Source organism: Heptranchias perlo, chromosome 4, assembly GCF_035084215.1.
Source record: "Heptranchias perlo isolate sHepPer1 chromosome 4, sHepPer1.hap1, whole genome shotgun sequence".
NCBI classification, from domain to species: Eukaryota; Metazoa; Chordata; class Chondrichthyes; order Hexanchiformes; family Hexanchidae; genus Heptranchias; species Heptranchias perlo.
The window spans coordinates 13,610,527-13,754,705 of record NC_090328.1 but is presented as its reverse complement, the minus strand read 5'-3'; the positions used below and the strand labels follow the sequence as shown (position 1 = coordinate 13,754,705).

Below are 144,179 nucleotides of genomic sequence, written 5' to 3'. Positions count from 1 at the left end.
GAGAGGGAAATTGGCCAGGAATCTCACTCCTGATTGCAATCCATGTGTTTATTTATTTATTTAGGGTTTGCAGATTGCTATCCATTGAAGGGATTGCACTCACATGTGATGCCTGCTGTGACCCATTAGCCTGTCAACTCTCATGCATGGAAATGGCCTCCTCTGCCAGGAACTGGAAGGTGACTGATGCCGATGAAGCTGTATCCCAGCAGGGAGTCAGTGCCTTCAGGAGAAAAGGGGAGGGAAGAAAATTGGCAGAGAATAATTGGGAAGGAAAACAAACCAATTATTTACACACAGCACAATGGTGACAATTGCACCACCGACAGCATCTGCTGCACCAGTTATTAAATTTGTATCTTATTCAATAAAGCTGCAAGGTTTGTGAAACTTGGCTCATTGGCAAACAGGGTGGCATCACAGGGAAGGTTTTGAAACAGACTGTTCATGATTGCCCACCAAGACCGACTACTTCCACGTCCATAATATCGCCCGTTTCTGCCCCTGCCTCAGCCCATCTGCTGCTGAAACCCTCATCCATGCTTTTGTCACCACCAGACTTGACTGTTCCAATGCTCCCCTAGCCGACCTCCCATCTTCCACCCTCCACCTAAACTTGAGCTCATCCAAAACTCTGCTGCCCGTATCTTAGCTCACACCAAGTCCCGTTCACCCATCACCCCTGTACTCACTGACCTACATTGGCTCCCGGTCTACCGTGCCTCAAATTTAAAATTCTCATCCTTGTATTCAAATTGCTCCATTGCCTCGCCCCTCCCAATGTCTGTAAACTCCTTCAGCCCTACCATCCTCCGAGAACACTGCTTTCCTCCAATTCTGACCTCTTTTGCATCCCCCACTTCCTTCACCCCACCATTGGCGGCCGTGCCTTCAGCTGTCTAGACCCTAAGCTCCGGAATTCCTTCCATAAACCTTTCCGCTTCCCTACCTCTCCCTCTTCCTTTAAGGCGCTCCTTAAAACCTACCTCTTTGTCCAAGCTTTTGGTCAACTGTCTTACTGTCCTTCTTTGGCTCGGTGTCAATTTTTGTCTGATTACACTCCTGTGAAGCATCTTGGGATGTTTTACTACATTAAAGATGCTGTACAAATACAAGTTGTTGTTGTTGATGTTGTTGTTGTTCACGAAATGAGTGTGACTATGGTGACACCGCTGTTTTAAGCTGTTTAGGACAGTTGCCAGTGTAGTTTATTTGCAAAGAAAATGACAGCCAGTAATCTGATGCTAAAGACTACATTGAGGGTATATATTGGAAAATCATGCAATTCAATTATCTTCATTGGAATACAGTTATAAGAGAATCTGTGAGAGGTATGTGACCTTGTTTAGATTATTTTCTTCTGAATTTCAGGTTTTCTCCTATGCCCTCGTAAAAAAGAGTAGGGAGGCCGTCTGCTTCTAGGCTAACAGAATGCTAACTGGGATGTAATGTTAGGAGAGCTGGGTGCGAGGAGGGCTGGGTGCAAGGAGGGCTGGGTGCTAGAAGCATAGGTGCTAAAGAGAACTTTCAAACTAATTTTACCTCCATCTCTGTCTCAGCGCAGAACAGGAGCAAGTGGCCCAGGGTAGCCCTAATGCAAGGCCTAGGCAACTGCATGCCTGGGTGAACGGAACCTTCTGACTGCTGATGAAGATTGGGGGCGGGGTGCAAAAAGTAGTGACCGACCTGCAGATCTTTGGCTTGCCTCTGTATCCCGAGGACCCTCTGGTCATAGGAGTCGGCCATTTGGCCCCTCGAGCCTGTTCCGCCATTGAATTAGATGATGGCTGATCTGTACCTCAACACCATTTACCCACCTTGGTTCCATAACCCTTAATACCCTTGCCTAACATAAATCTATCAATCTGTTTTTCAACTGACCCCCAGCCTTAACAGCTTTTTGGGGGCGAGAGTTCCAGATTTCCACTACCCTTTGTGTGAACATTTGCTTCCTGACTTGATCCCTGAATCGCCTGAATACCAATCAGAAACTGGAACCTTGGCCAATCTTCCCTCCTTAACCAAGTGATACTGAGGCCAATTAATGCATCCTTACCATCCCGTTCCTCTAATATCAACTAACTTAGCACAGACTAGGGATTAAACGTGTGACCTTCCGGGATCAGCTGCTCGCTGTGTTAACCAACTGAGCCATTAGCAGAAACCAGGGAGACAGTGCAGGGAAGATAGTTTGGAAAAAAATTAAGCGAAGAATTGGATAGATATTTGAGGGAGTGGGTGATTGAGAGGTCTTGATGGACTGCAGTTTCTTTCTGGTACTTCTCAATGTTCATATACTATTCCAGCGAAAGTCCTCCAATTGACTTGTCTTTTTGTTTGTTTGTACTGTATCAGTTGTGTGAAAATAAGTTGCTTTCACTTACTTAACTGTTTTAAGAAAACTGAAGACAGGATGGTGCCAATGAGCAATAAAAAGGGCTTGTTGTTGCTGATGAGAAGGCGTTAGAGAGGTTGTGGCCTGAGGACGTACAGTCCTTTGCCTGCAGGCTTAGAGTGGATTAGTGTGATTGTGTAAACAGTAAAGGCTACATTTATGACACGATAAATCATCTGACTGCATGTGTCTTTGTCACCATTCTGGATGATGAGCAGACCCAGGACACCTTATTGTTTCCACTCAACAAAAAAAAACCTACGTCAGATAAAATGTGATAATAGAGTAACAAGCAGAAACATTAATAAGGGGGTAGTGACTATATATAAAATATCCCAATTGCCTTTAAATGAATTAACGACTTAAATTTGCCTTTTGGCGTTTATCATGTACCATACATACTAGAGTAAATTTAGATTTGCAATGGTTGAGTCTCCAATGGCTCAGTTCTATTGTCCAATGAATAGCTGAGTCATACAGACCAGAAAAGTTTGAATTGTAATGGCTGGTCTGTACTTAGTTAGCTGATTCCAACAATAAGGCTGCTACAAATGGTCGCAGGGCCCACTAGATTTGGGAGGGGAAAAATCAGCCATGGTTTCCCACTCCTGATTGTTATTTGGCCGCTTTTGCTGGAAGGGCCCATGCCTGGGTGCCGTGTGGACAGGATCGGGCCGCTCTCCCAAATGTTCTGCTGATACTCAATGTCAAGGTTCGCACTTGAGTGAAGTGCGAAAGAGCGACTGTCGCCCATGGAGCTGTTTCCGAGCAACATCTTCACAGGAGAAGGAAAGAGAAGAAAATCGGCAGAGAGGAAATAAATTTATGAAAATAGAAATTGTTTTCTTACGTTCAAAAGGAATTTTGTTTCCGTAACACTGTCACGGTAACCTGAAATTGATACAGAAGAGGATTGTTAACTGTCTGACGCAGCCTCTTGAGGCTTGCAGGGTCACACGTTAAGACATGCGTGAACGGCAGGTGATATTAATGGTACTTCATATTGTTAACTGAACAATAGATGACCCCCTGATGGGAGCAGGCACATTATTGCAATTACACTTCTATTGTATCGTTTTTATAATTCTTTGACGGAATATTCTAGAGGGTCTGGAAATAAAAGCAATTAGTTATTACAACAACAATTAGAGTGTTTCTTAGGACATAACACAATGAAACCTAAACCAAACACTAATGAGAATTTTACAAATGTAAGGAATCTTACAACACCAGGTTATAGCCCAACAGTTTTATTTGAAAATCACAAGCTTTCAGAGGCTTTCTCCTTCGTCAGGTGAGTGTGGGATTCCTTGCATATATAGTCAGAGAACAATGCCTGGTGATTACAAATAATCTTTCCAACTGCCCGTTGTCAAGGCAATCAAAGGAGTTGAATAGTGTTCAGACAGAGAGACATTACATACAGGACTACTGAATATACAAACGGTCAGAACCCAAAGACAGACAGAGAGAGAGAGAGAGAGAGAAACATCCGAAAGGAAGAGAAAGAGAGAGAATGATCAGTTGTATTAAAAACAGATAACTCTTTTTTCGCTGGTGGGGTTATGTGTAGCGTACATGAACCCAAGATCCCGGTTGAGGCCGTCCTCATTCCGCACCCATGAGGACGGCCTCAACCGGGATCTTGGGTTCATGTCACGCTACACGTAACCCACCAGCGAAAAAAGAGTTATCTGTTTTTAATACAACTGATCATTCTCTCTCTTTCTCTTCCTTTCGGATGTTTCTCTCTCTCTCTCTCTCTCTCTCTGTCTTTGGGTTCTGACTGTTTGTATATTCAGTAGTCCTGTATGTAATGTCTCTCTGTCTGAACACTATTCGACTCCTTTGATTGCCTTGTCAACGGGCAGTTGGAAAGATTATCTGTAATCACCAGGCATTGTTCTCTGACTATATATGCGGTACCTTCCATGGAATCCCACATTCACCTGACGAAGGAGAAGGCCTCCGAAAGCTTGTGATTTTCAAATAAAACTGTTGGACTATAACCTGGTGTTGTAAGATTCTTTACATTTGTCCACCCCAGTCCATCACCGGCATCTCCACATCACGAGAATTTTACAGCAAAAGCATTCTTCACATGGGAACATAGGAAGGAACACAGGAACAGGAGTAGGCCATTCAGATCCTCAAGCCTGTTCCATCATTCAGTTAGATCATTGGGCTGATCTGTATCTCAACTCCATTTACCCTCATTGGTTCCCTTATCCCTTAATATTCTTATCTAACAAAAATCCATCTATCTCAGTTTTGAAATGTTCAACTGATCCCCCAGCCTCAACAGCATTTTGGGGGAGAGAATTCCAAATTTCCACTACCCTTTGTGTGAAGAAGTGCTTCCTGACATCACTCCTGAACGGCCTAGTTATAATTTCAAGGTTATGCCTGCTTGTCCTGGACTCCCCCCGCCAGAGGAAATAGATTCTCTCTATCTACCCCATCAACTCCTTTAATCATCTTGAACACCTCAATGAGATCACCTCTTGACAAAGGCGTTCACAATTTTATTACAAATAGGGCACAGAGGGAATTTTCCCCTTCCACTACCCCATCCCCATCCCATTGTCGTTTCAGAGATTTGAAGATAGACTGGGAATTTTATAAGATCAACGATGACTCCTAGAAGATAAATTATGCAAGATTAGTAAGGGTGGAGTCACAATAAGTCAGATTTGATTACCGTGTAAATTTTGTCCAGGTGATTGACTTGTTCAGGGCCGCATTAATTGGTTATCAGGACACCTGTAACCACTGTGGCTGGGCTGTCACCAGCCATTTCCTTTTTTTTAACGTGTGGACGGCCTAGTTATAATTTCAAGGTTATGCCTGCTTGTCCTGGACTCCCCCCGCCAGAGGACATAGAACGTACAGCACAGAAACAGGCCGTTCGGTCCAACTGGTCTATGCCAGTGTTTGTGCTCCACACGAGCCTCCTCCCACCCTACTTTGGCTCACTATATCGGCATATCCTTCTATTCCTTTCTCCCTCATTCACTTACCTAGCTTCCCCTTAAATGCATCTTTGCTATTCGCCTCAACTATTCCATGTGGTAGCAGTTCCGCATTCTAACCACTCTCCGGGTAAAGAGGTTTCTCCTGAATTCCTAATTGGATTTATTAGTGTCTATTTTATATTTATGACCCCTAGTTCTGAATTCCTCCACAAGCGGAAACATTTTCTCTACATCTACCCCATCAAACCAAATGATCAGCGAATGTAACAAGAGCTGTTTATGTACAGCCGCCATTTTATTCGGGGTTCCAGAAGGTTGGCGTCCACGATCCAGCTCCCGGTAATGACCCGACTAAATCCGTCTCTCTTATCCAGACCGCAGAGTCGTGGGCGGCAGTTTTCCGTGGGTCTCTCTTAAGTCAGCCATTGGGAAAAGGGAGCTGGATTTAACAAAGAAAAAAGAAAGAAGTTGAATTTATATAGCGCCTTTCACGACTTTAAGGCATCCCAAAGTGCTTTACAGCCAATTAACTACTTTTTGAAGTGTAGTCACTGTTGTAATGTAGGAAACGCGGCAGCCAATTTATGCACAGCAAGATCCCACAAACAGCAATGAGACAAACAACCGGATAATCTGTTTTTTTCAGTGATGTTGGTTGAGGGATAAAAATTGGCCAGAGAACTCCGCTGCTCTGCTTCAAAATAGTGGCCTTCAGATCTTTTACATCCACCTGAGAGGGCAGTCGGGGCCTCGGTTTAATGTCCCATCCGAAATACGGCACCTCCGACAGTGCAGCACTCCCTCAGTACTGCACTGAAGCGTCGGCCTGGATTGTGTGCTCAGGCCTCTGGAATGGGATTTGAAACCATGACTTTCTAGCAGTTTAAACGCCACGAACGGCACACCAGACAGCTGGTCTCCGAGAACCTGATCTAAAGCAGTGGGAACATAAGGACGGCTACAAGGTCTCTAAACATAAAAGGGCTGCTAAATTCCTCCGGTGAAATGAATGGAAATACAACCTTCTGAATTACAGAGTGCTGCTGCTATTATGTCACCCACAGGCCGTGGGCACATTTTTGGAGAACATTACACGCGATGTGGGAATAAAGGCATCTGTTATTACAGTGTTATTCCACACAAGATCGTACCTAACGTAATCCTGTAGAGTTTGCCGTTCCTCCCAGCCAAGTGATTACTCAGGTTTTAAAACAACATTACGAGGAGGAAACAGATAAAATGCTCTATTGCTGCCCAAAGGGAGAGCTATCCAAAGAGTTCAGAGCGAAGATTGCTTCAAGGCAGTTATGGGACATTTTGCCCTGTATGCCACACTCAGACCATATCAAACAGAACGCTCGGCTGAGAGGGGAAATTGATCCCACCTGCAGGCTGCTTTGTTTAACAATGCTCTTACAATCGGGCCACCTCAAAACTCCAACTCACCCCTCCCATTCGAGTGACACTCCCCTTTAACTCGCATTCTTTAACAGCGATGATTTTGTTATTTTGTTTGAAGGTGTATATTTTGTATCAATCAGAATAAATGGAGGGTTTCGGACAACCCACAAGCTTCTGAGGGCCTCAAGCAGCACCCCCTCCTTCCCCCGAATCCCTAAGCCAAAATGGCTACACCTCACTGCTTCAGCACTGTGCTCAATCTGGAAAAATCTTCCACAGTTTTCGTTAAATCGAGGCCCTGTAAAAGCTCCCATGGCACTATTTCGAAGGAGAGCAGGGGAGTTCTCCCTGGTGTCCTGATCAATATTTATCCCTCAACCAACATCACTAAAAAGCACAGATTATCTGGTCATTAACACATTGCTGTTTGTGGGACCTTGCTGTGCGCAAATTGGCTGCCACATTTCCTACATTATAACAGTGACTACATGACTTAATTGGCTGTAAAGCACTTTGGGACGTCCTGAGGTCGCGAAAGACGCTATATAAATGCAAGACTTTTTTCCTTTATTTCCTATGACCACTCCTAGAAGGAATGTGGAGAGAACTTCCTGCTGCCTCTCAAGTGAAGGGAACTAAGGAGTTTCAGGACTACCCAGGAATTCCTTTTTTAGTTTTCACCTCACACGCTATGATGCTGAAAGAAACATTAAGGTCACAGTAATAAAGATGCATAAACATCAGACGTACACTTGCTATTGTAATATTGATGTTGTCTTTCTTTCTTTTAGCTTGGAAAGCTTGAGCATCCTATACACCTGTGATCTTTATGCTGATGGAGCCACAATCCCAGCGCCACGTGTGGGAGGGGGGAGTTGGAAGGCAGGCAGCGGGCAACTGCCACCCGAGTGTCACGTGCCTTTGGCAGTTTGTTTCAAAGCCATCCGCTGTCTTTAAAGCATTTCAAGACCAGTCTTCGGCAAGCTGACCAGCTGAATTTACTGTTTGTTTGAGTTTCAATAAATCTTTAAAACACCTCTTGTAACACTTTTGCAATAATATACACAATTACTTGCCTTCGCCTGGACAAAAAAAAGTAAATCTATCATAAGCTATGTAAATACAGCACTTAGTGCTGTAGACTGTGCAATCACCATCAAGGAACTGTGGGGTACTGGGTCTGCCAAGTTCATTCTTTATGCTATTTATGCCCCCGGGAAATCAATCTGTCCAAACAAAGTTATTGAGAGAAGAAAGAAAAGTAGAGATATGGGGCAGCACACACTGTCACTTCAACTTTACTTACTATCCATTAACTGCCAAAAGGAATGGTGTGAGGCTACACCACATCGCTGATTATTGCTGTACAAATTGTATTCACTCTTTATAGTGGAATTTGCTCCTGCTTTCGTACTATTAGGTTACCTTTTTTGACAACAAGAACATGAGAACTTCATTTCAAGACCTGACCTAAAAATAATTAGCGGAAATGTTCACGCCCTCTTCAAAAACTGATTTCTTCTCGGTTTGCTGTAGCACAGTGAATACGAGAGAGAGTTTGTTAAAATAACTTACCTTGAATCCGATGAAGAGACACAGATTAGAGAAACTGGTGCACTTGAAAGGAGATGACCTGAACGAAGTCTGTAAAATATTAAACCATGTGAAGAAGGCTGGCCTGAAGCACCACTTTAAGCTCAGCCGTGAAATTAGGACAAGGAACATAGTAACAAACTGCTTACTATTCGACTGACTGGTATCTGCCCTAGACTGCTAGCACTAACTTTAAACTAGTAATAGGAAAAATTAGGACTGGTCTTAGGAAAAATGTTTTTGCACAAAGAATAATCAGCCCCCTTGACGTGGAGTTGGGGGGGACGGGGACGCGGGAAGGGAGGGGTGGTAGATCTATCCATGGCCCCCGCCCAAGCAAAATTTAAAGGTTCAGATCTTACACGCATAGCCATGAGGATGTGGAATCCACTTCCAGGGTTAGTGGTTGAGGCAACATTCAAGATTAGATTGGATATGTGGTTGAAGGGAAAAAGGGGATAAAGGGATATGGAAATAGGCTGAGTAAATATGATCAGGACTATTTGCTCGCTTGACGACACAGACTGGTTGGACCAAACTGCCTGCTTCCGTGTTATAACTTCCATGTGTTCCTGTGTGAGCAGGGTGGAATCCCAATGCAGCTGGGAACTGGCCCATATTCCCGACCTCCCTGGGCGTAAATGTAACTAATGGCTCCTCCGGCCCCTAGGAATTCCAGGGCCGGGGTAGAAATAACTGTTGGCACTGTTATTGTACAACCAAGTTCTTCTCCGCCCTCCACCGCCCCCCCCCCTCCCCACCCACCCTCCAACCCCCCGCTAATATTTTAACGGAAGTATGAACCCATTTATTTTAAGGCACAATACCATTGCTGACAGCAATTTCTATCCTAATGTGTGCAACCTTCTTAAGGGTCAGTTATCAACAACGAAACTAGGTGGAGACTGCAAGTTGTGGAGGTTCGGTCAGGATGCCAACTCTGCTTGGACATAGTCCAGGAGGTTTCATCACATGACCTCTAACTGCCCCACCTCCACACTTCCTCCATTGGCCGCCCGACACGTCCATTATTTGGGGTGCACCTCCTTCCCAAGCCATTTCGAAAGCGAACAGACTCTCCTTTACCCGATTGGACGAATCTTGACTGTTGGTCAAACAGTCTCTTTCTTTCCCCCATTTCCAATATTTTTAAAACGAATAAACGAAAGTGTTCAAAGAAAATGAAAAAACACACAATTATTCAACACTCCCAGCACTTTTTATCCCGGGGTGTTTACTTGCAGCGGTGTCCTGGAGGTTAATCTTTAATTCCTGGAGATTCCAGCTTAATCCTGGAGGGTTGGCAATTTGGCTTTGGTGTTAGCTATATGCCATGCATATTCAAGTCAATGGAACTGAATATTCGGGACGTATAACAGTGTCTGATGTAATACTGTCCGTTCTGCACTGCCACCCGAGATGAATTCAGATCCTTAGATCTTCCACTGACTTCTGTTCTGCACTCGCTGTACAATTGTTTTTTTTAACTTATTCTTTCTGGTTATGTAGTTATCTATGTTGATTGCCTGTGTGACGACTAGACAGGATGCAACATTCACCGGGCATTCTTAAATCAACAGTACAGTAATAATATACCGGACATTATAATAGCTACTTCCCCTCAGGCCATCAGTTAAGAGAGAGGTCTACAGGCTCGGTCATAGCTTTTTAATGCCAGTGATGCTTTGTTGCTTATTCAGCCCACTATTACTGGAGCGCCTCCAACAGCCGAGGGTTAGAGAGTACAAAGAAGTATGAATTAAGGAGCATTCATTGCTTGGTACTGAACCATGCAGACCAAGATCAATCTCACGTTTGATCCTTTATCTGTTAATTGGAAAAGGTGCAAAGAAAGGATTCACAAGGATGATACCAGAACTGAGAGGATTTTTTAAATTCGATCATGGGATGTGGGCATCGCTGGCAAGGCCAGCATTTATTGCCCATTCCTAACTGCCCTTGAGAAGGTGGTAGTGAGCCGCCTTCTTGAACCGCTGCAGTCCGTGTGGTGAAGGTTCTCCCACAGTGCTGTTAGGAAGGGCGTTCCAGGATATTGACCCAACAACGATGAAGGAAAGGCGATATATTTCCAAGTCGGGATGGTGTGTGACTTGGAGGGGAACGTGCAGGTGGTGTTGTTCCCATGTACCTGCTGCTCTTGTCCTTCTAGGTGGTAGAGGTCGCGGGTTTGGGAGGTGCTGTCGAAGAAGTCTTGGCGAGTTGCTGCAGTGCATCCTGTGAATGGTACACACTGCAGCCACGGTGCGCCGGTGGTGAAGGGAGTGAATGTTTAAGGTGCTGGATGGGGTGCCAATCAAGCGGGCTGCTTTGTCCTGGATGGTGTCAAGCTTCTTGAGTGTTGTTGGAGCTGCACTCATCCAGGCAAGTGGAGAGTACTTCATCAAACTCCTGACTTGTGCCTTGTAGATGGTGGAAAGGCTTTGGGGAGTCAGGAGGTGAGTCACTCGCTGCAGAATACCCAGCCTCTGACTTGCTCTCGTAGCCAGAGTATTTATGTGGCTGGTCCAGTTAAGTTTCTGTTCAATGGTGACCCCCAGGATGTTGATTGTCGGGGATTCGGCGATGGTAATGCCGTTGAATGTCAAGGGGAGGTGGTTAGACTCTGTCTTGTTGGAGATGGTCATTGCCTGGCACTTGTCTGACGCGAATGTGACTTGCCACTTATCAGCCCAAGCCTGGATGTTGTCCAGCTCTTGCTGCATGCGGGCACGGACTGCTTCATTATCTGAGGGGTTGCGAATGGAACTGAACACTGTGCAATCATCAGCAAACATCCCCATTTCTGACCTTATGATGGAGGGAAAGTCATTGATGAAGCAGCTGAAGATGGTGGGGACTAGGACACTGCCTTGAAGAACTCCTGCAGCAATGCCCTGGGGCTGAGATGATTGGCCTCCAACAACCACTACCATCTTCCTTTGTGTTAGGTATGACTCCAGCCACTGTCGAGTTTTCCCCCTGATTCCCAGGATACTTCTCAGGAAAGACTTAACAGCCTGGGGCTCTTTTCTCTAGTAAAGAGAAGGCTGAGGGGTGACCTGATAGAGGTCTTTAAGATAATGATAGAGTTTGATAGGGTAGACGTAGTGAAAATGTTTCCACTTGTGGGGAGAGCAAAACTAGAGGTCATCAATATAAGATAGTCACTAATAAATTTAATAGGGGTTTCAGGAGAAACATCTTTACCCAAAGAATGGTAAGAATGTGAAACACGCCACCACAAGGAATAGTTGAGGCAACTAGTATAGATGCATTTAAGGGGAAGCTAGACAAGCACACAAAGGGGAAAGGAATAGAAGAGTATGCTGATCGGAGTAGATGAAATATGGAGGGAGGAGGCTCGTGTGGAGCATAAATGCCAGCAAAGACCAGTTGTGTCGAATGGCCTGTTTCTCTGCTATAGACTCGATGTAACTCAATGTGACAATGGCCGCAGCACCTGAATTTTCGATGCTTGCTGTCAGCGGGTATAAAATTACCCCTTTACTGTATTGTCTGCAGTTTTGCTATATTATGAGCTTTTATTAGAATTATGTTTACAATGTCCTGCGATGAATCCCCATTTGTAACATTGAAACATTAACGGTGGTTACTTAGGATAGAAATGACAGCACAGAAGGAGGCCATTTTGCCCCATCGTAGTTGTGTCTAAACTAGCCCCACACCAGAGCTATCTTCTCTAGTCCCACTTCTTCTTCTTTTCCGTGCCTAATGGCACATGAGGCAACACATATCTTCCACTGCTTTACATCCAGCAGATGGGTTGTTTCTATAACAAAGTTCCTATTTACATGGCGGGTTGTCAGCCTGACTCACAACTCCCTACCAGGGGCACCAGCTGGATGCGATGGAGGGGTCGTCACTCCACTCCCAAACGAGGCGCATTTCCTGTTGGATGTTAAACCTCCCCCCCACCCAGTATTCAGAGGCTCCTGATCGCCAGTGCTACGATGGGGGGGGGGGGGGGGGTGGGGGGGAGGTCACACCACTCCCATCGGATACAAGTATCCCACTGGATGCTAACCCAGTATTCAGAGTTCAGAACTCTAGTCTCATGCTCCTGAGAGTTACAATTAGGGGAGGGAGTCAGTCTACTTCCATCGGACGCCAGTATGTCACTGGATGACCGCCCAGTATTCAGAGACCGGAACTCTTGTCTCTGTTCACTGGGACCGTCTGGAGCGGGGCTCGAATCCATAACCTTCTCACTGAGAGACGTGAATGCCAGCACTTGAGCCAAGGCTCACTCCGAGTGATATGTAACTTCCTCTTAATTTTTCACTATATGCAGTCTCAGGATCTTTCATCAGAATCTCCACATCATTTCAAATGAAAGTAAAGAGAAAACACATGCCCGGGAACGAGAATAGGTCACCGTGTCCATTGAGCCTACTCCTTCCAACAGACTGTGCACTCTCCGCATTGTCATGATGTGTCTCTCCCCCCACCTCCACACCCCAACCCCCGCCCCCCAATTTTGTTCACTGAGGTGAAAAACCACAAGCAAAAGTTCCAAGATAAAACACTGCAATGTTTCTTGCTGAGCCCTGAAGGTAATGAAGTGTAACTCCAGAATATCAATTTAACATTACAGTCCACATTATTCAACCCTGGCTGGTAGCATTCCATACATGACATTTTCATGGCCCCAGCAGAATTGAAGCCATAGTTTTCTTAACCAGATCTATCTCCCCAGCTTTTTCTTTAAGGAGTTAATTAATGCAGCATTAACTATTTTTGTTGGGGGCGTATTCCACATATTGCCTGGGCCTGTGCGAGGGACGATAAATTCTTCCACCGTCAATTTGAGGCTTGTTCATTTTGCACTATTTTTTTTGCAATTGTAGTTTAAATTAAATGACCCGTTTATATCTGTATGGCACAGGAGAGGGCTGCTTCCCCCAGGAGGGATTCTTCAGGATTCTCACTGGTAGAGAGTGAGTAGGGCGGGTGGTGGGGGGAGGGCGGGTTGGCGGAGAGGCGCCAATAGTACAACGCTATGGAACCATCTCCCAATTTCCCATATGGCCACACCGCCCATGTCTGTGCCTTTCACCATTTTAAAGGTAGCAGCTGATGTCTGTCTTTGCTGTCAAATCTTTGATATCTTACATGGCTTGACGACAGAAGACAGAGGGTGGTTGTAGAGGGTTGTTTTTCAAACTGGAGGCCTGTGACCAGCGGTGTGCCTCAGGGATCGGTGCTGGGTCCGCTGTTATTTGTTATTTATATTAATGATTTGGATGAGAATTTAGGAGGCATGGTTAGTAAGTTTGCAGATGACACCAAGATTGGTGGCATTGTGGACAGTGAAGAAGGTTATCTAGGATTGCAACGGGATCTTGATAAATTGGGCCAGTGGGCCGATGAATGGCAGATGGAGTTTAATTTAGATAAATGCCTGGCGTTTGCAACATCACACACTGGGGGGATTTTCCACTTAAAGGGCCTGCTTGAAGGAAGCCTTTGGGTAAGATATCACAGCTGGAGTCATACCTAGCACAAAGGAAGATGGTAGTGGTTGTTGGAGGCCAATCATCTCAGCCCCAGGGCATTGCTGCAGGAGTTCTTCAGGGCAGTGTCCTAGGCCCAACCATCTTCAGCTGCTTCATTAACGACTTTCCCTCCATCATAAGGTCAGAAATGGGGATGTTTGCTGATGATTGCACAGTGTTCAGTTCAACAACTGTCTACCCCACTCACCAGTGCATTGGATTCCAAATCCCTCCGTGGCCGTAGTCCCACCCCCACCCTGAATCCCTGCCTGAGTCCAATTACTGCTACTTCTCCTCATCCACAGCCGAAGTGGCAAACAGGAGAAGGAGTAAAAAGAGTTGGAAAGGGAACGAGAAAAAAGGAGGAAAGAGAAAAGAGGAGGAAACTGAAAAGATGTAAGAGAAAAGAAGTAAAAGAGCAGAGAGAAAGGGATGGACCGAATTGAGAGGAGAAATGGACAGAAGTGAAAGAGAGAGAGAAAAAGTGACAGAAGTGAGGGAGGAGCGAGATGGATAGAAGTGAAAGTGAGGAAAAAGAAATAGATATGAAGAAGCAGAGAGCAATGGACAGAAGTGAAGGAGAGATACGAGAGAAAAGAGAAAGGATAGTGAGAGTTAAGTGAGGGAAGAGAGATGAGTGAAGGAGAGAGACAGAAAACAGAGAACTGAAGGAGGAGAGAGATAGACAAAAGTGAATGAGAGGAAAGAGAGAGAAGAGAGAATCGAAAGAGGAGAGAGCGATAGGCAGGTGAAGGAGAGAGAAAAAGAGACGGGGGAAGGGGGTCAGAGGTGAAAGAGGTATAAATGGCCCAGTCCAAGGATTCGAAGAAATGCAAAATAGCTTAGAAGTTGGCTACAATATTTAGTCATAGATTTTCCTAACTTAGAGCAATTTAATTAAACGAGGCCCAATCACTAGTTGTATCACAAGGATCCATCACACTGCTGCAAAAGGTTGGACATCCCTGAGCTATGGCACATGGGGAGTAGGAAGAGGCTGAGGATTATGGCAAGGAGCTCGCAGCTGAACATCCTCTACAGGAAGCAGCATGGGTTTATGAGAGCTCTGAGCAGTTCTTTGCTTCAGGCCTGCCTATATTGTCTGATTGCATGTTCTTTTTTTTATATAAACAATCCTCAGCAGTACTATTTAAACAGAAAGTATTAATGTCGAAAGTAAAATAAGACCTTAAAGTTTACGGTGAGGTATTGAAAACAATGGGCCAGGTTTTGCTGTCAAAATAACGGTGAGGCTAATGGCACTCACCATTATTAATGGGTAAAAGGTACAGCAACTTCAGGCGAGGAGCAGATGCGCAGTTAAATGTGAGTTGTTGTCTGAGTTGCACTGCTCCGCCATTAGCTTCGCGGAAACGCCATCTTGCCCTTAGCCTCCCTGTTTTTTTAGTAACTTACTGGATTTGACCATTAGTTGCCCGTTAAACTCGCCGCAGAAAGTTAAGTCCTGTCATTACAAGTGTGAGTACCCTTTTAACTACGTGATAAGTGTTAATGACTTCCAATTAACCTCTCTGGTACCGAAAATTAACTAATATAAGTGTGGAGTCTCATTCCTTCATGTTTTGAATTTTTCAGGGAGATTTTAAATATGTCAAATTTTAAATTAAAACTTTTTTTAACTTTTCCTTTCTGTCTCTTTTTTCTCTCTCTCTTAATCCAATCTGTCTGTCCCTCTCTTTATTTTTCTTTCTGTACCTGATTTGACATTGAATTCACCCCCTTTAATTCACCCTCCTTCTTAGTCCTTCCATTGATTATTTCCCAATCCTTAAATCTCATTGATTAGGGAGATACCCAGTTGCGTGCCCTGTTCACTCAGGTCCCAGATGCCCTCTTTCCCTCGCTGTGCCGTTATCAGCTCGCACTTTCAGCAACTTTGTGGGCAAAAATGTTTTGAGCTGAAGGATGCAGGGGCAAGTCTAACTAACACCGTTTGATGCCCTGCTACAGCAAATTCTGGCCCATTAAATAATAGTGAGCTTGTAACATGCCCTGTGCTCCTGCATCGAGTACTATTGGAAGGCCCAGGTATGGAGGCTTCCTGCGATATCTGCTGAGGACCTCATTCTCATGCAGATGGCCGCTTACCTCCACATGTGGCAACCTCGGACACTCCTGCCTGTGATGCAGGAATAGCCTGCCTTCTTCCAGTAGCAGAGTCTCGCTTGCTTTTGGGGGCTTCTCCTCCTCTCACTTTCCCAGAGACAGCTTCAGACAAAGAACAGGCAGCGACTGTCATTGTGCTGCTGGCCGCTCTTGCTGGAAGCCGAGTCCTCGGGTTAAACGCCTCGCTGTCCAAGCTCAGGATGTTGTGTCGCCACAAAGTCTCTGAATCACTTACTGATGGCATTCTGGAGTCTCTCTCCAAGCTCATCGAAGCCGCTCATTAACACATCGTGGAGTGAGGACCTGAATTCCTCAATATTATCAGTGGCAGCGCTCCTGAGAGGTGCTCCAAGTGTGCTCACCTCCTGTGTGAGGCTTAAATTATGAGGACATATGGCATAGACTAGCTTGTATTCCCTTCAATATAGAAGATTAAGGGGTGATCTAATTGAGGTGTTTAAGATGATTAAAGGAGTCGATAGGGTGGATAGAGAGAATCTATTTCCTCTGGCGGGGGGAGTCCAGAACAAGGGGGCATAACCTTAAAATTAGAGCTAAGCCGTTCAGGAGTGATGTCAGGAAGCACTTCTTCACACAAAGGGTAGTGGAAATCTGGAACTTTCTCCCCCAAAGGGCTGTTGAGGTTGGAGGTCAATTAAAAATTTCAAAACTGAGATTGATAGATTTTTGTTGGGTAAGGGTATTAAGGGTTACAGAACCAAGGCGGGTAGATGGAGTCAGGATCAACCATGAGCTAATTGAATGGCGCAACAGGCTCGAGGGGCTGAATGGCCTACTCCTGTTCCTACGTGTGCCTGATGTGTCCCCTGCTGAAACCAGTGATGCTGCAAACTGGTCTATGACATTCTCTGCTAGAACCGTGGCCTCACAACAGTGCTCAATTGGGTGTTCGAACCCACTAGTGTGGCAAACCCAGTTCCAGCATGGTCTTGAAGATAGACAAGTGACTGTTCATGAATTAGCTGCTGTTTCATAGCTGGCCCATTGCGATTGGCATCACAAAGTAAATCAACCGAGGGTGTGTCACTGCTGGGTTTCCACTCAGCAGGAGCCAGCCCGTCTTCAGCCTCCACCCACGACGCTGGTGGGAGGGGAATTCCCCTATAATTCTCCATTAAATCTGTAAAACCCATCAATGTGCCTAGTTGCTTGCTTCAAGTGATAATGATGCGATGATGAGACTAGTCGGTGAGAGGGCCCCAGCTTTCTGCTCTGGGGTTGTGGTCTATATGTATCATATAGCCATTGGTAAAGGCACATGCTTGTTTGTGGAGGACAAGCAGCATTGTGTTAAATCAACGTGTGCATAGTTAGCCATGTTATTGTTGTGCAGATGATACATGGCACATTTTCCATGCAACAGTCGCATCTGTTAAAACACATTTGCACAGAGAAGGAATGTGGCTATAATTACTGTATACAAACCTGGACTACATTCCTTTCCCTCCAGCTTGTGTGTCACCTACGCCTGTACAGTTTCCTGGCCATTGGCCTCCATGATAGTGTCTTCTAATGATTGAGAGGTTTGGCTTGCTGAGTCTGAATATTTTCTGCTATGTGCTTTAGGCAGTGTTCTGGCCCAGACCAGTGGCGGAGAGCAAGCACAGATCACCCAGAATTTGGGGGTGGAGTCTCAGCAGAATCAGGATTCTGCCTCAATAATTATCCCTCAACAAACACCTCAAAACAGATTATCTGGTCATTATCACATTGCTGTTTGTAGGACCTTGCTGTGTGCAAATTCGCTGCCGTGTTTCCTACATTAGAACAGTGACTACACTTCAAAAGTACTTCATTGGCTGTAAAGCACTTTGGGACGTCCTGAGGATGTGAAAGGCGTTATATAAACGCAAGACTTTCTTTCTTTCTTTGTTTCTTATGACCACTCCCAGAGGGAATGTGGACAGAACTTCTGGCTGTGACTCACATCAAGGGGACGGGGCCAAAGGAGTTTCAGGGCTACCCAGGAATTCCATCATTTACACCTTTATAGGGCCTCAGCATGAATCTCATTGAGGCCTTTTAAGTGTCCCAAAACTTACCCGGGCTGAGGTAATCGGTTCCCAAGGGGATCGATGACCTCACATCTGGAGACCGAATGGCTCCCTTCGCAACCAAAAACCACTCTACATAGTGTCTCCTTCTGCCTGAGAAGGTCCATGGGCACCTCAGGCACAATGGGCGTGAGCTGTGGCCCCTTACAAGGACAGATCGGGGGGGCCGGGCACCCCTTGAGGCTCACCCTGCTGGGTGCTGGCAGCCCGACTCCGTCCCTGGAAATGACCCCGTCTCGGCAATTCAGGACAATATCCGCGGCCTACTGCACGGACGGGCGGGGAGTCCTCTTCACCGCTCTTACACGGGCGGAGCGAGGCACCCCCAGAATTTCGGGCCCATTGTGTTTTGCCAGCACTTTCTGTTTCGATTTCAGACTTGCTGCATTTGCAGCCGTTGTTCTCCATTTTCTCCCATTTTCCCAACTTTTTGGTTTTTGTGTGGGCCTCTCCCGCATCTTTTAAACCTCGAAACTAATTGCACATGCTTTTGTCCTTTTTATGCTCCTCCATTATCTCAGTGATGATCTTTTACAGTATGTAAGTCATTTAATCCATTAACTCCCTCTCTGTGATTGGTGTATGTTGCCTCTCTTCCCTATACCTCGCCCCTTTTCTGCTTATCTTTTAGTGTTTAGTTCTGATGACGGGTACACACCCGAAATTTCATAGCCTGCCTTTGCTCTTTGTCAAAAGCAAAATACTGCTGGAAATCTGAAATAAAAACAGAAAATGCTGGATCAGCGGGTAAAGCATCATCTGTGAAGAGAAAAACAGAGTTAACGTTTCAGGTCGATGACCTTTCATCAGAACCTTTCCGCTTTGTAGATGCTGAATGTCCTGCTGTACATTTTCTGTTTTTATTTTTGACCACTTGTATAAGGGCCTTCCACAGCTTGAACCGAGGCCGCGCCTGCCCTCTCAGGTGGACACAAAAGATCCCATAGCATTATTTTGAAGAAGTGTAGGGGAGTTCTCCCCGATGTCCTGACTAATATTGATCCCTCAACTAACATCACTAAAAAACAGATTATCTGGTCATTATCTCATTGCTGTTTGTGGGACCTTGCTGTGCGCAAATTAACTGCTGCGTTTCCTACATTGCAATAGTGACTACACTTCAAAAAAGTATTTAATTGGTTGTAAAATGCTTTGGGACGTCCTGAGGTCGTGAAAGGCGCTATATAAATCCAGTTTATTTTCTTTTTAACTTTCCCTTAGAGGAACTGTCACACTTTTAGTGCGTTACTTTTAGTGTAATCTCACACAACCTAAGCTTCCAGGAGGGGCACAAGTTTGCAAATACAATACAAAATGAATAAAAGGCTAAATCTTCAACACGCTAACTGTGCTCTAAGAATAATTTCATGCCTCATGTGTTTCATTTGACCCCTAGCATCTCTGCCCCTCCAAGGATTTGTTACAGATTGTGAGTCAAAATCAGAGTGGATATTTTGACAGCTCTCATTACAAGACAGTTCTGATGGACTGACCGCCATTAAAAGCACATAAATGGAGCTATCACATTTGTTTTTCACTCTGCACCGTTTTTTGGATCATTTCATTAACAGCTGAAATGAACCCTTTGCTCAAGGCAACAACTCTCAAATAAGAGCAAATTCTTAGAAGAATCTCAACCTGCTCATGAGCAGCCATTAACTATACTTTGAACCTATAAGGACTGCCTGACTTCCACAGCTGTCTTCTTATCACATGGTTCGTATTAATGCAGAATAACAAATAGGCATGAATCAGTCAGAGGGGTTATTTTTGTACACGGAGATTACTCATATGGACAATTTCCCCCCCCCAACTCCCCTCCCCAGTGTTGAATGGTTCCGTGGCCCGCCCCTTCACGGGCATGCAGGGTCCTACAACAGACAACACCTGATGACATCTTCTTTCATCTGATGACACGCCGCTTATTACATTAGCCGATCTGGCACAGAACGACTCCAATCGCAGCCTGACATCAGTACGCCCGAACATGATTGATTCTGTAATAGTCAGCAATTTATTGGTATCATTTCAACTCCCTGCAGAGGCAGAGTCTGGGCCCTAGGGAGTATCTGAGACATCTTTCTTTGAACTTCAATATCACACTTGATTAAGCTGAGGTTTTGTTTTTTTTTAAATCAAAGGCATACTTCATATTAAATCCTCCTTTGACCATCACAGAAAATTCTTCCCATATTAATATACCAATATTAATATCCAAAAATTCCTTCCAACTTATTTTTTTTTGGTTGTAGAAAATTCATGGACAAAACAGCATGTTTAAAGTTATGCGTGTGATCAGACGCTGTGCCCTCCAGGTGTACACAGTATATGTCAGACTTGCTTCACTTTTATAGGACTTCAAGCTGCAGTGCCCCATATTTATGAATGAAACCATAGTCATGAAAATACTAAGTCATATATTAATGTATGAGTATTTAACATGCTTGTAATTTTATTTCCAAGGTGGAAATGTTTGCTGACAAGGCCACATTTATTGCCCAGGTTTACTGGACAACTATCACCAGGCATTCAGAGTCAACCACATAATGTGGGGCTGGAGTCACATGTAATCAAAAAGGCTAAAGGAATGTTGGCCTTTATCTCAAAGGAGATGGAATACAAAGGGGAGGAAGTTATGCTTCAGTTGTACAGAGCCTCAGTCAGACCCCATCTGGAGTACTGTGTTCAGTTTTGGGCACCGCATTTCAGGAAGGATATATTGGCCTTGGAGGGGGTGCAGCGCAGATTGACCTAAATTATACCAGGACTAAAAGGGTTAAATTATGAGGACAGGTTACATAAAGTTGGCTCGCATCCCAATGAGTGTAGGAGATTGAGGGGTGATCCGATCGAGGTTTTAAAATGTTAAGCGGATTTGATGGAGGTAGATAGGGAGAAACTAATTCCTTTGGTGGGAATCAAGAACAAAGGGACATAATGTTAAAGTTAGAGTTAGGCCATTCAGGAGTGAAATCAGGAAGCACTTTTTCATACAAATGGAAGTAGAAATCTGGATGAGAGTGTGAGAAATGGAAATTTACCATAAATGCAGTACATGGTTCTCTGCTACGTTTGATTCATTAGGTTGACCTTGTGTAGACCAGTGCTAACATTTAAGGACAACGACAACAACAACTTGCATTTATATAGCGCCTTTAACATAGTAAAATGTCCCAAGGCGCTTCACAGGAGCGATTATCAAACAAAATTTGAGACTGAGCCACTAGGATAGGTGACCAAAAGCTTGGTCAAAGAGGTAGGTTTTTTAAGGAGGATCTTAAAGGGGGAGAGAGAGGTAGAATGGCAGAGAGGTTTAGGGAGGGAATTCTAGGGCTCAGGGCCTAGGCAGCTGAAGGCACGGCCGCCAATGGTGGAGCGATTACAACCGGGGATGCGCAAGAGGCAAGAATTGGAGGAGCACAGAGATCTCAGAGGGTTGTAGGGCTGCAGGAGGTTACAAACATAGGGAGGGGTGAGGCCATGGAGGGATTTGAAAACAAGGATGAGAATTTTAAAATCAAGGCATTCCCGGACTGGGAGCCAATATAGATCAACAAGCATAGGGGTGATGGGAGAACGGGACTTGGTGCGAGGTAGGATACGGGCAGCAGAGTTTTGGATGAGCTCAAGTTTATGGAGGTTGGAAAGCCAGCCGGGAGAGCATTGGAATAGTCGAGTCTAGAGGTAACAAAGGCATGGATAAGAGTTTCTGCAGCAGATGAGCTGAGGCAGGGGCGGAGACAGGTTATGTTACGGAGGTGGAATTAGGTAGTCTTGATGATGGAGTGTATTTGTGGTCAGAAGCTCATTTCAGGGTCAGATAGGACGCTAAGGTTGTGAACGGTCTGGTTCAGCCTCAGACTGTAGCCAGGGAGAGAGATGGAGTCAGTGACTAGAGAACGGAGTTTGCGGCGGTGACCAAAGACAATGGCTTCGGTCTTCCCAATATTTAGTTGGAGGAAATTTTTGCTCATCCAGTACTGGATGTCGGACAAGCAATGTGACAAATGAGAGACTGTAGTGGGGTTGAGGAAGGTGATTGTGAGGTAGAGCTGGGTGTCGTCAGTGTACATGTGGAATCTGACTTGTTTTCGGATGATGTCGCCGAGGGGCAGCAGGTAGACGAGAAATAGGAGGGGGCCAAGGATAAATCCTTGGGGAACTCCAATGGTATCAATGCAGGAGCGGTAAGAGAAGTCATTGCAGTTGATTCTCTGGCTACGACTGGATTGATAAGAATGAAACTAGGCGAGCGCAGTCCCACCTAGCTGGACGACAGAGGAGAGACATTGGAGGAGGATGGTGTGGTTAACCGTGTCAAAGGCTGCAGACCAGTTGAGAAGGATGAGGAGGGATAGTTTACCATTGTCACAGTCACATAGGATGTCATTTGTGACTTTTGATAAGGGCCGTTTCAGTACTGTGGGGCAGAAACCTGATTGGAGGGATTCAAACTTGGAAAGGTGGGCACGGATTTGGGAGCTGACAACACGTTCAAGGACTCTTGAGAGGAAAGGGAGGTTGGAGATGAGGCGGTAGTTTGTAAGGACAGAGGGGACAAGGGTGGGCTTTATGAGGAGGGGGGTGATGACGGCAGATTTGAAGGGGAGGGGGACAGTATCTGAGGCGAGGGAACCATTAACAATATCAGCTAAAATGGGAGCCAGGAACGGAAGTTGGATGGTCAACATTTGGTGGGAATCAGGTCGAGGGAGCAGGAGGTGGGTCTCATGGTCAAGATAAGCTCGGAGAGGGCACGAGGGGCGATAGGAGAGAAACTAGAAAAAGAGGTGAGTTCAAGGCTACAGCAAGGGGGAACCATAGGGGAAGTTTGGCTTGGTGGGCTAGGGGAAGGGAGGGAAGCAGTAGAAGCAGCTGAACGGATGGTCTCAATCTTAGTGACAAAGAAGTCCATGAGCTCCTCGCACTTTTCGTTGGAGGTGAGGGTGGAGGGGGCAGAGGAGAGGGGTTTAAGAAGACGGTTTATAGTAGAGAAGAGAAGCCAGGGGTTATCTTTGCACTCCAGAATGATCCTGTCATAATGAACAGTTTTGGCAGAGGAGAGCAGGACCTGATAGTGCTTAATATGGTCCAGCCAGATCTGGCAATGAATGGCTAAACCAGTTGTCCTCCATAAACATTCAAGTCTGCATCCCTTGGACTTAAGGGAGCGGAGATGAGGGCCATACCAGGGAGAACGACCAGGGTGACAGAGAGCAATGGTTTTAATGGGGACAAGGGAATCAAAGGTGGAGGCGAGATTGTGATTGAGCAGATGGATAGCTGCAGAAATGTTGTGGTGAATGGAGGGCCAAAGGCTAGACAGTTGCGAATTTGAAACTGCCGTTGTAAGTGACTTGGGGGAGAATTTTTTTCAGGGGCGGACACAGAAGGAAGTGGGGTTGGGAGGGGGAAGGGGATGTGGGTGGAGGGGGATGCAAGGAAATGTTCAGAATTGGCCTTAACCATGATTGGCACGATGGGAGTAGAGAGGCCACGTGAAATAGCAAGGTCGAGAGGGTGGCCGTGAATATGGGTGGGGAGTTTATGTGGAGGGAGAGATTAAGAGAGGCTAGGAGGGCAGTGAACTCAAAGGAGAGAGAGCGTGATGAGTTGAGATGGAGATTGAAATCACCAAGGATGAGAAGTCGCTCGGTGCAGAGGCTGAGGGAGGAACGTAGTGCAGATATCTCGGTGAGAAACTTGGCATGGTACTTGGGTGGGCTGTAGAGAACGAGCATTTTAAAGGAGAGGTGAGAGGAATGGAACAAGGTGAAATACTCAAAGGAAAAGAAGGTGCCAGAGGAGTAGAGGGACAGACCAAAGTGTGATTTGGTGATAAGGGCCACACTGCCACACGGTGGTCTGGATGGGGCAAGGTATAGCCAAGCGAGGAGGCTTCATTAAGGGGGAAGGTGTCATCACCCATCAGCCAGGTTTCTATCAAGACAACGATGTCAATGCAATCATCCACAATAAGCTCATGGATGGCAAGGGTCTTGTTCACAAGTGAACAGACATTCTGGAGGGAGATGCGGAGAGGGGCAGTGATAGCTGATTCACAGGCTGAGTCCACAGGGTTAACACTGGGAGGGGTGAGAGAGACGAGAAGGAGATTGGCAAGGTCAGCCCCCAGCGGGCGTGCTAGGCGGGTAAGTCGGTGAGAGGGAAAGTGAGCTGTGAGGAGGACACCAAAAGTCTGCAAAGGGATATAGACAGGTTACGTGAGTGGGCATGAAGGTGGCAGATGGAGTATAATGTGGGGAAATGTGAGGTTATTCACTTTGGTAGGAAGAATAGAAAAACAGAATATTTTTTAAATGGTGAGAAACTATTAAATGTTGGTGTCCAGAGAGACTTGGGTGTCCTGGTACAAGAAACACAAAAAGTTAGTATGCAGGTACAGCAAATAATTAGAAAGGCAAATGGCACATTGGCCTTTATTGCAAGGGGGTTGGAGTACAAGAGTAAGGAAGTCTTACTACAATTGTACAGGGCCTTGGTCAGATCACACCTGAAGTACTGCGTACAGTTTTGGTCTCCTTATCTATGGAAGAATATATTAGCCTTAGAGGCGATGCAACGAAGGTTCAGTAAATTAATTCCTGGGATGAAAGGTTTGTCCTACGAGGAGAGGTTGAGTAGAATGGGCCTATATTCTCTGGAGTTTAGAAGAATGAGAGGTGATCTCATTGAAACATATAAGATTATGAGGGGGCTTGACAGGGTAGAAGCCGAGAGGTTGTTTCCCCGGCTGGAGAGTATAGAACTAGAGGGCATAGTCGCAGGATAAGGGGTCAGCCATTTCAGACTGAGATGAGGAGGCATTTCTTCACTCACAGGGTTGTGAATCTTTGGAATTCTCTACCCCAGAGGGCTATGGATGCTGAGTTGTTGAGTATATTCAAGGCTGAGTTAGAAAAATGTTTGGGCTCTAGGGGAATCAAGGGATATGGGGATCAGACGGGAAAGTGGAGTTGAGTTCGAAGATCAGCCATGATCTGATTGAATGGTGGAGCAGGCTCGAGGGGCTGTGTGGTCTACTCCCACTCCTATTTCTTATGTTCTTATGTTCCAGAGAGTATGATGGGTCAGTTGGGGTTGCTGCTTGTAAGGAGGCAGCGACGCATGCCTTGAAGGGCTCTTTGAAGGATGCCACGGGAGGCAGAGAGGAAAGTTGTAGGCTTATCTAAGAGGGATACTTCCCTGGATCTACATCCGAGGGGGTCAGAGCGCATGTCTGTAAAAGAACCGGCTTGATTTTCCTCCATTTGAATAAACGGAGGAAAATCGGTGGCTTCCTCTACTGGCATTCGCTCTGACCCATCCAATTTTCCAATATCCACCGTGCCCCAGCAATCCAGTGCGCTCGGACCCAGGAAAATCTCCCTCTTTTTATTCAGTATAGTCTGAGGTGCTCCTTTCTCCTCCATCCTACTGCTAGTGTCAGGGAGCCAGTAATTATTTTAGGCCAGTTGTTGGAAAGGGCAGGTTAACCAATTAGCCACATTTAATTTTTGAGAAAAGCACGGCAGTTCATAGAACTTGCCTCTGAATGTGCCAGTTCCTACTTGCTTGCTCCAAAGGCCATTCTGTTTATTCAGTAACAATGTTTGTGTAATATACAAATTACAGTAGACAAATACTTGGGGTCATTAGGCGCCTTGCAGCTGCGAGAGTTCAAGAGGTCACAGTATTTATTAGTTAAACACAGTATTGGATTGAAGAAAGAACTTGCATTCACGTTGCACATCTTATCACATCTTAGTAACATCCTAAGTCAATTTGCATGTAACAAATTACGTTTTAGTCACTTTTGCTATGCAGGCAGCTAATTTGTACATACGTGTGTCCCCACAAACAGCAGTCAGATGACCAGTTAATCGAATTGTTGGCTGAAGGAAGAATATTAGAAAGACTTGAAAGACTTGCATTCACTTTATATATATATATATATATATAGCACCATTCCTGATCTAAGGACATCTTGAAGTGCTTTATAGCCAATGAAGTACTTTTTTGAAGTGTAGTCACTGTTGTAATATAGGAAATGCAGCAGCCAATTTGTGCACAGCAAGCTTCCACCGTCAGTCATGAGACAAATGACACGTTTTAATGATATTGGTTGAGGGATAAATATTGGCCAGGACACCTGCCCTTCTTCGAATAGTGCTGTGGGATCTTTTATGTCCACCTGAGAGGGCAGACATCTAGCAGACGTCTCATCTGAAGGACAGCACCTCCGACAGTGCAGCACTCCCTCTGGTAGAAAAGAAGTTGCTGACTATTTTGGCCCTGCAATTCCACAGGTAACTCTGGTGGGAAACCAGGGAAATTCCCTCCCCCCACCCCCAGGAAAAAGACACGGCCATTTACGCCATTTTCCTGGCGGTTCTGCAGGTCTCCTCTTGGACTTACTGGAGAACCCTCCAGAATTGCAGGGCCACTGTGTCAAAAGTGCTACAGACTGCTGAATGAAGCTCAATTAAAATTATAAACACATTGAAATGGCAAAGATTATGACTGCCTGAACAGGAAGAAGTTTAAGCAAAGTTGGGTGAATTATGAGCTAGCTACAAGCACCATAGATAAATAAGGCCTAAGTGTCACAACAACAACTTGCATTTATATCGCACCTTTAATGTAGTAAAACAACCCAAGGCGCTTCACAGGAATGTAATCAGACATAAATTGACACTGAGCCAAAGAAGGAGACATTGGGACAGGTGACCAAAAGCTTGTTCAAAGAGGTAGATTTTAAGGAGGGTCTTAAAGGAGGAAAGGTGGAGAGGTTTATGGAGGGAATTCCGGAGCTTAGGGCCTAGACAGTTGAAGGCACGGCCTCCAAAGGTGGGACGAAGGAATTTTAAAATGGAGGTGTTCGGGGACCGGGAGCCATGTTATTACCATGAATAAGTATAAAACTGTTGATGCGTTTAGTACATTTACGTAAAAATATAATGGGTAGTGAAAAAGTATAGAAAGTTTTAGAGAAGTTAAGAATTTCCGACAGGCAAGGAAGAATATTGTATCTGAGAGTTATACGTGTTGAAATCATGAGAGTGGGGAAGTGAAACATCATTATGTTCAGGTGTTGAAGAACCTTGTAGACACTTGTGATTTTGGTGAACTGAAGGAGTCACTGACTTGTGATAGAAATGAGTTTAGAGTCAGAAAGAGTCGTGTGAGAGACAGTGCAGCTGAGAGAGAGAGACAGGCCTCAGGCATAAGAAAGCTGTTGAAAGGGTAGGAGGGGCTGAAGTTACACAGTCTCAAATGAAGGAGCTCAATGATATGAAACTGTCCAAAAGCAAAAAGTGAGAAGGCTGAGAGTAAACAATGCAGATGATACAAAACTTGGAAGTGTAGTGAACAGTGAGGAGGATAGTAATAGACTTCAAGAAGACATAGACAGGCTGGTGGAATGGGCGGACACATGGCAGATGGAATTTAAAGCAGAGAAGTGCGGAATGATACATTTTGGTAGGAAGAACAAGGACAGGCAATATAAACTAAAGGGTACAATTCTAAAGGGGGTGCAGGAACAGAGAGATCTGGGGGTATATGTGCATATATCGTTGAAGGTGGCAGGTCAGGTTGAGAAAGCGGTTGAAAAAGCATACGGAATTTATAAATAGAGGCATAGAGTAAAAAAGCAAGGAAGTTATGATGAATCTTTATAAAACACTGGTTTGCCCACAACTGGAGTATTTAGGAAGGATGTGAATACTTAGAGAGGGTGCAGAAAAGATTTACTAGAATGGTTGAAGTGATGAGGGACTTTCGTTACGTGGATAGACTGGAGAAGTTGGGGTTGTTCTCCTTAGAGCAGAGAAGGTTGAGAGGAGATTTGATAGAGGCTTTCAAAATCATGAGGGAGCTAGACAGAGTAGATAGAGAGAGACTGTTCCCATTGGCAGAAGGGTCAAGAACCAGAGGACATAGATTTAAGGTGATTGGCAAAAGAACCAAAGGCGACTTGAGGAAAAACTTTTTTACGCAGTGAGTGGTTATGAACTGGAATGCACTGCCCGAGGGGGTGGTGAAGGCAGATTCAATCGTGGCTTTCAAAAGGGAACTGGATAAGTACTTGAAGGATAAAAATTGGCAGGACTACGGGGAAAGGGCAGGGGAGTGGGACTAGCTGGATTGCTCTTGCAGAGAGCTGGCACGGGCTCGATGGGCCTTTATTACAAGAGGATTTGAGTACAAGGGTAAAGATGTCTTACTACAATTATATAGGACCTTGCTGAGACCGCACCTGGAGTATTGTGTACAATTTTGTTCTCCTCACCTAAGAAAGGATATACTTGCCATGGAGGGAGTGCAACGAAGGTTCACCAGACTGATTCCCTTGGATGGCGGGGTTGTTGCATGAGGAGAGATTGAGTCTACTAGGCCTGTATTCTCTAGAGTTTAGAAGAATGAGAGGTGATCTCATTGAAACATACAAAACTCTTACAGGGCTCGACAGGGTAGATGCAGGGAGGATGTTTCCCCTGGCTGGGGAGTCTAGAACCAGGGGTCACAGTCTCAGAGACCATTTGGGACTGAGATGAGGAGAAATTTCTTCACTCAGAGAATAGTGAATCTTTGGAATTCTCTACCCCAGTGGGCTGTGAAGGCTCAGTCATTGAGTACAATCAAAACAGAGATTGATAGATTTCTAGATATTAAAGGCATCAAGGGATATGGGGATAGTGCAGGAAAATGGCTTTGAGGTAGAAGATCAGCAATGATCTTGTTGAATGACGGAGCAGGCTCGAGGGGCCGGATGGCTTACTCCTGCTTCTATTTCTCATGTTCTTATGTTCTTATGAATGGTCTCCTTCTGTGCTGTAACCATTCTATGATTTTATGATTCTATAAATTACTTGATAATTTAAACCTATGAACAGAACTCCAAGCTAGTTAAAGGGGAATTGATTGTCAATTGCAGAAGCATTGGAGGAATGAGTTCTTCAATGCAGTAAGGGTAGGGAAACCGTAAACGTGTTCCTGACAGTTGTTGTACAGCGGAAAAGTTCTTCTACAGCAGGATAGGAATCAGTGTCCAGCATTCAAGCAGACATTTACTAAGTGTGGTTATTGCTGGCAAGTGTAAGACAATGAGACAAGAAGGGAAACAACTGCACCTAGGAAGGGCAGATGATCAAAGAAAGAACTTGCATTTATATAGCACCTTTCACGACCTCATGATGTCCCAAAGCGCTTTACAGCCAATGCGTTTAACGTGTAGTCACTGTTGCAATGTAGGAAACACAGCAGCCAATTTGCACACAGCAAGGTCCCATAAACAGCAGTGAGACAATGGCCAGATAATCTGTATTTTTCATCGTGTTGATGGTTGAGGGATAAATATCGGCCATGGACGACGGGGAGGACTCCCCTGCTCTTTTTCAAATAATGCTATGGGATCTGTTACATCCACCTGAGAGGGCAGACAACGTTTAACGTCTCACATCAAAAGACAGTATCTCTGACAGTACAGCACTCAAGTGTCAAGTCTCTGGAGTAGGAATCAAACTCACAACCTTCTGACTCAGAAGAATCAAGAGTGCTACCCACTGAGCCATAGCTGACACCTGTATTACCAAAAGACTGGTTTTGCTATTATAAAAAACATTAAAGCCTAAAAATTACCATCAGGATAGCAGGCTTCAGTCAGATCCAGCAAGTCTCTGCTCATCAACTATACCTAGGACAAAGGAACTTAGCTACGATGAGGCTAGGAAACTTAGGTAATATTCCCTATAGATGAGGAGATTAAGGGATGATCTAAACAGGACATTTAAAATAATGAAAACAACTGGCAGGTAGATTGGAAATTCCTGTTCCCTCTAGAAGGGGAATCCAGGACAATAGGATGTAATTTTAGAATTCAAACTAAGTCAGTTAAAAACAACTCGAGAAAAAATTTCTTGACACAAAAGGTTGTGAGAATGTGCAATGCATTGTCCAGAAGGTCATCGATGAAGAGTGCATTAAGGTGTTAAAAGGCAGCGGTGCACTTGAAAGTAAGAGTATTAAGGGATAACAACAACTACTTGCATTTACATAGCGCCTTTAATGTAGTAAAAATGCCCCAAGGAGCTTTACAGGAGCGTTATCAGACTAAATTTTGGAAAAGTGCTTTGAATTGGGATTTAAAGGATAGGACTGCCACAGCTGGTAAAATGGGAGAGCAGGCTTGATGGGCCGAATGGGCATCCAGGGAAAACAGAGTCCCCAAGTGGTTTCTAAAGGTGGCTGGTTGGAAAAATCTGGGCCCTTCCCTCTCCTACCTTCCCATATAGCCCATGGTTCCTACTCCTTCATGACATACCCAAGTGGAACAGCCATGGAAAATTCAAAAGAAAGCTTTTCTTTTATTGGCATCACAGCTGAACAAGAGGATGCTATCGCTGTGCCGAGCAGCCTTACTGACTCCACCAGAGACCGGGACCCTGGATTTCTTTCTGAATCACTTTTGCCTCCATTCTTTTTCACATTTCAAAAAATTACAGTAAATTTACGTAAGAAAATCAATGGCACTTCTTGCTCCACTCTGAATACAGCAGTTCAGCTCTTTTCATTTTTCCTGGAGCCAACATTTTGATTTATGGAAACGCACTTACATAGAATTTACAGCACAGGATCAGGCCATTCGGCCCAACTGGTCTGTGCCGGCATTTGTGCTCCACTCAAGCCTCCTCCCACCCTACTTCATCTAACTCTATCTACATACCCTTCTATTCCTTTCTCCCTCATCTACTTTTCTAGCTTCCCCTTAAATGCATCTACGCTATTCGCCTCAACTACTCCAATGTGATAGCAGGTTCCACATTCTAACCACTCTCTCTAATCACTTCTGGCAAAAGATTCTGAAAACCAAAACCCTCCCAGTAATTGCAGCCTGAATTTGGACATAAGTTAATTGAAAGCAGTGACTTAAAACGAGCGTAAATCAGGAGTGCCGTTTTTTTTTCTATCTCTCTCTCTCTCTCTCTCTCTCAATGGAGCCTGAAATTTAAACTCCGTGAAAAGAAATTCGAGAAAGATGTTGAAATGTTGGGAAGTGTTTTGATACAGTTCCATTTGCACAGGTTACACTGGCCCAACTAAAACAGGCCGTTCATCAATCCGCTCCGACAGTTTTGTCACATCAACTACTGAGCTGGTTTGACGCAAAGCAAATTTTTGGAGTTCTGTATTAAACAAAATACGAAAGAGAAGAAAAGAACTCCTGCGGACTGCTCAAATAAATAATTTACCATTTAATCAACATTTTCTTGGTGCATAATACACTTGGAGTTGACCACACTTGGGTAAAAGAACACAAATCAGCCTAAACGAATTAAAATTTTCAGGTATTAAAAAATCTTAAGTTAAGACGATGGTGAAATTTTACAGCTTCTCTTTCCCCGCTCCCCCCCACACCCACAACTGCCTTGTTTTGCTCCCCCCTCCCCCATTCTGTTTTGTTCCTTTTCTTTTCTCTCCTTTTCCATTCGCAGAATGCGAAGGCACATCAATTACATCATGGATTTTTTTGAATTTCTCAGTGCGCTCGACTGGAAAAAGAAAGAAAAAAAAGAACTTGCATTTATTTAGCGACCTCAGGATGTCCTGAAGCGCTTTACAGCCAATGAAGTACTTTTGAAGTGTAGTCACCGTTGTAATGTAGGAAACGCGGCAACCAATTTGCACACAGCAAGCTCCCACAAACAGCAATGTGATAAATGACCAGATAATCTGTTTTTTTGAGTGATGTTGGTTGAGGAATAAATACTGGTCAGGACACCAGGGAGAACTCCCCTGCTCTTCTTCAAAATAGTACCATGGGATCTTTTACATCCAGAGAAAACTGAAAAAAAGGCATTGAATCTTTCTTACTAATTGATGAAGTTCTAAAAGGCGAAAGCCAAGATGATGTAACTAACAATTTAGACTCTAATAGCTTGAGGGCCCATATAGGTGCCTCCCCAGCAAAGACCAAGGAAATGCCAACAGCAGCTGGCAACACATGGCGCTGGGCAGTGCCTGGTTTGCCCCTCCTCAGAAGAAGAATTGCGGTGTCTCCAATGTGAGCATGGGCAAATGAGGCACTTGAAAAGGGGCCACTTCAAACCATCCCACCCCAAAATCTTTACCTCTTCCTCTGCGAGGATCCAAGCCCTGACCCCAACCTGGGCCCACAAATGAGCCGCACTTCTGCCAAGACTGGGCAGACCAAGTGTATCTGGAGCCCCAATTTTAACCTAACCCGCCCGGTGAGAGTGGGATGGGTTCAGTTTGGATTCCTGTTTTATACCCCGCCCAATTTTACTCTACATTGACTTCAATGGGCAGTAAAATAGGACGGGGTGTAAAATGGGCGTCCGACCCGAACCAGCCCTGTTCCCTCCGGCCGGGTTAGGTTAAAATCAGGGCTTATGTCCCAACTGAGGGCCGAGGCACAGAGACTCCTGATTCGGGGAATCCAGTGACCTGTATGAGTTCAAATGCACTTTGCAGAGGAACTACCACCTAATTTTGTACGGTCTAAATGCAGGCGCGGGGTAGAAAATCAGGGAGCTATAACACCTGCTCCCCATTGATTCCCGCCTCCTCCAAGATTTTCCTCAAGAAGTGCAGTCAGACAGCACAGATGCCAATGTCATGGAAACACCATCACCTCTCAGTTCTCCTCCAAGTCACACATCATCTTATCTGGGAAACATATCATCGTCACTGGGTCAATATCCTGGTACACCCCTACCTAACACCACTGTGGGAGTACCATCAGTACAAGTGCTGCAGTGGTTTAAGGAGAAGGCCCACCACCACCTTCTCAGGGAAGATAGAGATGGGCAATAAATACGGCCTTGCCCGCAACCCAAGAAAAGAATTAAAGAGTGCAGTCCCTTTAAGCAGTTACAGATGCCAAAGGCCTTTCAGCATCTTAAAGGGAGAGTCCACCAAAAAAAAATGTTATTAAGCTGGCTCAGGGAAATTCACTGGGGTCAGTGGCAGGGCAGTCAAAGAGGTCATAAAGCCCAACCCTCCAACTTAACACCAGCATTACCACAACTATGGATACTAATACTGAGTCCAGTCTTAGCACCCCTACAGCTACCTGAGCTGGCAACAGCTAACTCAGCCCAGACCGAGGAGGAAACCTGGGAGTTTCCTTCCTTGTATGATTCAGCATTACCCCACACAGTGGAGTTAACTCCTGAGCCGTTTGGGAAGACACATGGCCAATAGTTACATTAAAGTATGTGCACTCGTATTCATTTATTCTTAAAAATCCATTTATGATTATCTGGAATGCACTGCCTGAAAGGGTGATTGGAGCAGATTCAATAGTAACTTTCAAAAGGGAATTGGATAAATATTTAAAAAGGAAAAATTTGCAAGGCTATATTGAATGGTTTCCTTCTGTGCTGCATGATTCCATGACTACATATTGTCACATAATTTAATAATATCATAATTTAATATAATAATATCAATAATTTAAAACTAAGACCTTGCATGTAATAACTGACCTGAGAACAGATATTAACCCCACAATTCCTTGATTTAGTGGAGCAGGCTGGATCCTGTCAGCGATTGATTGTAGGTGTCCACTGCACAGCTGAGAAGTTTTGTTCCTAAACGTTGTAATGTGGATTAAGCCACCCTGAGGTGAAATGCATCCCCATTAGCAAAAGGCCTGTCGCAAGCTGTTAGGAACCAGCAGGTGGTACTCTGAGTTGGGTAACCGCCTGTACAGTCCCAAACATTCTATCTATAAGTGACCATACTGCTGACTGGTGATGGATAGGCATTTGCCATTCGACTGCGTAACGCTGCTTGAACTAGCATCTCCAGATGTAATGAATTCATCAACATTTTCCTGCAGAAACAACGGCACCAAAGCTGAATGACGGTATCAGTTAACTTTCCTTAAATGTTGACTGGTCTATCAAATGTCTCTTTTAATATTCACGGATTTTATAAGTTACTCTATACTCAGTGGATTCCAATTGAAAATCTATCTGTTTTTCATTAAAGGAATTGACATCTGACCTGTGACAGAGGGAAACATTTTGGGCCAATTATGATTTTATAAGATTTTTTTTCTTTCAGAATATAATTTATTCCGTGACTTTTTCTTAAACAAAATGCATATTAACTATATTAAACTGTGATTTTTACCCAGTGTACTAAAAACACATTAAAAATGTATCTATCTTGTTTTAAAGAGCTCTGATTAGGTTGTACGTCCTTTTGTGTTCAGAGCCAAATAAATATTCATTATTTAAATGCATTGCAAGAAAGAAAGAACTTGTATTTATATAACACCTTATACTATTGCTCAGAAACATCGCACAGCAGTTTACATGCAACAAATTACTTTGAAGCACAATCACTGTTGTTATGTAGGCAAATGTGGCAGCCATTTTGTGCATAGCAACCTCAATGAGTTGATTGACCATTTAATCTACCTTTCAGTGGCTTGGTCGAAAGGAGAATGTTCTCCAAGTCTCCGGGAGAACTCCCTTGTCTTCTTCAAATCGGACTGGGGACCTTTAGCATCCAACTGAACTGCCAGAACAATATGCTAGCGCTGGGGAGTTTTTTTGTTTGAGTGAGATCTCATTCTACCTTTTAATCAAATATTCATAAAATCACAAGATAATTACAGATAAGGGAGGTCATTCAACCTATCTCAGTTCATCCATCCAGAAAGTCCCCTCATTACGGCATCCCATTAATTCTTAATTGATTCCAGGGTTTTCGTTTCCACTTCTCCATCTGGGAGAGCATTCCATGAGTTGATCACTCTTTGTGTGAAGAACTTACTGATATATTGTGAAATCGATATAAAAAGAAAGAAACCATGAAACCTGGAAATAAAATTTGAAAATGTTGGAAATGCACAGCAGCTCAACCAACAAAGAAAAGAGAAAGATATATTAATGTTACAAAGCTCCCACCCCCCTTTCATCAGAACAGATATTGTATGTTGAGTAGATCAGAAGCAAGTATAAGGAGAGGAACTGCTTTGGTCACCACGTGTGCCAACATCACAAATACCTTCCTGAAGATTCCCTTTGCACTGAAGATGTCGATCCACATAGTGACCAGAGGAAATACTGACCACAGGACCTATTTGTGGTTTTGCCAGAAACACCAACCAGAGGAAATCTTTACTTATGTCACTGTACACAAAGGCATGAGAAATTCCTCCCCATTCTTGAATTTGAGTTACAGCCCAAATAGTCCCTATAAGTGAACTGTCAATACCAGGGTGCCCGCGAACTGGCAACAACAGTACTTACAATTTGGCCCAAAAAGGTACATTTACTTTTTCATACATATTCGCTTCTCCCTTTAGTCTATGAGCAAAGTTGCATTCACATTAGGGCTATAAAGGTAGTGTCACTTTTAAAGCCATTAGCTTGAGCCTTTTTAAAAAATAATAAAGTACTGCATCAGGCAGTTGGTTTGAAGGAGTTACTGGCCCCATGTGAGAGGAACTGAAATAATATGCAAACCACTGATGGTGAAGAAGCCTTGGTATTAACTATATTAAATGTGACTGTCTCAGCTGATATTAATGCAACTCCTTCGGACAACAACAACAGCAACTTGCATTTATGTAGCCCATTTAATATCAAAAAAATGTCCCAAGAAACTTCACAAATGGAAATTGACAGGGAAACGGACACCAAATGTCATGGAGGGAGAGATTTGGACAGGTGATTGAAAGGTGGGTTTTGAGGAAGTTTCTAAAGGAAATTAGAGAAGTGGAGAGGTTTAGGGAGGGAGCTGTGGAGAATGGGCCAAGGTGGCTAAAGGTTGCACCACCAATGGTGAAGCAAAGGAGAGGGGCAGGGGGCGGGGTAGAAAAAAGGCCAGAGTCATAGGATATAAGGCTGGAGGAGGTTACAGAGATAGGGTAGAGCAAGGCCAGGGAAGGATCTGAAGATGGGATTGAGAAGTTTAAATTTCATACATTGACAGGGAGTCAATGCAGGTCAACGAAGATAGAGGTGACCGACAAGCAGGACTTAATGTGGGACAGGATATGAGCGGCTTGCATTTTGGACAGGTTGGAGCTTGTTGGAAGGTGGAGGATGGGAGACATTGGAATAATCAAGTCGGGCGGTGACAAAAGCTTGTAAAAAGGGGCTGAGTTAGGGGTGGAAGTGGACAATATCACATAGGTGGAAAAGACGGACTTGGTGATGGACGGTTAAAAGTTCAGCACTGGTTGGGTAGGATGCCAAGGTTTTGTGCGGACTGGTTCAGTGTGATTGGCCCGGAGAAGGATGGGATCAGTGGCAAGGGAGCAGAGGGGCGAGAACCATGGTTTCACTCTTGCCAGTGTTAAGTCAGAGGAAGTTGTGGCTCATCCATGAGCTGAAGGCAGACATCCGGTGATCCTGGTGTCAAGGGAAAGGAAGTGAAGAGGTAGAGCTGAGTGCCATCAGCATATATAAGGAAACTTGCCCCCAAGCCGTCAGATGATGTCACCTAGGGGGCAACGTGTAAAAGAGAAAGAGGACATGGTCAAGGGCAAAATCTTCCAGAACTGATAGTGCGAGATGGGAAGAGAAGCCATTGCCGGGGATGTATTGGCTGCATTCTCATAGGTGGGAGTCGAAACATCATTAATAGAGCATAACCCCACCCACATGCCCCCCGCCCCCCCCCCCCACACCAATCCTGCACTTCTCACCAGATTTAGCAATCCCATTTCTCTCCAAAAACACATATAAAGTCTGATTGCCCAATCAGGCACTCCTGGTGAGGAGCAGCGATCACCAGGATTGAAGGTCAGGAAAGCACAGGGTGAGTAGGCCTAACTATCTGCCCATGAATTGAAATGGGCAGAAAATCAAATGCTGCAGGCCTACAATTTCCCAACCAGCATTCCAAGCAAGCACCACTCCTCGCCAGGAGTGTTCTTGTGGGCAATCAGCCCTGTAATTCTCTCCTGAACCCATTTGTATCATTCACTGTAACAGCCTTTCCTTTTAACTTATTCCACAAGTGTGTTACCATTTGTGCTAAAACTTGTTGCTCGACTTCCCTTGAGGCAAAAGGCAATTTAAAAGACACCTCAGACTATTAAGCAAGATAATTTAAGACAGGAGTCTCACAATCAGTTCCAAAATAGTTACAGGCGTTTGTGGTTAAGATCCTTTTTGTTTTCTTCAGTCCACGTCTGTCAATCTTGTCAATTTTTGGCGTTGAGTGTTGGTGACAGAACCAGAGTAGGTGCCTGAAGGAATTCCAACACCTCGAATATTAGAGAGCTGAATCAATATCAATAGAGATGCAATCATAAACTGGTGAGTGATTCAGCGTCAACTGTGTATGTTAATATGGTTGCCACACACTGTCGGAGTCAGTAATCCTAGCCAATACGTCAATGGTGCCACTAATTAAACGAAATGGATAGGGCAAAATCAAACAACAACAATAACTTGCATTTATATAGCACTTTTAGCATGGTATAAATGTCCCAAGGCACTTCACAAGAGCGTTATCAGATAAAAATTGACACCGAGCCACTTAAAGAGATATTAGGACAGGTGACCAAAAGTTTGGTCAAAGAGGTAGGTTTTAAGGAGTGACTTAAAGGAGAGTGAGGTGTGGAGAGGTTTAGGGAGGGAATTCCAGAGCTTACGGCCTAGGCAGCTGGAGGCACGGTCGCCAATGATGGAGCGATGAAAATCGGGGATGCACAAGAGGCCCGAATTGAAGGAGCGCAAAGAACACGGAGGGTTTTAGGGATGGAGGAGGTTACAGAGGTAGGGAGGGGCGAGGCCATGGAGGGATTTGAACACAAGGATGAGAATTTTAAAATCGAAACATTGCCGGACCGGGAGCCAATGTAGATCAGCGAGCACAGGGGTGATGGGTAAACGGGGCTTGGAACGAGTTAGGATACGGGCGGCATCAAAATAACTTCAATCATAAATCTTCGCAAGTAGGTGATGTTTGAAAGAGAAACTTAACAGCGAGGCTCTCTCCTTTAATGCACTTGTGAATGTAGTAAATACATTGGTATCCTCCATGATGCAATGACATAATTGCATCACAAATTACATACTCCCTTCCACATTATCCTCACCGCTTCCAAAGTAAATGAAATTAGGCAGAAAAAAGAAAAACTCTTTGTGAGATTAAGTCTCCCAGAGGCTGCAGTGGCATAGTTTTCTTTTTGATCCTGGCTGTTCTCAGTGTTTCACAGCCCAGGTCTACCTGAATATTTATCCAAACAGATGACAATGGCCCTTTAGTTTTCGGGCACAGCTGCGGAAATTTATTTCCTTCGGTTTTATTTTATTAGCTGCTAGAGTCAAATTCTGGGAAGCAGCAGCAAGATGTTTTTGAGTGGCATAGTTCTTAGAACAAGCGCTGCACTCCTGGAATAAAGAAAGAAAGAACTTGTATTTACAGAGCGCTTTTCATGACCTCAGGACGTCTCAAAGCGCTTTGCAGCCAATGAAATATTTTTGGAAGCGTAGTCATTGTTGTAATGTAGGAAATGCGGCAGCCAAATTGGGCACAGCAAGGTCCCACAAACAGCAATGTGATGATGACCAGATCATCTGTTTTAGTGATGTTGGTTGAAGGATAAATATTGGCCAGAACTCCCCTGCTCTTTGAAATAGTGCCGTGGGATCTTTTACGTCCACCTGAGAGGGCAGACATGGCCTTGGTTTAATGTCTCAACCGAAAGACGGCACCCCCAGCAGTGCGGCACTCCCTCAGTACTGCACTGGGAGTGTCAGCCTAGATTTTGTGCACAAGTCTCTGGAGTGGGCTTGAACCCACAATTTGCTGACTCAGAGGCGAGAGTAGCAATTGAGCCTTTAGGCAGTTTGGGAGTTCCCTTTCATAACATTCCACTGCTTAGGGTGGACAAAGTGTGGAGTTTCTGAAAGGTTTCAAATTATCGCAATCTGGACCAACTTCATTTCTGCAAAATAGTGTACATTTCTTCAGTAAATCTGAAAGGGTTGGTTATTTCTGAGCTGTTACAGTAATTGTCCTGGTTGCCAGGGTGACACTACCGGCTGGAATTTATGATCAGGCCTAAGCTTGGCAGGAAGTACTGCAAAGTCACGATGCGTCCACATCATGAGCACTGGCCCTGCTAATAATTCTATGTATTACATAGAATTTTGCAGCACAGAAACAGGCCATTTGGCCCAACAGGTTTATGCCAGTAAAATAAAGGACTGAATATCAGAAGTGGGATGTAAGAAGAAGATATAATTTTCATGCTTTCATCTCACAAAAACCTCACATGGTAGGTTACTGCCTGTTGCATGTAAACTGTCATCACACCCCTTATGGGCTGCATGAACTGCATGAACTTCCATAGAAGTTCACAACCAATGCATCCACTATCTCTGCAGCCACCTCTTTTAGAACCCTAGGATGTAGTCCATCGGGTCCAGGGGATTTGTTCACTTTTAGTCCCATTAATTTCTCCAGTACTCTGTCTTTACTAACTTTAATTACTTTAAGTTCCTCACTCTCATTAGACCCTTGGTTCCCCAATATTTCTTGGATGTTCTTTGTGTCTTCCATTGTGAAGACAGATACAAAATATTTGTTTAACGTCTCTGCAATTTCCATATTCCCCATTAGAATTTCTTCTGTCTCAGCCTCTAAGGGACCCATGTTTACTTTTGCTACTCTCTTCCATTTTACATACTTGTAGAAGCTCTTACAATCTGTTTTTATATTTCTTGCTAGTTTACTCTCAAATTCTATTTTCTCCCTCTTTTGCAATTTTTTGGTCATCCTTTGCTGGTTTCTAAAACTCTCCCAATCCTCAAGCTTACTACTCTTCTTGGCAACAATAAAAGGCTCTTCTTTTAATCTAATACTATCCTTAACTTCTTTAGTTAGCCACGGATGGATCACTTTTCCCATGGAATTTTTATTCCTCAATGGAATGTATATTCGTTGAGAATTATGAAATATTTCTTTAAATGTTCGCCATTGCTTATCTACCGTCATATCTTTTAATCTAATTTCCCAATCAACCTTAGCCGAATCGCCTCTCATACCTATGTAATTGGCTTTGTTTAAGTTTAAGACTCTAGTTTCAGACTTAAGTACATCACTCTCAACCTCAATATGAAATTCAAATTATGATCACTCTTCCCTAGAGGAACCCTTACTATGAGATTACTAATTAACCCTGTCTCATTACATAAGACAAGATCTAAAATAACCTGTTCCTTGGTTGGCTCCACGACGTATTATTCTGGGAAACTGTCTTGAATGCATTCCATTAACTCGTCCTCCAAACTACCTTTGCCAATTTGATTTGTCCAGTCTATATGAAGATTAAAGTCCCCCACGATTATTGCATTACCTTTGTTACAAGCTCCTCTTATTTCTTGATTGATACTCTATCTAACAGTATAATTACTGTTAGAGGGCCTATAAATTATTCCTACCAGTGTTTTCTGCCCCTTGTTATTTCTTATTTCCACCCATTCTGATTCTACTTCCTGATCTTCCAAGCCAAGATCCTTTCTCACTACCATCCTTATGTCATCCTTTACTAGCAGGGCTACCGCTCCCCCCACCACTGCTTTCCCATTTTGTCTGTCTTTTCAAAAAGCCAAGTACCCTGGAATATTTAGTTCCCAACCTTGGTCACCCTGCAACCACGTCTCAGTAATGGCTACTAGATCAAACCCATTTATCTCTATTTGTGCCATTAATTCATCTATCTTGTTCCGAATGCTTCGTGCATTTCGATAATGTGCATTAAATTTTAACTTTTTACTATTTTCCCTGATTGACTTTATTCACTGATGCACTATTACTGTGCGTTTGACTAACTTGATCGAGTACTTTGTTCTTATGAGGCCATTCGGCCCATCATGTCCGTGCCGGTAGAAAAAGTTAGGCCACAGCTTGAGTACTGTGTACAGTTCTGGTCACCACATTACAGGAAAAATGTGATTGCACTAGAGAGGATACGAAGGAGATTTACGAGGATGTTGCCAGGGCTGGAGAATTTTAGCTATGAGGAAAGATTGGATAGGCTGGGGTTGTTTTCTTCAGAACAAAGGAGGCTGAGGGGAGATTTAATTGAGGTGTAGAAAATTATGAGGGGCCTAGATAGAGTGGATAGGGAGGACCTAGTTCCCTTAGCAGAGGGGTCAGTGACCAGGGGGCATAGATTTTATGTAATTGGTAGAAGGATTGGAGGGGAGCTGAGGAGAAATTTTTTCATCCATAGCGTTGGGGGGTTCTGGAACTTACTGCCTGAAAGGGTGGTAGAGGCAGAAACCCTCAACTCATTTAAAAAGTGCTTGGATGTGCACTTGAAGTGCCGTAACCTACAGGGCTACGGACCAAGTGCTGGAAAGTGGGATTAAGCTGGATAGCTCTTTTTCTACCGGCACGGACATGATGGGCCGAATGGCCTCATAAGAACATAAGAAATAGGAGCAGGAGTAGACCATACGGCCCCTCAAGCCTGCTCCGCCATTCAATCAGATCATGGCTGATCTTCGACCTCAACTCCACTTTCCCACCCAATCCCCATATCCTTGATTCCCCTAGAGTCCAAAAATCTATCCATCTTAGCCTTGAATATATTCAATGACACAGCCCTCTGGGGTAGAGAATTCCAAAAATTCACAACCCTCTGCGTGAAGAAATTCCTCCTCATCTCAGTCTTGAATGGCCGACCCCTTATCCTGCGACTATGCCTCCTAGTTTTAGACTCTCCAGCCAGGGGAAACAATCTCTTAGCATCTACCCTGTCAAGCCCCTCATAATCTTATATGTTTCAATGAGATCACCGTGATCTGTGCTGTAACTTTCTATGATTCTATGATCACTTTGATTTATATTAATGACCTGGACTTGGGTATACAAGACATAATTTCAAAGTCTGCAGATGACACAAAACTTGGAAATGTAGTAAACAGTGAGGAGGATAGTAACAGACTTCAGGAGGACATAGACAGACTGGTGAAATGGGCAGACATAGGCAGATGAAATTTAACGCAGAAAATGTGAAGTGATTAATTTTGGTAGGAAGAATGAGGAGTGGCAATATAAACCACATTGTACAATTTTAAAGGGGGTGCATGAACAGAGAGACCTGGGGGTGTACGTACACAAGTCTTTGAAGGTGGCAGGACAAGTTGAGAAGGTTGTTAAAAAGGCATGCGGGATCCTTGGCTTTATAAATCGAGCATAGAGTATAAAAGCAAGGATGTTATTCTAAACCATTATAAAACACTGGTTAGGCCCCAGCTGGAGTATTTTGTCCTATTCTGGGCACCACACTTTAGGAAAGATTTCAAGGCCTTAGAGATAGTGCAGAGGATGGTACCAGGGATGAAAGACTTTGGTTACGTGGAGAGACTAGAAAATTTGGGGCTGTTCTCCTCAGAGCAGAGAAGGTTAAGGGGAGATTTGATAGAGATGTTCAAAATCATGAAGGGTTCTGATAGAGTAAATAAGGAGAAACTGTTTCCAGTGGCAGAAGGTTCAGTAACCACAGGACACAGATTTAAAGTAATTGGCAAAAGAATCGGAGGCGACGTGAGGAAACAATTTTTTACGCAGCGAGTTGTGATGATCTGGAACGTACTGCCTGAAAGGGTGCTGGAAGCAGATTCAATGGTAACTTTCAAAAGGGAATTGGATAAATACTTGAAGTGGAAAAATTTGCAGGGATGTGGGCAAAGAGCAGGGGAGTGGGACTAATTGGAAAGCTCTTTCAAACCGCTGACACAGGCACGATGGGCCGAATGGCCTCTTTCTGTGCTGTATCATTCTATGATTCTATGAAAATATCACCTCGAAGTGATGAGGAGACGTGGCCTTTGTACAGTCAGAAATTGCCATAACAAGAAGATTGGACATGGTGTGTTTGCAGAATAACTGAAGATTGATGTGCCAAATATGGGTCCCTGATGAGAAAATCCCAAAGAAAGACAAAATGGGGACTATGCACAGGAAAACCTGAAACATGTCAAGAGACAGCTGTAGAAACTGACGGAGGGGAGGCCATATGGCTATCTTGGTTACGATGTGGCTAGGCTTGGTGATCTTCTCTAAGGCACATTAGAGTTCCTTCTTACATCATGGTGTACTAAATGGCTCTTAAATTTAAAAAATAAACCTTAAGCTCATATCATGAGCTCATCTCTTACCTTATTAGAAAGAACTTGCATTTGTATGGTATGTTCTCACGTCTTAAGGACATTCCAAAGTGCAATGCATCCAACTTGTAACGTGTACTGTAACTACTTTTGTAATGTAGACAAACACAGCAGCCAATTTTGCACAGCAATATCTCACAAAGAGCAAGTCAGAACTTTCAACTTCAGCAGGGAGGTAAAACAGGCAATATCCAGTTCTGATGAAAGGTCATCGATCCGAAACATTAACTCTGTTTCTCTCTCCACAGGTGTCACCTGGCCTGCTGAGTGTTCCCAGAATTTTCTGGGGGTTATTTTCAGATATCCATTAGGCTTCCAGATATACAGCCTGCTCGATTTTCCGTTCCATTCAATGTATTGGGCGGATTGGATAACGGGTAGCCGATCCATTCTCGCCCATTTTACATCCCCGCCAAAGTTCAAGGTTCCGACCAGTCGGTTTTTGGTGGTGTTTGATTGAGAGAATAGTGACCAGGTCACTATTCTTCTTCGAATAGTTGCTATTACATCCACTTGGAAGAGGCCTTTGTTTAATGTTTCATCTGAAAGACATCACCTCCAACAATGCTACACCTCCTCATGCGGTATGGCAGTGAAGTGTCTGCCTGGATTATGTGCTGTGCTGGCTTCACAGTTCAACTAAAGCTTTTTTGTGAAAATTTCTTCTGACCTTTTTTGCACCATTAATGTGGTATATGCTCTATGGTTGCTGGAGTCTCGACTCGATTCAGATTAATATTGTCCAGTATGTTCATCACTGGTCAAGAAACCAGATGTGGCTAATTGCATTTTTGATTAGTAAACAATCCCTGCGTTGGGCAGGTGATGTCACTACTCATATTCGCACAGGTGTACTTTAACAGTTCTGTGCATTTGTTGGTAAAATGGTAAGACAAAAAGCAGATTGTTTATTTGATCGTTGCGTGTGCCTTACTTCCTTGGTTACTGCTTATAGGTTATCTGTTAAAATGGCGTGTGACACAATTAAAATGCCAGGCTTCTGCCCCATGGAAACAACAGCAGCATTGTACGGAGAGGTGAGCTGTCTTCGTGGTCAGCTCGAACGATCAGAATAACCACTCCAAGCCAGCATAGGAAAGCAAGCCCATCCAATAACGAACGGCTCCAATAGGGCACTTCACAGCAAGCAGCGTCCAAATGTGTTCTGGTTGGAGAGCAGAGTGAGTCTGGTGTGTCTCATTGTGCAAGTCAACATTTTCAGAAATCACTCTGATAAAGTCAAAGTACCGCTCGCAACTGCTGGACAAAAACCTAGAAGCTGCACTAAGATGTGCTGTGAATGATAAATGCATGCCAAAAATTTCACACAGAATGGCGGTAGATGTTTGTTAAGTAAATATACACATGAAGTACATTTACCTGTATTGTGTGTAAGGCATTTTCTACTAAAATTAGTGCATGTGGCTGAAACGGTGTCATCGTAGCCACACCTGTGGCTAGTCAGCAATTGCTATTGGACAACACTGATTTAGATGAGAAAGTATTACCACCTTTGACTGTGTCTATGAGGAACAGTGCAAATCGGTTAAAGCAAAGGATTAAAACGTATTTTTAGACACTGTAAATCTTCTTGAATGACGCAGCCTAATTGATACCAAGTCTAAAGGACACAACAAACAAAGGGTTAAGACTGCAGGAAAGATTTATGTTCTCTGTGGTGAAGCAATCATCCTCCTTTGCCTTAATTTTATTAATATCCCTTCATCCTAGTGCAGTCAGAACCACCCTCCCCTTGTAGCTATCTTTCAAATCAGTCCTGATTGATGGCAGCCTTTTCAAATGGTTTATTTTGATCTTGTATTGCCTGTGCTATTAAATTATTTTCTTGAAACGTCTTCCAGTTTTATTTCAATTTATGCTAAGACCATTTTTTCACCAGTACTTAACCAGTATGCTCTTCACTGACTTGCCCGTATGCATTTACCCTGACTGATAGCAATGGCTCGTGTCAGAAAAAAATAATTCTACTTAGTTAAATATTATTGATAAATTTGTAAGAAAATATGCTCGACTCCCCCCACCACCGTCACCTTCCCCCCCCCACCCCCAACCACTTTGATGGCTTAATGACAGATATGGTGGATGGGAAAAATGCAGCGGATGTGGTGTACATGGACTATCAGAAAGCCTTTAACAAGGGAGATTATTGGCAAAGGTTAAGGGATATGGAATTGGGAGGGGGAGTAGCCAATTATATTATAAACTGGTTAGAAGAGAGGAAACAGAGAGTAGGAGCTAAGGGCAGTTTCTTAGGGTGGTTGGAAGTGGGCAGTGGTGCCCCACAGGGTTCTGTTCTGAGACCTGTGTACTCACAGGTGTACATCATTGATTTAGATGCAGGGCTAGAGGGAGTGGTATCAAAATTAGCAGATAATACTAAAATAGCCAACAAAGGGGTCGATTTTAAAAATGTATTGCCTAGTGCTAGTGGGGTGGTCATGGCCTGAAAATGTGGCCGACAGCCTTACTGCCCCGTTAACCCCGATGATGCGTCCGGCGTCATTTTGAATGGGACCTGCTGCTGTTTCCCTAAGGCGCCTGCCTGTTTCAGGCGATAAGCTCATTTCAATATGCAAATTGGAGTCTTCCACAGGGCCCATAAAATTAATCTTGGCCGCCCCGAGCATGCCTCCCCCACCCAACTTTAGGGGTACTCAGGAGCAAGTATAGCATTCCCTACTGGCACCTATTCTTGTGTACGGGAGGCAGTTGGCTCCCCATGTTGCACAGAAGAGTCAAGGGACAGAGGTGGCCCTCATTCCATGCCAGTTGCCTCATGGCGTGGAGCTACTGCTGACTGCAACTCTAGGGGTACTCCTGGTCTCACCTTTCACAATCCACTGGTGTGATACTCTGAGGGGGACGGCTGGAGGATGGCAGTATCATGCTGCTGCTGCAACTCCTGAGTGGTTTGGTCCTCATCATCCTCTTCACAGCCATCAACATCTTCCTCCTCCTGGGCCATGCGTTTCTGTGGTGGATCTGCAGGAAGGGAAGGTAGAAGGCAAAAATGGGTGAGCATCACCCACTTGGAATAAGGAGACAGAGAAGGGTTGTGTGCTTCACGGTGATTTGCCGGTGTTTATGCTCCACACGAGCTTCCTTCCACCCTACTTCATCTCACCCTATCACCATATCCCTTCATTCCTTTCTTCTTCATGTACTTATCTAGCTTCCCCTTAAATGCATCTATGCTATTCACCTCAACTACTCCAAGTGGTAGCAAGTTCCACATTTTAACCACTCTCTGAGTAAGCAAGTTTCTCCTGGATTCCTTATTGGATTTATGAGTGACTATCTTATATTTATGGCCCCTAGTTTTGGACACCTCCACCAGTGGAAACATATTGCCTATGTCTACCCTACCAAACCCCGTCATAATTTTAAAGACCTCTATCAGGTCCAAGGATATCATCCAGGGATGAGAGGGTTGAAGATGGGGATGCCCCCTCCAGTGGTCTGTCTTTGCAAGGTATTGTGTGCCAACTTCTGCAGCGAGATAAGTAAATGAGAGTAAGGACAGCAGTGAAGGACATTGTTGCGAGTGGCATGGGAGAGGTGAAGTAATAGCAGTGGGGGTGTGAAGATGTTCAAGAGGAGGAAGGTGGTTTGGGGGAGCCCAAGGCATTCGGTGTGTGTTGAAGGAATTGGAGGCCCCTTCACGGAGTGTAGTGTGAAGGGTTAATAGTGTGAATCTAACTTTAAGAAGGGCAAGGCAGCAGATGTATGGGAACACCATCACCTGCGCGTTCCCCTCCAAGTCACACACCATTCTGACTTGGAAATATATCGCTGTTCCTTCATCATCTCTGGGTCAAAACCCTGGAACTCCCTACCTAACAGCATTGTGGGAGCACCTTCATCACACGGACTGCAGTGGTTCAAGAAGGCGGCTCACTACCACCTTCTCAAGGCCAACTAGGGATGGCCAATCAATGTTGGCCCTACAAACAACACCCATATCCCAAGAATGAATGACTAAAGAAAAATAGGGTGAAAAGTGTGATGGTACCCAGGGTGGGTAGGGAGGAAAGGGAGAGTGTGATGACATGCTACCATTGCCTGCCATCACACCTTTCTGTGCAGTTGATCAGTCCTGGTGTGAGGTAGTTGGGAGTCAGTGCCAGTTCCAGCTCCCTGCAGGCAGCAAGACTGTCGTTGCTGACCGGCTTGGTGAAAGACCCACAGAGTGCGAGGCTCTTGTCTTCTATCTCTTAGAGCATGACTTAGAGGTCTTTCTCAGAGAAGTCGCCTGTGCTTCTTCTGCCTGCTGCTCTGCTGTGGTGCCCAGTGGGCACAGCTGCCACCTCAGCGGGCATTATGGTGCCAATCTGGGCTGATGCTTTGGGTGAGAGATGCCATCAAGTGATTTGGTAGAAATTGCCAGTCAAACCACTTGTCAGCTGATTACCTTGGCGCCGGACAGTGTTCTGCTGCTGTAGAGTGCCTTTAAAGAGTTACGCTATGGTTGCATGGAAGATTCCTTTGGTGGGGGGGGTCGGAAATGTAAACAGTTTCCACACTCAAGTTACACCAGAGTTGCACCAAGGATATTTAACTTAACGTACCCCAGTAACTTGCATGGATGTCCCTCTGCTAGCGAATGGTGTAGCTTTCCAGTACAACAATGGCGTAACTGACATCGAGGACATTCAGTGCCCTGGTAAGTAGTTCTGAGGACCAAAGGAAGCTGCAAGAGAATAATGATAAGATGGTGGAATGGACAAAAAAATGTAAGGAATCTTACAACACCAGGATATAGTCCAACTGTTTTATTTGAAAATCACAAGCTTTCGGAGGCTTTCTCCTTCGTCAGGTGAGTGTGGGATTCGGATTCCATGGAAGGTTGCCGCATTTATAGTCAGAGAACAATACCTGGTGATTACAGATAATCTTTCCAACTGCCTGTTGTCAAGGCAATCAAAGTGTTCAGACAGAGAGATGTTACCTACAGGACCACCGAATACACAAACGGCCAGAACAAAAGACAGACAGAGAGAGAGAGAGAAACATCCGAAAGGAAGAGAAAGACAGAGAATGACCCGTTGTATTAAAGACAGATAACTTTTTTTCGCTGGTGGGGTTACGTGTAGCGTGACATGAACCCAAGATCCCGGTTGAGGCGGTCCCCATAGGTGCGGAACTTGGCTATCAATTTCTGCTCGACGATTTTGCGTTGTCGTGTGTCTCGAAGGCCGCCTTGGAGAACGCTTACCCGAAGATCAAGTCAAGGACAGTCAAGGACATTCAAGGACAGTCAAGGGCAGTCAAGGACATTCAGCCACCGATCTTCGGGTAAGCGTTCTCCAAGGCGGCCTTCGAGACACACGACAACGCAAAATCGTCGAGCAGAAATTGATAGCCAAGTTCCGCACCCATGAGGACGGCCTCAACCGGGATCTTGGGTTCATGTCACGCTACACGTAACCCCACCAGCGAAAAAAAGTTATCTGTTTTTAATACAATGGGTCATTCTCTGTCTTTCTCTTCCTTTCAGATGTTTCTCTCTCTCTCTCTGTCTGTCTTTTGTTCTGGCCGTTTGTGTATTCGGTGGTCCTGTAGGTAACATCTCTCTGTCTGAACACTTTGATTGCCTTGACAACAGGCAGTTGGAAAGATTATCTGTAATCACCAGGTATTGTTCTCTGACTATAAATGCGGCAACCTTCCATGGAATCCGAATCCCACACTCACCTGACGAAGGAGAAAGCCTCCGAAAGCTTGTGATTTTCAAATAAAACAGTTGGACTATAATCTGGTGTTGTAAGATTCCTTACATTTGTCAACCCCAGTCCATCACCGGCATCTCCACATCAGGACAAAAAAATGGCAGACGATATTCAATGTCAGTAAATGTGAAATGGTGCTTATTGGTTAAAAAAAGTAATCATTATACTTTGAATGGGGAAAGATGTAAAAGGGCAGAGGGATTTGGGGGTCCAGGTTCACAAGATGCTAAAAGCAGCACCTCAAATGGATAAGGTCATAAAAAAGCTAATGGAATAGTGATTTTTATAGAAAGCTGTATAGAATATAAAAGTCGAGATGTAATGGTGAATCTGTATGAAACCTTAGTAAGACAGTTGAAGTTTTGGGCTCTGGACTATAGGAAGGATGTTATGCCAATAGAGAGGGTACCATACAGATTCACTAGGAAGTTACCTAGTATGAGGAAGTACAAATGCGAAAAAAGATTTGAAAAATTAAGAAGATTATGAGGTGATTTGATAAGATATCTAAAATTATGAAGGCATAGGACAGAGTAGATAGAAACAGTGCTTGAAGGTTTATGTACTCAGTGTTCTGCTGAGGTATAGTAGAGGGAAAGTAGAGAGTGAGGAGGACATAAAAAACCTGCAAGGGGATATAGACAGGCTGGGTGAGTGGGCGGAGATTTGGCAGATGCAATATAATATTGGAAAATGTGAGGTTATGCACTTTGGCAGGAAAAATCAGAGAGCAAGTTATTTCTTAATGGCGAGAGACTGGAAAGTACTGCAGTACAAAGGGATCTGGGGGTCCTAGTGCAAGAAAATCAAAAAGTTGGTATGCAGGTGCAGCAGGTGATCAAGAAAGCCAACGGAATGTTGGCTTTTATTGCTAGGGGGATAGAATATAAAAACAAGGAGGTATTGCTGCAGTTATATAAGGTATTGGTGAGACCGCACCTGGAATACTGCATACAGTTTTGGTCTCCATACTTAAGAAAAGACATACTTGCTCTCGAGGCAGTACAAAGAAGGTTCACTCGGTTAATCCCGGGGATGAGGGGGCGGACATATGAGGAGAGGTTGAGTAGATTGGGACTCTACTCATTGGAGTTCAGAAGAATGAGAGGCGATCTTATTGAAACATATAAGATTGTGAAGGGTCTTGATCGGGTGGATGCAGTAAGGATGTTCCCAAAGATGGGTGAAACTAGAACTAGGGGGCATAATCTTAGAATAAGGGGCTGCTCTTTCAAAACTGAGATGAGGAGAAACTTCTTCACTCAGAGGGTGGTCGGTCTGTGGAATTTGCTGCCCCAGGAAGCTGTGGAAGCTACATCATTAGATAAATTTAAAACAGAAATAGACAGTTTCCTAGAAGTAAAGGGAATTAGGGGTTATGGGGAGCGGGCAGGAAATTGGACATGAAGCTGAGTTCGGATCGGTCAATGCCCTGTGGGTGGCGGAGAGGGCCCAGGGGCTATGTGGCCGGGTCCTGCTCCGACTTCTTGTGTTCTTTAGATTTGTGGTTGGGATCAGATCAGCCATGATCTTATTGAATGGCGGAGCAGGCTCGAGGGGCCGATTGGCCTACTCCTGCTCCAATTTCTTATGTTCTTATGTTCTTATGTATATACATCAGGAAAGTTCCTTCTTGGTCTTATTTTTAACAGAAACACATTCAACTCCTTTTGCCTCTTTTCATAGTTCACTGACTTAAGGCCCTCTGCCAACCTTGTTGTCCTCCTTTGAACCTTTTCCAACACTTCCATACGTTCAAAACATCTCAGGTGTGGTTCTACAGTGCTTCATTAAGTATTGAAATATTTCCTTAAAATTATATTCTACAAACCTGCTGATACACCCAGATATCCTTTTCGCTTGGGCATAGCTGTAGAATAGTACAATGACACTTGAAACATTTGTTCAACTGTTAAACCCAAATCTCCTTCCTGACAAGCTTTATTTAATCATATACCTTTCACTGTACATTGTGTGCTGTATGGTGCTTCATATTGCATTTTTCAATGTTATATGCCATTTGCCATGCATGTATCCCGTAAATCTCATTCCATGAGCTCTCAATTTATCCATGCCTCTGTGAGGACCTTGGGCAATATCTTTTTGAAATCAAGATGTATAACATCATTAGTCAATAACTCCATTATCATTGTACCATGCGACTACCAGGATGGTAGAAGGAAAACTAGATGGACCTTGGTCTTTTCTTGTCTAGCAATTCCTATCTTCCTATTCGCCAACATGACTAAATTATAAAATGCCAATGACCTCCTCTACCACTATCCTCTCTTTTGCTAATAATTTCACAGTCAACTTCCTTCAGATTGTGTGCCCTCAGTGTGCACAACCTCCAGTCCTCTCACAGTTCCATAGTTGAATTGATACATTTTAATCTCCACTAAGCCCAATGACAAGGCAGTGTAGATCTTGGTTTTTGCAATTCTTCAAGAAAACAGTTTTTTCACGTCACTGAAGTTTGCTCTACCCTTACTCCTTCTTCATCTATTGGTTTTTGTGCCCTCACTCTGAATACAAATCGCATCTTTTCTATTGCTAAAGCTACCACCAAAAAGCTCCGTTTTCTCTTTCATGCCAATGTCTTTATAAAGCCCAAACCAATCCAAAATTTGAGTACTTCCCCCCTATCTAATGAGATTCCTCTGACACTCTTTTTGGCACTCCTGGGTAAAAAAGGCAAGGTAGCAGATGACACCAGCCTTGGCTTTTAAAAACTTAAAGTGTGCAAGAGAAAGGAAAGGATTGGTTAGAGCAGGAGATTATACGATGAATCTTGATTTCAACAATGTGATTACAGGGAGAGGAAATAATGTGTAGGCTACATTGTTTGCAGCATAAGATGAACAAGTCAGGAAAGTGCAGAGGAGTATCGAGTTGTCAGCTGTGGCTCAGTCCGTAGCTCTCTCACCTCTGAGTCATGAATGTTGTGGGTTTGATCCCCACTCTAGAGATTTGAGCATAAATGCTAAGCTGACACTTTAGTGGAGTGCTGCACTGTCAGAGGTGCAGTCTTTTGGATGAGATGTTAAACCGAGACTTTGTCTACCCTCTCAGGTGAATGTAAAAGATCCCATGGCACTATTTCAACGAAGAGCAGGGGAGTTCTCCCTGGTGTCCTGACCAATATTTATACCTCAATCAATATAACAGATGATCTGGTCATTTATCTCCTTGCTTGTTTGTGGGACCTTGCTGTGCGCAAACTGGCTGCCATGTTACAACAGTGACGCAAGTAATTCATTGGTTGTAAAGCGCTTTTGGACGTCCTGAGGTTGTGATATGTGCTATAGATATGCAAGCACTTTATTTCTTTACCAACTATATTAATATGAAATAGAGAGAAACAAAGAAGGTGACAGTGGATGACAGAAAGATTGATGGCTAGAAGAGTCCTGGAGCGTAAGAAAAGCCTCATCAGATAGGCGGTAGTTTCGGATGAACTTGGGCTTGATAATGAATTAAGAGTTGTTGAGGGGAAAAGAAGTATTTGGCATTAAAGAAATTCTATGATTCCATTTTGAAGAGAAAAAAATTGCAGGGCTACAGGGAAAGAGCAGGGGAGTAGGACTAACTGGATTGCTCTTACAAAGAGCCGGCACAGGCTCGATGGGCCGAATGGCCTCCTTCTGTGCTGTAACAATGCTATGATTCTATGATTCATTAAAGAGGAAACCAAGCTTCTTAGAAGCTGCAAAGGAGAATATAGGCCAGTTACCTTTGAGATCCAAGGAGATAGTAACACCAACAATGTTAATAGATGAAGGACTAAGGACGGAGACTTCAAAGTTTAGAAGTGATAGCTGTTGGCAGACTTGTGAAAAACAATTAGAAACTATGTATTTGAATAATTGAAAGAAACAAGATTTTATTTCCCCATTGAAGAGCTTGCAAGAGATCATGATGTTAAGCTCAATGATTCAATGGAGGTTGTGTGCACTTTGGGCATTGCCAATAATCAGGCAATCAATGGAAAAGAAGAGCAGAATGCCTAGAATAGATCTTCAAAATGTCCCACTGGCATATTGGTTATCTTATTGAGGGTTGGCTGGAGTTGAACTGACAGCCTCAGTGGCCAAACAAAATCAGGGCTAATGCCACATGGGTTTTGACTCCAAACCGAGACAGCAAAACTGGAGCCAATGTTAACCTGAAAGTATTTTCTATGAATAATTCCTATTCTTTCATTTCAATAATTGGAGCGGAAAAATATATTGGGCCAGATTTTGTCGTGAGTGGCGAACAAACGGCACCAGCCATTCGTTAGGCTTGCACTTGCCCATAGACTTTCCACAAGCTTTTGCACTGGAAGTTGCTGTAAGTTAGAGAGCCAAAGCAGCATGGCGCCCTCTACAGGGCATCTCAGACCTGTGTGAACAGGGAAATCTCATTAACCAATCAGACTGAAGAATCGTTAATGAGCAGCGTAGAGTCTGAACCAGGAAGTGTAAGTTAGAATAGTCAATTCAATGTCAATTCAGGTGCAGAAAGCAAAATAAAGAGAGGGAAAGAAAGATTGGATTAAGAGAGAGAAATATTTTGCATCTGTCTTTACCAAGGAAGAAGATGCTGCCAAAGTCACAATAAAAGAGGAGGTCCAAAGCAAAATACCGCTGATGCTGGAAATCTGAAATAAAAACAGAAAATGTTGGAAAAGCTCAGCAAGTGAGGCAGCATCTGTGGAGAAAGAAACGGAGTTAACGTTTCAGGTCGAAGACCTTTCATCAGAACGTAAAAGAGGAGTTAGCTGAGATACTGGATGGGCTAAAAATTGAAAAAGAGGAGGTGCTGGAAAGACTAGCTGTACTTAAAGTAGATAAGTCACCCGGTCCGGATGGGATGCATCCTAGGTTGCTGAGGGAAGTAGGGGTGGAAATTGCGGAGGTACTGGCCATAATCTTCCAATCATCCTTAGATACAGGGGTGGTGCCAGAGGACTGGAGAATTGCAAATGTTACACCCTTGTTCAACAAAAGGTGTAAGGATAAACCCAGCAACTACAGACCAGTCAGTTTATCCTCGGTGGTGGGGAAGCTTCTAGAAACGATAATCTGGGACAAAATTACCGGTCGCTTGGCCAAGTGTGGATTGATTAAGGAAAGCCAGCACGGATTTGTTATAAGGCAAATCATGTTTAACTAAATTGATTGAGTTTTTTGATGAGGGCAATGGGGTTGATGTTGTGTATATGGACTTTCAAAAGGCGTTTGATAAATTGCCACATAATAGGCTTGTCAGCAAAGTTGAAGCCCATGGAATAAAAGGGGCAGTAGCAGCATGGATACGAAATTGGCTAAGTGACAGGAAACAGAGAGTAGTGGTGAACGTTTGTTGTTCAGACTGGAGGAAGGTGGTGTTCCCCAGGGGCCGGTACTAGGACCACTGATTTTCTTGATATATATTAATGTTTTGGACTTGGGCACAATTTCAAAATTTACAGATGACACAAAACTTAGAAGTGTAGTGTGTAGTGAACAGTGAGGAGGATAGTGATAGACGTCAAGGGGACATAGACAGGCTAGTGGAATGGGCAGACATGTGGCAGATGAAATTTAATACAGAGAAGTGCAAAGTGATACATTTTGGTAGCAAGAACGAGGAGAGGCAATATAAACTAAGGGGTACAATTCTAAAAGAGGTGCAGATACAGAGAGATCTGGGGGTATATGTGCACAGACTGTTGAAATTGGCAAGGCAGGTTGAGAAAGCGGTTAAAAAAGCATACGGGATCCTGGGCTCTACAAATAGAGGCATAGAGTACAAAAACAAGGAGGTTATGATGAACCTTTATAAAACAATGGTTCGGCCACAACTGGAGTATCGTGTCCAAGTCTGGGCACCGCACTTTTGGAAAGATCTGAAGGCCTTAGAGAGGGTGCAGAGAAGATTTACTAGAATGGTTCCAGGGATGAGGGACTTCAGTTACGTGGGTAGACTGGAGAAGCTGGGATTGTTCTCCTTGAAGCAGAAAAGGTTGAGAGGAGATTTGATAGAGGTGTTCAAAATCATGAAGGGTCTGGTCAGAATAGATAGAGAGAAACTGTTCCCATTGGCTGAAGGGTCAAGAACCAGAGGACACAGATTTAAGATGATTGGCAAAAGAACCAAAGGCGACATGAGGAAAAACTTTTTTACGCAGCGAGTGGTTAGGATCCAGAATGCACTCCTGAAAGGCTGGTGGAAGCAGATTTAATTGTGACTTTCAAAAGGGAATTGGATAAGTACTTGAAGGGGAAAAATTGGCAGGGCTACGGGAAAAGGGCGAGGTAGTGGGACTAGCTGGATTGCTCTTGCAGAGAGCTGGCACGGACTCGATGGGCCGAATAGCCTCCTTTTCTGCTGTAACCATTCTATGATTCTATGATTCTAAAAGAGACAGAAAGGAAAAGAAAACTCAAAGAAATGTTACTTAGATTTTTTTAAATGTCCAACATTAATTAAAAGCTGAAGGAATGAGAGTCCACACTTGTAAAAGTTTATTGTCAGTGCCAGAGAGGTTGTTTGGCAGTAATTAAGACTTATCACGCTGTTAAAAGGGTGCTTAGATTGGAATGGACGAGCCCTAACTTTTTGTGGCGCATTTCGTCCGTATCTCCGACGAAAGTACAGGAACTTCATGCCGTTCAATACATTTGAATGGGGAGCCAGACAGCGAGATGCCGTTTTTGTGCAGCTATCAATGGGGCAGCGCACCTCGGTCAGCAACTTCCGTATTTCCGCGTTTAACTGCGCATGTGCGCTCACCAGGAGCTGCTGTCCGATTTGCGCATCAATAACAATGAGTACTGTTAGACTCACCGTTCCCTTTACAGCAAAATCCGGCCCCATGATCTCAACTCTACATTCATTCAACTCAACATTTATTCACACTATCAATTACAATTCTCCTGACATGTTGTATAGGTTTGGCAAAAATGCAGAAGATATTATTTCACTGCCACCGAGTGACTGACTCCAAAATAAGGAGGGAATTTACTTTGGGTTTTATTAATTTGGAGCCAGTTCAACAGTGAACATTTTAGTTGGAGCTAAAGTTCTCTCCATAGCTCATTTACCAACCTCAGTGCCAATATAATGTGTGGGTAGCTAGGCATCATATTTGACCTTACCATGCTTGGCCTATGAGCACTCAATACTGCCAGTGAGCATCAATTAGAAACAGTCAATCCTATAGCACCGTAATCCCTCCGCGTGGAGAGAACGTCCCTGTTCTATACTTGTACAGTACAATATGTAGGAAAAACTTTTTTACACAGTGGGTGGGGAGGATCTGGAACGTACTGCCAGAGGGAGTGGTGGAGGCAGATTCAATCGTGGCTTTCAAAAGGGAACTGGATAAGTACTTGAAAGGAAAATATTTGCAGGGCTACGGGGATTGGGCGGGGGAGTGGGACTAGCTGGATTGCTCTTGCCTAGTGCCGGCACAGGCTTGATGGGCTGAATGGCCTCCTTCCATACTGTAACCTTTCTAAGATTCTATGATTCTATGTACAGTGGATTTAACATTAAACACAGAATCACAGAACCCTCGAGACTGCTTCGCCATTCATTAAGATCATGGCTGATCTTCTACCTCAACTTTACTTTCCCGCCTGATCCCCGTACTCCTTGATTCCCTTAGAGTCCAAAAATCTATTGATCTCAGCCTTAATACTCAACGACTGAGCATCCACAGCCCTCTAGGGTAGAGAATTCCGGAGATTCACAACCCTCTGAGTGAAGAAATTTCTTCTCATCTCAGTCCTGAATCGTCGACCCCTTATCCTGAGACTATGAGCCCTAGTTCTAGACTCTCCAGCCAAAAGAAACAGCCTCTCAGCATCTACCCTGTCAAGCCCTTTCAGAATCTTACATGTTTCAGTGAGATCACCTCTCATTCTTCTAAACTCCAGAGAGTATAGGCCCACTCAACCCAATCTCTCCTCATAGGACAACCCTCTCATCCCAGGAATCAATCTAGTGAACCTTCGTTGCACCGCCTCTAAGGCAAGTATATCCTTCCTTAGATAAGGAGGCCATAACTGTACACAGTACTCCAGGTGTGGTCTCACCAAAGCCCTGTACAATTGCAGCAAGACTTCCTTACTCTTGTACTCCAACCCCCTTGCAATGAAGGCCAACATACCATTTGCCTTCCTAATTGCTTGTTGTACCTGCATGTTAGCTTTCTCTGAACACCAACATTTAATAGTTTTTCACCATTTAAAAAAAAAATTCTGTTTTTCTATTCTTCCTACCAAAGTGAATAACCTCACATTTCCCCACATTATACTCCATCTGCCAAGTTCTTGCCCACTCACTTAACCTGTCTATATCCCTTTGCAGACTCTTTAGGGCTGATTTTCGGATGGCCGAGCGGGTGCGTTGGGGGCGGGGGGGGGGGGGGGGCTCCTAAAATGGTGGAATCCCGAAGCGGGTTCGGAGCATGGCTCCAACCCGCTGACTTCCGGCTTCCCCAATGACACGTTCAGGTATGCGCGCAGCTCCCGCATGAGGGACGCCCACCGGCAATTAAAGCCGGCGGGATGCTACTTTAGATAGTTATTTAGATACTTGAGGTACTTGACAGACCTCACTGACTGGAGATTTTGGCAGGGGTGCAATTTTGAAGGATCCTCAGCGTGTTTCCTGTGCTGTGGGAAACACTCCCCGTTGGAGCAGACGTGTTTCAGCCAGCAGCCAGTTGATCATTTGACAGGTCGGGGGGGGAACCTCATTTATTGCAGCAGGGCACTCTGTCACTTCAGACAAAGTTTTGGCTGTAACACCTTTGTCTTTCCACTCAAAATTATTAATTTATACCCTAAACTCTGCTGTGCAAACACGTTTACCTACTTTGCGGACCCCCTCAAACTCACATTGTCAGGATAGGGGGTGCCATAGCTGCATTCACCACTTTTTTTATTATTATTCGTTCATGGGATGTGGGCATCGCTGGCGAGGCCGGCATTTAATGCCCATCCCTAATTGCCCTTGAGAAGGTGGTGGTGAGCCGCCTTCTTGAACCGCTGCAGTCCATGTGGTGAAGGTTCTCCCACAGTGCTGTTAGGAAGGGAGTTCCAGGATTTTGACCCAGCGACGATGAAGGAACGGCGATATATTTCCAAGTCGGGATGGTGTGTGACTTGGAGGGGAACGTGCAGGTGGTGTTGTTCCCATGTGCCTGCTGCCCTTGTCCTTCTAGGTGGTAGAGGTCGCGGGTTTGGGAGGTGCTGTCGAAGAAGCCTTGGCGAGTTGCTGCAGTGCATCCTGTGGATGGTACACACTGCAGCCACAGTGCGCCGGTGGTGAAGGGAGTGAATGTTTAGGGTGGTGGATGGGGTACCAATCAAGCGGGCTGCTTTGTCCTGGATGTTGACTTTGCCTAATCATATTATGATTTTCTAAGTGCCCTGTTACCACTTCCTTAATAATGGATACCAGCATTTCACCGACATAGGAACATAGGAACAGGAGTAGGCCATTCAGCCCCTCGTGCCTGCTCCGCCATTTGATAAGATCATGGCTGATCTGTGATCCAACTCCATATACCTGCCTTTGGCCCATATCCCTTAATACCTTTGGTTGCCAAAAAGCTATCTATCTCAGATTTAAAATTAGCAATTGAGCTAGTATCAATTGCTGTTTGCGGAAGAGAGTTCCAAACTTCTACCTTTGTGTGTAGATGTGTTTTCTAATCTCACTCCTGAAAGGTCTGGCTCTAAATTTTAGACTGTGCCCACTTGTCCTAGAATCCCCAACCAGCGGAAATAGTTTCTCTCTATCCACCCTATCTGTTCCCCTTAAAATCTTATAAACTTCGATCAGATCACCCCTTAACCTTCTAAAATCTAGAGAATACAACCCCAATTTGTGTAATCTCTCCTCGTAACTTAACCCTTGAAGTCCAGGTATCATTCTAGTAAACCTACACTGCACTCCCTCCAAGGCCAATATGTCCTTCCGAAGGTGCGGTGCCCAGAACTGCTCACAGTACTCCAGGTGCGGTCTAACCAGGGTTTTGTATAGCCAACGACTGATGTCAGGCTAACTGGCCTGTAGTTCCCTGTTTTCTCTCTCCCTCCTTTCTTGAATAGCGGTATTACAATTGCTACCTTCCAATCTACTGGGACCATTCTAGAATCTAGGGAATTTTGGAAGATCACAACCAATGCATATGGGACTCACAAACCCTATAATGTGCCATCTCTCAACCATGATTGAAATATAGTCAGTGGGTTTTTTTCTGCATGCACATGCAGTTATTCGAGTCCTATGTAATGAAACCTTTTTTTACCTAACAAAGTACTAGAAAAATGTTACCAGCTGTAAGCATTTATCCAATTGCCAGTTTTGTTTGGAGGACTCAAAAACATTAATCATCGCATTGTTTTAGCCTGCTACTGTTTTGAATAATTTCATGTTCTGTTTTTAAAAAAATAAGTAAAAGTAAAACAAGGAAGGGAAACAGATCCTGTAAGACTAGAAAGGTTGCTTTCACTGCTGCCATGCATCTCAACTGCAAGCTCCAGTTATTTGTGCTGAAGTAATGACATTTTACATTTCATTTAACTTTGGACCAGCTTGTATTGCCCCGTCATCACTCACTGTCGACATAAAAGCTTTCGAATAGGAAATCACTTTTCTAACTATGTTTACAGAAATGAAGCCAAATGAAAATTGTAGAAACTAAAAATATCCTGGCTGAGTTATAACATATATGTGATAAATAAATTCGTATTCGGGAGAGAATTAACAGTCACTTGGACAAGGGTGGATTGATTAGGGAAAGCCAGCACGGATTCGTTAAAGGCAAATCGTGTTTAACTCATCAGATAGAGTTTTTCGATGAGGTTACAGAGAGGGTAGATGAGGGCAACGCAGTTGATGTGGTGTATGTGGACTTTCAAAAGGCGTTTAATAAAGTGCCGCAAGGGAGGATTATCATCAAGATCGCGGTCCATGGAATAAAGGGTCAGTAGCAACATGGATACAGAATTAGCTAAGGGTCAGGAAACAGAGAGCGGTGGTGAATGGTTGTTTTTTGGACTTGAGGGAGGTGTACAGGGGTCAGTGTTGGGACCACTGCTTTTCTTGATATATATTAATGACTTGGACTTGGGTGTACAGGGCACAATTTCAAAATTTGCTGATGACACAAAATTTGGAAGGGTAGTCAACAGTGAGGAGGTTAGTAATAGACTTCAAGAGGATATGGACAGGCTGGTGGCATGGGCGGACACGTGGCAGATGAAATTTAACGCAGAAAAATGCGAAGTGATACATTTCGGTAGGAAGAACGAGGAGAGGCAATATAAACTAGAGGGCACAACTCTAAAAGGGGTACAGGAACAGAGAGATCTGGGGGTATATATGCACAAATCATTGAAGGGCAGGTTGAGAAAGTGGTTAAAAAAGCTATGGGATCCTGGGCTTTATAAATAGAGGCATAGAGTACAAAAGTATGGAAGTCATGATGAACCTTTATAAAACATTGGTTTGGCCACAACTTGAGTATTGTGTCCACTTCTGGGCACTGCACTTCAGGAAAGATGTGAAGGACTTAGAGAGGGTGCAGAAGAGATTTACTAGAATGATTCCAGGGATAAGGGACTTTAGTTACATAGATAGACTGGAGAATCTGGGTTTGTTCTCCTTGGAACAGAGAGGGTTGCGAGGAGATTTGATAGAGGTATTCAAAATCATAAAGCGTCTGGACAGAGTAGATAGAGAGAAACTGTTCCCATTGGTGGAAGGGTCAAGGACCAGAGGACATAGATTTAAGGTGACTGGCAAAAGAACCAAAGGTGACATGAGGAAAAGCTTTTTTACACAGCGAGTGGCTAGGATCTGGAATGCACTGCCCGAGGGGGTGGTGGAGGCAGATTCAATCATGGCCTTCAAAAGGGAACTGGATAAGTACATGAAAGGAAATAATTTGCAGGGCTACGGGGATAGGGTGGGAGAATGGGACCAGCTGGATTGCTCCTGCATAGAGCCAGCACGGACTCGATGGGCCGAATGGCCTCCTTCCATGCTGCAACCTTTCTATGATTCTATGATCCGATATCAAAGACGAGTTCTCTTTTCCTTAATGTAGGGTCTCTGAATACAAACAACAAGTGCAATAGCAATTATATTTCTGAATCTATCAATCTGTTACTGCCTCTGTTCATTTCTAACATCGGCTAACTCGATGCTATAGCCCAGAAATTACTGTTGAAAGAAAGAAAGAACTTGCATTTATACAGCACCTTTCACAACCTCAAGACATCCTAAAGCGCTTTACAGCCAAGAACTTTAGAAGTGCAGTCACTGTTGTATTGCAGGGAAACGCAGAAGCCAATTTGCACACAGCAAAGTCACAGCTGACATATGGATGCTTAATGCATTTTAATGATATTCCTCTGTTTTGCATTTCTTGCAGAAACATGTGAGTTAATGGGCTCGATTTTCGCGTCGGGTTTCCGGCGGGTTTCCAGCGGGGGGGCCCCGAAAATCCCGATATCCGGTCACATGACCGGATCGCGACGAAATCCCGGCCACTTCCGGGTACCGCGCTGACGTGCGGGGCTGCGCGCGCAAGCCCCGCTGGTGGGAATCCCGCAGGCAATTAAAGCCAGCGGGGTTCCACTTGAGAGTACTTACCTTGCTTGTTGAGGTCAGTTAATGAGCTGAAGCAGCTGTCAAAAGAGGAAGTGTGGGATTTTAGGTTCAAGGCAGTGAGTTTCACACACTGGGGGAAACAGTCTCTCTCCAACCAGGCGTGTTGCAGCCAGCAGCCTGTGGCAGCTGCCAAGGTGCACTCCGCGGGGGAGAGCCCTCACCCACGCAGGAGGCCACCGCGTCACATAGGGCAACCTCTGCCCCCCGCCAAGCCAGAGGACAGACCGACACGAAACCGCAGCCCCAGTCCGAGGAACCACCCACCTACCCTGCACAACCCCTCAGACCAACACCTTCCAGATGGGTGGTGCGTGGACACCCTCGGAGGACGAACAGCATGACCAGCCCCAGCAGCCACGCAGTCCACGCCGTCCGCCGCAGAGACGTGGAGCCCCCCAACACGGTGTTGTTGCACGCCCACCTGCACAGCAGGAGGGAGGGCTACCGCAGAGAGAGACGCATCGCAGAGGGCACTACCCTCGCCACAGGGTCCACAGACCGAGGCGCAGCTCCCCGGACCTCTCCGAGCAGCAGTGCACACGGAGGCGCAGATTCGCTCGACATGTAGTCGTGGAGATCTGCAGGCTCTTTCATGCTGAGCTGCTCCTGGCTGGCCCCAGCACCAACTGCTTACCTGTCGCTGTCAAAGTCACCACTGCCCTCCACACCTTCTCCTCCGCATCCTTCCAGGGTGCAGCCGGCTACACCGCCGATGTCTCTCAGTCGTCTGCGCGGACGAGCCCTGCAAATACACCTGCACCTACTCTGCAGTAACACGATGGGTGGCATCAGTGGTGGGTCCTCATAGTGATACCCAGGAGCGGGCATTATTGGACACAACGGACAGGATTCGCGGAGACATGGCAGTGGTGGTGTCAATATAATGTGTGCTGTTTGTTGCTCTGAAATTCAATAGAGGTAACACCCATGACAAACCCTCAGACACCCTTGTGCACCCACTTCATGCTCACGACACGTTTGCCTTACGCTGCCTACTGCACATATGTGATGCGTGCCCTGTGGCTGCAGCACAGGTGGTGGCAGGTTGAGTGAGGCTGGCCGTGAGGGAGATGCACGAGAGGGTGAGTATGGGATGGAGCAATGAGATTGTATGAGGATTGGGTTGCGTGTTAGTGGCAGGATGAGTACTGGCGAGGTGAGTAGGTGGAGGTAAGATGAGGATGGGGTTTGAGTGGGTATGAAGGGTGATGTGACACAGTAGTGTTGGCGGTGCCGAAGGAGATGTGGGGTGGGGGCAGTGTTGTGGCAGACGGAGTGTAGGGGAAAGACTTCGTGTTCTCACTGCGGCTGACCTACTGCGGTCATTGCAGCGCCTCCTGCACTGTATGCAGGTGGGCGATATGTTGGTGGTGCAGGTGACCCCCTCTGCCACCTCGAGCCAGGCCTTCTTGGTGGCAGAGGCAGGCCGCTTCCTCCCGCCCGCCGGGGGGAAGATCTGTGTCCTCCCCCTCCTCCTCACCCCATCTGATGATACCTGGGGTGAGGCATCATTAAACTGGGAGCAGCCTTCCCCCTGGGCTGCTCCATGCTGCAATTTGTTCCTTTGGTTGCAGCATCTGTCAGTGGAGGACTGCCCCTTTAACTAGAGAGCCTCCAGCTGACAGATCGTACTGTGCATGCGCAGCCCACCCGACGCGCAGGCCAGCGCCGTGGACCCCGGAGGAGCAGGTAATTGATGCCTATTAGTGGGTTGCCTGCTACGATCGCGCGGGCAACCCACTAATTTCACCGAGCGTGTTGACCACGCTCCCGAAACCCAACCCGCCGGAAACCCGCAGGCCTGGCAAAATCGAGCCCATTGTCTTTGTTAAAATAGCAGATAGCATAATGTCATACAAATACATTAAGCATTCATGAACTAATATCGTATAAGTCATTTCTAGCCTTATATATCAATTCAAAGAGTGTATGTACAATATAGCTCAACATAATTGATGCGGGAACCACATAGGCCACTTGACTTCTAATCTTATGTATATTTACACGCACTTTCTGTCCAGAGACTTCATACCCTGTTGTCACGCTTTTTGTCACATTTTTATGTCAACATTTAACGTTGAACTTCCTATGTAATCACTTACAATTGAATTTTCCTATGTAAACAGTTGCCTATATCTTGATGATCCAATTAAATCACTCAAGGTGCTTTTACAAAAGATTTTTTTCTGCTATTTGTTCTTCTTAATTGAAATTTATAATGTCCAAAATGTGGTCTTAAACCAAATAAAATGTAGAAAAGAAATACATATTTTACAATAACATAATTAAATTCACCCACTGAATTGACTTTTGTGTCTTTTAACTTTCATTAAAATTTTTACTTCAAGGCCTCGACCTCTCTCAAAAGCTTGGGCTCCAATTGGATATTTTTTACCTCACAACAGCTGTCCAGAGTTTTCAATCACATCTGTGCATTCTGAGCATGTGCAGTTTGCAGAACTTCCCAGCATGCAATGTGTGCCTCAACAGGACTTGACGGGTGTTTTCAACATCCCATGAGGGGTTTTCAGAGTTTCCTTGCTTTTTTCCAAGAATTTGCAAGAAAGTGGTGGTTGAATTCTCAAAGCTTTTATTTCAGACAAATGACGCCATTGAAATGTATTAACAATTATGCTCTTCTGTTGTGAACTCCTCGCGGGCAATCAACATCTGTGTGAGACAGCACTTGTGAACGGCAACAGTTGTTATTGTGGGGTTCTGATTAGAAACCGGAGAGGTGGTTTGTAGAGACTGGATTGCTGGTTACTGTTGTTGCAAATGGAGTTAAAAATCTCTTTTCTCTTAACCGCTTAAGTGATGATTCTTTTCTGAGCACCTCATGGAATAATTTTCTGTTAATGGAAATTTATGTTTATTAAAGACTGCATATGTCAGAAAGCTCACAAAATGTTCCACTTCTGGGCTCCTGTCTCAAGTCAGGAGAGTACATCAGGAAATTACACACCTCTGACCCATAATTTTCAGTCCATTAATTTTAAGAAGCAGAAAATTTAAAGTGTTAAGGCAAGGACATAAAGACAGGAACTGGTTGTGGAAAATTGTTGAGGGAGGTACCTGACAGTGCAAAAATGGCTGCAAACTGGTCAGGGCAGGATAGCTGTTCTGCAGGAACACAGTAGTGGGTTCTGATGGTTTCAAAGGGCAAACAATACTTTTAGCTCCCCATTCACAAGGCTGTTAGACCCTGGTCTCCCCAATACTGCCAGATCCCAACAAACCGCAATGCTGCCAGACTCTGCCCCCATACTCCAAAAGCCCCTGCTCAGTCATACTGGACCTCAGTACCATCCTCCCCAGACATCACCCTCTCCCACAACCCAGGGCCACCTCTCAGTGCTCACAAACCCCTGGATTGCATTCCCAGTGCTCCATGAGCCCACAATCTTCCCCAAAGCTCCCATACTCTGTACACCTCCCTTCCCAATGTCCCCAGATCTCGGGATCCATTTCATACTGATCCTAGACGCCAGGATGCCATCATGTATCTAGCCCCTCTCAGTACTCCCAGAACCTTGGGATCTTCTCCAACCTCCCAGTGTTCCCCGAACCTGCCTCCTCTTAAAGTACTGCTAGACCCCCTCCACCCCGACCTTAGTCCAGTACTGCTAGAATCCAAGCCCCCTTCCCAACTCCCATTGGGCTGACCTTGATGCTACTAAGCCAGAATCCCTGGTAATACATCTTGGCATAACATCCCTGTTCTTATAAAATCTTCACCTCACTTTGAGCAATGCCATAAGAGATCTGCTGGTATAATATTGATTTAATTGATTGAATCTGGAGTCTATGATATTCCATGTGTTACAAGACTTCAGTAAGAAATGGGCCTTTGGAATGGCAGCCTTAAAATGAGTGTCCAAAAGAGTATGTTTGTATTTATACAAACCTTAATACTGTCTAAATGGTTTTATCTATCTACATATATCTATAGATATGTGTGTATACATTAATGTTACATTAATGTTCTTGCCAAGTTTATTGAATGTTTTTCTGTACATTAAGTAGCAAACATATATATACATATATATATACATATATATGTTTGCTACTTAATGTACAGAAAAACATATTTAATAAACTTGGCAAGAACATTAATGTAACTACTTGTCTGTTATTATCCATAGTTATTATGATGATGTACTGAGACTATATGTCCATCAGACATATTTTGAGTAAGTACTGTTAATTTTAACTTTCTGACTGTTGTAAACAATGTATAATGCCCAATGTACACAGCGCGTGTGATGTAAATATCACATTTATCAATTCGGGTCACCTAAGGAAGCCACAGCCTTCAGACAAGTTTCCAAATATTTTTCTAGTTAATCCTTTCTGCATGATATTTAGATCGACTTGTGTGCACCGGCTAAATGAATTTAAGGAAAAGCAAAACAGCTGTGAGGAATTTGACAAATCATATTGGCAGCTTAACAAAATGCCTGTTACAGAGAAGCATAATCGTCTACAGAGGTGCCACTGTAGGTCAGAAGTGAGGCTTATTGCGCTGTGAGAAATAGGGCCTAAAACTGCAACAAATTGTTATAGTCAGATGCATCATGTTAAAACCTCATAAAACTCTCTAACTCCAAACCTCAGGTCTGTTCCATATCAGAGTGCATGCTGGACTGCCTTCTCCTCTGATTACCGAATTCAGTAGCCCTTGTTAGTTTGTCAGCAAGGACCTGGCTGGAATTACACCTTCTGCAAACAGGCACCGCCAAGCTGATCCCAAACTGAGGTGTAAACTGAAGCACTTGTCAGCTCTGTTCCCTGGGATTGCCTTCGCCATAAGCCCGACTGTAGTAAAGCGGGGCAAGAATGGAGTGCTTCAGAGGCTGAAAGTTTGATAAGATGCTTGTGAGTTGGTGGCAAGGTGTTTTTGCAGCTATACTTTAATGGTGCTGATTAAGAAAATAATGCAAATGATGCTCACTGAAGGCAGCTTGTTTCAATGAAAATCTTGTTGAGGACCAGTATCTGTGTACAGGACTGCTTCTATTCAGCGTTATTAATTATTATGGTTTAAAAGGTGAGAGACTAAGAACGGTTGGTATTCAGAGGGATTTGGGTGTCCTTGTACACTAATCACAGAAAGTTAACATGCAGGTACAGTAAGCAATTGGGAAGGCAAATGGTACGTTAGCCCTTATTGCAAGGGGATTGGAGCATAAGAGTAAGGAGGTTTGCTGCAATTAAATAGGGCTCTGGTGAGACCACATCTGGAGTACTGTGTATACTTTTGGTCTCCTTACCTAAAGAAGGATATACTTGCCATAGTATATCCTTCCAGGAATCAATCCAACCAAGTTTCACTGGATTGATTCCTGGGATGAGAGGATTGTCCTATGAGGACAGATTGAGTAGAATGGGTCTATGTTTTCTGGAGTTTGGAAGAATGAGAGGTGATCTCATTGAAATGTATAACATTCTTACAGAGCTTGACAGGGTAGATGCTGACAGGTTGTTTCCTATGGCTGGAGAGTCTAGACTAGGGGGGGGTCATAGTCTCAAGATAAGAGGTCAGCCATTTAGGACCGAGATGAGGAAAATTTCTTCACTCAGAGGGTTGTGAATCTTTGAAATTCTCTACCCCAGAGGGCTGTTGATGCTCAGTCGTTGAGTATATTCAAGATTGAGATCGCTAGATTTTTGGACACTTATGCAATCAAGGGATATGTGGATAGGGCGGGAAAGTGGATTGAGGTAGAAAATCAGCTATGATCTTATTAGAATCCTGGAATTATAGAATCATTACAGCATAGAAGGAGGCCATTCGGCCAATCGAGCCCATGACAGCTCTTTGTAAGAGCAATCCAATTAGTCCCATTCCCCCCGCAACCCCCCCCCCCCTTTTGCCCTGTAGCCCTGCAAATTTTTCCCTTCAAGTATTTATCCAATTCCTTTTTGAAAGCCATGATTGAATCTGCTTCCACCACCCTTTCAGGCAGTGCATTCCAGATCATAACTACTCGCTGCGTAAAAAAGCTTTTCCTCATGTCGCCTTTGGTTCTTTTGCCAATCACCTTAAATCTGTGCCCTCTGGTCTAGACCGTTTCGTAAATGGGAACAGTTTTACTTTATCTACTTTATCTAAACCCTTCATGATTTTGAACACTTTGATCAAATCTCCAAAGATTTGTGCATACATACCCCTAGGTCTTTCTGTTCCTGCACCCACTTTAGAATTGTACCATTTAGTTTATATTGCCTCTCCTCATTCTTCCTGCCAAAATATATCACTTCACACTTCTCTGCATTGAATTTCATCTGCCATGTGTCTGCCCATTCCACTAGTCTGTCTATATCCTCTTGAAGTCTCTCACTATCCTCCTCACTGTTTACTGCACTTCCAAGTTTTGTGTCATCTGCAAATTTTGAAATTGTGCCCTGTACACCCAAGTCCAAGTCATTAATATATATATCAAAAAAAAGCAGTGGTCCCAGCACTGACCCCTGGGGAACACCACTGTATACCTCCCTCCAGTCTGAGAAACAACTGTTCACCACTACTGTCTGTTTCCTGTCACTTAGCCAATTTTGTACCCATGCTGCCCCTGCCCCTTTTATCCCATGGGCTTCAATTTTGCTGACAAGCCTATTATGTGGCACTTTATCAAACGCCTTTTGAAATCCATATACACCATATCAACAGCATTGCCCTCATCTACCCTCTCTGTTACCTATTCAAAAACTCAATCAAGTTAGTTAAACACAATTTGCCTTTAACAAATCCATGCTGGCTTTCCTTTATTAATCCACACTTGTCCAAGTGACTATTAATTTTGTCCCAGATTATCATTTCTAAAAGCTTCCCCACCATCAAGGTTAAACTGACTGGCCTGTAGTTGCCGGGTTTATCTTTACACCCTTTTTTGAACAAGGGTGGAACATTTGCAATTCTCCAGTCCTCTGGCACCACCCCCATATCTAAGGAGGATTGGAAGATTATGGCCAGTACCTCCACAATTTCCATCCTTACTTCCCTCAGCAACCTCAGATGCATCCCATCTGGTGACGTATCTACTTTAAGTACAGCCAGCCTTTCTAGTACCTTCTCTTTATCAATTTTTACCCTATCCAGCATCTCAACTACCACCCCTTTTACTGTGACGTTGTCAGATGCAAAGACAGATACAAAGTATTCATTTAGCACCTCAGCCTGCCCTCTGCCTCTATGCGTAGGCCTCCTTTTCGTTTCCTAATTGGCCCCACCCCTCCTCTTACTACCTGTTTACTATTTATATGCCTATAGATTTGGATTCCCTTTTATGTTAGCCACCAGTCTAGTCTCATAATCTCTTTGCCCATTTTCCCTTTTTCACTTCTCCTCTGTACTTTCTATATTCAGCCAGGTTCTCACTTGTATTATCAACTTGACATTTGCCATACATCCACTTTTTCTGCTGCATCTTTCTCTCTATCTCTTTTGTCATCCACGGAGCTCTAGCTTTGATTGCCCTACCTTTCCCCCTCCTGGGAATGTACCTAGACTGTACCCAAACCATCTCCTCTTTAAAGGCCGCCCATTGTTTGGTTGCAGTTTTGCCTGCCAACCTTTGATTCCAATCTACCTGAGCTAGATCCGTTCTCAACCCACTGAAATTGGCCCTCCTCCAATTAAGTATTTTTACTCTAGATTGCTCCTCGACCTTTTCCATAACTAACCTACACCTCATAATACCATGATCATTGTTCCCTAAATGTTCTCCCACTGACACTTGCTCCTCTTGACCCACCTCATTCCCCAGAACCGGATCAACAATGCCTCCTTCCTCATTGGGCTGGAAACATACTGATCAAGAAAATTCTCCTGAAAACACTTCAGAAATTCCTCCTCCTCTTTGCCCTTTACACTATTACTGTCCCAGTCTATATTAGGATAGTTAAAGTCCCCCATTATCACTACTCTATAGGTCTTGCACCTCTCTGTAATTTCCCTCCAAATTTGCTCCTTTATATTCTTCCCACTAGTTGGTGGTCTATAGAATACCCCCAGTGATGTAATAGTGCCTCTATTGTTTCTTAACTCTAACCAAATAGATTCTGTCCTTGACCCCTCCAGGACATCCTCTCTCCCCAGCACTGCAATATTCTCCTTAATCAACGCTGCCAGCACCCCTCCCCACTCCTTTTTTTTCTTTCCCTATCTGTCCTGAACACCTTGTATGCAGGAATATTTAGTAGCCAATCCTGCCCTTTTTTGAGCCAGGTCTCCATTATTGCCACTGCATCATATCCCCATGTAGTTATTTGCGCCTGCAGCTCACCAACCTTATCTACCACACTTCATGCGTTTACACACATGCACTCCAATGAATGGCACCGAGTTATTGAATGGCGGAGCATGCTCGTGGGGCCGTACGGCCTACTCCTGCTCCTATTTCTTATGTTCTTATGTTCTAAGATAAAACAATGATTATTGTTAAAATGTACAGCCCAATATTGTCCATGGTTACTTACACTTTTGTTTCCATACTACACTAAAAAAGGTCACCAGAAGGAGAGGAGAGAACAGTTCCTCTGGTCGTTATTTCCAGTGAAATTATAAAAGCATTCTAATTGCCTACTTCCACCTCCATAATATTGCCTGTCTCCATCCTTGCCTCAGCCCATCTGCTGTTGAAACTCTCCTCCATGCTTTTGTTACCTGCAGACTCGACTATTCCTATGGTCTCCTGGCCAGTCTCCCATCTTCCATCCTCCATGAACTTGAGCTTATCCAAAACTCATATCCTAACTCGCACCAAGTTAGATTTGCTTATCACCCCTGTCTCACTGACTTACTTTGGCTTCTGGTCCAGCAACGCCTCGATTTTAAAATTCTCAAACTTGTTTTCAAATCCCTCCTTGGCCTCATCCCTCCCTATCTCAGTAACCTCCTCCAGCCCTACAACCCTCCGAGATCTCGGAGTTCCTCAAACTCTGGCCTCTTGTGCAGCTCCCATTTCCTTTTCCCCACCATTGGCAGCCATCCCTTCAGCCATCTAGGCCTTAAGCTCTGGAATAACCTCCCTAAACCTTTCTGCCTCTCCATCTCTCCTCCTTTAAGACCCTCCTTAAAACCTACCTCTTTGACCAAGTTTTTGGTCACCCGTCCTAATATCTCCTTATGTGGCTCGGTGTCAAATTTTGTCTGATTACGCTCCTGTGAAACTCCTTGAGACGTTTTACTACATTAAAGGCGCTATATAAATGCAAATTGTTGTTGTTGTTGAATATGCACATTATTTTGCTAGAAAAGGTGACCAGAGGGTATCTTCATGAGTGACTGTTAGCTGCCGCTGCACTTCACATTGAGAGGAATTCGTCCCCTTTGTGAGAGGAATCTTTGCACCTGCAAATCACATTTTTAATATTTATTACTAATTAATAAAAAAGGGGTCTCAAACCAGTACTGTAAAGTGTGGTGTGCAGTTAATGGACCCGAGTTATGCTGTGAACTGTGCCTAGTGCTCTGCATAGTGAAACAAAGCTCTACACATGGAATCATAGAATCATTTAGCACACAAGTAGACCATTCAGCCCATCGTGCCTGTGCCGGCTCTTTGAAAGAGATATCCAATTGGTCCCATTCCCCTTGCTCTTTCCTCATATCCCTGCAGTTATTTCACCTTCAAGAATTTATCCAATTCCCTTTTGAAAGTTGTTATTGAATCTACCTCCACCACTCTTGTGTGTAGGCATGTATGCACAAAGCTCCATTCCCCAGGTAGTTACTTGTTCTTATTAGGAGGGCTTGGGAAAGAGCATCGGTTCGCTCCTGACATTCAAAGTACCCAGGCACTCCCCTAGGCACTTTTTAAACTTGGCTACGGACTGGGCTGCAGTCATTCCACACCCAGTGAAAAGCCCCAAGTAATGTGAGACTGCTTCCTGAAGGTGGTGAATGGAGTGAATGTTTAGAGTGGTGGATGGGGTGCCAATCAACCGGGCTGCTTTGTCCTGGATGGTGTTGAGCTTCTTGAGTGTTGTTGGAGCTGCACTCATCCAGGCAAGTGGAGAGTATTCCATCACACTCCTGACTTGTGCCTTGTAGATGGTGGAAAGGCTTTGGGGAGTCAAGAGGTGAGTCACTCGCTGCAAAATACCCAGCCTCTGACCTGCTCTCTATTCTATTTTCATTTACAGAATTCTATATTCCACAATCCAGATGTTTAGAAGAGCATTGGATCCAAAGGTATCAAGGCCTTGGAGAGAGTGCAGAGGAGATTTACCAGAATGGTACAGGGTTGAGGGACTTCAGTTATGTGGAGTGATTAGAGAAGTTGTGAATGTTCTCCTTAGAGCAGAGGAGGTTAATGGGAGATTTAATAGAGGTGCTCAAAATTATGAGGGCTGTACTGCAGAACTCCTCTCCGAAAGGTCCAGGCAGCGGAAGCATTGCTTGAGCACACCGACAGCCTGCTCAGTGATATTTCTGGTGGCAGCATGGCTCTCATTGTAGGCATACTCTGTGCCATAAGCCATGTCCCTTGTCGCCCAGTAGCCAGTCCAAGATCTTGTTCAAGATCAGTGTTTAGTTCCATTCGCAACCCCTCAAATAATGAAGCCGTCCGAGCCCACATGCAGCAAGACCTGGACAACATCCAGGCTTGGGCTCATAAGTGGCAAGTAACATTCGCGTCAGACAAGTGCCAGGCAATGACCATCTCCAACAAGAGAGGGTCTAACCACCTCCCCTTGACATTCAATGGCATTACCATCGCCGAATCCCCCACCATCAACATCCTGGGGGTCACCATTGACCAGAAACTTAACTGGACCAGCCATATAAATATTGTAGCTACGAGAGCAGGTCAGAGGCTGGGTGTTCTGTAGCGAATGACTCACCTCCTGATTCCCCAAAGCCTTTCCACCATCTACAAGGCACAAGTCAGGAGTGTGTTGGAATACTCTCCACTTGCCTGGATGAGTGCAGCTCCAACAACACTCAAGAAGCTCGACACCATCCAGGACAAAGCAGCCCGGTTGATTGGCACCCCATCCACCACGCTAAACATTCACTCCCTTCACCACCGGCGCACTGTGGCTGCAGTGTGTGCCTTCGACAGGATGCCCTGCAGCAACTCGCCAAGGCTTCTTCGACAGCTCCTCCCAAACCCGCAACCTCTACCACCTAGAAGGACAAGAGCAGCAGGCACATGGGAACAACACCACCTGATTCTATGATTCCAAAGTGAAGTTGAGGTATGAGAAGTGCTCCCTGAAGACCTGCTGTGGTTATGATCTCCTGCACAGTGTACTCCTCCTCTCTGTTCTCCCAGCTGCTCCTGATCCCTCCAGTCTTCTTTGCTGCTCTCCCTCTTCCTCCAGAACCAAAGCCAAGTCTACCATGACTGCAACAAAATTGTTTTCAAAGCAGACAAAAGCAGTCCAACCACAGCACCAAATTATTACCAGAAGTCAGGATTCACTTGTGGAACACAGAAAATAGCCCCAAAAAAAGGCGCAGAAGTTAACCAGTAACTGAAGACGACAAACTAGCAACTAAACTGTATGTACAGGGGGATCCCCTTTAAATCGAACTCCTGCAGGGTCTCTGATGACTGTGCCATGAGTTTTTGGGGGAGTTTATCGCGTGGCAAGTCAGACGCTGGGGCAAAGCAATTTCACAAAAATGGTGCTACGACCAGCGACGGATCCTTATTTAAATATTATAATGAGCCGGTCCTGGATGTCGGACAAACAGTGTGACAAATGAGAGGCAGTGGAGGGGTCGAGAGAGGTGGTGGTGAGGTAGAGCTGGACGTTGTCAGCGTACATGTGGCATCTGACAAAGTGTTTTGAGATGATCTTGCCGAGGGACAGCATGTAGATGAGAAATAAGACGGGGCCAAGGATAGATCCTTGGGGGACTTCGGAGGTAACGGTGTGGGAGTGCGAAGGGAAGCCACTGCAGGTGATTCTCTGGCTATGACTGGATAGATAAGAATGGAACCAGGGGAGCGCAGTCATAAATAAAATTACTATTCTAGCTCAAGTAAAATTGATTGTGTTGTTCCTACATCAATTATGTTGATTTCCATTATTTTAACTTTTACTGTAAAATGTTTGGGGACGGCAAGGTTACAGTGCACATTTTTTTCCTTTTTCCAATGTCTTGGGACAAATAAAATTGAATTTGGTATTTGTCTGCATCACATGAATCGTTGGATTATAATTTGTGCGGTGTCATTTTAAACAGGGTAACATTCAAAAATTTGCAATGGCTGAAAATGGTGTTTTTGCAATTTATCACAACAACTGCACAACACAACTGCAAACTGCATAATCTTGAAACAAAAAAAAAGTTTTGAGCGTTAGACCATTAGTCTAACGCTCAAATGGTACAATTGTAAAGAAAGTGCAGGAACAGAGAGACCTGGGGGTATATGTGCACAAATCTTTGAAGGTAGCAGGACAGGTTGAGAAAGCGGTTTAAAAAAGCATATGGGATCCTGGGCTTTATAAATAGAGGCATAGAATACAAAAACAAGAAAGTTATGTTGAACCTTTATAAATGCTGGTTCGGCCACAACTGGAGTATTGTGTCCAGTTCTGGGCACTGCACTTTAGGAAGGATGTGAAGGCCTTAGAGAGGGTGCAGAAAAGATTTACTAGAATGGTTCCAGGGATGAGGGACCTCAGTTACATGGATAAACTGGAGAAGCTGGGGTTGTTCTCCTTAGAGCAGAGGAGATTGAGAGGAGATTTGATAGAAGTTTTCAAAATCATGAAGGGTTTAGATAAAATAAATAAAGAGAAACTGTTCCCATTGGCGGAAGGGTCAAGAACCAGAGGACACAGATTTAAGGTGATTGGCAAAAGAACCAAAGGCGACATGAGGAAAAACTTTTTTACGCAGCGAGTTGTTATGATCTGGAATGCGCTGCCTGAAAGGGTGGTGGAAGCAGGTTCAATCATGGCTTTCAAAAAGGAACCGCATAAATACTTGAAAGGAAAAAATTTGCAAGGCTACAGGGCAAAGGACTAGAGCGGGGAATGGGACTAACTGGATTGCTCTTACAAAGAGCTGGCACAGGCTCGATGGGCCGAATGGCCTCCTTCTGGGCTGTAACTATGCTATGATTCTTTGATTCTATGATAATAACTTATTGACAAGATGGTTTGATTTGATTTTTCATAATCAATGTATTAACCTTTAACTACCTGAACATGACTCTCAGGCACTATGAACATGCTCTATAATATTCCCCCCAAAATGTGTAGATGGGGAATATTTTTGAGCTCTTTCAAAGTGTGTAGGAGCCGTATTTAGATAGTTGAAGGCTAATATACGAAGTCTGAAATTCTACTGAACACTATTTTCATTAAGGCATTAACCGGTTTTGTAGAAACATATAGAATTTGTAACACAAAAATAGGCTATTGAGCCCAACCAGTCGATGTTAGCATTTACTCTCCACACGAGCAAATAGTCTGAATCACATTTACCCACCTAGTTCCCATATTCCTTTGTCCCCTTTTTCTTCATCGACCGATCCAATCTAATTTAAATGTTGACATTGTTTCTGTCTCAACAGCAGACAAAGGAATTTCACATGAATGCATTAACACATTCACATGTTATTATTGTATGATGCCCTGTCAGGGTATCTGCTTTCATTGTTTCCATTGAGATTTTGTTTCTCCACTGCAGTAATGAAAGGAACACTTTATTTTTTGCCATTTTTTTATGAGTTGGAGAGGCTACAAGTGTAAAATTGTACTAAGTTTCCAGAGGTACTTTTATATATAAAAATAAATAATTTCTTAAATTGTAGTTATACTGCAATTAACAATCTCCAACTGTGCAGTGCAATGAAAAGCCTTGAGGTCAGAGTTATGCTGATAGTTGCTCATTTGACCAGATCACAGTAAGATGAACCACAAAGGAGCTCTATGCCTTGTATCCTTGAACACACATGCAGAGCTTTGCTCCCCAGGCTACTAATTTTAACATTAGGGGAGAGTGAGTGAGAATGTCCCTATCCTCATAACAATATCCCATGCAAAGTTTGTAAAAGTTCCCGGACCATCCAATGGACCCACCTGGGCACTATTGACATGTTGCTCCATGCCAGACCGGACGGTTATACTGCAGTTAGTGTGAATTCAAACTGGTGTGCAACAACCTGCTAGATGGGATCTCATACCAATTGGTCTGTAGTTCAGTCAGGCATCAGATGGTATCTGACACCAAAATTATACTGCCACTTTTGCATCAGTACAAACCCGAAGCCACTTCACACTGAGGTGAATATGATCACAAAATTGCAGGTTTAGAGTTGCTAGAATGAGAGTGAGCCTTACCTGTGCCATTGAAATGGTGTCAGGCTGTGATTGGGAATACACTACTGCAGTCCAGTTAGCCCAATTATATTATAAATGGGAGCCATTCACCAATAGCAGGGTGGCAGGAGTATTACTTTGCTGGAAAATAATTTTAACAGTATACATGATTGTTGCTTCTGATTTACAAACGTTAGCAGCTAACAACATTTATTAAAGCCTGCGACTCCTTTAAGATTATTATAGTCTAGAAATTACTGTTCATGATATCAGCAGACAAACTCTTAATGTATTTGTATGACAGTCCTCTGTCAGTGGGAGCTTTAGTCCACTTTACATAAATAATGCCTGAGTTAAAAATGTAGGCAAAGCAATGACATAGCGACACATTAAACATTCATTCAATTTTATCAGTGACAGTCATTCCTAGACTTAGAATTATAAATGAAAGTAACTTATTTGGGCAAGGATGTCCAATCATTATGGCTGGGTCAAAATCGTGGAACTCCCTACCTAACAGCATTATGGGAGCACCTTCACCACATGGACTGCAGCGGTTCAAGAAGTAGGTTCACATAAGAACATAAGAAATAGGAGCAGGAGTAGGCCATACGGCCCCTCAAGCCTGCTCCATCATTCAGTAAGATCATGGCTGATCTTCTACCTCAACAACACTTTCCCGCCCTATCCCCATATCCCTTGCTTCCCTTCTCCAGGGCATCTAGGAATGCGCAATAAATTCCAGCCTTGCCCACATCCCAAGAATGGATGACAAAAAAAATTGCTTTTGTCAGGAGCCACATTACAACAGCAACTGCACTTCAAAACTATTTCATTGGCTGTAAAGCATTTTGGGGCATCCTGAGATTGTGAAAGTGCTATATAAATGCAAGTCTTTCTTTCTGTCTTTCTTTAAGTAAATGCTCCCATTAATTCGTGTATATCTCAAGTTGTTAGTACTAACAGACCTTGGTGTTCCCATTTAGCTTCACCCACCAATGAGCAACTGAGTTGAAAACGGCCATTTTCAAACTTCTGGAGCTATGAAATTCAAAGGCGACCAACTTGCCAATAACAAATATAGAACTAAGTTGCCTAGAATTGAAGGGCAGGATTGCCAGAGCTGTGGGGCTGTACCTAGTCCAAGGGCTACCAACATCACTTAAAAAAACAGATTATCTGATCATTTATCCCATTGCCGTTTGTGGGACCTTGCTGTGTGCAAATTGGCTGCCCCCTTTCCTACATTACAACAGTGACTACACTTTAAAAGTACTTCATTTGCTGTAAAGCGCTTTGGGATGTCCTGAGGTCTGAAAGGCGCTATATAAATCCAAATTCTTTCTTTACATGGTGGCCACCCTTGTATTATGGAATTATCATTTAGGACTAGGCCTAAAGGCCCTTCTGTATCAGACGCAAGTTGAAACTATGCGACTGTTGAAATTTCTCACCAGGGTGCCTTCCACTGTGATAACTCCTTATACTGGTATAAACCGATCAAAGCACAAAGCAAGCCAAGGGATGTTTGCAATTACTTTCTTGTCATTGCAAATTAAAAAGAATGTCCAAATGAGGTTTCAGCTGCTAGCAAGTGGGTAGTAGCTGTGGATAATTAAATTTTTAAAAGCAGCATCCCAACAAAAAAAATTAAATTTGTCCAATTCGTGTTGGAACCTCATTCCATTGGACGCTGTTGTGACTGTACGAGAATGAATATTTAAAACAATTAACATTTAATGAACGCTTAATTTTATTACAGAGATTGCGGCTGTTCAAGAGAAAGTGGTGGCATATAATTACACCAAAATAAAAATAGCACACTTGAAGGTCAGTGGTAATTGAAGCATCGATCAGTACCTCAAAACGTTAACTCTGTTTCTCTCCCCACAAATGCTGCCTGACCTGCTGTGGGTCCCCAGCGTTTTCTGGTTTTTATTTCAGATTTCGAACATCGGTATTTTGCTCGGCGTCAGCACTCTCTGTGTGTTGCCGGCTCACGGAAGAGCGTGTAACGGCTTCGCGTGAGATAACCGGGCCATGTGACTGTACTGATATTAATAACTGACAATAATTACAATTAACACGGTTACTGTCTCACTCCGACTGGAAGAGATGGAGTTGCTGTGCCGTGCCTGCTGAACGCAACAATAAAATGATTAGATAAACTGCAAACTATGGGACGATGGGTTTCTGCAGGAACTGTCCCTGTTACTTGGTATCCACGTTTATGAGCTTATTAATTAAAGAAATTGCTCTGAATTATTCATTCAACACCATAATGGATACACGGATTGCAAACGAATGCTGATGCTAATGCCTCTGTAGTACAGATTTGAAAGTCCAATAGTCATTGCAAAAAGGTAAAACCGCAAGATAGATTTTCAATAAAATACAGGTTACTATCAATACACATAAGAAATCAATTACGAATGCTGAAACGTTAAATGGTTTTAATTCATTGAATTAAAATAATTAAATACAATTGGTTTTACATATAATATTTTATGTTAAATTCCTACTGGAAGACTCGAAACGAAATGATGTGGAGCCGCCGCCATACAGTATTATAAATGTTGTTTAAAGACTGGATGATGGTGGGTTTTAATAAAACTGGGGCAACTATAAGAGGTAAATGGGACAAAATGAAAACCCACATCCCGGAGTATCGTGGGAATAAAGCTCCCCTGCGGTAACCCGGCTTCAAACTTTTACAATTAAATGTCAAAACACTTTAATCCCAGTACATGATAAGCAGCAGCACCAGTCTCATTCTGAAGAGTTCGCAATACTGCGCTCTTTAAGTTTATATATAACGCGCCTGTCTGCCCACTGGCTCGATGAGTACATTGGCAATGGTCATTAAAATTCCATTCGACAACATAACTTTCCACCAACGTTTTATTGCAGATACTTTAAAGTAGCAAACTCTTTTTTAATGTTAATGTCGCGAATTAGTATTTCTGGTTTCATGCAAATATCTTTGTCTTGCTGCTAACCAGAAAATTATCAACAATGGTTGTTTTTTTTCTCTCATTCTTGTTTTGTGTATCTACCAAAATTAAAGACAACATCAAGCATTTGCCAAAAAGCTTCTTAACCCGCACAGGGGCGTTGATCGTTTAAAGCATGGAAACAGAAGTTACAAATTAATCGTTTCCATTTAGCGTCTGCAATTCCTGATGACTTTCAAAGAATGCAGTTATACATCTCTGCATGCACCATTCCCTGGTCGCCTTTACAATGCTGGGATCCTCCGCGCACTTTCAACTCAGTGATATTATTTGATTTCAACCTCACTATTAATTTTAAGGGGCTGTGGTTTTGCACGTTACAGAGTTAGACCTAGTATAAAAAATGTTTTCAACTCTTTTCTATCAAATATGCAATAAGATATATATTATATATATAATATGTATATATATTATTACACCGTTGATAAAAAGAGTTGAAAGCATTTTAATGCTTATATATAAGCATGTTTATATATAGGCGCGTTTATTTATTTATATATATATAAGCATGTTTTTAATGCTTATATATATTAAATATATATATAATGTATATAAATTCTCGGTTTTCCCAGTGGTCTTTTTTGGAAATCTGTTCAGTTCCACCTATCCCAAGTTTCCGGACTTAATGGTTGTTTAATGTGTGTAATTTTGTTCTCGTTGCCATTGTTATGTTTATGGATTTTAACTATAACTATACTAGAAATTCTGCAAAAGCAAAATAAAAAGCTAGATCAAATGGGAGCGAAACATTGAGTTAAACTAGTCTGTTTTTTTTAAACGTCTTATTGTCAATTTCACAAAACGGCAACTCATAAAACACATTTAAAAGAAACCGAAGGTATCAGGCGTTAGGTGAAATTACAAATCAGTGCACACGCAAAGTCCGTTTGAGAGAGATACTCGGTTCCCTACACTTTCTATTTTCGGCATTGTGCACATAAAGCATCACTGGAGCATTGCACAAAGCAAACGAATAAAACGTTAGCAACAAATAAAAACCCTCGTGCTTTGTTTCAGTGAATTTTTTTTCCCGGTTAGTACATTTCTTAAATTATCTAAGGCTTGTGTTTCTGTGCCACATTTAAACGTTAACCTGGTTGTTTTGTACTTGATTGAATAATAAAGCACTATTTTTCTGAGTTTTGCTTTGAAATCGGTGTTTGGATTTTATGTTAAAAAAAATAGCAAATATTCAATGTTTTCAACTCGCCAGCTATATCTTGCTTTTCTCTATTTATTTGTGTAAAATAAAGTTTGAAAGCACATCAGAGAGAGCTAGAGGAGTGTGTAATAAGAGAATGACCAAGTGACCCTTGGAGCTGATTACATGTAATTACCTGGAGCCTCAGCCTGTCCGGAGACTGCGAGGAGGAGGGGGGGGGGGTCTCATTCAGGGTAACCACAATGGCGGGAGCGGGAGGAGGAGTGATTAACAGGGGATTGCACTTAATACTGTAAATATAGTTTCAAATCAAAATAGTACAGAAACTACAACTCCACTATGTTGAAAGTGGAAGAGGATACAAATTCAGGAACCGTGATCTATAAGTTTGTCTATAATTTAAAATAATTTTTTTAATACAAACATTTCTTTCGTGAAGCCAATCACTACAAATCCAAACAGGAAAGCTTCAAGCATTTGATAATTAGCAGTCAAGGTATCAGTTATTTAAACTCGCAAATAATGTGCAATATTGCATGCAAAACGTTACAGCAAGTGGTTGGCGTAAAGATGCCTTGTTATTTCACCAACGATCCGTTTGATGTGTTGAGGAATGATATGCAGTTTACTGCAATAAAATCTGAGTTTGAATGAACATGTGACGAATATATATATAATAAAAAATGTGTTTTGCTTTTCGGTTGCAACTGCCCACCTATTGGCCTGGAAGTGTTTGTACAATTTTGCGAATGGCTGGCACATCATCTCGAACCCCTGCTCGTCCTTACTTATTTTGCTAAAGGTGTTGGTTTTGATTCAGCAGCATGCTTGTGCATTTGCCAATTTACTGGTTTACAAGCCACGGTTTAGACCGACAGACACGTTTGGTTACACCGGGCATGTATATACCTATTGATTGGCGTTCGTGTGTATGTACCTATAGAATGCAAATGCATTTATATCTTGGGATAAATAAATAAGTTCAATTTTTTTTCCGTGTATCCATTCACATATTCAGCAGACTCCTGTCCGGTTGTGTTCAGAACTCTGTAAAGCAACATATAGAAAAAAAACTACAAGTCAACTAAATTCTATTTATATAAATGGAACATAAGAAATAGGAGCAGGAGTAGGCCATCCGGCCCCTCGAGCCTGCTCCGCCATTCAACAAATCATGGCTGATCTTCTACCTCAATGCCATTTTCCTGCACTATCCCCATATCCCTTGATGCCTTTAATATCTAGAAGTCTATCGATCTCTGTTTTGAATGTACTCAATGACTGAGCCTCCACAGCCCTTAGAGAATTCCAAAGATTCACCGCCCTCTAAATGTAGTTTCACTAAATATTCTCCATACCGCGATTTTCTGTCAAACAAAACGATTATAGATGCAAATATATTGTGATTTACTCTCTAACATGCGTCGGTGCATTTGCAACGTTAACAGTCTTTTCATTCTTAAGCAGGAGACATGAAACTGTCTGCAATAAGTTGCAAAAGGCAGTGTTGCACGCGATAATACAAATTACAAACGATTACCTATTTAATGTATTCCCCAAAATGAGTTGGACTAACAGGAAGACTGAGAATTCTGACTATGTATTATGAACAAGTCACCAACTCACAGTTCCTTTCTAACTGACTAAGTATTAAGCCTTACATCGTGTTCAGAATAAATTATGTAAAAAGCGAAGCATCATCATCAGCCCGTGCATGAATAGGATTTGCTCTTTTCGCTGTACTCGGTTTCTATTGTACCAAAACCAGACGTATATATGAGCAAAAATGTGCTTTTTTTCTCTCTCAGGGGTGAATTGCATAAAATTCACTTTAGCAGTTGAAATATCTTGCACTAAAAGAAGGTCCTTTGTCAAGCACTGAACTCAAAAGAGCCCCGAGTATAAATTTACCAATTTTCCATACGTTATCAAGCAGAGTTTAACGTTAACATACTGTTGATATGTTAGGAAGAGAGAGAGAGAAAAACACACACAATCTTACTGCATGGTAGCGTGTAATTAAGATAGCCCTGTCTGCATTCTGCTCGCAATCTCCTGGCACTGAACTGCGCCACCCAACGAGAGGCGGCGGCAGCGCATCTCAATAACTCATCCACCAGCACATACCTGTTATCGCTTAAAGGGACCGTTACTTTTTGGGATGCATGTAGGTGAGTTAAGAGAGGAAGGTCAGCTCATCTTTGCTCATATTAAGTTAACATTCGTGCTGTGACCGTTTCTTTAAACTGTTTTTTTTTTAAAACGACACAAGACAAAATCGTGCACACCTTTGCTAAAAGTACATTGTGCCAAAAAGTGATGGAGAACGAAATAGAATCACAACACATAAGCAGGCCTAATAGCCTACCTCCACCTAGTCTAACCTCACTCTCTAGACAGGTTTGGTACATAGAGCTCTACAGCCATAGGGCTGCATCTACACCTAGATTCTGTAAATGTGGACGTGGAATTAAGCCATATGGTCGTGTAGATCCACGTTCAAAATCTGCTCAGTATTGCTCCAAGAAAAAAGAATTAAGTAATCGGGCCAAGCTTTTCATCTAAATTGCACTCAGTAGAGTTGTTTTCCCTGACTTTTAGAACGGAATCACAATTTTGATTTTGAATTTTGAAAGGCATTGAATTCTATCTTATCCATGGCACTGACCCAATGGATCGAACTTTCCACTGTCGTTGTAACCTAAATAAAAATGAGAAAGAATTTATTTAACTGTGCTAAATAGCCTACATATGTGTGTGTGTGTGCGTATATGTGTGTCTGTATGTAGATGTATATGCACACACAGATAGAAAGATATAGAGATGCCGGTGATGGACTGGGGTTGACAAATGTAAGGAATCTTACAACACCAGGTTATAGTCCAACTATAGTTGGACTAGTTGGACTATAACCTGGTATTGTAAGATTCCTTACAGATAGAAAGATAGATGATAGAAAGATAGATGATAGATAGGTAATAGATAGGTGGATACATAGATAGATAGATAGAGATGGTAGATAGTATGTATAATATCTATCGAGAGAGGGGATATCTATAAATATGTATATTTACAATGATTATATGTAAAGTCTCACTTTGAACAGCCACCCTACCAAACTAATGCAGTATTTCCTTTTTTAACCTATATTTTTCTCACCATCGAGTATTTTATATATTATTTCATATTATATATTGTTTTATTGACTTAGGGCATTGGGTTATCTTGGTAATAAACTAGGGTAGATACACGCAGAATCTCGCGTATGCACCGTTTTTATATTTCTTATTATTCCAATCCGGCCAAGTCTGGGGAAAAGTAATTTGAATTGAGAAATCGTTCTCTTTTTTTTTCGGTTACTTGTTTGCAGTTATAAAAAGTTGATAAATTAAAGTGAGGTGATTGTGACCATCGCCGTATTTAGATTGTCTCGCCATGTTTTATACGAAACCTTCACCTTTTCGTTACATAAATCGAGTTTGCAGCCCAGCAAAGCTACTGTTTCACCGTGGAGCGATACATCCACAGTCACTCAGAATCCTTTAATTTCTTACTCAAGCTACTGTTTCCTTCAATTCGTTGCAGCCCCGCTTTAATTTCAATTGTTCTTTTGGGGAAATATTTAACACGATTCTCGCTTAGAAAGACGGAACCCGTTTAAGTCATAGCCTGTGTGTAAATTGTAAATGTTGGAAAAATAGTAACATTTACTTTACGTAGTGCTCATTTGAACGACACAATAACACACGTGCAGTCACTATGGTATTGCAGTTTTTTATTTCTTCTTTTGTGCTGAACAGCATTCCAATATACTCGGAATGATATTTCAACTGGATTATTTATCGAGTATCAGGCCTTACGACTGGGAGAAAACGTTGAATTTTCATTCGCATGAACTGCTTGGTTTCGGCTTGCTCAGTCCAAAATATATTTGGAGCATTTTTGATTAAAGCTGAGAATTGCTGCAACGAGTGGCCCATCCCTTAGTAGTTGCAAAATCATAGCCCTTTGTAATTTGCGGGACAGTGGGCAATGTTGCCGGCTCTATTTTTTTACAGAATGAATGCTCTATTCCATATTGCTGGCACTCTCTGTCTGGAACAGTCGTGCACGATGCAACAGAAAAATAACTAAATTCAAAGGAGTGTACTTAACAGAAAGCAGGAGTTGAAGTTTCTTATGTTTATTTCAAATCCAAACATACCAGTTGAATTATACCAAGATCTGCGTTTCTAAAATCGGCAAAGATTGTTTTCTAAAAAAAAATCCCTATTTAATCATATAATTGTTTTGTCGCTTTTTCAAGTGTTATATTCCGTTTAAAGATGATCTAGGCCTCTCCCAGTGCTGAAGTTAACGTTTTCACAATGTGTTAATTCTCGCTTCACTTATCATATATATTTTACATTATACATTTGTTTCCCGTTTGCTACTTTGTATAGCAAGAAAAACAAACGTAAAATAACAAGGAGGATTTGTATATGTCTTTATTGATTATTAAAACTGCTCAATAAGGCTTTCCATTAAAACAAGGCAGCAAACTGCGGTCAAAAACAAACCGCACTATTTAGTACGCGGTGTTTGGGATTTTCCAAAACTGTATATACTAAGAAATCAATTTTCCAAGATAGAGATATACGATAGGGACACTCAATGATTCCATTTGTTCAGCCATCTAGTATTTTTGTGGGTTGGACTGGCTTCGAAAATATAACCAAAATAGTAAAAGAAAACGGCAAGAAGTCCGTTGCGGCCAGGGTTTTAGTGATAATTGGGATAAAGATAATTATAGAGAGAAAAAACAAAGCCTTTTACTTTGCTAGTCGATACGAGCCTTTGATACTCAAACAGGAATACAATGAATCAGTGCGGCTTTAAATAACTTCAGTTGATGATTCCTTGCAGAAGTACATGATACGATCTGTTAAAGGATAAGAGTAAAACAGGCCCATCTATACTGCAATATTTTGGAAGTCTTCATACGAGCCACAACCAATCCACATTGGGTGTTTCGGTGTCTTGCCAGTTTTATTTTTCCAAATTGTTACAGAAAATAACGACGAAGACGAAATTAGCTCACCCACCCTCCTCCGAACTAAAACACATTATTGACTTATTTTATCACCAACTGATTCATCCAACCTACATTATAATAAACAAGTACAAAACAACAAGCCATTGGATCTCTTCCCGTTCTCTTGACCTTCTTTCTGCACAAATTCGTCTTCCTGGGTATCTTAAGTACGTTGTTCATGTCTTGGCCCGTTTGGAAATCTGGGGAAAAAAATCAAAAATATTGTCTTCTGTGAGGTTATATACGTATTTCACGGCAGTTACTTTCTATTCAAAATCAAATCCATTTTAATGTCGTAATCTATTAATCCAAGATTCGCACCTTGGCCCAATTCTGTTTGATTAATTTTCAGTCTGTGAAGGGAAATGATGGTTCGAAAAATGGATATTATCTAGTTTTGCTTTCTTATTTGATCCGTTCCCCCAGTAAAACACTACTTTGTTATTTTTTTAAAAAAGCATATTTCTATCAGGAAAAAATATGTCTCATATTGTATTCACCGTTTAGGTCCCCCAGTGAAGGACGTGCGATTTTGTCTTAAACCAGTGCTTGTTTTGCGATGAAATGCCATCGCCTTTTTTTAACTATTTCCTTTCGTGCTCCCATCAGATCAGTTACTGGTCTGTGTTGAATCTGATCAGCCCCAGTCGCGCTAAATCGATCAGCAAAAACACTCTCCATCTGCAATAACGCGATATACCAACCTCTTAAAACAAGAGTTAAGAGAGAGAAAGGAAGAGAAACGTCGCTGGGTGTAGTTACTTTTATGCATGCTCTCAACCGATTGCATTTTATTAAAACAAAAAAAATCCAGCTGGCGGGAAGGAAGGAACTAGAGACAAAATAAAACTGTTTACTCAAAATCTTACCACAACAATTTTTGCACGCATTATTTGCTTACAGGTTATGAATCGTCATGCATTAGGTACACTGGTGTCTCCAGGCTTTTTTGTTAATAGTTATCTTTTAACGACCTTTCCAGGAGCAAATCTTTCAAGATGTATGCGAAGAATACCTGTTTACGAGATTTTTTTTTTACACATTGTTAATTTCATTATGCAAAAGAAATCGCAAGCCAATCCAAAAGTGAGCCTCGGCAATTAGAAAGGTAAACAGTCAGGAGAAGTTTTAACGCTGCGGCTTGGGAGCCTCCCCTTTTGCAGCCCCATTGGCCGCCGGGTGCTCTGACGACATATATTAACCCAAGCTGCCCTAAAGATGTAGCTTTACATGGAGATCAAATTCGAAAAAATCCTACTGCTGCTGAACTTCGTCGTGACTGGATCAAAAAATATTGGAGCACGATTAGCAATAAGTTTGTTTTTTTGTGTGTGTGTGTGTGTCTGTGTGTGAGACGCAGACCGGTGCTCATCCCCTTCCAATCCGTCTGAAGAAGAATTATTTTTTTTTTGTGTTGTGTTTCTTGATGCTGCTTGTAGGCACTGGAGCCCAACAACACACTTTTAAGGAAGGCTTTTTTTTTCCAAGTGACAGTTATTTAATGCAAAGGAAACAATCCAGGGAGAGACAGCACAATGGAGGAAGTCGATTGTAAGTAAAGCACCGCGATATTTAAAAGCCTAAAACATCTTTCACTAGAGTTGTGTTTGTTTGGTCAACAACGCCAACAAAAACAAAAAGGGTGAAATATCTGAAGAGGAGTTTTGCAAAAAAAAAAAATTACACACTTTATTTTGTTTTTTTTTTATTTGTTGTTTTTCTCTTTAATTCTTCAATAAATTGTGGAGAGCAAAAAAAAAACAAGGACTGGGGAAAATTGCTTTATAATCGAAAGATGAGTTTAGTTGGAGGATTCCCTCATCACCCTGTGGTACACGATGGTTATCCTTTCGCCGCGGCGGCAGCAGCTGCAGCCGCCAGCCGCTGTCACGAAGAGAGCCCTTACTTCCACGGCTGGCTCATCAGCCACGCCGAGATGTCTCCCCCCGACTACACAATGGCGCCTTCCTACAGCCCCGAGTACGCGAACGGCAACGCGGGGCTCGACCACTCGTCGTACGGGGGCGTTTCGTCGTCTTCTTCGGCGGCGGCGGTGGCGGCGGCGGTGGCAGGAGGCGGCCGACCGACCAAGCGCAGGGGAACGGCCAACCGCAAGGAGAGGCGCAGGACTCAGAGCATCAACAGCGCCTTTGCCGAGCTCCGCGAGTGCATCCCCAACGTGCCGGCCGACACCAAGCTGTCCAAGATCAAGACCCTGCGCCTGGCCACTAGCTACATCGCCTACCTCATGGACCTCCTGGCCAAAGATGACCAGAATGTGGAGACGGAGGCCTTCAAGGCAGAGATCAAGAAGGTGGATGTAAAGGAGGAGAAGAGGAAGCGCGAGTTGGTAAGGACGATTAAGATCACACTTTTATTTTTTTTTGTGTGTGTGTGTGTGTAGAGAACCAAAAAAAAATCTTTTTCTTTCAGCTTAGGGTTTGGTTACATTACATTTTTGCACAATGTTTTTTTTGTCCCAAGAGTAATTTTCCCACCTATTTCCCAACCATAAGCCTTAAACCACAAATTGGTTGATGTTTCATGCCACATTATTTTATCAGTTAATTGCAAAAAGGCGCGCTCGGGTTAATTGTAAATAGATTAGAGAATTCTATTGGAATTTGTAAAAATAAGCAATTTTTTTTGGGAGGGAGGAGGGGGGGGGCAAGGAATAGGCCTGGACGAAATAATTACAGGTACTGTACCAAGTTTAATTTTTTTATAGGATTTGAGCAGGCCTGCAAAAGGCTGGAGAAACAGGATGCCTGCCATTGTTTTTTTTTAAATCGTTCACTGGTAGTTCCAACGATGCAAACACTATTCCGAAGTCATTTGCAGAATTTCAAACTTATTTTGTGGCGTATCCTTTTAACAATTTATCCCTCGCACAGAAAGGTAAAACTACCAGTAAAAGCAGTGTTCTGGGAGGGTGCAGCTTTTGAACGTTAGCCCTGAGTTCTGGACATCCCAGCTTAACTGAGTTCCTGGTTTAAGAAGCATTACTGTTGACAGAATATTTCAAGCTTTAACAAAACCCGTTTCTCCCGCACCGAAGACCTATTTGCAGTAACCCTACCGAATACAATTTCTGAGTTAGCAGTCGCTTTTGTTTTCCAAAGCAATTTTTAAAGAAACAAATTTACCGTTGGCTTCTGCTACTAACAATGTTCCACGGGAAAGCTTATTAACACCGAGGAGAATATGGTAAAACGACCAGGTCATAGGCTAAATGTGGAAGTGTTTACTCAAAAAACACAAATTATCTGAAAACCAGAAGTATATATGGCTCAATCATGGAACCAGTCACGATACTCCATAGTAAGTTTTCTGGGAGGGAAATATAAGCTGAATCCAGAGGTTTCGTAGCAGAAGCTAGGACATAATTGCTTAAAATACTCGTTTTTTAAAAAAATAGCGTGCTTGTGCGAATGTATGTTTTATGAGTTGTAGAAAGGGTGGGTGTATTTTTGTGGGTGCATTTATTTTGTATTTTCAATGGGGCGCCAGTTGCATCATAAATAATCGTCTTGCGTTTCACTTTGCTGGGATTTGGCAGAATGAAGTTTTGAAGAATACAGTCAGCAGCAACGACAAGAAAACAAAAGGGAGGACTGGCTGGCCGCAGCACGTCTGGGCTTTGGAACTCAAACAGTGAAAGTTTGAACCTGAACTTAGAAGGTGGGGGGAGAAGAGACTTCCAGATTTGTTTCCCAAAGTATTTGTCACACAAACTTTCGCACGTCGACAGAAGCTATATGTTCAGAAACAACTTTATTTATATGTGCAATTTACCCCACCCCAGAGAGAAAGAGCGGATTGTTGGAAGTAAAAGCATTCCACATTTTGAAGAGAAAGGCCAAATTGGTAAGGGGTTGTATTGTTTCATAGTAGATGTGAATGTTTTTTTTTCCTTTTAAGTGTTAAATGTTTATAGCACGCAGACACACACACACAAAGATTTCTCGATAAAGAATTATGTATGTGAAGTGTATCTTTGAAAGTACCTTGTACGTCTTTTTTGGATATAAATATTCAAGGTTTTTTTTCTAACGTTATATTGGAACGAAAAGTAGGTGTACCAAAGTGCAATTTGGTCATGTTAGTGTGCAGTATATAGTATTCTGTTGTTGTGTTGTGGTCATGCAGTATTTCGTTCGATTATTTTCCAATCATTGTTTGACTTGTGCACTTCCGTCCAAAAATTGGAGATTTAATATTCGAGATGTAAACGTTGTAATTATTGTCAATAAAAAAAACACTTTTTTAACAAAAGTATATATATATATATACACATTTGCATCATTTCGACTGGATCTACTGACGCGAATAGATTAAACTCAGGGTACGTTAAACACGATCTGGATAGATAATAACGGAAAGATGAAAAGGCAAATAGCTGTGATATTAGCCCGTGATGAAAGCACGGCTTGACCTATTAATAAAGAAAATCAGGTCCAATAATTATCTTTAAATGTTTGCCTTTCGCAAACGAGGGTCGTCTGGCATCAGGTTGTAAGGTTTAAAGTTTTTTTGTAACTGCGCTAGAATTACGTTTTTTTTTGTACTTTAAATCGCAAATGGCAGACTTCCAACACATTAATTATAACAGATTTGCAAAGGTTTCCAAACATTCCCCGGCGCTGAGTAAGCGTTCTTGTCTGGGGAACGTGGATTGATTCCTACAGGGATTTTTAAGATAACTCCCACCCCCCCCCACCCCCCAAAAAAAATGTTTTTTAATAGATGGACTGATTATAGGATTTTTTTAAGTCGATATAAACCTTAGGGTTGTGGGGTGAACAGAAAATAAAAAACTTCGCAGTTGACAAAATAAGGACATGTAGTCAACAAATCAGCCTGGTTAGATTGGGCCTAAAGATTGACCCCTTTCTGTGGGCCCTACCAGAACATGAATTCTCTATAAAAAGTCTATTTTACTTGAGGGGCGGAGGCGGGGGCGGGGGTTGCGGAATGCTTAAAATTGCTTCGTCGTGTATGTTTATTTTGTTGTACAGGCTTCCATGTGCATTCGAAGACTTGAAAAGGAAATATATTTTTCTAGGCTCAAACCGTTGCTGTTAAAATGGCACTGATTGTTTTTTAAAAAAGAAAAAAAAACATTTAAGTTATGCGGAGTCACTTTTGACTTGTGACAGGCCTGAAATGCAACCCGTGGAAGATAGTCAGGAGTAGTGCTGGAACTCACAGTGTTTATAGCGCCTCAAGAAATGCACTTTCTGGAAAGGTATCGCTTAAACGTGTGTGTGTGTGTGTGTGTGTGTTCGGTATTAACATTTTATATATCACCATTCGGGAGGAGCCGGTTTGAGTATTATTTAACTGGCGATTGCAGGTCTTAAGACAAGTTTTTTTTAAAAATCAATCGTACAACTGTTCATGTCAGACCTTTTTTTCTGCACAGTACGTTTCAGTATCCCGTGTCACTGTGTAGTGAGCCGGAATGTCTCGGTGCTTGCACGCTGTGGGTGTATTATTATCCCTTCTCTCTTTTTATGACACGCACCGCCAGTTCGGGTAGGTACATCTGCAATTGCCCATAAAAGATAAGAGAAGCTTTACACCCTCGTGCAAATAGGTTCCAAAGGCAAAGGTTGCGGGGTTAACAAAACTGACTGTGGATGGGGAAAAGTGATGTGCCCTAAAGGGTCATATTTTATGTTTGCTGTGTTTACATAGAAGTGCATTTGTTGCTAATACGAGCGATGGTTGCAGTCTGTCTCACACTTACAAGGGGAACTTTGATGCACTTTTCCATTCCCTGCGTGGCCTTAAGTCATCCCCTTATATGATCACTGTGCTTATTTTACGAAAGTAAATGCTTGAAGATCTCGGTTGAATGCATTTTCACGAGTAGCAAACAACGTAGACTGGTGTTGTGATCTGATTTTTGATGGTGGATTGTTAAATCCAGCCAACGGCGGCTCGCTGTCTCTTTAACAAGGTACTGGCCTCGATGCCTGGATCATTTTCACCATCAACTCTCAAAACACGTAACACGACTTTCACTCACTCGGAATATATTACAGTTTATTTTGAGCAGTAAATAAAAGCGACCCAACACGCTTGCAATTGTAGTCGGCGCTCAGTTTCTCTAATATCCCCAGCCATTTAAAAAATATATACAGTAAATTAAAATCTCCCCCCCCCCTCCAAAAAAAACATTATACCGTGAGGAAATCTATTCTCACCTCACCCTGTGTAATTCAACAACAAAGATGCACACTTAATTTGAAAGGGGGTGCTGAGGGTTGCATCAGGGAATTAAAATATCATGCTGTTTTGCTTAAAAACGAGGGATTGTACAAAGTAGTGCGGATCACGGTTTGCACTGTACGCCATATGTTTATTTGATTAATCCCTTTTTAAACAGCACTGGTGTTCCTGGGTGCCACTAGGCTGACACATTATGATTAAGCCTCTGAACAAATAAACAGCAGTCATTTCCTGATGGCTGATATCGCTACTATATTTCGAAAAAAAAGGTACAAATATATTTTAATAAGAGGGAGGAAGCAGGATTATATATATATATATCTGTGTCAGATGATAGATATATAGGTAGATTAATAATATATATAATGTCTAGCGAGAGGATATCTATAATATATATGTATAGATATAATTACCAGCTCTCTGTGTTCTGGGGATGTTGCCTTCTTTAAAATAGCCATGTGCAGGGTTAAAACATTTAGGCCCTAGACAAGCCGGAGCCGAAGCAAATGCCCGATTTGACGTTAAAAGCTAAATGGTGCAGTGAGACGACCTGAGGTAAATTGATGGACTATCGGGGATGTCAGTGACATGGCCTCGATACACCATGTGGGCTTGGTGTTGCTGATAACCTATTTATTCGAGTGAATGGCTCTCTGCATTCCCCACCCCGCGGCTACACCCCCCACTCTACCCCCTTCCTCCCTTTCACCCAGGGAAATTCTTTCAAAGAGTTAGTTGGCTGAACGACAGTCGGGGCCTGTCAAGGTCACATTCGGATTTTTGCAACTCTCATTTAAAGCAGAATTTCTCTCACCCAACTCGCCTTATCCCTCAACCCCATCACCAGTTTAGGCCACAATCGGCATAACTGAACGCATTTGTATTGCAGCTGTAATCGTTGCAAGTTACACGTCGAATTATTCCATTCAACCACCATTAATAATTTAGTTCGTTGTTTGATTTGTTTGAGGGTGTCTAAAAAGGTTATTATTTTACTCAAAATAGTCCCTTGGCTTTTTCCAACTAGATCTCGCGTGTCAAACATCAGCAATTGTATTATTTTTGCGGAGCGGCAATAATTGAAGGATTTGATGTAGAATCTGATTGTTGAAGATTGTATTTTAAGATTGAACACCAATTGTTCCCATTCTGATTATTAATCTGAGTCGTCAGATTATAAAAGTACAACTGCTTAAATAACACGGGACTCTGCGCCTCGTTTCTGAGCTTTTCTCGTCATCGTCAATTCTTCCATTGCTCCCTTCCAATTTCTTTAAAGTCCTGAAATGTCGCGGTGATTGTAATGAGCCGATAGATTCAGTCGGTATTTGCAGTATAAACTCTCGCGTTTGAGTAAGCTATGGTTGAAATTTGGAATCGTTTTGCGCAGATTGCATTTTCATTGTTTCCAGTATAATAACCAGTCCGTAAAATGATGCAATTACCCTATGCAAACCAATATATCTACGTATGTATATATCCACAGCACATTGGGGCATTAAGGGGTGCAAAGAGGACCTGCATGCTATAAAGCAATAGAGGCGCACAATAGTGCATCTAAAGCGTCTCACGTCGTAATTTGGGGCTGCTTGTTGGCGTGTTTGACCAAAATAAGTTTGGACAGAATATGCATCGCGGCAATTGAATAGACTTGTTATGTGCAGAGAAGCTGAGACATTTTGATGAATCGATGTTTTAAATCATAATTACGTCAATTGGTGGGGCCCACGAACAACCCATAATCTCCGTTTTTAAAACACAGCCTAATAATAAAAAGCCTCTTTTCTCTAGAAGGAAGTCTGGATTACCCATACCTGTAAACAATAACTGCTCCCTTGTATCAAAGAAAGCAAAATCAAGTCGGGTCACCACAGTGTTACAATGTGTCTTTTATAATATATACAAATAGTTTTTTTTAAATGCCTATGAGTTATAGCATATAAACAATGGTACTTAATGTTTGCAGAGAAAATGGCTTATGAGTTAAAGAGATACAGACAGATGTCTTCTTCCAAATGGCTGGAACGTTTTCTAAAGAATTAGAATTGACATTTATGTAAAAGAATGCTTACATAGACAGCCTACGTGACTGACTATAAGGTGATATATTTACAATTAATCACACGTGCAACATTTAGTAGTGAATGTTACACACGCATTTGATTATAAATATATCACTTTATATACATAGATAGTGCAATAGCCTGCTCCCTTATAATCTCGAGTCCTGAATTGACCCCAGTACGCTGAAATGGTTGGCGGGTTTTGAATATAAAATCTACTTGAAACTTCCACCCGATAAGGAGGCATCATCTTGATGTTAATTCGAGCATCAATGGCCTACTATCTTTACCTCCTGTCTCTTGCTTTTTTTTGGGACATCCACGGACTTTCCCCCCTCAACACGCATATCCCTAAAGGCCATACCAATTGATTAGCTTTAACATGATATTAGCAGGTCCGAATGGCTCCAATAACCAGATAATTGCTGATAATTTGTTATCAGTGTCAAGATGGCGTCAAAGATAAACTCACGGGCCATTCCCCTCCGATTGAAGCGTCAGATAATCCTTGACCTTGGAACGACCTTTAGGTTGATGCCAGGAGAAAAAACAAAGAAATAAAATTGACCTTACAAGCAGGTGGCTCGTTCTCATGCAAAACATTTTTTTTTAAAAACATATTTAATACCTGTATTTTAAACGATTGCAACGCTTCTGAATTGAAGGTTAAAAAAAATACTAACTACTTTTTAACCCCAAATCGGTTCGATCTGATAGTTAAGTGTTATCAAACATTGCCTGTTCGGAAATGTATTTATTTCCAGTTATTCTTCAGTCAAATCTGCAAAAAACAAAGATTACAAAGTTGTTGGAATTCTACTTATGGCAACTGACATGATTCAAACAAGTCTTCGATATAGACTTCCAACTTCTCTATTTATCCTCACCGAAAGCAATATATTCTGTTCCTCTGGGCAGTTTTTTTTTGCGACTTTGTTCGTCGTATTTTATATTGTTGGCTTAAAGTTTGATCTTGCAACACCATACAAGTTCTTATTTCTGGTATTACAGACATCTGGGAGTGATTACTGTGCTCAGGCCTCCCCCCCGGTTGCATTCTCTATCTTTCCAAAGTTGCCTATAGACATGTTGACGTCAGATCAGACGGCCAGGAGCCATCCTGTTCTCGAATTGGGTGTAATCATCCCAACTCCTTCCAGTTGGAGGCATTAGATTTCAAAATACGGAATGCAGATGCCAGTGTGTGTTGCAGAAATGTACGTGTGCGCCATTCGGGATCCTGTGCTAAATGTGTTCCATCGCGGTAACAGAGAGTGCAGTGCGTGTTATATCCTCCTTGGCTACTTTTAAAGGCAACTGCAAAGTGTTTGTGTGTGCGAGAAAGAATGTGTGCGTGAGTGAAAAAGCGAGAGAGTGTGTGTGGAGGCCAAGTGTGGTGTGTATATGTATGGTTTGAGAGTATGTGGGTGTGTGTGTGTGGTGTCAGTGTATGTGGGCTGTGTGTTGTGGTTTAACGAATGGAAATATTCTCATTCACACATATGTATATGCATATGTTTACGCGTGAGCGTATAGATATGTCATGTGTGATATGTACATATATAGTGTGTATATATCCATAGAATCTGTGTGTATATACATATATAATGTGATATAAATGTATGTGTATATGCATAAGTGTGTGCATATATACATAATCCGTGTGTGTAAATATATATATATATATATATATATATATAACTAGACTAGACTCTACATTTCCGAATGATTAAGCATTTTTTTTCTGTGGAACTATTTCATGCGTGGGTAAAATTGACTGAAACTTACGATCGTTACGACGTGATTCATAAGTTTCCAGTCGATTTTCGGTCTCTACAGTGGGCTTTATAGAAGGCATTAAAGAAATTTGCACGACCCGGTGTGCACAACCTTGTTATTGTTGACAAAGTTTCATTCAGTCCAAATGGATGGCATTAGGTGAGCTCAGCTTTGAAATAACCGTGTCTAGCAATGTAAATCTGGAAACTGCCATTTTTATTAAAATAATGTACCCAATCTTTCAGTGACGAAGTAGTGACTATTGTGATATATTTTTAATAGTAAAATAATAGCCTAACACTGGGTGTACTGCATCTCGAAATCAAAAGTTTTTAAAAAAAAATTATTTTACAAGGTGAAAGAATTACATAGTCCAATTTGGCACATTTTAAGGGAGGGGAAAAGCCCCCCACACTCTCCATAAAAGAAACAGCGACCTATGTTTGGAGGTCCCTTTGTTATGGTACCAAAGTTTCATTGCTAGATTTAAGCTGGTGGCCTCTTGGCCTTTCCTCCATTTTGAATTGGCTTCCTAAAATTATGAGCTATAGGGACTGGTTAATTGTGACGAATGAGGTACTCTCCTTAAAATAGATTTGGGGAGCCTCCAGCAATTTGCATTCCAATTATAACAGAGACGGCAATCAGGTTCTTATAGTAAATATATTTTTTTAAATGAATGAATGAATTTCGCTGAGGGATAAAAAAGATTACGTTAACTGATCGCTTTGTAGCTGGGATGTCCTTTATCGAAAATCAAATTGCTCTTCGTCTGACAGATTTTTAAGAATAGCGTTTTTAAAAAGAGCGAAGGTTTCTGGAAGCTGCCTTGCTTTATGGCGTTAAAAAATCTACTTTACTGACCACTCAGTATTCGTCTCGTATGTGAAACTTTGAAAGTTATGGTGATAATTACAGATCAGCCAAAATAATATAAAAAGTCCACGTTAATTATACTTATTTCGACATTCACGTTGTTAATTATATCCTTGAGTAATCTTCTCTAAGCACTCCATAATTTGGTCAAAGCAGTTAGGGAAATGAGATGTAACAGAAAAAAAATCTTAATAGTGAATTATCCAAAATTAAAGCCTTAAATATCTGGATTTCGTGCAGTGTCTGTCTTCAATGGGGTGGAGATTGGCGAAACAATTGCTCAACGTAACCGGACGGGAATATAAACAAGATTGACTGGGCCAGAATGCGAGCAGCAAACCTGGGGTCAGATAACGATTTCCATATATCAGGGAATTGCCAGGAATGTGCTCATAGCTGGGCTGCAGAATATATGGGATGGAGTGTACATGCGAACACAAATGCTTGTAAGGGTCTTCAGATCGAGTGACTTGAACTAATTTCTATTGTTAACTCATTAAATGTCTCTCTCTCTAAATATATATATATGATATATACATGAGGCGCCAACTCTGTAGACGTTTAATAAGTTAACAATGGAAGTTAATGAAAGAGGGAGAGACATCCGTAAGAGCAAAAGCAAAATGCTGCGGATGCTGGAAATCTGAAATAAGAAGAGTAAATGCTGGAGAAGCTCAGTAAGTCAGGCAGCATCTGTGGAGACAGAAACAGAGTTAACGTTTCAGGTCGAAGACCTCTCCGGTTCTGACGAAAGGCCTTCGACCTGAAACATTAACAGTGTTTCTTTCTCCACAGATACTGCCTGACTTACTGAGCATTTTTTGCTTTTATTCGTAAAAGCAAACCTAATAGGAACCTGAAAACACATCAGTTTATATATATATATATATTTGAGGCGCCAACCCTATCGATATGTAAAGTTGTTAACAATGGGTATTTTTATATAGAGAGAGCGCGCTATTCGTAAGACCGAACCTAACAGGAGTCTGAAAACACATCATTTGCACCATCCACAACAACATTGGGAATCATTTGGACTAGTTTATGCAATGGCTGCATTGCCCATACCTTGGTTAAATCTTAATAAAAAAATATACGCCAAATGCTAAATTTTCAGAATGGTATATTCGATTTATGATCATTAAAAGTGCAGTCAAGGGGCAGGCAAATGAAAAGCTAACCTGAGCTCCAAGTCCGTATTGAAAATGCCGAGGATTTGTCTCGGTGTTAATTTCTGACAGACCATTGAACGTACAGCCGCGGGAAAGTCGCGTTGGACGCTATCTGGCAGTGGGTGTATGGTCTGATATTCTGGAGATGCTGTGTTGTGTTTTTGGGTGAGTCTGTCTCTGACCTATGGCGCTGTCAGTGTGACAGATCCCAGATGGAGCTGAGGCCTTGCCGCTACTGTATGTGAGATTGGGTTTCCGCACTGTCCTGTACGTCTCCACAGCCCTTTCGCCATATACTCGATCGAAAGCATATCGTCGCGGCAAATCAGGCACGTCTGAATTCATCAGAGTTGGAATTTTATATCTAAACATCCTTACCACTCCTTCACCCCCTCATCTGACCATACCGAGCTCTCAGTTTATTCTGGGACCCGTAAGGGTCTTCGCGCACTCTCCTTCCTGATATTTTGTTTTCAACTTATCAACAAAACGAATTCGATTTTTCCCTTTTGTTTCCGAAGCGAGACTCTCAGATTAATTTGGCCTAAAAATCATTATTTTTTTTTCATTTCTAAGGTAAGTCGACCTTTGGCAAAATAACAAAATGTATTTCTACGTATAGCATATAGGGTGATTTGTGTGGGGGGGTGTGTATTACCTTAAATTTGTTCTGACACCATTCGTTGCCCTTGGTATTTTCTAATTGTGAAGAGTCACCGGCTTGTTGAAGATCGGGGACCTGTTTGGGACGCTTCCGACTTTCTACGTAGTGTTTCCGTGTTTGCATATTAATCGTGAAACCTTATTAACTCAGAACCAATAACAAACAATGGCAATCCTTGAAAACATTCTCTTTACTATTACACAGAACTTGCCAGGAATGTGAGCTATATATATATGTGTGTGTGTGTGTGTGCAATATATGTATGCAATATATATGCCATATATTTGTGTGTGCAATATGTATATGGCACATATTTATGCAGAAAGGCAAAGATTAATTTAAGGAAAAAAAGCTCATCTATCTTGTCAAAATTCGTCTTTGCATGAGTCGGAAACAATTGCTTGTTGAGACTGAAAGTAAAATGATTGTTACTCCAACAATCCAAAAGGAGAGGCTCGGAGAACGAGTTGTTCAATTTCCATTCATTTATGTACAACAGGGACACATTCCTGCCAATTTCTCTCATTTCTTTCTGTAACCGTCAAAACCAAAGGTTGCTAGCACATGTTGCGAGACGCTGACACCAAAGCAGGAGCCGACTGCAGGAGACGTGGCCGCTTTTAACAAATCTCAATTTTTTAAAAATTTGGCGAGGGGGGTGGGGGGGTTGCAGGAAATGCCCTTAAAATTTAGCCGGTAACTGCTTGGAATCTGAAACGGTCACAATAGTTTGTAGGGAAATCTGAAATTTTAAAAAAACCTGAAAACATGATTTATATCAGTGTGTGGAGGAGAGAGGTGGTGAGATTACACTTAGTAACACAAGTAAGGAGAGTTCGTTTTTCTTCGTAGAGCCAAAAACCTTAATTGATTTTTATGTTAACACAATAGGCGCGCGTTATGATAGCGACAAGTCTGATTGTGAAAGTTGCAAAAAAAAATTGTCTAATTAAACATTAAAATAAGGTCATAAGCTCCAAAATGCTGAACAAGCGTGCAGGGAAAATCTCTCTTAACAAAAATCGACATTTCACTATTCCTTTGCATATAAAACTTGCTCAGTTAAAGAGGCAGATTCGTTGTAGGCTCATGCACCAAACGTTCTTTTGTTACATTTTTTTCTCCCTTTTCGCCTCTCCAAAAGGCTACGATAACGAACCAGACCTGTGATTATATATATATATATATATTAAAGAAAGACCCTTTCTGTTCTGCGGTACGGTGAAGACCTCCCAAGTGGTCGAGGCCTGGGTGTCACTGCCAGTGATTCTGCAGTTTGTCTGTTTTCAGGCTATGGAGCCAGATTCAGTGTTTGTCATTGGATTTTTTTTTTGGCAATAACTAAATAGTAAACATTTTGACAAGAAAAGTGGAGCAGCGCATCGAACACCACTTGAAACCCCTTGAAAAGAAGGAAACACAGAAGCATATTTCATTGCGAGAGAAAATATATAGGAGTTTTTAACTGTGTCACAAATCTTTTCAGTACCAAGAAAAGGATTCGTTCATTAATAATTTTGATATCCAGTGCAGCTTGAAGTACTCCAAAGAAAGTTTCACGTGCATTGATCCTCCGTTTGGCAAAAGTCGGATAGAATTCCTTCCTTCGTGTACAAACTGGTAATTATATTTCAACCATTCTGTTCCACGTTGGTACGGTCACAGGCTTTTGGTTTGAAATACGTCGTTAATACTTCATAATAATGTCATAAATATTTAAGGATGGGCGTTATAGGAGCGTAATATTCTAAATAATCTTTGAAGTTACTTAAATGCAGAATAAACAATTATAGAAGTATCTAACAGAAGGAAATTTCCTTGAATTAAAAACCCTTCATATTTTGCGGTTCAATTGCACGTTTTGTTCGATTACATTGTTTTACACTGTTCAACTTATACTTTACATTTACGGGATTTTATCATATACGGTTTACCATCTTTCTTTAAACGAACCGCAGTTTCGCTTCGGTCTTGAATTTCCGGCGGTTTTCCTAAATATTCCAATAACGTGCATGCACCATGTTCTAATTTGAATCTCCGTAAAATATAATGAAATCTTACAAAATTTTAAAAGGAATGGAAACACATTTATTTCAAATTTAAACAATTGGGTAGGATCTGTTCACCGGTGGGATGCATGGCTCCGCTGACGGGTTGGGAGATTTTTATACAGTTATCAATAATATTTTTTTCTTATCTTGCTGCTAGGACGTCACTGGTCCATCCGTTGCAGGCCTTTGAGTTAGTTTGAACAGTAGAAATGTATATTTTTTTTGCATTGCACACAGGCTGAAGGAGACAGAATGGCTCCGCGGGTTGGGGCAGATAGGACATCACGGATTGACCTGTCCAAACTCGGGACGGTGCGTTGTTGTGACTTGATGGGACAGACACGTGCAAGTGACTGTACAAAAATCAGACAGGTTTGTGCCTGGGACTTATTCCAAATGTGGGCCCTGGGATTTTCATTGCATTTTAAAGGGGTTAATATTTGGGCCTCGTTTGCTGGACAAAATGGTCAGTTCTATTAGTTCTCTAATAGTTCTGTTAGTTTTACTAAACGTTCAAGACTGACACTCAATGACCCCTCGGTCGTTTAAGTCCATTTTCTATCATTCCATTCGGAAAAACGCTAGACACCAATAATTGTTAGCATGCCTAATGATATATTGAATACTTTATCTTTATTTGTTCGACATTGGGATGTGAGATCACGGTGGTTTCAATCGACTATAATAATTATCAAACATCAAACAGCTTATTCCTCATGGAAGTTAGACAGATGGTGAAATCAATCAGAATTAAAGCCAGGGTCTTTATTCTTTATTTAAAGTCGTGTCGGGTACCTGAGCTGTCTGGAAACTGCTTGAGGAATAATGGCACAGCCAGGGTATACATTAAAGAAAATCGCTTGTTTTAAATGCAAGTGCAGTTTAAAAACTGGAAACGCACGTTTACATTGCATTCCAATATCTAGAAGCATTTTCCCCTTGAGCTGAAAGATTGTTCGGAGAGGGAATGGTCGTTAGAATTAATCAGATGTTGGTTATGACTGTAAACGTTACTAATGTCCCTAATGGGTGGATGTAGAAGAAATCTAAGCAATTCCAAGAATAAAAACATGAAACAAGAATCAAAAAAAGGTATAATAAAAAGGGAAAAAATGACATGAGAAGAAAAAAATCACGCTGCTGTAAGTTTCCACACAACCGATTATATCTAGAAGAATAACTGTACAGCCACTTGTCATTTTAATTAAAAATCCAATGCCCTGTGTCCCGCCTGTTTAATATATACCGGAATTTGGTCTCAGACTGTCATCTTAGCATCAAAATTAGGGCTGCATCTTTTTGAGATAGGATTGAAGGAACCTTGCAAATAGTAAACCTAATTCATAACTTTTTTTTAACTATGCTCTACAGCCTGTTGTAAGTCGCTGTGCTTTGATACACATAGCAATTCAGCAGAACTTGTATACCAAGTTCATTTATTAGTTATGAAAAATGTTATTTTTAATTAAGACTGTTTTAACAAAAAAAATTGTTTGAACGAGGTAGTCAAAGGCTCCAAATAAAGTTTCCCCCGCTAAATAATAAAATAAAACGCTCGGTTACAGTTTACAGCAGTGTGAGTCTTTGAAGATTACAGTTCCCAAACATCAGCAGCTTATTCACAAAAAAAGATCTGATTGAAATCTTTTAATTACAATCTAAGCAACATTGGAACTAAGTAACCCATTCTAAAGGCGTCAGATTTCTTGACGTAAATATGAGTAGCTTATACTCTGTGATGTTTACAACAGGAACTAGTGGCATCTAGTGGCAAACGTAGGTTAAGATCGCCGTTAACGTGGTCATTTTATATTTATTTATTAGATTATATAACCAGAGACATAATCGCGTCAAATCCCACTTGAAATTTAAAAAAAAACATTGTTGGGGCACAAACAATTAAAAAGCAGATTAAAAGTTAATGACTTCGACAGTAAAGAGTAACAATTACTATTGGTGTTCTAATACAAATTTCCTATTCTGTGCGGAATTTTCCCGCACAAGCAAATATAACGCCATCTCGGTTCTGTTTTGTGTTTTGTTGTCATTATTATTTGTAAGATTTTTGTTGGATTGTCCAAATCTAATTCGCTTGCTAATCAATTTTGGTATTAAAATGTTCGGGTGATATTTCTGATAAGTAAGGCATGTTTGTAACTGACGTCGGTCTAACGATATTACCGGTGCCTGTTAAACATTGTTAACATATTGGATTGTGACTTTACACTGCACATATCTTTGAATAGGAGTAGATGCAACAGAATCGCTGTATATATGTGCACACATCAATGTGCATGTAGACAGACATACATGGATCCAGACCATTATAAATATATACAGAAACAGATAGACACATTCGCACGAACAGGCAGACACAAACATATGCACACACAGGTACAGTTATACATGTATAAATGCATTGCATTGCTAAACCACTCAAAGATCAATCTCACTTAATAGAATTCATGATCCAAACATGGCATTTATGCAAACCCTTGATCCAAGAATAATTATTCCCAATTATCACGTGTTCGCTAAGAGCAATATATAGAGATAGAAACGCGTTTTGGAAGTTCACTGCGTTCTGCATAGTTTTTGTTAATATATTTATGTTTTGTTTAGATTATTTAGATGAATGCCGAATGAGTAATATCTTTGTTTAAATACAGAAATACAAAGATTCAGACACTGGCATATAGAGATGGTCAAAATATACATAAACATGTCCATATAGGGGTGGAGGCATAAATACATAAATACATACATGAATATCATTTCATTACCTTTCAGTTACGCAAAGCACGTTCAAATTCTGAATTAATGCAGTTACTGTGAATAATAATGCATATTTTCCACATGCAGACTGCTTTTCATATAAAGGACAGACTGGAAAAAAATGAAAAGGAACTGACAAGTAGACCAAGGGTAGAATGCAATTTGAAATTCTTGAGAAATATGTTTTGAGGTAAATAGAATTCGGAGACTGACACGCTATCACAAGCTGCAGCACGGAACCAGGCTGTGCCCGCCCGTGATCTATACACTAAAGTCGTTTCGGGTTAGTGAGGTGAATGTTAAGAGATTGTGCGAGGATTAAGATTTAGGAGTAAATGGTGTAAAGTCTGAAGGCGATGTTGGGAGGTTAAGCAAGGTTAAGGTTATAGAGCGATAACATTTAACAGGAGAACCCGTGCTATATAACTTCTGGCAAGTCAAAGTTGTACGAGTGCGAGCCACGTCTCCGGAAATATAAAACCAGAACATTTAATCAGATTTATAGAATTAAAAACATGGTTAAAAGCAGCACCAAGTTTGGTTCTGTTCCCAGAAGAGAAGACTCACAGAAGAGTCACTGCATTATTTGTGTGTGAAGCATTTTGAGACGTTCCTAAGAAATGTGATAAGGCGCTACATAAATGCGATTTTCTTCCCGTTTGTAACGATGTACATACATTCTCTAACACTTCGTAAAATAAGGTATCTAATTCGAAATTAACTCGTTGAAACGGGGATTTCGCTTTGTGTTAAGTTTATTACATTGTTTTGAAACAATAGATTTAAAATGGACTATCTCGAAAACGCCATCTGTAGTAGAACAAGTTACAGTTAATTATTTTCCTTGCATCGTGTATACAAAGAAATATAATATTCAAGGGCCCGTACAGTTGTTTGTAAATTGAAGTCTCTAATTTAAGCAAAAAAAGTCCAATGTATTTAAGGCGTGAATAATTTTTTTAAAAAGTAAAAGCTAGGCAAAATGTATAGAGAATATAGTGTTGGCACCTTTAAATACACATAGAGTTGGATCCTGTTAAATGTATTATTTGCCTAGAGATATAATGCGTTGATTAGGATTATACTGGGATCAGGATTACTATAAACTACAGATAAACATCGCCCAGTTCAAAGCTTGGTGCGGCAAGCTGGTGTCATTATTCATTCCGCAATTCAAGATTAAACCAAAAAAAAACGTGAAATACCTTAACGAAAACTTTATTTTATACAAAAGGCAGCGAACTTCTAAAGCAAGCGGCTGTGATTAGATGGAGAAGAGGGGGGAAAAAACTTCTGGTTATAGTCAGTGAGCATGCGGTAACTGGCCACGTTTACTCTTGGACCACGAGAGTGTATTTAAGCACCATGTTTGCATCATGGATTCTATGAAACGGGAGTGAAAGGGAAGTGGAATTGTACAGCTGGATAAGAAATGGGCTTTTGATGAGATCCGCCTTTTGTACGGATTCCATTGTATATAGAAAGAAAAAGTGACCGATCAACAGAGAATATGTACAAAGAAATTCATACATAACCAACTTCCATAAAATAAATAGATGTATGTGGTCATATTGTAAATCTCACTACACTGTTTACATGTTACCTCACGTGGCTGTTACAGTGAGGATCAGAAACGGCCAACTCCCGAGAGTCAGATCGTTCAAATTTTAAACTAATCTACTGATATAATATACATTTTACACAAAACCTGTTAAGAACACCATATAATCACTACCGCTCCAGTAATTACAAATAAGTCTGTTATTATTGCAACAAGAATACGAGCGTGACCCTTATAAATCCCAGCCGTTCTACTAAGCAATTAATCTAAAGCCAGCGATATACACCTTCTGAATGTATACGATATAAGGCAGATTTTCAGATCTGGATCCGTGAGGTTTGCTCAGTTGAAGTAATTGTTATTATGTCCCAATCTCAAATAAATGCATTTTCACAGCATCTGATCTCACATTAATGTCCAAGAATGTGTGCAATTTTCCATCTCGCGTTTTCTAAAATAGTGTTGAAACAAGGTAGTCAGTTAATACAGTAAAATAAACATTGACAGGCGACCGCTTCAAAGAGCGAGACTTACAACCTTACTGTGGAGTACACATTCCAGAATAAAAGGGAGCTTCGGGCTTGTTATTTGATTTTCTAAATTATTGTCGGAAACACAATAACTGTATAAATGAGATTACATATAGCCCCGAATAACACAGTCACTTCCATATTTTATACTACGAATATTTGCATTTTTGCAGTCTTAATTTGCCCTATGCTCCCCATCTATCCTTTAATAAAGACCAGTAGTTCCACTGTTTTATCTAAGATGCTGATATTAACACTTTATTTAGGACGCCTTATTTCCTAATTCCTAACTTAAGCCTTATCATACTGTGATGTCTCTTTCACGGTCCCAACACGTTTGAGTTAATGGTGGTCAGTGGTAGCGCAGCTAATTCCCAAATAGGAATCATGTTCCCGAGCTATGTGCTATCGGTTGTTTCAGTTAAACTAAAACTTAAAAGGAAGAGAAAATGGAATTGTACAGTAAGTTACAAACATGTCGCTCGAGAACGTGGCACAGGCTCGCACACTGTGGAGTCTCACTGTCTCAAAATCGAGGACGCGATCGTAAACTTTTCTCCTTCGGTCAAACTCTTAAAAAATTTTGCAGACTGGCACCGTATCCGGCTTAAAACAGTGGGGTAGCCCTGCCAAGCAAGACACTGCGTCGGTGCAGCAGAATAAGACGCTCACAACCAAAAAAAAAGCTGCCTGAAAGGGTAGTGGAAGCAGATTCAATAGTAACTTTCAAAGGAGAATTGGATAAATACTTGAAAATGAGAATATTACAGGGCTATGTGGAAAGAGCAGGGAAAGTGGGACTAATTGGATAGCTCTTTCAAAGAGTGGGCACAGGCATGATGGGCCAAATGGCCTCCTTCTGTGCTGTATGCTTCTATGATTCTATGATCATAGTATCGTAGTAGTATCATAGAGTGGTACAGCACAGAAGGGGGTCATTCGGCCCATCGTGCCTGTGCCGGCTCTTTGAAAGAGCTATTCAATTAGTCTTACTTTCCCTGCTCTTTCCCCGTAGGCCTGCATTTTTTTTCCCTTCAACTATTTACCCAATTCCCTTTTGAAAGTTACTATTCAACCTGCTTCCACCACTTTTTCAGGGAGTGCATTCCAGATCATAATAACTCAATGCATAAAAAAACGTTTCCATGCCACCTCTGGTTCTTTTGCCAATCACCCTAAATCTGTGTCCTTTGGTTATGGACCCTTCTGGAACAATTTCTCCTTATTTACTCCATCCAAACGTTCATGATTTTGAACACCTCTATCAAATCTCCTCTTAACCTTCTCTGCTCTAAGGAGAACAATCCCAGCTTCTCCAGTCTCTCCACATAACTGAAGTCCCCCAGTCTAGAAAATCTCTTCTGCACCCTCTCTAAGGCCTTGACATCCTTCCTAAAGTGTGGCACCCAAAATTGAACACAATACTCCAGCTGAGGCCTCACCAGTGTTTTATAAAGGTTTAGCATAACTTCCTTGCCTTTGTACTCTATGCCTCTATTTATAAAACTAAAGATCACATATGCTTTTTTAACGGCCTTCTCAGCTTGTCCTGCCATCGTCAAAGATTTGTGTGAAAAAAAACACCCCAGGTCTCTCTGTTCCTGCACTCCCATTTAAAATTATAATGACAGTTCGAAGTTAATTTTAAAGCCGAACTCAACGAGGATATAATGTCCATTCTGAACCGTGCGAAGAAAAAACCCACGTACGCTATTGTCAGTGTCAGTGAAACTGCTTCTTAAAACTGTCAGTATGCATTGTTAAATGGAAAGGAAAACAGCGGGCATGTGGATTCCCACACAGGTGTGTATTGTATTTAAGTGTGAGGTCCATGTCTGATTAAGCATTTATGTGTTTCAGTGCGCCAAGTAGCTCGTTCACCTTTTAGGCATTTATTGAATGACTATTTTACAGTAACACAAAATCTAATAACCGTTGCTGCAACGCCAATAAATTCTACGAAATCGTATAATCTGCAAGGAATAAATCGGCAAACTCCAATTTGCTCATAAACGTTTTTTGAGTTTTTATTTCCTATCGGCCAACGCTTTACGAGACCTCTAGAGCGGATAGGCAGTCTCTTTGTCTTAAGCCAGTTTTGCCATAATGTAAAGGGAATTGAAATATTGCTTTCCGAAGTTTATTTGTCTTTTTTTTCAAAGCATTTCGATTAAGGAGGGGGGGGGGCAGGATTTCCGATCCCTGGCGTTGTCTGGAATTCCAGGCGTTAATTAGCAGGGCACGGGCGCCGTCCACTGGCTCCGCTCAGAGACCGTAAATTCCTGTAAAATGTAAACAGTTTTTTTTTCCACACACAGACTCATCAGGCAGCATTTCTACAGCGAAAGATCTGCTGCTTTTAAATCGCACCTTCCTACAGTCGAAAAAAGTCATTAAAAAACACAGTAAGTAAAGCGAAATGAAAACCGGATCGTAATGATAGATATATGTGAATCTGATTTGAAAAGGTGCTTCCTTTTATTGCAGGTTAATATTGTGTATTCCACTTCTTAAACCCTCAAAACTTTAAGGGGAAAAACTTGCATTTAGTTAAAGAGTCGTACCCACGTCTCTCAGAAAGGTCTCAAAGCACTTCACATACAATAAATTACTGATATGCAGGCAACTTGCTTCGAATGTGCACACAGTTCAGATATGGTGTCGCTTATTAAGGTGTCTTTTTGTTTTGTTTGGGGCAATTGGCTTTTGAGCAGTTCGCTTTCTTTCAGCAAAGCTGCTAACAATATTTACAGCAACCGGTGTTAATTCTGCCTTCAGAAGACTGTAATTGAGTTGAAGTACAATAACTCCAACTGTGTACAAAAACAAAGTTATGGTGCGCCACCTCCTCAGATTTTAGTGAAAACTCCTATTCATTTTATGAACATATATGTTCGACTGCAGGCCTGAAATGTTCAGTGCATTTTGTGCAGTTAGCAGGGATGTGCGTAAACGAGGGTTCATACACCTTGTTATGCGTTTAATAGTTAACTTTTGTTTATTTGACTCTATCAAGGCATCAGCAAACTGACGTAAGATACAGCAAGTGCAGCTTTTGACAACCGTTTTCCTGATCCGAGTTTACTCTTGCTTAAGTGCCCTTAAATATCTCGATGCGATCAATCGAATTAAATGTAGAGACATTATTTTTTTTTTAAAAAAAGGGTGAACGGTGGTTTATTATTAAAAAAAATCTACCAACGAAAAATATACTGCACGGGGAAAATATGATGGTTTTTTAAAAAAAAAATAAGACAAGTGGAAGTTTGTTGGAATAAACGGGGTGCTTGACTGAAAACATGATATGCACCTGAGACAAAAAAATAATCAACGAATTATGGAAAAAAAACAAGGCATGAAAGCTGAGCAAAGTCCAGGGTTGAGAGACGGGAGCAGCGGGACTGTGCTGCAGTGATGGTCGCCTGCAATTACAGCGCCACCTATCGGACAGCTTCAGCCTTTATTACCCAAGGCTGCAATAAAATACAACCAGCATCATAAGTGGGGTCAATTGCCTGGAATTCTGTGCGGTATAAAGTTAAAAAGAAAATTCGACTGCGCGACTATTTAACGTTTATTAAGGGTCCGTTCCCCTTACCACTGATTTAACCGGTCCCATTACTGAACATGACGTTGGGTTGGCGAATGGAGTCGTCGCTCAGTATTGACCTTCAGCTCAGCTCTCAATCTAAATTAATCTGCACGAGTTTTCCGACGGGGCCTGCTAGAATTACGGTCCAGTTCTCAACACAATCTTTTATTGTCAGAGTGGGGAATTCATGCAGTAAATAAAATCGAGGTCTGGAGCCCTGCTAGCAACATTAATTAAATTGCAGATAGATGTGCCGCGTTTAAAATTCCATCTTAAGGGAATGTATTAATATCGGACCATTAACCATGTTCGTTTTGTTCTCTCCCTAAATTCGTTACTTATTTCCCATTTGCACACTGGTGCAATTGTATAAACCTTAGTCGAGTTGATTTATATTACCATGCTTAATATCTAGAAATAAAATAGGTAAAAAGAACAAACATGCAATTTTACCTTCTGTATGGAATACAATCGTAAATACCTGACATTTATTCCATATCATCATCAGCGTTTTACCGCTTTCCTTTCCCTTACATATCTGAGAGAAATGTATTATAGTTACAGCAATCTGCAGGTAAGGGGACTGAACAACTATTGTATAAATATTAGTCCATTTCCTACAAGCCTTGTCATGTGTTGGCACTCAATGTTAATTCTTCCAGCTCAGATGCAAAAACGATAAATGACTTTTACCTATTAGAGAGAGAAAAAACACAGACAATAACTGAGTATCGAAATCACTTGAGTTGAAATCCTGACTGAAATATGGCTATTTGATGGATTTGCGCCCGTTAGCCTCGACGTCGCGCCTGTGTGAGTGATTCTTTTTTTAAAAAATCACTCAGAGAATAATATTACATTCGGCCAAACAAATATGGGCCGCAGATGGGCTTCCACAACTGTCGTGGAGCACTGTAATTTAGCAAGAGCAGTTTTTTTTTCTACTGGGAAACGCGTTGTACTATGCAGCAGTCACGATTTGAGTGTGCCACCGACCGCTGAATAAATAAACCAGTTCCCATTTTTCCTGGCTAATGTAACGATTTTGTGCAATGAGTGAATACATTCATTTAATTAGTGGACGCATTATGCTATCCAAAGCATGGCGATTTGCAATTCTTGGTCTTGTGGAGTGAACGAACCTTTCAAACTTGCAACTAACGAATTTTCTGACCGATTCTGCCTCTGGTAAGATTGGATGATGCAAAATCGAAAGCTCTCAGTTTCTGTTGACAAGGCTTTTGTACCTTTCTCTAAAGTGTCGCCCATCTGTGCTTCTAAATATTAAGGGCAGGGAAGCGTATAGTAAAATAATGGAACAAATTCACATTTATTTAGTGCGTGCATCTCACTGGAGATACGTTTCTTACAGCTTATATGTTTTCAGGATTCAACTCCTCAATCACTGTGAAGAATTGTGAAGTACGTTAATGGTGATTTAAAAAGAAAAATAGTAGTATTTAAAGAGAAAGATCTTGCATTTATATCGCACCTTTCACAACAGCAAGGACTTGCATTTATATAGCGCCTTTAACGTGGTGAAACGTCTCAAGGCGCTTCACAGGAGCGATTATCAAACAAAATTTGACACCGAGCCACATAAGGAGATATTAGGACAGGTGACCAAAAGCTTGGTCAAAGAGGTAGGTTTTAAGGAGGCCTTAAAGAAGGAGAGAGGGAGGTGGAGAGCTTTAGGGAGGGAATTCGAGAGCTTAGGGCCTAGGCTGCTGAAATCACCCAATAGTGGAGCGATTAAAATCCAGGATGGGCAAGAGGCCAGAGTTGGAGGAGCGCAGAGATCTCGGAGGGTTGTAGGGCTGGAGGAGGTTACAGAGATAGGGAGGGGAGAGACCATGGACGGATTTGAAAACAAGGATGAGAACTTTAAAACCTAGGTGATCTGGGATTACAGGACCTCCCAAAGCGCTTTACAGCCAATAAAACACTTTTGAAGTGTACTCACTGTTGTAATGTAGGAAATTTTGTTTGCAGTTAATGAGTTTAGAAAATCCGTTTGATGTTGTTGGCTGCACTTATAAAATACATGAACAAATTCGATATTTTGAAGGAATTGTGCATTGCATAATTTTCCTATCTGACGCTGTGCATTTTTAAAAATAAAAATGCAATTATGCAGAAGTGGCAATTTGTGATTTTTTTAACTGTAGGTATCATGCCCTGGACCTCTGGGGTGATTGATTAAATCTCCACGCCTTGTGATGACAAGGATTATTATTCATTGAACGTTCTGTTCATTTGGCAGAGAGGCTTCACTTTAACAGCTGAGATGCGCTTTCTCCTTTAACCTACGTTTGCAGCTCTGTGACACTTTCACCTGTATGGAAAAAAAACAACAAAAACAATCTTTAGAAAACCGCGCTGTGACAAAATACAGTGACAATTAACATTTGCAACTTGTCTGCGATAGGTGTCTCGCTGAGGTATTATTAATGATGTGGAGATGCAGGTGATGGACTGGGGTTGACAATTGTAAACAATTTTACAACACCAAGTTATAGTCCAGCAATTTTATTTTAAATTCACAAGCTTTCGGAGGCTTCCTCCTTCCTCATTTACCTGAGGAAGGAGGAAGCCTCCGAAAGCTTGTGAATTTAAAATAAAATTGCTGGACTATAACTTGGTGTTGTAAAATTGTTTACAGGTATTATTAAAGTTGTTTAATATCACACTGCAGTCAGCATTGCGATTTGAACAATATTACATAGAATGTACACAGAATGTACACAGAAAGAGGCCATTCGGCCCAACCGGTCTATGCCGGCGTTTATGCTCCGCACGAGAAATTATCATTCAGTGTATTAAAGTCCTGGACCGTGCCTTCTCTTAAATTTCTTGGGGGCAAGTTTCCGTGGGATTTCCCCAATCTCCTGCTATAACTATGGTGGATGGCAACCCCTGGAGAAATGGTGCAAACGGCCCCCAAGGATAACTTCTCAACTATCCCCCGGCGGTGGTGGGGTCGTTACAGCAAAACTGCTGGGGCTGCCGCCGCCAGGGGGGTCTTCGATGCGGCAGGAGGATCTGCGGATAGGTCGCTACATTCTGCTCCAGTGCAATCGATTTACCAGCGGCCTTTAGGACTTCGAATTTCTGCAATAAGTCAAAACAAATCTCGCAGCACAGGTTGATAATATCTCAAGTTGATCTTGACTCGTGCTTTTTATATTTTGCATTTTTTTAAATTGAAATCAATATCCACGCATTTCCCATCCCACTCCCCACGCCCCTCACCAAAGAAATTGAGACTCGGAGCCGGAAGGAAATGTTATAAGTTTTTTTTAATAAGTTAACCATGGTATAAAGCTCAGTGGAGCATGAAGAGTTGATGAAGTGCAACAATTGATCTCAAGAAAAGCTACATTGCTGGACTCTGAATCCCAAACTACGCTGCTTCTTGAGGCTGTGTATTTCCTTTCATTCGACTATTCCGCAGATTAATCTTGTTTTTTGCAGTTTACCCACATTAAGAGAACGCAATCCAGTGTTAATCATCTTTTCCCGAACCCACCCCCCACCAACACAGATACACAAGGAACATACTCGGGCTCCCAATGAGAAAAATAAAGGCAGAGATACAGTTTAAAAATAAGGGGGAGGAGGGGGGCGTAGAGTTTCCATTAGTTTTTGTGCTCGGATACCTGCGCAATTCACCGAACCAGCGCAAAAGGTCGGAGACTTTTAAACGTGAGTTACACCAAAAAAAGGCACTTACGTTCGTGTTTTCGCGATTTTTTTACATTGGTTCAATGTGGTTTCCATGCGGTTGGTACAAGGGTGGTTATGTTGCACATTTTGTTTTACTGTCACAATGGCCCAGCAGAGACCCAAATGACGGCAATGCCAGAAGCCAAAACCCACGGTTAGTTCCAGATTTAGGTGTTGGATATGGCCAAGTGGTAGTCTCCGATCACTTGGAGCTTCACATGGGTGGAGTATGCACACTCTAGGTGTAAAACTCTGGTTAGGCTTCAGCTGGAGTATTATGTTCAGTTCTGGGCACTTTAGGAAGGATGTTAAGGCCTTAGGGAGGGTGCAGAAGAGATTTGCTAGAATGGCATGAGGGACTTCAGTTATGTGGAGAGACTGGAGAAGCTGGGATTGTTCTCCTTGGAACAGAGAAGGTTAAGAGGAGATATGATAGAGGTGTTCAAAATCATGAACGGTTTTGACAGAGTGAATAAGGAGAAACTGTTTCCAGTGGGAAAGGGTCAGTAACCAAAGGACACAGATTTAAGGTGATCCGTAAAAGAGCCAGAGGCAACATGAGGAAATATTTTTTTACGCAGCGAGTTGTAATGATCTGGAATGCGCTGCCTGAAAGGGTGGTGGAAGCAGATTCAATAATAACTCTCAAAAGGGAATTGGATAAATAATTGAAGCGAAAAAATTTACAGATAATGGGGAAAGCTCAGGGGAATGGACTAATTGGATAGCTCTTTCAAGGGTCGGCACAGGCACGATGGGCCGAATGGCCTGCTCCTGTGCTGTACTTACTATGATACTATGATATGATACTATGATGCTATTTTTCTGGATATTTTTGTGGGCCATTCTCCTCTACCCCTCTCTCCTCCTGAAAGCCTTCCATTCCTTCCTGGACTATAGCCCCATGGGTGCTGAGCACCCAAAGGTGCCTCACACAAGTGACCACTGTTCAGAGGAGCCTTTAAAACTTGAATATTGGTGGACTTCAACATCAGAGGGTGCATCATAGGTGAGTTCCATTCTGACTCACGTACATTCACATACACAGACACACTGCGGGTGCTCACATATACACACATACACACATACATACACACATGATATGCATATACATACATACACATACACACATACATATATATACATTCATACTTACACACATATACATATGTATACATACACATATATACACACATATACATATACACATACATATATAGAGATACACATACACACATATACATGTATATATATATATATATACACATACACAGATATATACACTCATACACATATACACGCACGTATACCCACATATATCCACACACATACACATGTGTGTGTATACACATACACATACATACCCACACCCACACACACATATATACACACATACACACAAACACACACATACACACTCACATAAAATGCACACACACACATACACACATATTTAGTCCAACTGTCACTGGATAGTTATCAGGGGCAAGAATGAGGTGCCCGGGCTGAGATCAGTTAACTCTGCACAGCCTGAGAATCTTTTAGTCTCTATAGTTCAGCTGCTTACTGGATAAACTGACTGAGGTACCAGGGGATAATTTCACTGACTTTTTAGCACCATGACACCTTGTCTACTCATATCACTTCACTATTTACTTTGCAATAAGTATTTGAGGATGCTCTGGGCCAGAAACACTGGGACTGTCGACAATAAAGGATGTGTTTCCTGTACAGATGAATATATATGAGCCAAAGAATGAGTGCAACCCACTCGACTCCTCTGGAGACCTTATCTAATCAACAACAACTTGCATTTATATAGCACTTTTAACATGGTAAAACACCCCAAGGCCCTTCACAGGAGCATTACCAGACAAAACTTTAACATGAAGGCACATAAGGAGATATTAGGACAGGTGACCAAAACCTTTGTCAAAGAGGTAGGTTTTAAGGAACGTCTTAAAGGAGGAGAGAGAGATAGAGAGGCGGAGAGGTTGAGGGAGGGAATTCCAGAGCTTAGAGCCTAGGCAGCTGAAGGCATGAGCGCCAATGGCGGGGCGAAGACAATCGGGGTTGCAAAAGAGGCCAGAACTGGAACAGTTCTGTTCACAAGATTATTAGACCATCTCTATGAAAAAATATTTACGCCTCCCCCTCCTTGGCTGGCAAATGGGAAGATGCAAATAAACACAACGCAAAGAGAAAAAAAATAGAAAGACTTTCATTTATATGACGCCTTTCATGACCTCAGGACTCCCCAAGGCACATTACAGCCAATGAAGTACTTTCTGAAATGTGGTCACTGTTGTAATGTAGGAAAAGGCAGTTAAAGTTTGGGGTAACCCTTCATCAGACACTTTAACTAGACTTTTCTCTTTACAGGTGCTGGCCCCATTTGCTGTGCACTTCCAACGTTTTCTGTTTATGTTTAAGGTGAATGAAAGGCTTTAGTTTAAAGGTGAGACTAGAGAAACCAAGGCTCCTTTCACTAGAATAGAGAACTAATAATATAGTTAAAAGATCTAATAGAGGAGTTCAAAGTCTTGAAGGGTTTGGCAAGGTAAAAAAAAGTTGGGGGGGGGGATATTTCCATTGGTGGCTGAGTCCATAACTAGAGGACATAAACTTAGAATCATCACCAAAGGGAGAATTAAGAGTTTTTTTAACATGGTGGATTGTTAGGACATAGGATGCCCTGCCACAAACAATGGTGGATGCAAAATCCACAATAGCTTGTAAAAGAGAAGTGGATAAAAAGTTTTGAAAGAACATCAAATAGAAGGGTTTTGGGAAAGGATATAGGAATGGGACTAAGTAGATAACTCTTACAAAAAGCCCGCACAAGCACAATGGGCTGAATGGCTTCTTTCTGTGCTATAAAATTCAGAGACTCCAGAATTTGCAGGGTTTTTTTGTGTTATTTGTACAATTAGAAATATGTTTTTTTAATTATTTATAATAGATGCAATTGGATTGTATATAGTACCTCTCCCCACCACACACATTGAAACGTGCAGTCCCAAAGCAGCAAAGGAATACATAATAATGTACTGAACACTTATCTGTGCCAGTCACTTAAATGTCAAAAGTATCGGCTTCTTATCATTTCACCTCTTTGTGGTTTTATGAGTGTTATGAATGCTTACTCGATAAACCCAACTAATACTGCAGCATCGCCAGGACAGCATCTAATAGAACTCAACAGGGGTATATTGACCATGCATCTAATTCATATTCCTACTTTCAGTCACCTATTTGACCAAACCCTACAAATTAAGAACATAGGAACAGGAGTAGGCCATTCAGCCCCTCCAGTCTGTTCTGCCTTTCAATTAGATCATGACTGATCTGTATCTTAACTCCATTTACCCGCCTTCATTCCGTAACCCATTATGCCCCTGCCGAACAAAAATCTATCTATCTCAGTTTTGACATTTTCAATTGAAGTAGCCTCAATAGCTTTTTGGAGGAGAGAGTTCCAGATTTCCACCACCCTTTGTGTGAAGAAGTGTTTTCTGACATCACCCCTGAACGGCCCAGCTCTAATTTTAAGGCAATGAAATTACCCATTGTTGTGGACTGTCCCACCAGAGGAAATAGTCTCTCTCAATCTACCCTATCAAATCCTTTAATCATTTTAAACACCTCAATTAGATCTCCCCCATAATCTTCTACACTCAAGGGTAAAAATTGTCCATACATAAATTGGGACTCTATAAATTGAAGTCTATTGTTTTTACTGAGACTTTTGTGAATCTAATTTGATGTAAAAATCAACACTTAGCATTAAGGTTACTGAGTTAAACACAACAGGGTAGAGTTTCCGCTTTGGGCACAATCGGTAAACTGGGTGCAAATTGCGCTTGAAATTGCACTGATTGGGTTACAGTTCAAGTTTCCGCTAAAATGCATTTGAATAATCACAAACGTAAAATCTTCCATAAACCAGCGCTATCGGTCAGCAGAGTAGAACGTAATCATTTTTTTTCTTTGCATTAAAAAATATTCATTGATGTATTTAAGATAACCTGGTGCAGTTTTATTAGTACAGCTGAAAATGGGTTTATCACCAAAAAATAAGTGTCTAGTCCTCCACCTGTGAGTAACCTGATTTTAAATCACTGAAAAAGACTTTACAAAACTATACTGAACAATTTTCTAATTTCATTGGTGTACACTAGTCAGTTTCTTAGTAAATTAAATATTTTTTAATATGTAAAAACGTTTACAACATGCCTACTCGTGCCTGTGAGCTTAAGAAAACAAGCTTAATTTGAAGACTCTCCTCAAACGGCCACAGACGGGCACAATTGGCAGAAACTCGTAATCCTCCTTACGTGGGGCATGGTCAGTTTCGTGGACGGGGCCGGCTTCGGGAAGCAATGATTTTTGAACCAGCGCTGAAGATCGCGGAAACTTGATTTCGGCTTGACGTAACTTACGCTTGATTTTCTGTGTTCTTTTGTGTTGGTTTGGGCTGATTGTGCTGATAAAACCAGCGCAATCTAGCAGAAACTCTACTGAGGTGTGGAATTTTGTGACATTGAATAGTAAAATATACATATTTTGTGTAATGATATTAAAATATCGAACAATATAATTGTTGTAAATGCCAATACTGGGTTATAAAGAATAAGCTGTGTTTCTAATTAGGGATAAATCATTGCCACAGTTTGTAACAATTATTCTAGGTTTACAACACTGCTGAGAAATTAAGGGGCTCGCGTTTGTTTGTTTTGGAATGAACTTCGAACCTTTAATTACAGTAATGTTCAAGGATAATTCCTCAACTCCAAAAATGACAGACTTTAACGCGACTATTTTCCTCGGGGTTGACCCACACCAAACGTGCCTTTGCTGGGATTATAATTTGCTCCCCCGCGTCCCTCCAATGTTTCAGAATTGCTGATAAAGAAACGAATGTGCGGCTGCCCTTACATAAACAAATTCATTCTAGTGGGCCCCACTGTAGAGTTACAGCGTTGCACGAACGTGGCGATTGTGATGATCACCTTTATCGTTCCCCCTTTCACTAACGCCCTTTTCCTGAACTATAGCGAGAAAGAAAGCGGTCCGACAATCATTGTACGTTGGTCAGCGAGACTGAAATTAAGACTGAATTATTATAAAAACTAAAATAAGACTAGCGTTCGAGATACAGAGATGAGACTCGAACTAAGGTCATGACTTAAAACAATTACCATGTTCTTCATTTTTCATTAGTCCCGTCTCATTATTATCAATTATGTTGTCCTATAGATCCTGGCAGAGGGCAATAATTCAATGAGAGGGAAATCATTCAATGCAGTTTGCAAATTAAACAATGCATATTTTTTTTAAATAAGTCAGTGAGTGATGGAAATGTCCGTGTGAGTAATGGTTGAGAAACCGCTGGGAATAAAATAATAACGGAGGGACGGTCTACATTCTTACGTATTGCACTGATTTGGCTGACTCTGTTGATTTTAAAAATTTCATCCGGGGGACTCTGGCCAGGCCGGCGTTTTTTGCCCACCCCTGGTTGCCCTGAGAGGGTGGTGGCCAGTCTTCCTCATGAACCTCTGCAGCCCCTGTGGTGGTCCATCCCTTTGTTCTTTGTAGAGGTTTGATACAACTGAATGGCATGCTAGGCCACTTCAGAAGCAAGTTAAGAGTCAACCACTAGTGTGGGACTGGAGTCATAAATAGGCCAGACTGGGTCAGGATGACGCTTCCATCCCTAAAGAGCATTAATGAACCAGTTGGGTTTTTACATAATCCCACAGTTTCATGATCACTTTTACTTATATCAGTTTTTTATTTCCAGATTTTTAAAAGCTGAATTCAAATTCTCAATCTGTCATTTGAACTCATTTTCTCTGGAGTATTAGTCCAGTAACATGACCACCACACTACCCTATCCGTGTGTCTGTTTTTTTGTGATCATCGTTAATGAGAATCTTGCCCATTTTATTCCCAGTGTTACTGGGAGTCTTGTCCTTGTTGACAAGGAAACCTGAATTGTCGCGGATCGTTTTCCTGCAATTTACACGCGGAGTGTTTTCCGGAAACAGGGATACCTCTGCCCCAGGACTAGATAATGCACCACCCGAAGCCTCACAAACACGCATCCAAAATAGACAGGAAGGATCAGAAAGCGTTCATGAGTTCAACTCTTCCAATGTGGTCACTTTGAGAGCGTTCAGGCTACGGGTACATAGAGGGAGTCCATTAATTCTATTCTTCATCTATACTGATATCTTACCTTTAAATAGTCCCTATCACAATCTTTGATATTACAGCCAAATCTTCTAGTATGTAATTATTGTGCATTACGAGCAGCTTCCTGCTATCAAACGTAAGAAATCTGTGTCAGTCCTAACATCCCAATCAACCTGCTACATGTACAAATCTGGCTACAAATCCTTGTACAAGTTTGGTCCAAACTTTTGAATCGGGCGCCTTGTTCAAAGTTATTTTTAACTAATGGAATCATATTGACTATTTCCCTCTCACGGCTGGAACGAATTCATTAACACGTATTTTAAGCATCCCAGATAAATTTCAACAAAGGTGTTAGTCTTTAATCTATCATCGCAATTTTGAGCCCGTGTATTTTTATTTGCAATTCATTTTCTTCTGAGGCTGTAAGATTGTGCCTACAACCAACGGGATTGTAATTGAAAGGCGGAACAGGCTCGAGGGGCTGAATGGCCTACTCCTGCTCCTGTGTTCCCAAGTGTTGTTCAGTAAAGGATACCAGCATCCGCCTTTCTCTGGCTTTATTTCATCGTGTTGCACGTTGCCCAGTCCTTGTGAATGTGCCGTTTTAAGTTATTAAGAAGTTGCTCAATAAACGGATGCTGTGATTCATCTTTGCTCAGATTGGCTAACTATCAGGGTAGGGAAGGAGAATGGCAACCGGGCGCTGCTTGTAGTTTTGGATCGACTGCCTCGTTGATCCAATTCTCCTGTCTCAGGTGGTGTTGGGCGGTCTGTTGTAGCACAGTGTTGAAACTATAGTGCAACTGCTCTATTCCTGACCAGTCAGCGGGGTGTCACCCACATCAAGCGAGACATTTATAACTGGGTTATATACCTGTAAAACACCGAGTAGAACATTTAAACAAATTGGCAAAGTATTCCAGTCAGCTGTGAAAAATGCTGAAAACATGTTACAATTAAATTGTCACTAAGGCAGTCTTTTTGTTCAAACAAAACTGGTTAACATTTGTACTTGTTTGAATGTCTTCCAAATATTTATGCTGTTGCCTATTTACAAACATCTGGGAAGTATGTTACTCCGCAAGTATTCTTTTTAGATTTTAAATATAGCGTGTTATTTATGAAAAAGAGTGCACTGTAAATATTCCATCCTGTTTTTAAAAATAATTTATTGGGGGACCATTTTCACATTTCAGTGTGGAAAGTTATTCATGTCGATGTTATGATTTCAAGGATTTAAGCGAAATCATTTTAAATCAATGCGTTTATTAAGCTGAATTTTTAATACAAAATATTAATGCCCATGGAATTTGTCCGGAAAGGATGTAGCCACATATTAAATTCATATTTACTCTGTGCTTTATAAGTAATACACACGGGGTACGGATATTAAATTGTAAACACATGATTGTGAATTGATTTGTTTTTCCACGCGGTGGTTTAAGGTGCATTTAAAACCAGGTAAATACCTTTCTCCAACCTCAATCCTCCTGCCCAGGAGAGGACTTGATCCCCAGGTAACGTTTAGATGTTTAGAGAAAAGGCGGGGAATGTCTGCAGTCTCTAAACGTTTAAATCTACCCCGTGCACGTACAGAAAGTGCTGGGGAAATCGCGGGTGAATCTTTTAAACCGTGTTGACTCCGTACTGAAGTTATGCTCCGCATGCCATATCGAAGAAGTGTAATTCCTTCCGTGGGGTTCACACCACTGCTCTCCAGAGTCGGAGTTATACTGTAACGTTAACGCTGCTGCAAAGTTCGAGTTGCAGTGTAAATGCACCTTTAGACTGCAGTTAAAATGCAGCAATCAGAGTCAGACTGGTATCTGTGGAATGCGAGGAACAGCTGATAAAGTTAAAATTGCGGACTAGGCGTTATTGAGGTGAGAGCGGCGCTCTGTTCCCCGCCAGCCAACTGTTAATCTTCTGAGAATGCAGATGTTTCCCCCAACATCTAAAAACGCACAAATAAAGCGAAATTTCCAACGGCCTGCCCTTTTAATATGCAACTTAACACCGGACTGGAGTTACACCACACCTGGCATGAGCTCTGACTGGTAAGAGTCTGCTTCCTGGAGGCAGTCTCACATTGTTTGGCTTAGAGTTCGCTCAGAAGTCAGATCAGGACTTGACTTATGAATTATATTGCCACTTTTCACAATGACACACTCCAAACCAGTTTTGCGTGGACTCAGGAGTAGTTACACTCCTAGGTGTCAGCCTTGGATCAGAGATAGCACTGGCGCCACTGAGTCAGAAGGTTGTGGGTTCAAGCCCCATTCTAGAGCCTTGAGCACAGAATCTAGGCTGACACTAAGGGAGTTGCGCTACCTTTCAGATGAAACGTTAATCCGAGGCACTGTCTGCCCTCTCAGGTGGGTGTAAAAGATCCCAAGGCACTATTTCGAAGAAGAGTAGGGGAGTTCTCCCCGTTGTCCTGGCCAATATTTATCCCTCAACCAACATCACTAAAAACAGATTATCACATTGCTGTTTATGGGACCCTGCTGTGCGTACACTTTCAGTGAAGGGACAATTGCTTGCTTTACAGCATAAGCACTGCTTGGTCAGTCTGGGGTCAGTGGAATAAGGAGATGTAGTTGCAGCACAAAATGCTTATCCAAGATAAAGTGGCGCAAATCAAGATTCTGACAGAGCAACCTTCCCCTTCCTCAGTAAAGCACAAGGGGTGCTAAATTGGGCCATTTGGCACCCGTTGTTTCGGCGCTACACGGCCTCTCTGACATCCAAAATGGCGTCTTGGATGCGCACGCATGTTTCCAGCATGACATGCGCCGGACGCCATAGGAGTTAGCGCAGGTGCAGATAACGAACACTGGAATCATGTAAAGTAGCGAGAAAATGGCTTCAATCAGTGCGCAACACAGATTTAAAGCGATAGACACCATTTTGGGACTTAACGCTCAATGCACATTCTTAACCCTGACCATCTGAACGTGTCTTAGAGTGCCTGGAGGACCCCCCACCAGCCCTATTTAAAAGGACATGCAGGATTTATAGGTTAGTGGCTGGATTATTGCCTCTGGCTGCCAAGACATCTGTAACTGTTTTTGGAGGTCTCCTAGACTTCAATACTAGGACGCGGGGACATAGCCAAACATTTAGAGCCAGGACGTGCAGGAGTGAAGTTAGGAAATGCTTCCACATGCAAAGGGTGGGAGACGTTTGGAACACTCTTCTGTAGATGGCAGTTGATGCTAGCTCACTTGTGAATGTTAAATCTGAGATTGATAGATTTCTGTGAACCAAGGGTATTAAGGGATATGGGGCTAAGGCAGGTATATGGAGTTAAGTCACAGGTCCACCATGCTCTCATTGAATGGTGGAGCAGGCACGAGGGGCTAAATGCCACTGCCACTTGCTGTCTCCTGATATGCGCCAGCTTCTCCTGCAAGAAAATGGGACGTGTGTCTGGGTGATGTGCCTGTCATGGTTGAATAGCTGCCAGAGTGTGTGGCCTGTGACTTGTGGTTGGGTGGCTTGAAACAGTGGTAATGTGTAAGGGTGAGAAGAAGCATCTGATTGGAAGAGTTGAGTACTGATGGGAAAGAGTTTATTGGTATGTGGGGGATGAGGGGTGTAGTGTGTGGGGCAGTTGGCAGGAGACGCTACTTGACAGTTGACCTCACTCACCTTGCCCACTCATGTCAAAGCATTGAACTTCTTCCTGCACTGCATCTATGTTCATGATGCTGTGTGCCTGGCATTGACTTCGTCCCTTGCTGCCTCCCACTGCCTTTTGGATATATGTCTGGAGGGCCTCTTGTTTCCCCCCTCCCCCCTGTGGATAAAAGGATGTCCCTCCTTCTGTCCATCGCTTGCACCAAGGTCTGTAGTGCATCACTAGAGAACCTTGGTGCATGCACTTTCGCAGGCCTGGTTCCAACTCAGATCAGAAGATTGGTGAGGTCTGGCATGCAGATTGGAGGATGTGGGATTTAGTAGTGTGCAACCTTTATTCAATGTTTTAATATAACTCATCAATGTGCAAACAAAGGGATGGGACCTGCATCTGTGTTTTACATGTGCAATGTCTGATCTCCGTTCAGACTCTGTGCAGAGAGTAGACTGTTATTTTTAGCAAATAACAGGTACCAGCTACCTTTAAGAGATTTCTAAGAAACATCCTCCCTTTAAGAGATTGAGCTCCTCCTGGTGGTGGAAAGTGCAAATTGCATTGATTCCACGTGCAAGACCTGGAACGGAACGCTGATTGCAGGTGAGTCCTCCGGCCGGCCGAAACTTGCGTCCTGCCTGTGCAGGGATCATTGGGCGTGGGGTAATAGCGCATCGCGTTACCTACACCCAAAAACGGCCCTTATCCAATTTTTCCCCCAAGGATACTAGTGAATAAGTGGATGGAAGGAATTAAAAGGAAAGCTCCTGTTGAGACAAGTTTGCTTTCTATTTGCAGCATGCACACATGTAAATTTGTAAAGTAGAATTAAAGAAAAACAGCTGTAACCCGGACTCTTGCTGGGTTATGGTTCCGTGGGCCACCGGAAAGTGTGCTGGCACCTAGATCAATTGTTCATTCTTCATGCACGAACCCTGATAGTGAGTGCTGGCAAGCTCTTTTCAACTTGGTCCTGTACTTAATGAAGGTTCTTTTGCACCAGGGGTCATTGAGCAGTAATTGAAGGACAAAATAAAATGGCCTGAAGGCTTTTCTTTATGCCAGCCTATCTTATGATTAAACTGTCCCTTGTCAACATGAGTGGCTGAAGCAGTGGGGCTGCCTCCCTGTAGAAACAGCAGTGATTTGGCCATCATTTACCTGGATGGACTACCCCCCCCCCACCCCCGATTGTTTTTTGGGACAAAATAAATGTAAACGTTATGAAGGAACATTTGTAATATATAAATTTTTACTCCAAAAGCTTCAACCACATAAGACCTTCAGTAAGAATGAAAAAAGAAAGAACTTGCATTTCCATTGCATCTTTCACGACCCAAAGCGCATTCCAGACAATGAAATACTTTGTAGTGTACTCACTGTTGTAATGTAGGAAACGTGGCAGCCAATTTGTACACAACAAGCTCCCACATATAGAAATGTGATACCGACCAGTGATGTTGGTTAAGGGATAAATACTTGCCAGGATACGGGAAGAACTCCCCTGCTCTTCTTCGAAATAGTGCCATGGGATCTTTTATGTCCACTTGAGAGGGCAGACGGAACCTTGGCTTAACACCTCATCTGAAAGACGGCACCTCCAACAGTACCTGTACAAGGAGGACGGGCGAGAAGGAGGGAGGGCTTCAACTTTTTATTAATAGCATTTCTTTTGCCCAGTTACCATTAAAATCACTTGGAATAAAAACAGGAAATTCTGTAAATGCCAAGCAGTCCAGTCAGATAGTGAAAGAGAAAAGGTAGGTTAATGTTTCAGGTGTGGCCTCTCACCAGAATGTACCCGAGAAATTCACATCTATTTCTCCTTTAGATGTCGTGCTTCTCCAGAATTTTCTCTTTTATTCCAGATTATCAGTATTTATGGTTTATCTTCATATCTGTACTGTAAACGAATGGTTTTAAGAGCAGAATAAAGAAAATAAAGTTAACATAAAAATAGAAACCCATTCATTTTATCCAAGAGGAGCTTTGTGTTAACATCAACAGAGATCATTTAGGATGGTTTGACTTGTTAGATCTTCAGCCAACTCATTATTAATTCAAGCCCTTCACATCAGGCTCAGTAACTCTTCAAAGCCAGTACTCCTAATGGTCTCATCAACATTCTCTTCAAAAAAATCAAAAAAATGTTTAAAATATCAACACAAATAGTCAAAAGAGAGTTAGAATTCATTGCAATCTTTTAAAACTTACATTAAGAAAGTGTTACTTTCTCTTTTATAGTGAGCCATCTACAATATCGATTTTATTATAACGTACTTAGTAAATAGTATGCATTTTCTTAAACTTAATGGGCCAGAATTTGCTGCAGCAGGGCAGTGAACGGTGCTCACTGTTAGTTAGACTTGCTCTTTGCCCATTTAATCTCCATGATATTTTGCGGCCACAAGTTGCTGGAAGTGGGAGATGGAAATGACGCGACACCCTCTACAGGGCATCTGGGACCTGAGTGAACAGGGCAAACAACTGGGTATCTCCTTAACCAATCAGATTGAAGGATTGTGAAATTAACAGCACAAGGACTGAGAGGGAAATTAGAGTGGGTGAATTCAATGTCAAATCAGGTACAGAAAGAGAAATAAAGAAAGGGAAAGAGAGATTGGATTAAGAGAGAGAGAAAAGAGACAGAAAGAAAAAGTAAGAAAAAAATCATTTACAATTTTTTCACAGCTGCAACCATAATTGAAACCTGAAGGAATGAGAGTCCGCACTTGTAATAGTTAATTTTCATGCCAGAGAGGTTGACTGGCAGTAATTAACACTTATCACGTTGTTGAAAGGGGTACTTGGACTTGAAATGACAAGACGTAACTTTCTGTGGTGAGTTTAGTTCGTATCTACTGCGCAAATACAGCAACTTCACGCCGTTCAATATATTTCAATGGTACGGCAGCCAGCGAGATGCCATTTTCTCAAAGCTAACGGCGGAGTGGCGCATCTAGGACAGCAACTTTAGAATTTCCGCCTTTAACCGCGCATCTGCCCCTCGCCTGAAGTTGCTGCAGCATTTGTGCATTAATAACAGCGAGCACCATTAGTCTCACCGTTATTTTGACAGCAAATTCTGGGCCATTAAACAACCTTAGATTGGTTGAATCCATGACTGACATACGACCACATAACTCACAGCACCCTTCAGAATCTCAAAAGTTAAGCAGTCCAGCATTAGAGGGCGGATTATTTTTCAAATCCAACAAACTCTTTGTTGTTTAGTGGGAATAAAGATTTTTAAAAACTGAAAACACCAAAAATCTGATACAAAACCAGAAAGTGTTAGAAATGCACAGCATTTCCACCAGTCATAACCCTTGATTCATTCACACAACTCAGAACTCATCAGAATTAACAATCCTTTTCTCTTTTCAGACGTTGAGGGTCCTGCATCTCCAGCATTTCTTGATTTTATTTCTGAGCCTCATTGCTTGTTCCAAGCAATATAATTTCCAAGATATATATTTACTGATTATGTTGCTCTTGTTTTGGATCATTATAAAATGATTATAAAATTAATAATCTCAAAAACGATCTATGATCTGAATAAATCACACAATGTTACAACAACAACAATTTGCATTTATATAACCCCTTTATCATAGTAAAACGCCCCAAGGCGCTTCACAGGTGCGTTATCGAACAAAATTTGACACCGAGCCACGTAAGGAGATATTAGGACAGGTGACCAAAAGCTTGGTCAAAGACGTAGGTTTTAAGGAGTGTCTTAAAGGAGGAGAGAAAGGTGGAGAGACGGAGAGATTTAGGGAGGGAATTCCAGAGCTTAGGGCCTAGGCAGCTGGAGACACGGCCGCCAACGTTGGAGTGATGAAAAATCAGGGGTGTGCAAGAGGCCAGAATTGGAGGTGCGCAGAGATCTCGGCGGGTTGTAGGGCTGGAGGAGGTTACAGAGATAGGGACAGCACAGAAACAGGCCATTTAGTTGGTCTTTTTCTCCACAAGATCCACCTCATTTAATTCCACTCTCCGGTTCACTCTCCATAATCTTTCATATTCCTCTTTTTCAAGCTACTATCAAATTCCCTTTTAAAAGAGCCTATGGACTCTGTTTCAACAAGGGTTTGTGGCAGAGAATTCCATGTTCTAACCATCCACTGTGCAAAGACATTTTTTCTAACCTCCCCTTTGATTCTTTTACTGGTTATCTTAAATTTGTGTTCTCTCATTACTGTCTGGCTGACCAGTGGAAACAATCTATCACTATTCACCTTTCTATTCACTTTATCATAGCCCTTCATAGTTTTGAAGGCCTCTATTAGGTCACTTCTTAATCTTCTCAGCTCTCATAAGGCAAAAACCTTAACTTGTCAAATTGCCTCTCTTAATTGTAACCCTTCAAGCCTGGGAACATCCTTGTGAATCTTTAAAAAAATTAATTGGCAGGATGTGGGCATTGCTGGCAAGGCCGGCATTTATTGCCCATTCCTAATTGCCCCGAGAAGGTGGTGGTGGCTCTTCTCCTTGAACCAATGTCCGATACAACTGTTGCTAGGCCATCTTTTAATGGGATACTTTATCTCCACATTATCTCCTTGCTTTTGTATTCAATAAATCTAGATACAAAACGAAGGATACCATTTGCATTTTTAATGGGTTTGTGTCCTTGCAATGCCAACCTTTAATGACCCGTGCATCCGCACAACACTCTGCTCCTCTATTCCATTTAAAATCTTACCATTCAAAGTATATTTCCTTTCCCGATTTTTGCCTCCAAAATGCATCACTTCACACATTTGATCATCCTGATTTAAAGTCCTTTATCAACTCCTTGTTCACATATTCATGATGGACCCTGGAGCCAAACCATCTCAAGAAAGCTTTTATAAGCCTGGCAATATGACAGTGTACTCTTTTTTATTTTTGGACGCATATTGTGGGTGTTAATTTAAAAAAATTATAACAGGGCCTTAAACTAGCAACGTGACAGCAGTATCTTCTTAAGAGGATGTTTTTCTTTCATTTCCTGCACTCAATCCAAGTTTGCTTTTATTATTCCAGTGAATTCTTGCTATTATCTGCCAAAAATCATTGGAATTCTGCTTGATCACGACAAGCAGGCAGCAGCTGCCACTTTGGAGAACTTTTTCAACCCTCTGGTTAATTCTTTAAAAACTTCTCTTATTGACACATCATCACCAATACTCCCTTTATACTGAGAATTAGCAGCCAGCAGCCTCTCGTTTCCCTATTCTCAGTACAAACAAATTCTGATAAGTGAATAACTAGTTTGCCAAGAGATTTTTTTTGGATCAGGATTATATTTGGACAAGAATTTCTATTAACTTCAACTAAATGCAGCCAATTTGCATTTGTCAGACTACAATTTTAATCCTTCAATCTACAAATAAAAACCAATTTTTTTTGTTTACATAGACATGAACTCTGAGAAAAAAGCTTCCAGTTAGACAAACTACTTAATATGCTGATTATGAAGTTCTGGATAGCTATACAACTTGTGGGTTTTGATTAAGATTAGTGTCAGCTGTGTCTCAATTGGTAGCACTCTTTGCCTCTGAGTTAGAAGGTTGTGGGTTTAAGTCCCACTCCAAGAGGCATGAGCACAAAATCTAGGCTGACACTCCCAGTGCAGTACTGAGGGAGTGCTGCACTGTTAGAGTGTCGTCTCTTGAATGAGACAGTGAACTGAAGCCCTGTCTACCCTCTCAGGTGAACGTAAAAGATCCCATGGCACTCTTTTGAAGAGCAGGAGAGTTCTCCCCAGTGTCCTGGCCAATATTTATCCCTCAACCGATATCTAAAAAAAAAATTTCTGGTCATTATCACATTGCTGTTTGTGGGACCTTGCAGTGCACAAATGCGCTACATTGACTACTCTTCAAAAGTACTTCATTGGTTGTAAAACGCTTTGGGATGTCCTGAGCTTGTGAAAAGTGTTATATAAATGCAAATCTTTCTTTATTTTTAGGATATTATACTGTGCTTGGATGGAGAATTCTGTACAATGAGGATGACTGGGAAGTGATTCGGAATTGTGCAATCGTGTTAGAGTTATGTTTACATAATGTAAGAGGTGATCTGAAGATTTTAGAATTCTCATCCTTATTTTCAAATCCCTCCATGCCCTCACCCCTCCCTATCTCTGTAACCTCCTCCAGCCCTACAACCCTACAAAATCTCTGCGCTCCTCCAATTCTTGCCTCTTGCGTATCCCTGATTTTCATCGCTCCACCATTGTTTTTTTTCAAAAAGTATACTTTATTCATAAAACTTGCAGCAAAACATACAATACAGTTGTCATATCACATTCCAAACGTACACAATACAGATTATACAATTTGCAGGTTACATCAAGTGCAGTTCAATGAACACATTGTACATAATTGCAGTTCATGACACTCTGGGGTGTCTCATTGCATTATACTCAATACAGATTATTGATTACAGATTCATTACAGGTAAATTACAGATTCACTACAGGTACATTACAGCAATTTGAATTTTACATTCTGCCTGGGGGGGGGTTTCCCTGATTGCAGCCCCTCGGGAAGGCTTTCCCCACAGAGCCTTTCGACGGCCGCACCTAGCTTCAGTGCGTCCCTGAGCACGTAGCCATTGGCGGCCGTGCCTTCAGCTGCCTAGGCCCTAAGCTCTGGAATTCCCTCTCTAAACCTCTCCGCCTCTCTACCTCTCTCTCCTCCTTTAAGACGCTCCTTTGACCAAGCTTTTGCTTACCTGTCCTAATATCTCCTTATGAGACACGGTGTCAAATTATGTTTGATAATTGCTCCTGCGAAGCGCCTTGGGACGTTTTACTACATTAAAGGCGCTATATAAATGCAAGTTGTTGTTATTGTTGTATAAACGACACCAGTGCACATTCTAAAGCAGGCATTGTACTGCCATGTTAATGGACCTGAATCACCCAATCAAAACATGACAACCAAAGATAAAACAAAATTACACTTTTAACCTAAGCAGCGCCAAATATATACATATATCACACTTGACCGATTCGCCAAAAATAGGTCTCCGAAATTATGACGCGCATTTGTGAGTTTTTTTTTCAAAAAGAGGTGGAGAGAAACATAGAGAAAATGCCTGGGTCACTGGCAACTCTGCTTCTGACAAGTGAGGTTTACAGCTGTTACTGCTGCTGCTGATGTCTCATGTTGTGAACGATAGAATACCCTGGTGTTTGTTTTCTCCTGGAGGCTACAGAAGGTCTAATCCGCTGTTACTTGATTCCCATTCATCCTCGCTCGCAAGCTCCTTATTCAAGGAGTTGAATTGACATTTTGATTGACGTTACTAAGCACCATATTTGCCAGAAGAGTTGTCTTGTCATTCGTTTAATAGTCTGGATGTTTCGAGTAATTAAGCGTTGTATTGTTTCTTTGATTTGCAGACATGACTGAGGAAAGCATTCTAAATTGTAGCATTATATCATAATCCCGTCATCGAATTCAAGAATGCCTTCCCATTCCATTTATTTACATAATTGGTTTCTGGTGGTTATACTTTTGGTGATGGCAGTATGTTGCTTAATGTGCTTAGAGAGTGGTTAGAATGTGGAACTCGATACCACAAGGAGTAGTTGAGGCGACTAGCACGGATGCATTTAAGGGGAAGCTAGATAAACACACGAGGGAGAAAGGAGTAGAAGGGTATCCTGATAGGGTTAGATGAAGCAGGGAGGGAGGAGGCTCGTGTGGAGCACAAACACCGGCTTGGACCTATTGGGCCGAGTGGCCTGTTTCTGTGCTGTACATTCGATATAATTCTATGTTACATAATGCCACTCAGGTTAGGAACAGGAGTAGGTTCTTCAGCCCCTCCACCATTCAATTAGATCATGGCTGATCTGCACCTCAACCCCATTTATCCGCTTTACTTCCATATCCCTTGATACCCTTACCTGACAAAAATCTATTGATCTTGGTCTTGAAAGATCCAATTGTCCTATCATCCACAGCCTTTTTTTTTGGGGGGGGGAGGAGAATTCCAGATTTCTACTGCCCTTTGTGTGAAAAAGTGTTTCCTGGTTTCCCTTCTGAACGGCCTAGCTCCAATTTTAAGATTATGTCCCCTCGTTCTTGATTCCCCCACCAGAGGAAATCGCTTTTCTGTATCTAAGCCTACTGAATCCTTTTAACATTTTAAACACCTCGATCAGATCACCCCTCAAGCTTCTATACTCAAGAGAAAGTGAGTGTACCTAAATTATGTAAGAGTAGGAATATGAACAATTTCATATATTTTCTTACACTTTCATACAACCACATGCAGTCGTTCAAGGATAAAAATATAAGCAAACACAAGAAGGTGTATGCCAATAGCAAAAACAGTAAAGACAGAACATACTGAATTTGCATCATCAGTAATCAAGGCTAAAAAGACCATTATATTTCTTCTGAAGAAGTTCACGGAAAATAGTCATTGAACTGTTACGGCTTTTCTCAATGAATGCGTACTTATAGATTGTATTGCGATATTTAGTGAACCTTTATGCTTTGTATTATTATTTAATTGTAAATAAATATTATGACACGTTCCACCATATTGTCATTATATATAGGTAGATAAATGCGGAACAATTATGTGTATAAATATAAATTAATACTTTGTATTCTGTACAAATGTGAAGCTAAGCCTGAGGAAGGTCTTTGGTGGTTGCTCGCCTTGGCATGTTTAGTTGTCGGAAGGTGGATATTGTCTTTGCCTCCCATACAATATAAGAATGCCTTTTCTAATAAAACCATAAGGATACACTGGGTTTCCCAACAAAAACAAACAAAAGTGCCCCCTTTTTAGAGGAGCATAACTAATAGAAAAAACAGACCCATAAGACAAAGGAAACTTATAAAATTAAATGATAATATTATCACACTCCTGTCCCTGCGGTGCCCACCGGTTGCAGAAGGCCTGCGTGCTCCTTCTCCAAGGCCACCCGAGCGTGGACAAGACCACAGAAGAGAGGCAGGCAGCCAGAGTGACCGTCCCCACGGACCGCGTCTAACCATGACCTGTTAATGGCCACGTTGGCCAGGCCCAGGAGCAGACCCACAAGGAGGTCCTCCGACTTGCCTGACCCCCTCCCCCTCCCCCTCCCAGGTGTATTAGTTAAGCCATGAAGTCATCATTTACATGTTGTGAACAACACCTCCTGGGAATTATTCAATCTGGAGATGGGACTGTTAGAGGAAGCAGTAATGTCTACTTGAAATTCACTGTGCATTCCAGGCATTTCAAAGTCTAATGGATCATCTGAGCCTTTGGGGTAGAGACGAACAGAGAGTGAAAAACTGACCCACAAACGAGGATTGTCCAGGATGAAACACAACCAAAAGAAGTGCTGGAATATATTACAGATCGTTGGTAAAAAGGACTCTCTGCATTCACTGCGAGTGGGGAAGATTATAAATTTAAAAGTCATTGTAGCTTCTGTTGTCATTGTACACAAACTTGTGCTGTTTGTAGGTGTCCGATTTGTTTGATTTTTGTAAATAAATATTAATATTACATTTTTGGGTCTTTTCTGTCCTTAGCCTAGCTACTTTGGTTACTGTATTTCAGTTCACTCTCACAGGGGATTTTTTAACTCCTCACAGTTTTTAGAGTATCTTCACTGGCCCTGATATTTACATTAGTTCTAGTAACATGCCCGGGATAATGAACAAAAAACCCTTTCTTTGGCTACTGGATCTACCCTTTGCTTCCACAGAATCTTTTTCATGTCTTTGAAAATCAGCAGAGCATCGTAACATCAGACTTCGTTTCAGACTATAAACTGAATTAATTGAACATAGATGAACAAGCGAATCATCAGTAGTACAATTCACATATTTCTTTTAAATACTTAACCAACAGTTATGGATTTGAATAACTATCAGTTAAACTCAAAGGTAACTTCCAGTCATACAGATAACATTATGTTTTTTGTTTGAATGTGACTTGGCTCCTTCCTCCAGCAACATTTCGATCAAGTTAGGCTGAGGACATAATTTTGAATGCTGCTGCTTTTTTAACCTCTTTTAGTATTCTGACTGAAATAGGAGCTGCCACCAAACCGAAACGAGACAAAAAAAACTAGCGATCTAGAATTGTGTGGAGTCCTAAAGAGGACAAAGTCTCTGCAGTGCACAAAAGAGCGCGAGGCCGCAGCTCCCAGTGCAAAGGGAATGTGAGCCTACAAGTAGATGTTCTGCGACTGTTGTGACAAGAAAGGTTCGTTAAAATGCCCTTAAATTAGATCACAGCAGGCTGTGAAAGATACCTGTGCCATCACAAATACACTGGTTGTTTCAGCCTGTAAAATCTGAGCTGAATTTGTGGCAGCAATTTCAATGGCAGTTATCTAGATCTCCCACTGTATCCTGGTGGGTAGATGGGTGGAAACGCTGCAGAAATGGCATAAACAGCTGTATGGGCTCTTTCTCCAGGGCTTCCACTGATCTTCCACCAAAGTCGCAACAAGAGATTGGGGAGCCCCCCACTGAAATTCTACCGCTTAATTTCTGTCCTTCCATAGCAAGTGGGATAGCACAGCATGAGACATTTAATCCAGTAAGAAGCTGATTGCAAATAAGGTCAATTTTAATCCTCAGGTCATTCAACTCTGCAAGAGCAGATTAGTACAATGGTACATCTTCCAAGATCATAGGGAAACAACATCTGCTTGCAGGAAGTAATTTTGAACCATACAGAGAGAAAATGATTCTTTAATATAAAAGAAAGACTTGTATTCATACAGCACTTTTCATGACTTCAGGACATCCCAAAGCACTTTACAGCCCATGAAGTACTTTTGAAATGCAGTCACTGTTGTAATGTATGAAATGCGGCAGCCAATTTGTGCACAGCAAGGTTCCACAAACAGCAATGTAATGTTTGTTGAGGGATAAATATTGGATAGGACACCGAGGAGAACTCCCCTGCTCTTCTTCGAAATAGTGCCATGGGATCTTTTACGTTCACCTGACGTCTCATCTGAAAGTACTTCACAGCCAATTAATTAATTTTTGAAGTTTGGTACTTGTTTTGAAGGTAAACATTGGTAGCCAAATTAGAGAAAACTGTAACTGTTACCAGATGCGGTGTAATATTTTTTCCTGATGTAAATTTCTACTACTTACTGCTCCTGGCATTTAGTTCTCAAATGCATCTGATATTTTTTCGGCCTAATAATTAACCCTTAACTATTACACATGGATCTCTACTGTGTATTCAAATGATTTTCAGCAGGATGAAGGATAATTTCAAAGACTGTTCACAAAGCTGCATTGTCTATGACTTTATCTAACCTTCGTTGAGGGTTCTATAACAAGGGGACATAGATTCAAGGTAAAAGGCGGGAGGTTTAGAGGGGATTTGAGAAAGAACTTTTTCACCCAGAGGGTGGTTGGAGTCTGGAACTCACTGCTTGAAAGGGTTGTGGAGGCAGGAACCCTCACAACATTCAAGAAGCATTTGGATGAGCACTTGAAATGCCATAGCATACAAGGCTACGGACCAAATGCTGGATTATGGGATTAGAGTAGACAGGGCTGATGGCCGGCGCGGACACGATGGGCCGAAGGGCCTCTATCCGTGCTGTATAACTCTATGACTCTATGACTCTATGATGTTTCCCTTTGCAGTAAACTTGCCACTGGTGTAGATGCTGAGAGGTTGTTTCCCATGGCTGGAGAGTCTAGAACTAGATGGCATAGTCTCAGGATAAGGGGTCGGCCATTTAAGACTGAGATGAGGAGGAATTTCTTCACTCAGACGACTGTGAATCTTTGGAATTCTCTACCCCAGAGGTCTGTGGATGCTGAGTCATTGAATATATTCAAGGCTGAAATAGATAGATTTCTGGACTCTAGAGGAATCAAGGGATATGGGGACCGGGAGGGAAAGTGGAGTTGAGGTCAAAGATCAGCCGTGATCCGATTGAATGGTGGAGCAGGCTTGAGGGTCCATGTGGCCTACTCCTGCTCCTATTTCTTATGATCTTATGAACTATTGATAATGGTGATGTGTTTCCCTTGCTATTTACCCCAAAGAATAGAAAAAATATTTACAATCCAAGTAGTTAAAATGTGCATTTATATTACAAAAACCAGTTTCAGAACAGAATCTATAGAGTGTAATGTTCAACTAGGGGAACCAAGTTATATAGAGAAAGAAAGAAAGACTTCATAGAATCATAATATGATATAGCGTAGAAAGAGGCCATTCGACCCATCGTGCCCATGCCGACTCTTTGAAAGAACTATCCAATTAGTCCCACTCCCCTGCTCTTTCCCCATAGCCCTGCAAATTTTGAAAGTTATTATTGAATCTGCTTCCACCATCCTTTCAGGCAGTGTATTGCAGATCATAACAACCCCATGGCTGGAGATCTAGAAATAGGGGTTATAGTCTCAAGATAAGGGGTTAGTCATTTAGGACCAAGATGAGGAAAAATTTCTTCACTCAGAGGGTTGTGAATCTTTGGAATTCTCTACCTCCGATGGCTGTGGATGCTCAGTCATTGAGTATATTCAAGACAGATCAATGGATATTTGGACACTAAGGGAATCAAGTGATATGAGGATAGGGTGGGGAAGTGGAGTTGAGGTAGAAGATCAACCATGATCTTATTGAAAGAGGAGTTTTATGGGTTGAAAAAGATTCAGGAAAAGAAAAAGCAGTTGGAAGAAAAGAGAGAAAAAGAACAGGAAGGTCGTAGGATGCGCCATTTGGATGCACCAGCCAACCTACTTGAGGAGAAATGGACGAGAACCTACTGTTTGACTAATGTTGCTGAGTGGCTTTGGTTGTCTGCTAGTCATTGAAGTAGCAAGCATTTTGAGCTTGACCATTACGAACACCTGTGACGTATTTGTATATTTGTTACATTTAATGTAAGATGTTTCCTCATCTTGGTCCTAAATAGCCGACCCTTATCTTGAGACTATGACCCCTAGTTCTAGACTCTCCAGCCAGGGGGTTGTTATGATCTGCCTGAAAGGATGGTGGAAGCAGATTCAATAGTAACTTTCAAAATTTGCAGGGCTATGGGGAAAGAGCAGGGGAGTGGGACTAATTGGAAAGCTCCTTCAAAGACCCGGCACGGGCACGATGGGCCGAATGGGCCTATTTCTGCCCCTATTTCTTATGTTCTTATGTTCTTAACTCACTGCATAAAATTTTTTTCCTCATGTCACCTCTGGTTCTTTTTCCAATTACCTTAAATCTGTGTCCTCTGGTCACCGACTCTTCTGCCACTGGAAACAATTTCTCCTTATTTACTCTATCAAAACCCTTCAAGATTTTGAACATCTCTATCAAATCTCCCCTTAACCATGTCTGCTCTAAGGAGAACAACCCCAGTTTCTCCAGTCTCTCCACATAATTGAAGTCCCGCATCCCTGGCACCATTCTCGTAAATCTCCTCTGCACCCTCTCTAAAGCCTTGACATCCTTCCTAAAGTGTGGTGTTCAGAATTGGCCACAATACTCCAGCTGGGGCCGAACCAGTGTTTTATAAAGGTTTAGCATAACTTCCTTGCTTTTGTACCCTATGCCTCTATTTATAAATGCAAGGATATGAACGTACGAATTAAGAGCAGGAGTAGGCCATTCAGCCCCTCAAGCCTGCTCTGCCATTTGATAAGAGCATGGCTGATCTGATTGTGACCTCAACCCTACTTTCCCGTCTACCTACTGTAACCTTTGACTCCCTTGTTAATCAGGAATCTATCTAACTCAGCCTTAAAAATATTCAATGACCCTGCCTCCACCGCTCTCTGGGGAAGGGTGTTCCACAGACTTACGACCCTCTGAGAGAAAGGATCCCCTTTGCCTTTTTTACCATCCTTCTCAACTTGTCCTGCCACCTTCAAAGATTTGTGTACATACACCCACAGGTCTCCCTGTTCTTGCACCCCCTTTAAAATTGTACCATTTAGCTTATATTATCGCTCCTCATTCTTCCTACCAAAATGAATCACTTCACACTTCTCTGTGATAAATTTCATCTGCCATATGTCTGTCCATTTCAACAGTCTGTCTCTCCTCTGGATGTCTGTTACTATCCTCCTCACTGTTTACTACATTTTCAAGTTTTGTGTCATCCGCAAACTTTGAAATTATACCCTGTATACCCAAGTCCAGGTCATTCATATGTATCAAAAACAGCAGTGGTCCTAACACCGACCCATGGGGGACACCACTGCATACTTCCCTCCAGTCTGAAAAACAACCATCCACCACTACTCTCTGCTTTCTGTCCCTTAGCCAATTTCTTATCCACACTGCCACTGCCCCTTTAATCCCATGGGCTTCAATTTTGGTACTTTATCAAATGTCTTTTGAAAGTCCATATACACAATATCAACCGCACTACACTCATCAACCCTCTCTGTTACTTCATCAGAGAACTCAATCAAGTTAGTCAAACACAACTTGCCTTTAACAAATCTATGCTGGCTTTCATTTATTAACCCATATTTTTCCAAGTGCCAATTAATTTTGTCCCTGATTATTGTCTCTAAAAGTTTCCCCATCACTGACATCAGGCTGACTGGCCTGTAGTTGCCAGGCTTATCTCTCTCCCCTTTTTGAACAGGGGTGTAACATTTGCAATCCTCCAGCACCAATCCCATATCTAATAACTTGCATTTATTTAGCATCTTTTACCACCTCAGGATGTCCCAAAGTGCTTTATAGCCAATGAAGTACTTTTGAAGTGAAGTCACTGTTATAATGTAGGAAATGCAGCAGCCAATTTCCACACAGCAAGATCCCACAAACAGCAATGTGAAAATGACCAGATAATCTCTTTTAGTGTTATTGGCTAAGGGACCAATATTAGCCATGACACTGAAGAACTCCACTGCTCTTCATCAAATTACATCCACCTGAGAGGGCAGATAGGGCCTCAGTTTAATGTCTCAAATGAAAGACAGCAGCCTCCGATAGTACTGCTCTCCCTCAGTACTGCACTGGGAGTGTCAGCCTAGATTTTGTACTCAAGTCTCTGGAGTGGGACTTGAACCCACAACCTTCTGACTCAGAGGCAGGAACGCTACCACTGAACCATTGCTTGCACTGAGCTCAGCAACAAAAAGAGCTGTGCACACAAGTGCTGTACAAATACTCAAGGATTCTGCTTCCCAGGCAGCTAATTTTTAACAAATAGCAAAAAAATTGCTGTTGCTGGAAATCTGAAATCAAAAACAAAATGCTGGAAACACTCAGCAGGTCAAGGAGCACCTATGGAGAAAAACAGACAAGTTAATGTTTCAGGGGTGGACCCTTTGCCAAAATATTTGGAAAGCACAGGCCCTGGACCAGTCACATTAAAAGTTTCTAAATTTCCCAGGAAGGTCCTATGCATATATAAAATGTCGCTTTGCACCAGGCTGATGTCAGACTACCTCTGGTGTGAGCTCCAAATGGTAGACTACCTGCTAGAAGAGGCCTCACACCTCTCGTTTTCAAGTGTCGAGAAATTAGATAGAGCTTTGTCTCCTGAGTTATGCAAATAAAAGCGAATTTATGATGAAGATACACACCCAATAATTCACTACCTGTCTTTTCTCTTTCCAGATGTTGACTGACCAGCATTTCCCGTATTAGGAACATAGGAACAGGAGTAGGCCATTCAGCCCCTCGTGCCTGCTCCGCCATTTGATAAGATCATGGCTGATCTGTGATCTAACTCCATATACCTGCCTTTGGCCCATATCCCTTAATACCTTTGGTTGCCAAAAAGCTATCTATCTCAGATTTAAATTGAGCTACTATAATCTCCTGATGGGTACTGCAACTTTCGTATCAGTGCACGTGTAAAAACCATCTCACATTGCTGTTAAACTAGCAGTAGAACTGCACCTGAAATGTTCTGAAAGGCAACGCAAAGGAAATATAATAATGAAATGGATTGTAAGCAAGATGGCTCATAAACTGGCAGCTTCCTACTGAGTTCCCCTCCTTAACAACTTCATCCTTTGCCATCCTTTGACCTTTCCCCCCTACTGCTTAAGACCCTTGCTCTTAATAGCGGGTATATATTAGTTCAATCAACAAGTTCAAGCTACAAGTTAAAGCTACCTGTACAGAGCACATTGCCCATCCCCGACCCTGATTTGCTCCTTGTCAGTCATGGCTCAGTGGGTTGCACTCCTGCCTCTAAGTCAGAAGGTTGTGGTTTCATAGTCCCGCTCCAGCAGACTTGAAAACAAAAATCTAGGCTGACACTCCAGTAGAGTACTGCAGGAGTGCTGCACTGTTGGAGGTGCTGTCTTTCAGATGTAGATGTTAAACTGAGACCTTGTCTGCCCTCTCAGATGGATATAAAAGATCCCATGGCACTATTTTGAAGAAGAGCGGGGGAGGAGTTCTCGACAATATTTAACCCTCAACCAATGTCATAAAACAGATTATCTGGTCTTTTATCTCATTAATCTTTGTGGGAGCTTGCTGTGCGCAAATTGGCTGCTGTGGTTTCCTACATTACAGCAGTGACTACACTTCCAAAGTTCTTCATTGGCTGTAGAGTGCTTTGGGATGTCCCGAGGTTGTGAAAGGCGCTATATAAGTGCAAATCTTTCTTCTTTCTTGTTTTTACCTGTGCTCGTTTCAACATCAGAGACTCTGCTCGTGTTTGACTCCTTCCACTATTCTTCAATCAGGACTGCACTGCTCTGCTGGACTACACTGTATGCCTCAGCTGCCATGACTCTGCTGTGCCACTCAATCTCTTCATGTCTAAAATAAACTGTTCCAGCCTACACTGCACCCCCACCCCCCCAACCCCCACTGCTGTTACCTACTGGGTTTCAGGACTTTAGTCCAGTGTGCTCCCGGCTTCTTCAGCTTTGATCTGCTGGTGTGTTGGGTCCTGGGCAGAAGTCCACTCTTCTCTGAGCTAAATCCCATCTCTTTGTTGGCTTCTTGGCTTTACCGTGAGCTCCACCTTGGCCTCCGCTTTCTACTGGGATTGTATTCTCTGCTAGACTGGCTCCATTCCACTACCTGGCCTGCTCCTGTAGCCTCGATTTCTGCTCCTCCACTGGGGCTTTTCACTCTATTCTGAGCTAGCTCTGACCTATTCCTGCTGGTTCCCCCATACTGCTCTGGCCTGCACCCATGCTGCCTTGCTGCTATCTGCTTTCTAACTGTTCCCCTCCATTAATCCTTTAGAACTCCACCATTACACTTTCTCTGGACTGGGCTGAACAAGCTCCTCAAACTCCAGGTGCTGCCCCCAATCTTGTGTGCTTCTCACCGCCCTATAGCTGTCCCTCTGACCAGCTTCCTCATCTGCACTGATCTTGTGGATATACTCTTCATCCTTCCCTAGCTCCCTGATCTTCGCTGCTCTTGGTCCTCGAATATTTCTCCCACTGCTCCTAAGAACATAAGAACATAAGAAATAGGAGCAGGAGTAGGCCATACAGCCCCTCGAGCCTGCTCCGCCATTCAATAAGATCATGGCCGATCTTCGACCTCAACTCCACTTTCCCGCCCGATCCCCATATCCCTTGATTCCCCTAGAGTCCAAAAATCTATCGATCTTTGTCTTGAATATACTCAACGACTGAGCATCCACAGACCGCTGGGGTAGAGAATTCCAAAGATTCACAGCTCTCTGAGTGAAGAAATTTGTCTTCATTTCAGTCCTAAATCACAAGATGGTCAGGACTGGGAACCAAATATATCGGGTTATAAGATCTACAGGAAGGATAGGGAAACAGGTAGAGGGGGAGGAGTAGCCTTAGTGATTAAGGATGAAATTACTTCAATGATAAGAGAGGATATAATGAGAGGTAAGCAGGCAGTGGAGACTTTGTGATTAGAATTAAGAAATAGAAAAGGATTTAAGACCGTAGTGGGAGTTGTGTATACGCTCCCTGGTAGCAGCTGTGAAGTGGCAGAATGTATAAATGCAGAGATTAGACAAACATGTAACAAAGGCAGAGTGGTTTTAAAGGGGGATTTTAACTTTCATATTGATTGGGAGAAACAGACAAGCTCATGTCAGAAAGGTAGCAAATTTCTTGAATGTGTTCAGGACAGCTTTCTGCAACAATATGTCCTAGAATCAACAAGAGGGCAGGTCATATTAGATTTAATAACGAGTAATGAGCCAGATTTAGTTAACAGCCTAACGGTGCGTGAACATTTATCGAATAGCGATCATAATATGATCGAGCTCAACATTGTGTTTGAAAGGGAGAAACCCGTAACAGCTACTAAGATTCTAAATTTAGGTAAGGCCGACTTCAATGGGATGAGACAGAGACTGTCCACAGTAAACCGAGCAAATCTGTTAATGGGTAAAACGACAGAAGATCAGTGGGAGGTGTTCAAAAAATAATTTAACGTGGTACAGAACCTGTTTATACCCTAAGAGGCAAGAGCTCTACTCGCTAAAAAAAATAGCCATGGACGACAAAGGAGGTAAGGGACAACATAAAACTAAAAGAGAAAGCATACAAAAATGCAAAAAATAACACAGATCCTGGTGACTGGGAGAAATACAAAGAAAAGCAAAGGGTGACAAAATAGAAAATATAGCTACAAAAAGGGAGTATGAAAAGAAACTTCCAAGGGATATCAAAATCAACACAAAAAACTTTTACAATTACATTAAGAAAAAGAGGTGGTCAAGAACAGTGTGGGCCCCTTAAAAACTGATAATGGTGATATTGTAAATGAAAATAAGGAAATGGCGAACATGTTAAATAATTACTTTGCAACAGCATTTACAGTAGAGGAAGAGCAGAGCATGCCAGACACCCCAAGGAAACTAATTTTGAATCAGGGATGGGGACTCACTATAATTAATGTAAGCAAATTAACAGTAATGAAGAAAATAATGGCACTAAAGAGTGACAAATCCCCAGGACCAGATGGTTTCCATCACAGGATTTTAAAGGAAGTAGGTGAGAAAATTGCAAAAGCCCTAACTATAATCTTCCATTGTAAACAATTTTACAACACCAAGTTATAGTCCAGCAATTTTATTTTAAATTCACAAGCTTTCGGAGGCTTCCTCCTTCCTCAGGTGAACATTCACCTGAGGAAGGAGGAAGCCTCCGAAAGCTTGTGAATTTAAAATAAAATTGCTGGACTATAACTTGGTGTTGTAAAATTGTTTACAATTGTCAACCCCAGTCCATCACCAGCATCTCCACATTATAATCTTCCAAAGTTCTCTCTATTCAGGAACTGTTCCTTTTGATTGGAAAATTGCATATCACTCCGTTCTTAAAGAAAGGTGAGAGAAGAAAACCAGGGAATTATAGACCAGTTAGTCTAACATGTCAGGAAATTACTAGAATCTATAATTAAGGATAGAGTGACTGAACACCTTGAAAATTTTCAGCTGATCAGAGAGAGCCAGCTTGGATTTGTAAAGGGTAGGTCATGCCTGAAGAACCTGATTGAATTTTTTGAAGAGGTAACTAATGTAATGGACAGGGGAATGTCTATGGATGTTGTTCATATGGACTTCCAGAAGGTATTCGACAAAGACCCTCACAAGAGACTGTTAGCTAAAGGTGAAACTCATGGAATTGAGGGCAAATTATTGACCTGGTTAGGAAATTGGCTGAGTGGCAGGAGACAGAGAGTAGGGATAATGAGCAGGTACTCAAATTGGCAGGATGTGACTAGTGGTGTCCCACAGGGATCTGTGTTGGGGCCTCAACTATTCACTGTATTTATTAACGACTTAGATGACGGGATAGAGAGCCACATATCCAAGTTTGCCAATGACACAAAGATAGGCAGCATTGTAAGCAGTGTAGATGGAAGCATAAAATTACAGAGAGATATTAATAGATTACTTGAATGGACAAAAGTGTGGCAAATGGATTTCAATGTAGGAGTGTGAGGTCATCCACCTTGGACCTAAAAAGGATAGATCAGAGTACTTTCTAAATGGTGAAACAGTGGAGGTCCAAAGAGACTTAGGAGTCCATGTACATAGATCATTAAAATGTCATAGATAGGTACAGGAAATAATCCAAAATGCTAGCCTTTATATCTAGAGGACTAGAAAACAAGGGGGTAGAAGTTATGCTACAGCTATACAAAGCCCTGTTTAGACCACACCTGGAGTATTGTGTTCAGTTCTGGGCACCGCACCTTAGGAAGGATATATTGGCCTTGGAGCGAGTGCACGTAGATTTTTTAGAAAGATACCTGGACTCCAAGGGTTAAATTATAAGAAGAGATTACACAAACTAGGGTTGTATTCCCTGGAATTTAGAAGATTAAGATGTGATTTGATCAAATATATCATTAAGGGGAACTGATAAGGTAGATAGAGAGAAACTATATCCATGACTTTCGGGGTGAAGTCAGGAAACATTTCTACACACAAAGGGTGGTAGAAGTTTGGAACTCTCTTTCACAAATGGCAGTTGATGCCAGCTTAAATGTTAATTTTAAAACCGAGATTGTTAGATTTTTGTTAACCAAAGGTATTAAGTGATATGGGGCTAAGGTGTGTATATGAAGTTAGAAACATAGAAACATAGAAAATAGGAGCAGGAGTAGCCTGTTCCGCTATTCAATATGATCATGGCTGATCCTTTATCTCAATCCCATTTGATGCCTTTTTTGTCTAGAAATCTATCGAGCTCCTTCTTAAATATATTCAGTGACTTGGCCTCCGCAGCCTTCTGTGGTAGAGAATTCCACAGGTTCACCACCCTCTGAGTGAAGAAATTTCTCCTCATCTCAGTCCTAAATATCCTACCGCATATCCTGAGACTGTGACCCTCGTTCTGGGCCCCCCAGCCAGGGGAAACATCCTCCCTGCATCCAGTCTGTCTAGCCCTGTCAGAATTTTATATGTTTCAATGAGATTCCCTCTCATTCTTCTAAACTCGTGTGAATACAGGCCGAGTCCACCCAATCTCTCCTCATACGATAGTCCTGCCATCCCAGGAATCAGTCTGGTGAACCTTTTCTGCACTCCCTCTATGGCAAGTATATCCTTTCTTAGGTAAGGAGACCAAAACTGCACACAATACTCCAGGTGTGGTCTCACCAAGACCCTGTATAACTGCAGTAAGACATCCTTGCTCCTATACTCAAATCCTCTTGCAATGAAGGCCAACATACCTTTTGCCTTCCTAACTGCTTGCTGCACCTGCATGTTTGCTTTCAGTGACTGGTGTACAAGGACATCAACATTCCCCAATCTATCACCATTTAAATAATACTCTACCTTTCTGTTTTTCCTTCCGAAGTGGATAACTTCACATTTATCCACATTATACTGCATCTGCCATGTATTTGCCCACTCACTCAAATTGTCTAAATCGCCTTGAAGCCTCTTGGCATCCTCCTCAAAACTCACGATCCCACCTAGTTTTGTGTCGTCAGCAAACTTGGAAATATTACATTAGGTCACAGATCAGCAATGATCTCATTGAATGGTGGAACAGGCTCGAGAGGCTGAACGGCCTCCTCCTGTTCCTATCTTCCTATGAACCTGGACACTTGTTCATAGACGCCCCAAGCTGAGCTCATGCTTCATTCCACCATAGGATGTTAGATTTGAACTTTGGATATTTCATATCATTTCCTCCCTGTTCTCTGTTTATGACCATGATATGCCTCACCTCATCTCTGCCTGTTTATGTAACCCAAACTCCTTTTGCACCCACTCACACTTGCATTACTTTCCTGTCCCTTTTTCTCTCGTTGCCCTCATAGACACTTCCTTCTTCTCACCTCCTCTTTCTTTCACCCATTTAATTTCTCATCTCTCAATTTGCCTCGCCTAATGTCTACCTCAATCCATCACCACTCCTCTGCTTTTTTTTTTATTCTCCTGCCACTATTTCACTTGATTCCCCCTTGAATAAGCTTACTGGTTACTCCCAGTATTCTCAGAAGGGCCCATTCGGACCAGTCAATGCCTCCTTATGAGCAGCAACCCCAACTGCTTCATCGTCCTCTCTTGCTGACTTTGCCTCCAGCTCACCCACTGGGGGAATAACATCACCGACCTCCTTGCTATCCCGCTCACCCCTGCCCCCGACTGTCTCCTTGGGCTCTGCCAGTGAATCGACAATCACCACTATCTCCACATTTCCCTCCAGAATGTCCAT

At 42.3% G+C, this 144,179-nt stretch overlaps 1 protein-coding gene and 2 long non-coding RNA genes across 8 annotated transcripts; 2 read left to right on the top strand and 1 right to left on the bottom strand.

Moving 5' to 3' along the window:
* Window positions 1-85,150: 85,150 nt before the first annotated feature.
* LOC137320741 (uncharacterized) lies at window positions 85,151-86,518 on the bottom strand. Its single transcript, XR_010962632.1, has 2 exons — window positions 86,117-86,518; window positions 85,151-85,415 (listed from the first exon to the last, which is right to left on the bottom strand). It is a non-coding gene; the product is annotated as an uncharacterized lncRNA (long non-coding RNA).
* Window positions 86,439-89,490, top strand: hand2 (heart and neural crest derivatives expressed 2). Its single transcript, XM_067982492.1, has 3 exons — window positions 86,439-86,766; window positions 86,964-87,565; window positions 88,775-89,490. Exons 2-3 carry the CDS (start codon window positions 87,011-87,013, stop codon window positions 88,871-88,873), a joined length of 654 nt encoding a protein of 217 aa, XP_067838593.1. The 5' UTR covers window positions 86,439-86,766; window positions 86,964-87,010; the 3' UTR covers window positions 88,874-89,490.
* A 783-nt stretch (window positions 89,491-90,273) lies between these two features.
* LOC137320742 (uncharacterized) lies at window positions 90,274-131,597 on the top strand. 6 transcript variants are annotated; one of them, XR_010962638.1, is made up of 5 exons: window positions 90,274-90,463; window positions 99,535-99,626; window positions 100,295-100,429; window positions 107,242-107,328; window positions 131,317-131,597. It is a non-coding gene; the product is annotated as an uncharacterized lncRNA (long non-coding RNA). The 6 variants fall into 6 exon arrangements; XR_010962637.1 differs by lacking the exon at window positions 90,274-90,463 and adding an exon at window positions 94,656-94,732; XR_010962634.1 differs by lacking the exon at window positions 90,274-90,463 and adding an exon at window positions 94,697-94,732 and having other exon boundaries at window positions 99,493-99,626.
* Window positions 131,598-144,179: the final 12,582 nt, after the last annotated feature.

Excerpts from the sequence above, each read along its gene's own strand:
- hand2 (XM_067982492.1), top strand. The coding sequence starts at position 87,011 with ATGAGTTTAGTTGGAGGATTCCCTCATCACCCTGTGGTACACGATGGT. Across the intron at positions 87,566-88,774 it reads AGAAGAGGAAGCGCGAGTTG|AATGAAGTTTTGAAGAATAC; the intron begins GTAAGGACGATT and ends GGGATTTGGCAG.